The 140427-nt window shown below is 50.7% G+C and overlaps 4 protein-coding genes across 5 annotated transcripts; 3 read left to right on the plus strand and 1 right to left on the minus strand.

The window, feature by feature from the left end:
* Positions 1–3730: 3730 nt before the first annotated feature.
* Positions 3731–30779, minus strand: P2RX3 (purinergic receptor P2X 3). Its single transcript, XM_007196450.2, has 12 exons — positions 30661–30779; positions 23825–23960; positions 23297–23368; positions 23060–23123; positions 22282–22375; positions 21985–22062; positions 21210–21351; positions 20528–20664; positions 5254–5347; positions 4917–4982; positions 4255–4332; positions 3731–3844 (listed from the first exon to the last, which is right to left on the minus strand). Exons 1-12 carry the CDS (start codon positions 30777–30779, stop codon positions 3731–3733), a joined length of 1194 nt encoding a protein of 397 aa, XP_007196512.1.
* A 1908-nt stretch (positions 30780–32687) lies between these two features.
* Positions 32688–42008, plus strand: SSRP1 (structure specific recognition protein 1). Its single transcript, XM_007196449.2, has 17 exons — positions 32688–32828; positions 33325–33460; positions 33889–34074; positions 34709–34814; positions 35109–35299; positions 35405–35635; positions 35776–35879; positions 35963–36091; positions 36331–36552; positions 37311–37383; positions 37793–37931; positions 38049–38094; positions 39559–39688; positions 40121–40291; positions 40436–40524; positions 41069–41255; positions 41504–42008. The coding sequence occupies exons 2-17, from the start codon at positions 33407–33409 to the stop codon at positions 41573–41575; spliced, it is 2130 nt and encodes a 709-aa protein (XP_007196511.1). The 5' UTR covers positions 32688–32828; positions 33325–33406; the 3' UTR covers positions 41576–42008.
* A 1354-nt stretch (positions 42009–43362) lies between these two features.
* Positions 43363–67773, plus strand: TNKS1BP1 (tankyrase 1 binding protein 1). Of its 2 annotated transcripts, none has more exons than XM_057552579.1 (12): positions 43363–43516; positions 46644–46751; positions 47829–48462; positions 49955–50024; positions 53942–55309; positions 57288–59422; positions 64726–65092; positions 65310–65460; positions 65572–65699; positions 66395–66552; positions 66789–66861; positions 67346–67773. In XM_057552579.1, the coding sequence occupies exons 2-11, from the start codon at positions 46658–46660 to the stop codon at positions 66847–66849; spliced, it is 5166 nt and encodes a 1721-aa protein (XP_057408562.1). In that variant the 5' UTR covers positions 43363–43516; positions 46644–46657; the 3' UTR covers positions 66850–66861; positions 67346–67773. The 2 variants fall into 2 exon arrangements, with proteins under 2 accessions (XP_057408562.1, XP_007196510.2); XM_007196448.2 differs by lacking the exon at positions 43363–43516 and adding an exon at positions 46151–46319.
* A 46945-nt stretch (positions 67774–114718) lies between these two features.
* APLNR (apelin receptor) lies at positions 114719–118343 on the plus strand. The gene has a single exon (XM_028162437.2). The coding sequence runs from the start codon at positions 114965–114967 to the stop codon at positions 116114–116116; it is 1152 nt and encodes a 383-aa protein (XP_028018238.2). The 5' UTR covers positions 114719–114964; the 3' UTR covers positions 116117–118343.
* The last annotated feature ends 22084 nt before the right edge of the window (positions 118344–140427 follow it).

Genomic DNA, 140427 nt, shown 5'->3' on the forward strand with positions numbered 1-140427 from the left:
GGAGCAGGACAGGATCGGAGAACCCCAGGGGAAGTGGCTGGTGACGAAGCGGCAGGGTTGAGTCCCTTGAACATGAGCAGGCCTCTGGCAACAGGATCGGGGCCTTGACATTGCTATGAACCTCACCAGTGCTGGGCTCCGGGGACTGCCTCTAGGTGAAGAGGCTTGTCCTCAGTAGAGGGGTCTGTCCATCTGCCTTGGATAGAGATTGGGTCAGGAAGCTCCTAATCACAGCATGTCAGTCTCCCCAAGGGCATGGAAGGGGAGCTGCCTTGAGGTCAGGCCCCTACCCAAGTCCCTGCACTGTGTACTGCAACAAGCTAATAGTGATGCTGTACTTCTAAAAGAAGCAGAAGCAGTGGGGGGTGGGAAGGATGAGCTTTGCACAGGTAGCTCTGGGACTGGTATTTCTGGGACTTGCTGAATGGCAAGCCCCCTCTTATCAGCCTCCACTTATCTCCTTGGTGGGGAATGGGCTCTAGCTAATCCCAGTAACCAAATATACTGCCAGCCAAGATCAGAGGTAGAAGGAGGGAAGAGAAAGGGGTGAGGTGGGGTGGTGCTCAGACCCTTCCAGACTGAAGCTTGCTTGAGGCAGGCCAGGGAAGAAAAGATGTCCTTCAAATATCCAGTACTGTCTGTTAGTGGGCCTCAGCTTCAACCATTATATATTCATTCCTTTGGCTGTTTAAGGCCTTTCAGACTTGAAACCCTTGATTAAAAAGCAAATATTCTTAGGACAAGAAACTCCGGAGTGTGTTGCCTATTAATACCTCTGGAAGATTGATTGGTAACTTGCCGAGAACAAGGTTTTGTGAGAAGGAACACAGAAGGGAAAAATGTGTGTAACTGTTAGTGTGCATGGGTCGGGGGTTGTGGAGAAGAAAAGCTATTAAAAAGGAGATAATGAAGCAGAGAGTGCTGTGCTCACAGTTTTCCCTTCCTGGGGACCTAGGAAGACTATATTCCCCAGTATTCCTTGCAGTAAACCTGGGCTCTGCAACATGATACCGAGTCTGGCCAGTGCAATGTGGTTGGATGTGATATAAAGGCCACACCTGGCCTTTATATGATCCCCTATGATCATCCATGACCCTCCAGTTCTCACTTTCCTTGCCACAGTGATCTGGGGGTCCATGTATCTCAGATGGCATAGCTGCCAGGTGGAAGTGGCTGACTGACCTACTTTGTTGTATGAAATCCTGAGATTTCACAATTAACTTGTTACTGCACCAAAATCTGCTTTAGCCTAACACATATAGAAAAGAAGTTGCCAACAAATTTCGTAGTTTTTCCCAGGCAGATATGGCACAGAAGTCAAGATCCCAGACTCTGGAGTCATAACGGTCTGGGTTCAAGTCCCAGCTCTACCACTTCAGTTTTAAAACCTTATTCAGCCTCAGTTTCTTCTATAAAATGCCGGTTGAATGAGACAATGCCCGTCACACATTTAACTCATTGCTTGGCGATGGTGAGTTATCACTAGATGTTAGCTTTGATGCTGAGCTGTTAGGAATGAGCGTGGGTTTCAGGTCAAATATCCACGTATTGCAAATTTCTTTTTCTATTTCTAGGATTAACGACAAACCATAGCAAGCTAACCAGGGTTGGTGTGAGGGGTCACGTGATTATGTTGGTGATTGTGCTGAGTACGCGTGATGCAGCGGAGGTGAGTTAGTTACTGGTATTACTACTGAGATCAGCCCTAAGTCTTGCACAGGGAGCCATAACCTAGTTCAGCCGTGGGGAAGACAACATCAGGCCCACACACACAGGAGTTCAGGCTCGGGAGGGGCTGGCAATCTCAGGACGGGCTGATGCACCTGTAGGAGGACCACCCCAGTCTGGAGGAAAGGGAGGGGCTGGAGGAGAGGGTCCCTCCAGGACAGAGCTGCCTCTGTCTCCTCCTCAGAGAGCATCCCTGTGACCCCAGCCTCAGCCCATCGTCCTGAGAGCTGGATTCACCGGGGCTCCTGGCGGGAGAGCTCAGCGCTGTCTTCACTGATGTCTCTGCTGGTCAGATCTCCGGATGCTGCCTGATTCCCTAGGCCACCCATGGGGAGGTGTTACCCCATCCTCTTGAGGATGGGGCTGGGGGTGAAGGCAGAGTGGGGAAAGGGGTGATGGGCCTCATGTGGCGGAATCTCACCCCTTCTCTCCCTGGGGTGGGGGATCAGAGGGGTTGGGCCTTCCCGAACTACCCCCCAAGCTGCCTGCACCTTCTGTAGAGGGGCCAGCCCTCCATGAACAGTTAAGCTCGTCTCTGCTAAGACCTCATGATCAGGCCTGCGAGCCAACCTTTCCAAGGGATTTACCATGAAGCTAGTGAAACTTACACTCCAGGGCCACTCACCTGCCTGAGCCTCTTCTAATCCTAAAAGATGACCCACACTGCGTATGCTTCAGGCTTCATAAAACCTGGATCTGCTCCTGATCTCTGCCCTGGTGAGATTTCTGGGCCTCCACTGTGGAAGAGCCCAGAAGGGGAGGGGGCGTCGGGGCAAAGGAAGACGGGGTGGGCTTGGCGTGCTCTCAGCAGCCTTCCCAGCTGCCTGTTCCTTCCTCCTTCCCTGAGTGGCGGGACACCTGGTTCTCTTTGTGCCACTAACTGCGTGACACTGGACGAGTCATTTTCCCTCTCTGGCCTCAGTTTGCTCATCTGTGAGCAAGAGAATCAGACAAGATGGTTCCTAAAGCCCCTTTAGTTTCTGACATTAGAGGACCGACCACCTCATTAGGGCCCCGTGGGGACTGGCCTGTTGACCGGCTGCTCGCCGGGCGTTGGGTCTCACCGGACCTTTCCATCAATGTGTTGGAGGAGACTTGCTGATCTCCTGGAACAGGGCACCAGGCTGGGGAATCCCGTCCCGCCCTGGGGGAGCCTAAATGGGCTCCCGGAGTGAGGGGCCTGGAATATGTACGAGCACGTGGAGGTCCCAGAGAAAATGAGAATGGCCTCTTCTCTCGCTTGGGGTGAGGGAAGGAAAAATTCACTGACAGTTACGCCTCCTATTTCCTTCTGAATTTGGGACCCACCCAAGTCAGAGAGAGACCCCGCACCTCAGTCCTACTGATCTCCCCTAAAATGGGGCCTGCCTGCGTTCCTGGGGACAGCATGGGGCTTACTCTTGACTAAGCTGAAACTAATCATGGTCAAGGTGGAGGAGGCTGAAGCAGCAGGGCAGACGCCCCCCCGGGGGTTCATTCTCTCCTTGTGGGGTGTGGGCGATGGAGTTAGTCAGACGTGGGTTCAAATCCCAGCTCTCTCGCTTCCTGGCTGTGTGGCCTGGGGCAAACGACTCAGTCTCTCTGAGCCTCAGTGTATCTTCAAAATAGGGACGCTAATATCTACCTCGTAGGATTATTCTAAGGATTAAATGAGATAATGTGTGTGAAAGTGCCTGGCATTTGGTAGGCCCTTGTGGCCACTAGTTATTCCTATTATTAGCTCTACTCTTCGGAAGGGGATGACTCAGGTACCACTGCCCTGGGGGTTCTGGGAAGCACAGAGGGGTGAGGCGAGGGGTGAAGGTGAGACTGAGGTCTTAGTGGGAACAGGACCTGTCTGTAGAGCAGTGGGAGGGCCAGACATCTGGTCCCGGCTGTGGTCTCAAGGGGTGAGCAGCAAAAATGAGAGCCTCTCCCCTCTCCCATCCCCCCTTGCCCAGGTGGGACCCTCTGTTGGGAGGCCTGGAGCCCAAGGGTGAGAGGGGGGCCCACAGAAGAGGCGCTAGTGGCCAATGGAGTAGGCGCCTGAGTCCGTGGACTGCTTTTCCTCTGTGGTTTGGTCGCTGGGGTACACCGGGTTGGCCGAGGCCGTGACCTTCAGCGTGGTCTCGTTCACCTGCAGGCAGAAGGGCTGGCATGATCGTGCTCTGCCTGTGGGCAGGGTCCTCCTGTGGGCCCCCGTGGGACAGACTCAGCCTCTGGGGCTCACAGCCCGGTCATAGGGGAGCTAGAGCGAGTCTGTGACCCCAAGACTCTTCCCATGCACCTCAAGGGCAAACAGACCTGAGCCAACCAGTAGCAGGATTTGTCCCTGCCCGAAGCAAAGAGGGGACAATGAGTGGATGGAGACGTTGACAGCGATGAGCACAGAGCCCACTCTTGTCGGGTCCCCACTATGCATTGAGGCCCAGTGAACTCCCCTTCAGAAGCCCCCAGAAGGTGGGCCCCTGAGAGTCTGGGGTCCAGCTCCCCTCCCTGCCCTGTTCCTCTGCCTCTCGTGGGCGCACCCCACCCTCCCCGACGCACCTCCTCAAACTTCTTGGCTTTGTACTGGTCGGCCCCCTTGAGGAAGTTGAGCAGGATGATGTCGCAGAGGACAGTCCCCTGGAGGAGGAGAGCAGGGCGGCTCAGAGGGGCTGCAGGGTGGGAACAGGGTGGCGGGAAGCACGGGCCGTGGGCAAGACTGCCCTCGGGGTCGGGGTGAGTCCTCCAGAGACACCTGGCTGATGTTTCCTCTTAGGAAAACATCGAGGGGCTTTGCAGAATGTCTCCAGAACCCACCTCCCCAGCTCCTGGGGTGAGCCCAGACCAGAGTGCAGAGGGAGGACTTGGTGGGAGAAGCAGAGGGACCGCGGGGGTACAAGTCCCTGGGGACGGGGCTCTGTCCCCACCTTGCCAGCTGGGCTCTGTTCCTCGACCGGGCTCTCAGGTCTGGGAACCCTGGAGTCTCCTTCCCCACCCCTTCACAGTGGCGCACGGGGACTTTGTAGTAGGTGGGGGGCTGCCGTGGAGGGAGTGAGCTCTCCAGGACTGGAGATGTTCACGCAAGGGCTGGCCCAGCAGGGAGGTGAGGGCAAGACGTTGGGCTCACGGTCTGGGAAGGAGAGGGTCACCGCTTGCCCAAACCCTGCCAGCTGGGGCCGCACCCTGAGTGGCCTCCGGATTGAACGCAGAGGGGCTGCACTCACCACTCCCACAGAGGTGAAGGCTGCCACGGAGCTGATGATGGTGGGAATGATGTCAAACTTGCCAGCCTGTGTGTGCAAAGACCCAGGTGAGTGGGCACAGCTCCAGCAGGGCCAGGGCGAGGCCTGACGTGGAGCTTGGACTCCCAGCCAGGGAGACCGTGGAGCCAGGAGGGCTCTTGGTGGGTCAGCAGGCCTCACCTGCTGTGGACATGTGACCAGCAAGGGTCTCAGAGCTGGTCAGTGGCAGGACCCTGCCCCCAGAGGAGCCTCTTTAGGGCCCAGGATGGGTCCGGGTTTCCTCCCCTATCCCCCGTGTCTGCCTGGCCCAAGGACTCACATTCCCATACACCAGCACGTCGAAGCGGATGCCGAAAGCCTTCAGAAGCGTGCGGTACTCACTGCCGTTCTCCGTCTTGTAGTACTTGGCAAACCTGGAGGCCAGAGGGGAAGGTGGGTCCCACTGTGGGCTCCTGTCTCTCTTGCCTGAAAATTCAGCGTCCTCTAGAGCCCTATGACCCTCACCTACCGAGCAACCCTTACTGATGGTTTGGTGGGACACCTGCCGTGGCCCTCCCTGTGTGGTGAGCTGAACCCCTGCACAGGCATCACCTTGGGGGTTTGTTCATAAGGCAGATTTCCACGCCCCACCCTGAACCCATGGAATCAGCATCTCTGTGGGTGGAGCCCAGGACCCTGTCTTTTAAATAATTTCCCTAAATGATTCTGATGTGTATGAAAGTTGGAGCCCAGCTGGACTCCAAGCTTCTTTAGTTCTCTTTGTTTGGGTATCCCAGGGCCCAGCAGGGGCTCCCCTCTCCACAGGCTTCTCAGCCTACTTGGGTTCAAAGCCTGGTTCTGCCACTTAACAGCTGTGCAACTCGGGCCAGTTACTTAACCTCTCTGACACTCGATTTCCTCATTTGTGAGTGGGAATAATACAGAAGTCCCGCTTCAAAGGGTTGCCGTGAAAACTGAATGAAACCGCATGTGTCAGGGGTTTAGAATAGTGTCTGGAACAAAGTAAGCACCCAGGAAATGCTCACTGGTGTTGATACTGCTGAAAAGATACGTTGATTTCTAGAGCAGTTTACAGAGCAGTTTTAAAAAGTGCCTTTAGACACCTCATCTCACAAACCTGTGGGATAGGGATGTGAACGCTCTGTTTTTCAAATGAGGCTCCCGGGGTTAAGTGACTGGTCCAGGGTTACCCAACTGGCTGAGACCTGGTGCTGGATTTGCCCCAGTTCAAGAATTTGTCCTCTGTACCTTCTCTGCCTGGGCTGCTGGCTGCCAGGAACCGTGCTGGAGACCGATAAGAATGATCGCATTTAATTCTCACCAAACACAGTGAAGTGGGTGTTCATACCCCCATTTGGAAGATGCCTGTGGGGTGAAGGGACCCGCCTTACAGTCAGTAAGGATTCAAATTGCATTTGGCTTTTGGCTTCTAAAGCCAGTGTGTTTCCCCTTACGTGGCTCTGCCCACCACGGGAGAAACTCTAACATTAGCAAAGTGCAATCTCTTTGGGCTACTGTCCCAAAGCTGTAACACAGGCTCCTGATGCCAGCATCCCAGGAAAATGGTGAGGATTAAGGGAGAGGATGGTCGAGAACGAACTCAGAAACCTCTGTAACTGTGTGGCGTCGACATCGGTCTTATTCGGTGCCTCCCTTTCAGTGTTTCCACTCCCCAGAGATTCCCAGGCCAGTCCCAGGCCTCTCCCAGCACAAAGAGGGCGCCTGAGAAACTCCTTCCCTGGAAGTGTTCTGTGATTGACGTGACGCCCCTCCCAGGGATGTTTGCCTTCGAAACTGTCCAGCAGGGAGAATGAAGTGCTGAGCCCAAGGGGATAAATAATGGAGAGCTCACAGGCAGGGGAGGAAGGTCATCTGTGGTGGGGAAGAGCCTCCTTAAATTGTAAGTACCGGCCACTGTCTGCTCTGGCTGCCAGGGAACTTGGGGGTCAGGCAGAAATGAGTTTAAATCCTGGCTGCACCACTTGCTGGCGGTGTGGGGCCTTTTATGGGACTTAGCCCTCAGGGTTTGACTTCCCACGTCTATAAAACGGGGGTGCTCAGGCCCCCTTTGCAGGTCTGTTAGTGAGAAGGGTGACCCCTGAGACCAGCCCTTCGAGGCAGGTGCTCTCCTGATTCCCATGTTGGACATTTTGCCTGCCCCTCCACACCCAGTCTCTGCCCTTCTCTGCGGGGCCTGGCAGCCTGGTCTGCAAAGACTGCTTCCTCCCTGCCCTCTGGTTCCAGCTGGGTTCAGCCAGTGGGAGGCACCCACAGGAAACCAGACGGTGGGAGGGAAGAAGGGGGAGGGCGTTTCGTCTCCCAGTTCCTCTGCTGGGCCTCTAACAAAGCTGACTTCCCTCCTGAGGCCCAGAGCCTGTGGGGCGCAGCCCTCTCCAGTTCTGCGACTGCTCCCTCCCCTTGCCTTGCCAGCTTGGCTGGTAGCAGCTTTCCTGTGGCGGCCGCTCTGGTCCTTCCCCAGGCTCCTAGCTTCCTTCAAACTGCCTGCACCTTTGCACACAGTCGTCCCTTTTGAGACCACTGACTGTTTCCCGCCAGGACACTGACCCTTACCATCCCCATTTTACAGAGCGGGAAGCTCAGGCCTGGAGAGGTTTATGTGGGTCAGGAAGGAGTGCAGGAGGAGGGCGGCCCATCTTCTGTCTTTCCCGTGCCTGGGCAGGGCTGTAGCCGTGTGCCCAAGTAAAGCACCTGTTACCTGACTAAGGCCTTAAAAAGGCTGTAAACTATTCAGTGAGAAAGTAGTTTCTGGGGAGCCTGGGCTGGGAATGTATTTCCTGTGGGCTTAGCGGCTGGAGGGAGACACAGGGGAGGCAGGATGATCTTCCTGAAGGTGAGACCAGAGGAAAACCAAGAGCGGCCCTGGGAAGGATGCCGTAGGAAGGGCAACTGCTTAACCCTAAGAACAAAGTCTTGGTGGGGGACTTCCCTGGCGGTCCAGTGGTTAGGACTTGGTGCTTTCACTGCCGTGGCCCGGGTTCAATCCCTGGTCAGGGAACTAAGATCCCGCAAGGTGTGCGGCACGGCAAAAAATAAAAGAACAAAAGAGGACAAGGAAAGCGGGCAGCGGCTACACCCTCCTTAAAAATATGGTAAGTATGGTCTGGGTGGCAGCGGCAGAGAGCTTCACAGACCAAGGCAAAATGCAATGAACTCAAGTTGCACCAGCAGGAGAAGAACAGGACAGACACCAGAAAGAAAATCGTTTCTGTAAAGATGAAGAGGCCCCAGAAGATAATTCTCCCAAAGAAGTTTGCAAAAGAAGTATCTGGGATGGGCAGAAGGCTTCAGGAAGTCCTCACTGTGGCTTTTTCAGGTTGGCCTGAGGCTAAGTATGAACCATTGCCATCTCCACACCCACTTTTACACAGCACCAGAAAAATATGCACGTCTCTTAAGCTAAGCCGCTCAGGTAATCTCATGAAGAAGGCACCATTGGCCCATTTTGTAGATGGGGAGACAGATAAGAAGGTCACTTGCCTGAATTGGAATTCTGATCCACCCTTACAACTCCAGAATCTGTGCTCTTAACCCAGAACTGTCCTGCCTCTGAGCTCTAAGTGGTCGTTAATGACACAGGCAGCCCTCGTGCTGGATCTCAAAGCCCTTCTGTAGTCTGTGTTCTGTCTCACATCATGGGAGAATTCAGGGCCCTTGTGTGAGACATGTGGCAACTGAGAGATGGGGACCAGGCAAGGATGAGAGGTGGGTCACAGATGTTAAGGGCCGGGCAGAGCCTGGGACTGTGGTCCTGAGGGCTACATCCCCGGCCTGAGGCTGCAGCCGTGGAAAATGCTCTGACACGGACTCGAACAAAAAGTCAGCATCCTGGGCACTGCCGTTCAAAGCAGGGCTGGCTAAATTTATCTTGGGAAGGAATGTGAAGGGAACAGGGAGAAAAACCAAAGCAGACTTGGTTTTCCTCCAGCACCTGCCTTCCAAGAGGCAATAAGCATGATAAGATCATATCTCACCACCCACACACCCTTGGAGGAGGTTTGGCAGGGACTGGTTCTCTACCCAGGAGGGCAGGAGGAGGGACAGCTCTTGGTGGGTGGGGGGAGGCCCCCGCTGCAGACAGGGGAAGGACCCAGACATCCTGACTTCTGCACTCAGTGTGGCCAGTGGAGATCACAGAATCTGGCCCAACCCTGTGGCAGAGATGGGCTTGGCATTCACCAGGGTCTGGGTTATCTTCTGTCCTGGCACCCGGCTGGACCATATTTCCCAGCCGCCTCGCATCTAGCCTGGGCCCTGTGACTAGTTCTTGTCAATGGACTGGGAATGGAAGTGAGGTCTGTTACTTCTGGGCTGACGTGTGTTAGAGATGTGTGCCTTCCTCATCCTCCCTTTCCTCATGGCCAGGTGCTCAAGAGCCAGGGAAGAACTCAGGCCCTAGAGGAGACTGATCCATAGGTGGCAGGAGCTCAGATCCCTGAATGACTGCACGGAGCTCCCCACCCACCCTGACTCACAGGGCACTGTGCCATGAGCAAGACACAAACCTTTGTGCTGAGCCACTGAGATGGGAGGGGCTGTTTGTTACAGCAGTTAGCAATATTTACGCTGACCATTACAAACTCTTATAATGTTATCGCTGAGAAGACTGAGGCTCAGGGAGAAGAAGTATTTGCTAAAGGACAAAGAATGAGTTAAAATTGGGAGTAATTCAAGATTAGACAGAGAGAGGGTAAGGATACCACATGCCTAGGAATAAACCTTCTAAGAAAGTCCAGGAGATCTACCTGTGGTTCTATGGCTGTCTTTAACTAGCCTTTTGACCCCTGGCAAGTCACTCAACCTCTCTGAGCTTTTTATCTCGACTGATAAATGAGAGTAAAAAGAGCTACAGGAAGGATGAGATGAGATATAGTACGTGCCCAGATATAGTACGTGCTCAAGGCATGCCCCTTTCTTTTCTTATCCTGAGATCAAGGTAAAGTGAAATAATAGTATCTAGACTTGTCTGAACCATTACACTCTCTGGCCTCCTGGAGATAATAACATTAGTAACAATAATGGCCAACATACATTGAGTGCTTACTGTGTGTGAGGCACTGTGCTAAGTGCTCTACACCTACTAACTCATTTAATACACACAACCACCCCATGAAATCCAGTACTGCTGCAATTCCCATTTTATAGATGAAGAATCAGGATCAGAGACGTTATGCCACTTGTCTAAGGTCACACCACCAATAGTCAGTGAGTGGAGATGGGATTCAAAGCAGGGCAGTCCAGTTCTAGAGCCCACACTCTTAGCCAATATCCTAGACTGTTTTTTTTTGTTGTTGCCTGGTTTCTGTTAGGTCCTGGCTAATTTCTTTCAAGTTCTCCCCAGCTGGGAGCCCCTTTTGCATTTGCAAAATGACCCAGAGTCATCAGGTGGGAGTAGAACAGAAAGCATAGGAGAGCCATGAAGTGTACAAAGAAGGACCCCAGCCTCCTCATCTAAAAAGGGGAAGGGGCCTTCCTTGGCCTGGCTCACCTCTCTCTTGAGGTGTTCCCTCTGTTCTCTCCTTATCGTCAATAAACTCTCTTGCAACAGGGGGAAAAAAAGGGGTGGGGGGGAAGGGCTTGGAATTCCCTGGTGGTCCAGTGGTTAAGACTCGGTGCTTTCACTGCCGTGGGCCTGGGTTCGATCCCTGGTTGGGGAACTAAGATCCCATAAGCCACACAGCGTGGCCAAATAAATAAATACATAAAAGGGCTGAGCTACCCCATGCCTGGGCCCTGATTTCTCCCAAATCCTCCGATTTCTACCTCTCTGGCTTTGGTCTTCTTGTCTGGGAAGTAGAGTTGGTGAGAATACTTCCATTCAACACCTTGGCCTGGAACACCGCCCTCCCCCCAGCCTGGCTGGGCCCACCTTCCCAGCCTCATCGGCAGAACCCCTCTCACTGCACACACACCACCCTACCTGCTTCCCGTAGTCCCCGAACACACTCAGACAGACTTCTGTGCCTTTGCCCATTCTGTTCCCCTCTCCTCCCCTCTTCCACCGTGCAAACTCCTATTCATCCATTAGGGCCCAGCTCCGTGGCCTCTCATTTTTTTCTACATTCAGCAGATCTTTAGAGCACCCCACCCTACGCCAGGCGTGGTGCTAGGCACTGCTGACCCGTTGGCAAGCTCTGCTGTCATGCGAGGAAGAGAAATACGAATGAACCGTGCAATCCCATAAATAGGTAAAACTGGAAGTAACCCGTAAATAGGTAAAATCGGACATAAGGGCTAGGAAGGAGAAGAGTGCCATTCTAGAGCACAGGTAGTGAAGACACTGGATGGAGGCTGGCGGGTCAAGGAAGGCTTCGGTGGAAGTGACGTGAAAGCTGAGACTTGAAGGATGGAGAGCTGAAAGGTAAGAAGGACAGAGCGGGGGCAGCTTTCCTGGCTGAGGGATCTGCAAGCCCTGTTAAGGGAAAGGACGTGGTGTTCTGAAGAAGCTCAGAGAGAGCCCTGGTGGGTGGAGGACAGAGCCAGATGGCAGTGGCCGTGGCTGGTCCACCTGGCCCTGGCTGCCACAGCCAGTGTGTGTCTCTCTTCCCACTTCCACGTTCAGGGACTTCATGCTTTAGCTTGAAATTGACCATGGTGGAGTATTTCCACTACGGAAATCGGCAAGCACTACAAATCAGCGCTGTTTTCTTTTTCTCCGGAGAGCCAGCTTACCAGTGTAGCACTGAGGCTGTAAAATCCCCCTAGGCTACCTTTCCTGTCTCTGCTGGGATCCAGGCCTCTACTCCAGTACCTGCCACACCAGACTGTAGTTAATAATTGGGACTATTGACTACAAGCTAGATCTCACTGTCTCTCTTTGCCCAAGGGCCTACCCAGTGCAGCAAGGAGTGGGGTAAACGCTTGCTGGAGGGATAAATGGATTTCGGAGATTCTCGACATCTCACAGATGGAGTTTAGTGATGTCAGCCTCCAGGTTTCCTCCTAGTGACTCGGGCTTCTGCATTCCTCCCCCTTCTTCATGTAGAGCTAGTATGAGGTGGTAACAAAGGCTCTTTCTCTCCCCAGCAGAAACATTTAGATCTGGCAGCTGGCTGGGTGGGAAAGTAGGCGCTCTTGGTGGGAATAGCCCCTGTGGAGGGGAAATGGGGAAAAGAGTAGGGAGATAATATACGTGCAGCGCTTACGCCAGCTAAGCGCTAGGCTGGATACTTCCACACCCATTATTTCACTGAGGCCTCATAACAACAGCTCCACGGCATAGTTGCTGGCTTAGGGGCTCTGAAACGAAGACAGTCCTGGGCTGGAATCCTGGCTTTGCCACTCGAATGAGCTACATAAGCTGGGGCACAGTGCTTTATTTCTCTGAATCTCAGTTTCCCCAGGTGTGAGATGGAAATATAGCAACAGCTGCAGGCTTACGAGAGAGGATTCCATGAGCTGCTGCAGGTGAAGGCTGAGCACAGCCCCCGGCTCGCAGCTTTCTGTGAACATTATCTATCACCATGAGGCAACGCTGTCCAGACTCTCCAGGCTGGAGGGAAGCATTGCAGCTCTCCTCAGGCTACTGGGCCTGCAGGGGCACAGCTGGGATCTGAACTCAGGCCTCTTGAATCCAAAGCTGCCTGCTCACCCACTGCTGCTTCCCTGAGAGAAGATCCAGAAAAGAGAGTTCACTGCAGCCTCAGCGGCGGGCAGGGAGCTTGTTCAGCTGGTGCCTGAGAAAACACCGCAGCTGTGGAGGGAAGAAGAGTGTGGCTCTGACTGTGATGATGCCAGAACTATCTGGGGAGAGATCAGAGCCCAGACACCGCCCAGACACCTGGGCAGTTATTAAAGCGGTGGCTCCTATGTAACTTCAAGGAGTCTGGATAAGAATAGCTGCAATAACAAGTGCTATATGGCTGACGGAAGAAGTGCTGAGCTGGGAAAGGGAAGGAAGCCTGGGGGCGGGGGGGTGGGGTGGTGGTGCACTGGCAGGGATGGCCATGGGGGTTGGGAGGCCCCCTGAGCCCGGGTGTTTGAATGAAGTGGGGACGATCACCTGCTGTGCTGACTACTCTCCACGATCCCAACACCCAGTCTCTGATCGTGGGCCCCTGAAGGCTGACCTCTGCAGGCCACATTCCTGCCCCTCTTTGCCTCGGGTTTCTGGGGGGGGGGGGGTGGTGAGTTGGTTAATGGGAAGCGCTGGCCAGCACCGGCCGGGGATCAGAGGGTGGGAAGGAGAGAGGCGGGGTGTTTATTCCACCTGCTGCTTCCCTGCTTCGCTGTGGTTCTGCCTGAGGCTGTGTCGCTCTGTGGTTGCTCCTGCCAGGGACCCCAGCTCTCGGCCAGGCTCCCATCCTTTCCACTGGCTGGGGGACTAGGGGTGGAAACAGCTCCCACGTTGTTAGGCCCTGTGTGTGAGTTTCTTCACAAACCCCAGCTGAGCCTGCTTTCCCACCAGGCCCCTCACTGAGATACCTGTTCTGTGACCAGACAGGAAGCCCCCAACACAGGACTGAATCGAACACTTCTGAGGCCTGACAGTACTGAGAAGCGTGTGTGTGTGTGTGTGTGTGTGTGTGTGTGTGTGTGTACACGTGCACACGCACACGTGCTACCTCTTGCCTCAAGCAGCAACAGATAAAGAATGAGTAAGTTACAAATGTCAATTACCATAATAAGTCACTTGTCAGAGGTATTGCTGCAGGGCAGTGTGGAAGCTACATTCCACTGTGATATATATCACAGGTCTATAAATAAGAGTGCATGCTTCAGCAGCCCAAGTTTCCAAAGCCCTTCCCCAGATGCCCACATGCACTGATTCAGACTTTTAGAGCTTAGAGATGATCACCTTTAACCAACTCACCCATTTTACAGAGGAGGAAACTAAGGCCCATGGAGGGAATGAGACTTGTCCAAAAAAATCACACTGAGTTTTTGTGGCGAGGCTTGAACCGTAGCCTGTGTCTCCTGACCCACAGCCTGGACACTGCTGTTTCACCTCTGCCTCATCTTAATTATTCTTGGCTCGCCCCAGCATCAAATGTTTTTTGTATAAACATTTTTGTTATTTGGGTTCAGGCTTACCATCTCCGCTAGATTAAGAATTCCTTGATCATAGGAACTGGTCCTGTTCATCTCTGGGTCAGCCACAAAGCCCAGCACGTGATATAATTAGATGTTAAAAGAAATCCTCAAAGCCCTCCCCCACTTTAGCCACGAGAGGTTTCCTGCCGCTGCCTGCGTACCTCCAGTGAGAGGGAGCCGTTACCTGTGGGAGCAGCCCAATTCAGCTTTGGACAGCTCCAACCCTTAGCAGCGCTTCCCCACGCTGAGCTGACATTATTTGTCCTCGGCAGTCAATAAGCTGAATGGAGAAGGGTTTTTATCACCACATTCAAATCCCTTGGAAGCTCTCAGACATCTGTTTAGAAACGATCCATCTCCCAAGAAGTGGTGGAAATTCCTTCCCAAAGCAGGGACACCGTAACTGTTACAACAGCAGGAAAAACAGCAACAAACTTGCGGGATCTGGGTTGGGCCTGCGAGGGAAAACTTGGGCCTGGAATCTGGGCGTCTAAGTGAGGGAGGTGGTGTTCTCAGCAAAGCTTTTGCCTGGTGGGAAGTAATTTTGCCAGCTGAAATATACTTTTACAGTTGATTTTATACTGATGGGAAAATATCTCCTGGCAGACGCATTGCATGGGGTTGAGGCAACATCCTTCCAGAAGGCGGGACTCTTCCCCTTAGAGAAGGGTCCCAAGCTATATGGATTTACTCATGTTCTAGGAATCTAATCCACCTCAAAGGCAGACATTTAAAATATGGTGTGTTTGATCTTTTTTAAAAAAATTTAACATATTACTATTAATCTATCTTTAATGAGACAGGGAAGGCTCAATGGACACAGAGCTAGAAGATATACCTGAGAGCCTGGTTACTAGCTGTCTTATCCAGGGAGTAATCTTTTTTTTGGCCTCAGTTTCTTCATCTGCAAAATGGAGGAACCATACCGGTCCTGCCAGGATACCTGTGGCTGTGAGCACATGCTCTGGAGCTAGCCTGCCAGCGTTTGGATTCCAGCTCCAGCACCATTTGCTGTGTGGTTTTGGGCAGATAAATGCAACCTCTGAGCCTCAGATTTCCAGCTATAAAATTCTTCCTCTTTAGAGTCAATGGGATAATCCACAAAGAGCACTTGCTAAGTCCCAGGCTCACAGGTAAGTGCTCAGTGAGTGTTAGACAATATCTTCCACCCATAAGGTTGGTTGTTGTGAAGATAGGGTAGACATGGAAATTACCAAGGGCTGAATAAATTCAGGATTGCTCTAATTGCCTCACCTCTCACCCTAAGCTAAAGAAAGTGAAGGGGAAAATGGATCAGGGAGAATTCAAGCAAGTACGCCCCATCCAAGAGGGCCTTCACATGTTTCTGTGGAAATGATGGAAATGGCTGCATTTAACACACATTTTATGGCTTTTGAAAGGAGAAAAATCCAGATTGGAGAAAGAATGATCCAAGCCAAGGGTGCAGTTCGATTCTGTCTCTGTCAATTGGCCTAAGATCTTGCTGATCTGCATGTTGCAACATGGAAGCAGAACACACGCCAAATTTCAGAGCTTCATGAAAGCTGCTGTGGGTACATTTCCAACACGAAACGATCACTAGAAACACCTACAGCACGAGGAACATCTAGCAGCTGAACGGGTGTTTTTTGTCCCAGACACCGAGAGAGGAAATCCAAAACTGCGTTGCCTTTTAGTAGCAAAGCTGTCTTAGGAACTCTCAGGGGAGGAACAAGAAATCAGACATTGCTAAATGCACCATTTTGCTTCTCTCCTATCATTCCAGCAATCAGGATGGGCGGGGTGGGGGGAGTGTAGGGGGGTGGTATATCCCTTATAGCTGCTTTTCTTTTCTTTTTTTCTCTTTTGCAAGCAATGTGTTGGTGGAAGGTGTGCTAGAAGCAATGGTGATAGATCAGGTCCCTGGCTTTGAGGACCAGTGTTCCTCTTCATTAGGCTGTGTAACCTTGGGCAAGTCTCAAAATCTTTCTGAGCCTACCTTGGGGGTGAGGGGTAGACAATGAGCTATAAATCCTGTCGAAAATTGGTGTGAAAGGGCTTTGCAAACTTAACTCTAGGGGCTCTTAATCTGAGGTCCAGGGATAAGCTTTTAAAGGCCTTCAGAGTCCTGGAATTTTACGCTGCATGAATATAAATGCAGAGAAAAAAGATGGACAAACTGCCCAAGTGGTTAACTTCCTGCAAAAGGAGTAGGACTGGGGGAGGGAAGAGAGTTTTCATGTCATTACTCTGTTTGGCTTGGATGTATTATTCAGAGAATGGATTTAATCTTATTTGTAGAAATAAAGTATCCTTTATAAAAACGAAGTTGCCTGCAAAATTGCTCACACGTATGAATATGTGCATTTTTCTTGGGCAATCAGTGCTTTCACCAGGGGGCATGAAAGGCTCAGAGACCTCCAATAGTTACGGCAGGGCTGTGATATCACAAAGGAAAGTTGTCAAGACTTGTGCTGGGTACCTCCTCTGACCATGCTCCTCCCTACCCCACACTTCGACAGTCACCAACGTCCTGTTACTGCCCCCAGACACTGCGCTATCCTTTGTGGTTTCCCTATATCCTTTGAAACAGTCTCTTTATTCAACTCTCTTCAAATTACCCAGTTTGCATGTGCTATCTGTTCCCTGCTGGGACCCTGACTGATACAGTATTTTTTTTTTTTTTTTTTTGGCCGCGAGGCACGTGGGACCTTAGTTCCCCAAAGAGGAATCGAACCCGCGTCCCCTGCATTGGAAGCGCAGAGCCTTAACCACTGGACTGCCAGGGAAGTCCCCTGATACAGTATTTTAATAGACGCTCACACAGATGCACATGTATTCACTGACACACTCACACACACCAACTCACACAAGTGATGCACACACTCACACCCACATGTCCACACTCACTCACATATACTCATTCACAAACACACACACACCCCACTCATGGGCAAATGCACACTCAGTACTCCCTCAGCAACACTGCCTGCTCCCAGCACTTTGGGGAACGCAGTGCTCTGGTTAAAGTCCTGCTCTGGTGAGCTGAGGGCGCGCCAGCTATGCAGGAACCCTGCCTCTGGGGCCCGTCACCCTGCGCACCACGGAATTCGCGATTCTTGCCAGTTCTTATTTTTAGAAATGCTGCACTTTGTCTGGGACTAATGTGGACGAACCCACCGACTGCACACCCTCAGGGTACTTGGAAAGAGGCTTCATAAAAATATCAAGTTAAAGTGGCCCCTGGAATCTTGAGCCATGCAGAATAGACCTAGGAGTAAAAATAAAATCTTTCCACCAAATTTCAGGTAGGGACAGATGGAAACCTTCAGGAGATCGTACAAATAAAGGTTAATTTAGATGGACAGCACCAGGTGCTTTGGGTGGGAGTTGAAAGGAGACACGTTTTAGTTCAATACGAGGTCACCTCTCCAATAACCAGAGCCGTCAATGATGGACAGACCTTTTCTGGGGCTGCATCGCCAAGAATCATGTAGGACTTGGGAGCAAATGACCTCTAAGGCGACTCTAAGATGCACCCGTGACCTTGGGCTCATCATTTCCCCCTTTGGAGGGTCTGCTTCCTTATCTGCTAAATGACCGCCTTAGTCTAGGTATCTTCAAGGGGTCTTTAACAGCTATAAATTCTGAGAGTCTCTGATTCTGCAGGCAAAGATCCTCAAGATCCTCAAGGGTGGGGGCGGCATTTGGAAAGGAGATGCAGACGTAATTAGTGATGGTAATGCGAGTCTCTAGCTGCCTCTGGATGTCGGAGTTTTCAGATTAAAACAAGGCTGAATCTTGGCTGAATGATTCCATTCCCTCCAGAGCAAATGGCAACCGCAGAACGTTGCAAAAAAAAAAAAAAAATCTGGCCTCGGTTGGAGAGGGAGAGGCAGATGAATTTGTTTGGGAGACAAAAGGCCGGGCAAGGAATGATGCCTCTGGCAGCTGCTAGTCTTTTAGCCTCCCGGGACCTCAGATTCTTCCTCTTTAACTGGGGATGAAAGTATCAACCCCACTGCCCGTGTTTTTCACAGGATTAACAAAGGCGAATGACCGTAGCCTTCCTATGGGGTGGAACACAGCCAAGAAAATAGGTTTGCGTTCAGGCACCCATGCTTGCTGGCTCTGTGACCTTGAGAGAATTACTTAACTCGCAAGCCTCCATTTTCTCATCTGTGAAGTGGGGGGACGGAAGCTCCTCCCTGGCAGGGGGTGAGGAACCTTGAGCCAAAGCACACGGGACACTTAGTACGTGGGACGGCCAGTCTCGGGCCTCTAGCAAGGAGCCTTGTGGGATTCTACAGAGCAGACACATTCTACCGCGTCACAGGAACCGCACCGCGGCTGCGCTGAACCTGGCCGTGACCCTTTTCCTCTTAACCGAGAATTTGGATGGGTGGCCTGGAGCCTCCCCAGCGGGGGATCTTAACTTAGTCTTGGGCGTCCGTGTAGTGCCAGCAGCTTGAAGGCAACATGAGGCAGTGGGTGGGCACCCAGGGGAGGGACTTGAGGAAGCTTGGGTAGAGCCCCCTGCTTGCCATGGCCGCAGAGATTCCCCCATGCCCAGGCTACTCCTCGGGCCCTCTGGACACTCTTCAACCGTAGGGTCAAATGCAGCAGCTTTGCCTCTTCACACTCCGGCCTGCAGGTTTTTGGTGAGGGGGTCAGTCATCCAGGGCCCACACCTCTCAGATGGTTTCCTTTAGGCCCCCGGGAATTGAGCTTGTAGGGTCCTTAGGGACCCTCTGACCTATCTCCCCAAACTTTCTCTGTCTTTTTTTTTTTTTTTGGCCGCGCTGCGTGGCATGTGGGATCTTAGTTCCCCGACCAGGGATCGAACCTGTACGCCCTGCAGTGGAAGCGCGGAGTCTTAACCACTGGACCGCCAGGAAAGTCCCTGTCTCTCCAAATTTAACCCAAGCTTATTTAGGACCAAATCCATCTCCTGCTCTCCTGCTGTGCCTAGGGGTGATAGAGGGTAGAGGGTGGGGGCAGTGTGTGTGTGTGTGTGTGTGTGTGTGTGTGTGAGTGTGTGTGTGTGTGTGTACGTGTGTCAGCCAAGCCACTACACATTGGAAATAAGGAACTCCAAACCAATTCTTCTTTAAATGAAAGACTTTGTTCTAAAGCTGTATGAGACCAAGAGTCGGGGTCTTCAAACTAGCTATATTCTTCAATAAGCTCTCCTGCCAAATGAGTTATTTGGAAGACTGAAGAATTCCCAATGGCCAGAGAGAAGTTATGAAGATGAAAACTTGCATTTTAGATCACGAGGATTTTATTAATTTGTTACTATTTTAAGCCACCATACAAATATCCTTTGTATTGATTTCAGTGTGATGTACTGACTGAATAAATATGCCAGTTTCTGCCACGGAGCAGAACAGTATTTTTAACCTACTTTAAAATATGTGTTGTTTCCTATGGATTTTTTTTTTTAAGTTTAGAGTTGATTATGAAGGCACTTTCAATTTTAAAAAATTCTTCTTTCCAGAGAATACACATATATTTTAAACTATTAAATATAAAGCTTAATGGGGCAGATAATTATTTTTTTAAACTACAAATAAAGGTGGGAAAAAAGGTGAAATGATTTTTTTTTTTTTTGCTTATGGATACCATTATATTGGCTAATACCACTATAACAAAGGAAATTTGAATATATAACTGAAATATATTCTTATACATATTTTTTCCTGCTACCTGCCTATTTACCTAATTTAGCCTGTTTAGTGTATATAACACTGTGTACTTAATCAGGGCCCTGCCAGAAACTTCAGGATCTTAAAAAATTAAGGGAAAAAAACTCCCAAGAGCTGAAGCTTTTCACACACTGGCTGATAGGCTCCTCAAGATAATAAGGATACCATCACCATTTCATAGATAAGGAAATGAGGATGGGAGAAGGTCAAGGGCTTTTCAAGGGCTTTCAGCTGTTTCCCAGTAGTTTACCCCAAGTTCTTCTCTTTCCCTTTCTTCAAAGTTGGGAGAGGGATCCCTTATGTCTCAAGGCCATTGGGAATATAACTGAGATGATATTTAAAGACTGGCATGAGTTCTTGTTTGGAAAGGTACTGAAAAACTAACGGCCGTTGTAATTGTTATTTGTGACTCAGATGAAATCTCCTGGTTATGGAGAGAAATGCAAAATTTCCACCTTGTAAAATGATACCAACTATCGCTCTTGCTTTGTGAAGTGAGAAACCTCAGAAAATTCAGGGACAGGAGACGAATGGGACTACCTACAGCTTCAGAGCCGGAGCTAAGAATGGGCTCAGAATCACAGAACCCAGCATTTCAGGAGACCCTGGTCTTGTAGTCTAACTGCCGGCTGGGAGCATGAATCCTCCACAGGTCCCTCCCTGTGATGGGGAACTCACAGGATGGCCTGTCTGTCTCCGAGTGGCCAACTGCTGGAAAGTCCTTCCTAATTTTGAGCTGAAACCTGAGGGGGGGGAAGTGGGACTGTCTCTGCCCAGGATGCATTGCTGCCTGAAGTGTCATTCTCTAGGACGGCCCTGCCTCCTTCTCCCGAAGTCCCAGGGGATGGCGGTTACCTGAAGTTGTAGCCTGGGGAGACGCTGCTCTTCTCAGAAACGCTGTCGAGCCGGGTGAAGGAATATTTGGGGATGCACTGGTCCCAAGCCTTGTCCAGGTCACACACCCAGCCGATCTTAATGCCCAGAACTCCTCCCTGGATGGAGAAAGGGGGCAGATGTGAGTCCTCCCACAGCCCCCGACTCCCGGTCCTCGGTCAGAGTGGAGTGGGTCCCGGTGCGGGGAGTGGGTGTCATGACAAATGGACAAGTGATTTCTTTTCATTCTCCAGGTGGAGGACGAGGTCGGGAGAAAGAAAAGCGGTCTGTCACACGTTGCTTAGTAAAGAAGTTCTGTAGTTAAGGGTGACAGCCCTTGAGCCTCTAAGTCCTGTGCTTGGTGCCTTTAGTCCCTTAGCTACAACCCAGGAAAGTGGCCACAGATCCACCTTTCCACAGTGTAGACCTTCTCGGAGATCTGAGGCCTCTGCCTGCAGGTGAAGCATGAAGACAGGAATGGGAAACTGAGGCTGGGCGGGAGGCAAGACCACTCAGGGCAGGTGTGGGTAGGACAGGCACAAAGCCTGTCGCAGGCCTGGGATGCCCCCACCAGGTGGCGCTGCCACAGGCAGCTCCTCTTCCCCAGTAGCCGCTCCCCCTGCCCGAGGGCCCCCAGGGAAGGGAAGAGTGGCTCGTTCCTCACCGTGCTGGCCAATTTGGCAAAATCCTGCCCCGCGAACTTGACCACATCTCCCACCCGCAAGATGGGGCAGAAGGGGGCCTTGTCGGGGTGGAAGCGGCATGTCTTCAGGTCGGCGGCAGTCAGGCTGGGAAGGAGGTTTCCCCTGGGGAGGAGAGGGCAAGGTCCAGGGTTAATGCGAGGACAGTCACGCTCGGATTTTCCTCTAGCCGTCCGGAGCCTCGGGGCCGCCGCTCTCTTGGACACTCGCTTTCTCCCTTCCCTCTGCCCCTACATCTTTCTGGTGATTACCCCTCCCTCCCGTAGAAGGTTCTGTGTGCCGGGGCTCCCAGAGGGCAGGAGTCTTTGCCCTTGGCTCCTCTGTTGTGCCCGCCTTGTGCTTTGCATGTGGCCGACACCCACCCAGGAGTCGCCAGATGGGGAAGTCACTGAAGAGGGGCTGAACTAAGAGAAAAGGGACACCCACACTGGGCTTGAGGTGGGGAGAAGAGAGATGGTAGGGGCGCCTCGGGCCCCACCTTTGGAGGCGTCCGAGTTCCAGGCCCAGGTTCAGCTTGTCCCTCCCCTGCTCTGAGCAAAAGCCCCCGTGGGTCCCGAGCCCCAGGGCAGGAGGCTGGCAGAGAAACTGGCCCCAGAGTCCACCCTGGGGAGGTTGGGAATAGGAGCCCCGGGAAGCTGGGGGATGGGGAGGAAGGGGTGTCTCCCCTCCTGGGAAAGGGAGGGGGAGGGTGGGGTGGCAGCATTGCTTCTAGGTTTTAGGGAGGGAGCTTGAACTCACTTCTCAAAGTTGAAGAGGGGGAAACGGATGCTGTTCTTGATGAAAATAGTGAAGTTCTCAGCTTCCATCATGACAGGCCTGTGGGTGAGAGCAGGAGGTCTTAGCGCCTTGGGAAGAAGAGGGGAAACAGGAGGAGCTTTCACCCCAGGGACCACCTTCCTGGGAGCATCTCCCAGTGGGCACTGCCCGCCCTGGGAGTGGACAGTACTGGGGGTGCCCAGAGATGCAGAGCGCCCCCTGCTGGCAGAGCAGAGCTGGGGTGGGTCCTCTTCCCGCCTGCCCTCCTCGGGTCCTTACATCTCCACCGTGTCCACCTCGGTGGGGCACCAGCCCTGGATCTCACAGGTCCGGAGCTCAGAGCTGTAGTTCACGCAGCGGCCCGTGAGGATCCCTGCGGGGGTGGAGCCAGAACTGCTAGATGCACGCCTGGCCCTTCACCCCTTCCTCCCCCCACCCCTCCATCAGGGACGCCCCCCCCCCAACGCACACAGGGACCCCGCAGGTGGAGGGAGAGGACAGGCAGGGCCAGGGACTGGGGGTCCGTTAGCCCTGCAGGGCTCTCCCCTCCTCACCTCCTGAGCCCTAGACAAGCCAGAGGGAGGTGACAGCCCTCCCCTCACACGTTCCAAGCCCCAGTCTCCCTGAAGACCCCTTCACCGCTTGCTCTTTCTTGCCTCTGAGCCTTTGCTGCTTCTGTTGCTTCTGCCTAGAATGCCCTTTTCGAAGCTTCTCAATCCTGCCAAATCCTACCCATCCTTTAGGGCCCATCTCTAGGAAGCCATTTGGGGTCACCCGCCAGGAACCAATCTCTCTCGCTCCGCGCCCCCCCGGGGTCCCACGGTACCTCCGTGACCGCACTTGCCACCTCACGGCACACCTGTCTGCAGCACCATCCCTGGCCTGGGAACTCTGGGGGCAGCCCCGCTGGGCATCCATCAGTGCTCGCAGCTGACATGGAACAGGCCAACTCCCACCCCCTCCCTTAGGGTGGCCTCTCCCCTGGGGGGGACGTGCTGCCTCCAGGGCCCCGCTGACAGTGCGGGGCAGTGAGGGGTGGGGAAGGGGCTGCACTCACCCACCCCTGGGAAGCGCTCGGGCCCGCACTGGCTGTCTGACACACAGCGGAACTTCTCCTCGCTCTGCAGGGAGACAGGTGCGTGCAGGACCCGCACTGGCCCCTGGCGGGGCGGGGCTTGCCCATCGGCGGCCTTTGGAGGGTGGAGGTCCCCGGACACAGCTCCAAGGCTGGGCCCTGGGCCTCTGCTCACACCCTCACCCCCACCCCCCACCGACCATGCTGTCCTCCCCTCACCTCTGGGCAGAATCCTTGCATCTGGTTTTCGGTTACAATCATCTTTGTGATTATGACAAAGACGGAGGTGCCCTTGGGAGGAGGAGAAGGGAGAGGAAAAATGCAACAGTGCTAATTCTGTTATCCCCACTGTACAGACGGGGAAACCGAGGCTTGGACTAAGAGATCTGGCCAAGGTCACGGGGCTAATAAAAGGCAGAGGCGAGGTCCAAGCCAGGCTCTTTCCACCCACCCACCCACCCACCTGGCCCTTCTTGCTCCCTCTATGGGTTGTCCTTGATTTCAGGACAAGTTGAGCCAGGGCTACAGAGAAACCCAGCTTCCCCGATACCTAGTGCTGCCTAGTGGGAAGGCAGGCCCAAGCCCCCAACACCTCCCAGACGCTGGGGAAGGGGTTCTCTGGATCACTGATGCCACAGAATCTGGTTTGGGAATCCTATTGGCACTCTCCTTGTCTTGCCCTCTCCCCTTCAACCTGCCCAGTGTCTGGGCACCCACAGCACCCCGGGGCAGGTAGGGGGACCCTACCTGGGGTGGGGTCACATAATCAGACACGTCCATGACTCGGTTGGCATAGTGTCCAAAGCCCTTCACCTTGGTCACCACCGAGGACTCAATGGCTGTGTCCCGCACCTGGTATGCCTTCTCGTGCAAGAAAACCCACCTGGGCAGGAGAGCAGGGGCGGAGAGCAACAGAGGAGGGGCTAGACCCTTCAGACAGAGGCTGGGAGAGGTCCCCTTCCTGTCAAAATCAAGAGGACATGGGGTGCCTGGCAGGGGGTGCTGGAGGCATGGGCCCTGTGAGTGAGCCCTGGGTTGGCTTAAACTCATGTTTCTCTACCTTTCCCCTCACTTCCTCCTTAAAGAGCGCTTTTAGACTTTTTCCCTAATTGTACCCCCCTGGAGATTTTAATACCATAGATATCATTTATGTACTGTTTGTGTTTTTGTGCTTTATACATTAAAAGAGTGAGATTTTTTTTTTTTTTTTATTCTCCAAGAACCAATTTCACCCCTGTTGAGAACACACTGTCTTTCCCTCTTTGGCTGGCATCTGGACAGAGAAGGGAGAGGATCATAGGCCTCTGACTCTGTGCATCCCAGGCTTTGTTCATGGCTGTATCCTAGGTGCTGGCACATAGTAGGTATTCAGCAAACAAGTCAGTGAAGGCCCTGGGAGCTGGGCGCTTTGCAGAGGCTCCGTCTGTGCAAGGGTCGGTTGAGAAGGGGCAGAGGAGGAAAGGAGGGGACTTGCCAAGCCTTCACCTGGCAGGTAAAGGGAGTCGGGTGGGAAGGGAGGAGGGGCCTCTAATCTTATTCGTTGGATTCTGCTGCCACCCAGTGGGCATTTACCTGTACTGGCTTCTCCCTGCAGCTTCAAGCCAGCGCGGGACCACGTGGATCAGGGAGGGGCCCCTTCCCTTCTTCCCTCCAAGCCTCCCCCAGCAGCAAGAAGGGCCTGCCGACACATCACTTGTTTCCCTCTGCGTTTCCGCGAGGTGCCCACCTCTCCACGTGAAATCACCCATCACAGCCCTCGAGGCTCAAGCCACTCTCGGCCTCAGAACCACGCGGGGCCTCAGTACTTGCTCCTGACAGCACGTGGGGACGCACATTCACTGTCCCCGTTGTGCGGACGAGAAAACCTCTTCAAATGTGTTTGGAAAGTGCTGCGTATGCTCAGCTCTGGGGAAACACTGGGGGCATCTCAGGGAATCTAGGAGCGCACTTCTGGAAATGGGGGGTTAGGGCCATTTTCTGATGCTAACCAGGGTGGTATCTGGCTGCAGAACTCCAGCGGACGAAGTTGAGTGGCAGAAACGGAGACCGTGGCACAGAGGAGACAAAGCTGGGGGGTGGGGTCCCAGGCTGGGAAGCGGTGAGGGCAGCTCGCAGGCTGACCCAAGGAGTTTATGAGGAGGGGTTAGGACATCAAGCCCAGGAGTTTTCTGACCTCTGGGGCCCCCTGATGTTGGCAGATGCAGAGGGGAGCAGCTCCCGGGTCGTGCCGGGGTCACGGTCACTTGTGGGGTCCTGTTGATGGGAACACAGACTGACGTTTGCAAGCGGCTCCTCGTTCCGTTTTCAGAGAGAGGGTTCGGAGTCATCCCCCCATTGGGGCTTCCCTCAGGCCCCTGAATTCTGAATGCTGTCTCGAGTGGGAGAGAAAGGCTGGTCACAGCCAGCCTGGCAGAGGGCTCCTAACCTGTCACCTGTTTTACGGTTGCTGCCTTATCCCAGGCAGCATTCTGAGTAATGCACCGTTGAGTTATTCGCCTGCTTGTAAAACGCTCCTGGGAACGCCACGCCTCCGTGGAAGTCTGCCGTGCTTTACTTTCCTAGCACTTTTCTTCTGTTTTTTTAACTGGGAGGGGTTTCATCAAGGTCTCCGAAGGGAGTGTGGCTCCCATAAACATCCCACCTGCCGTCTAACGTCCTGGCAGAGGGGAAGGGAGCATCGCTATTACGGAAAACGGTGAAGTCATCCAAAAGAGCGCCACCAGCTCCGGGGCTGGGGCCCTTGGAGTGAAGGGAGGGAGGTTGCAGCGGGAGCACCTTGGCCGCTGCTGCGCCCTCACCCGGGTGGGGGCCACAGGTGCCACACACCCTTCTGGAACCTCTGTGTGCCTGGCCACGGAACGGACACTCCCCCGAGCGTTGATCAGTGAAATGGTCTCCTGGGGCCCCTCCCCTGTCCTTAAAGTCTGGTCACATTCAGAACTCTGAGAAGCAGAGTTCAGATGGTTGTTTAGCACCGTATAATCAACACAGCACGCGGAGTGCTGTACGTGTTGAGGATTCATTGAATCCTTACTCACAACCCAACGAGTCACCTGTGTTATCATCCTCATGCTGCAAACGAAGGAACCAAGGCACATAGCAGTGTGCTAACTCGCCAAGCTGGCGTGCGGGTTCCAACCCCGGCAGACGGCTGCAGAGCGGCTCATGGCCACCCCGGGGGGTCCCCAGCTGTGTTCCACGCAGGGCCTGGCCACAGCTGGCCCCCTGAACTGGCCCCTGGTCCTCATCCTGCTGGCCCTGCCCCATCACCAGGGACAGCACCTCCTAGCTCAGGAGAGTCTCAGGAGGAAGAGCCCAGGGCTCGAGGGACAATTAACCAGCCTCTTTCCTCCTCCTCCTCCACCCTCATGGCTCCTTCTTGGGCCCAGTCGGGAGGTGAGGCCACGTCAGAATTCTCTCTCCGAGTTAAATAACAAGCGGAAGCATTTCAGTGGCCCCGGGGGCCCGAGGACATCATCAGGGCAGCTCAGGATAAGGGGATACTTCCTTTCCAGAAGAGAGGGACTGAGTCTGTCTCCAGAGGCCAGGGCTGAGGAGATGGGGCAGGACTGAGCCTTCAGTTCTTGGCATTTACTCTGCTGCTCTGACTTGTTTTTCTCTCGTGTTCCTGGTTCATTATTTATAGAGCGGAAGGCGGGTGGCAACTCCTTGGCAGGTGGGATGTGCAGGAAGGAGGCCAGAGCAGCGTCCCAGCACCCTGCTGTCCAGCCTGCCCCGGGAGTCAGGGAGGAGGCCGGGGAGGGCGTGTGTGTGCGTGTGCGTGTTTGTGTGTGTGCGGGGAGCAGAGGGGTCTCTCAGGAAGGTGTGAGCTGGGCCGAGCGAAAGGGGGACATGCAGGGAATCTGAGAAATAACAACTGTCACCATCTTCCTGAGTCACCCGTCCCAGGCAGGCACTGGCTTATGTCACCTCCCCTTCCCAGGACTCTCGGAGGGGGCATTCTTACACCCATTTTCCAGATATGGGGACTGAGACGTAGAGACGTAAAGTGACCTGTCCAAGCTCCGCTCCTGCTGGTGTCAGAGCCAGGCTTCTAACCAGGTCTCCCCTTCGCGGGGCTGCGGTGAGGGGGCAGGGGACACAAGAATGAAAACCACTCCTCTCTCCTGACCTGCAGGAGGGGTTTCAACACTTCTTCCCACCATAAGGCACTTGGTGTGCCGTCCAGGTGGCTCAGGGGCTACCTTGGGCTGAGAGAAGGGGTGGGGGCCGAGAAGGCGGGATTCCACGCCCCCCTCTTTAAACTAGAAGGGCTCCCCCTTTTAACTGCTTTGCACGTTGAGCTATGTAAGGTTTTACACGAGGCTGAATATCATGAATCAAAGTGCGTGGCTGTGCAGATGGGCCTCGTAGGGGGAGGAACAGGGCGGGAAGAGCAGGGTTGGGACGGGTCAGGGGCGCCCTCCACCTCCACAGGCCCTTCCCACGGATGGAGCATCAAAGGGTCGGGAATGCCCTCCCTGCTGGTTTCCAGGAAGGTGGCTTCCCTGGAAACCAACCTCAGGCCAAGCGCTGCCCCGCTGCTTCTGGGGACTCAGGCCCCAGGGATCTTCTTCCTCCACCTCAGGGGCCCACAGGATACAGGAAGGGGGTTGCCTCTTAGGAAGTCCCACCCCCAGAGGAGACTGGGCATTACGACCTGGGCCTGAAAAGAGAACGTGAGAAACACCTGTAAGTCCTGGCCTCTCGTGTGTGTGTGTGTGTGTGTGTGTGTGTGTGTAGTCGAGTAGGTGGTGTGTTGCTGTGTGAAATGGTTGGCTCATGTCACATACGTCCTAGGTAAAGCTGTGCATCTGGTCTACCTGGCTGGGCTCATACAGAAGAGATTCAAGTTAAGCATTAACATCAAAGCACTAAAAATCCTTTCAGATTCTCTTGAGTCTAAGCCATGATCATCTCTCTTCTCAGGACTGCATGGACCCTTAACAGGTTTTCCTGTATCCACTTCTACCCACTCCAATCCTTGGTGTATCAGCCAGAGCAATCTTCCCATCTCTCTCTCTCTCTCTCTCTCTCTCTCTCTCTCTCTCTCTCTCTCTCTCGCTCACACACACACACACACACACACACACACACAGGTTAAAACACATCAGGAGCTTCCCATCCACATCCATTACTCTTCTGTAAAAACGAAAGATCTGAGGGTGTCTGAGGTCTGGCCTCTGCCTGTGACGGCACTCCCATCTTACACCATCCTCGTCTTTGCTCTCTCTGCTCCAGCCACAAAGACCTTGTCTTCCCCGCATTTGCCAGGCTCTTTCTCTTTGCAGAGCTGGGTTTCCCTGCCTTGAACCCCCTTCCTTCCCTTCCTTCACCTGGGTTGCTTCTACTCATCCTTCAGCTCTCGGCTTCAATGTTACGTCTCCAGAAAGCCTTCCCTTACTTCCCCGACCGGGTCAAATTCCAACACCTCTGCACTAGTGGCCCTCCTAGCTCTGTGCGGCCCTTCTTCAACCCTAAGCCACAGCTGGAATGTTACATTTGCTTGTGGAGATGATTTGATTAATATCCGTCTCTAGCACTGTGACCTCCAGCGCGTACAGGAAGGGTGATGACCCTTCCTGCTTTCGCCCTCTGCTCTCCCCTCGGTGCCTAATGCCTGTCATGAAGAGACGCCTGATACATTTTTTGCTACATTCATGACAATGGGTTCGTGCAGCCCTAAGAGTGCATGGGCTCATGTGCACAAAGATGGGGCTCAGGCCAGGGGCCGGGCCAAAGAGCGCACTGACATAACTGCCAGGCACTGCTCTGCGGGGAGCTGTCAGGCCGGGAGATCGATGGGGTGGGATATCCAGACGCCAAAGAGCCTCTCACGCCCGCCCCAGCAGGCTGGGCTCCAGCACTGAGGATGGAGCATCAGACTGGGTCAGGATGAGGGAGAGACAAGGGCAGTGGCGGGGGGGGGGGGGGGGGGGGCGGGGGGCGGGGCCTGCTGTGTCTACCCTCCATCAGTCTCCTGCCTGGAGCCCACAGAGCCAGGCCAGGCCGGAATGTGCTGAGGCAGCTTTTGCGCTCACCTGGACCAACGTACCATTTTGCGGCTATAAACAACACAGCCTCACATATACATGGGAACAGGGAGCCTTGAAGAAGCAGCTTTGCCCTAGGCGCTGGACATGCAGCTGGGGAACATCTGCAAACATCACATCTTGTGAAACCACAAAGTTGGAAGGGAACTTCATTTAACGCCGTTTAATCCTACCCCAAAGCTTGAATCCCTCCTCTAATGTCTCCGAGCAGAGCACCGGTTGTCTAGCCTTGCCTACAACACCCTCGTGAATGGAGCCCACTGCCCCTCACCCAGCATGTGGAGCAAAACAAATCCCTCAATCCACGTCTGTCCACCTTTCCAGGCACACCCTCACATGCTACCCGGCCTCGCAGGCCAGCGGGTTCACTCTCGCAGCGCCTGCCCACATGCACACAGGTCTCCTTTGATTTCCTTGCGTTAACTCCTGACGGTCATCAGTGGCTTCCTGTCTCACACACACAGAACTGTTGTTGTCTCAGGGAACAGCATGAGCCTAGAGACCCGCATGCCAGGAAAGAAAATCCCCGAGGTTTCTGCCCAGCTTTCCTAATGCAAATGACCACAAGAAGGACAGAACCTGTGTTTTCCCCCGGCCATTGTCTGCTCCATGAACCTCTGTGCATATATCTCTCTGTGTGTGTGTGCGGTGTGTTGCTTCCAAGAGGTGGGGGCCGAGAGGGGGTGTTTGGACCTTGATGGCTCTTAAGCAACTCCCAGGATGGGTTCTAGGGTACAAAGTCAGGTAGATGTAGGGAATTTATGCTTCCTGACAAAGGGGAGCGTTTCTGGATTCTTGAGGGGAGTCCTTACATCATGTTCAGAAAAGCCACTTCTCTCCGCAGTAACTCTCCCCTTGAGCGGCATTTGCACCTGTGTTTCTCCCCACCCCTATCCAGGGACAGAGGCCCTCACCCAATGCCCCGCTTTGTCCTGCCCTCCAAGAGAGAGGGCTTCTCCCCTTCCAGGTTCTCTCAGCATCTCCCCCTGCCAGACAGGTGTTCCTCATTCCACAGGGGGTCCGTTCTCTCCTTCCCCCTCTGCCATCCACCTGGTCAACCCGTCACCATCTCCCTTGTCTCAGCGCCTTCCCTTCCCCTTCCCTGGCCCCCCTGTCTTTCTGAGACCCCCGAAGAGTTGACTGAGGGGAATGGGAAGATGTGTGTGTGGGGGGGGGGTCTGTCTGTTCTCTGGCTTGGGGCGGGGGGAGATGAGAGAGGGGAGGGGAGCTGGTCACTTGGGACCTCTCCTGGTGGAGGGTGGTGCAGGGGCAAGGGCTCCCCTCCTCGGGGTGTGTGCCTAGAGGCCACTGCCCAACTCCGGAGGATTTACTGGGAAAAAGAACGCATCTGGGGATCAGATCCCCGATGGCGGCAGCAGAAGCCAGTTTCTGGGACGTGGCCCCACGGAAGAGACTGTGGGCCCCGAGCGGGGAGAAGCTCAGGCAGCTGGGCAGCAACACCGAGGGGAGGACGGGGAGGACAGGACGCCGGGAAGGCCTCCTTCTTGGACCTGAGGGCCACAGACTCACCCCACGAAGTAGGAGATGATGAGAAGCTGAACGGCGCGGTTGATGATCCCAATGGTCCAGCTCTTCACAACCACCGACTTGGTGGTCTCGTAGGTGAAGAAATCTGAGATGCAGTTCATGCTGAGAGAAGGACCCCTCAGAAGAGACCCGATGGTGGCCTCAAGAAGGAGAGGTCATAGGGATGGGGAGACAAGAGATGGAGGCCTGGAGGGGGCAGCTTAGAGGGTCTTGAGGAATGGGGAGCCTGTCCCTTTAAGTCGGGCAACCCTAGCCCAGTGCTCTCAGCCTTTCTCTGCTCTTGACACTCTGGGCTGCCAAGAGTCCAGGGCCAGGGTGGGGGACCCCCTTTTTGTTCGTCTCCACCCCACTCCCCCGTGATGTCATGGCAGGGGTGGGGTCTCCAATCCCAGGCTCCTGATTGCCCGGGATGCATCTGGCTAGGGCCCTCTGGGACTCATGTTTTATCTGCACTCTGTCTACCGTTTCTGTTCCGTTCTCTTATGCTGCATCTTCAGCCCGGCTCACCAGCTGCTTCATGCTCTCCTGAAAGCCCCTTGCAATATCCCACCCCCCAGCCACCTAATAGCCTGCTTGAGCTGAGTATCCCCTTCATTCCTGAGTGTCTTCCTAAAGCTGCTCGATTCTACAGCCATCCCCTCCTTTCTCAAGTTGCCACTAATAGCATGGGTCACTGGGAGGGGGTCTCTTGGTCTCCTGGGAAGGTGTGATTAAAGAGTCCTATGGTTCCCATTTCCTACTCATGTTGGCAGGGGCTGCAGCTCTACCTCTAACACTGCATTATCATACTGGGTTTTTTTTGGGGTTTTGTTTTACTGTCAGTTTACTTATCTGAATCATTTGTTAGATTACATGGTCCTGGAAGGCTGGCGCTGTTTCCATCTTGTTTACTAGTTTCCTCAAATCTTATCACTGCGTCAGAGCTCAATACATATTTATTGAATCTAGTTGAATTTATGTTGCTAGATAGTGCGGTAACAGCCATTACCCAGAGGTTAAAGTTATGAGTTCAGGGAGCAACAGAGCATTCACGTCTCTTGTCCCAGGATAGAGTTAGAAAGCTGGTGTAACAGTAGGTCAGATTGTCAGAGAAATCTTGAGTTTAAATATTCTGTCCTGATGTCTTCACACACGACATATATTATCACTCATTCTGAATGTAGGGTCATGGTGAGGATGACAGAGGAGAACTAGACTGGGGTAAGTAGATTTGGATTCTTAGTCTTCAGCTTTGTTGCCCACTGAGACCCTGGGCCACTCCTCTTAGGGCCTCAGCTTTCCCATCTGCAAAAGGAGGTTGGAGCAGACGAACCCAAACATGTCTTCTAGGTCTGGCCTCCTCTGATTTTGCAAGATGCACCCTAGGACTATATAAGCGGGGGCCTGGCTTCTGCAATCCCAGGCTGATGTGATTTCAGATCAGTTCTGGCTCCATGGTGAATCTGACACCAGCACTTGAACTTGATACTGCCGCTGGCCAGCCCCTTCCAGGCGACTCACAACTTGCAGTTACTGATGTTAAGTTTTTGGGTGCAGTGAACTCATTTCAAAATGGATCCAATCCCATGTGACAGGGGAGGGCAGTACAGTCACAGAGACACCAACAGCCGCATTCTCACAGAAGGCAGTGGGAGGGGTCATTTCTCTCCACAACTCATGAAATATTTTCCTTCTGGTCCCACAGACTCCTTTCTACTCCACGAAACCACGATTGTGTAGGAGAGGACACACATCATTCCAACACGTACACACGCATTTGTGGAAAGTCTGATAAAATACAACTACACAATTTCTCTTTAAAACCTAGTCATCCCCTGAAGTGTCTGTAATTTTTAAAGAGCCCGACGCGCTCCCACTTTCTGGTCGGATGCCAAGCGGGTGGGACTTCAGCGCACCCCTCTTCCCTCAGGTCCTCCAGCGCCGACGACGCTCTATGTGACCGCCGTTAAGGCGGGCCGGGCTCGCATCTCTCTAGCCAGCTCGTCTGCTCTATGGTCTGTGCTGGGTTTCCGGTGGCGGGACGCTGGGCCGCGCACGCGGGAAAAGCCTCCCCAGCGTCCCCCCCTCCCCCGCGTCCCCGCCCCCGCTCCGCGTCCCCCAGCGCGCCCACTGCCCGCACCCGGGCCGTCGCGAGGCGACAGCTTGAGAAGGTGGGTGGTCGCCGTCCCCGTTCCCCAGGAGGGCGCGGGCTCTGCTCCCCCGCGGGATGCGCGTGATGGACCATTCCGCGTTGGAATCCACGGGCAGCGGGCGAACCCATTTTAGGGGGAGGGGAGAACTGTGGGTCCGGGACCGCGTCGCGGTGGGGGCTCCGGGAGGGAAAACCCTGCACTCTGAGCTGGGTTGGGGCGCGGGCGAGGTGCGGCCTCCCGGGCAGGCCCTGGGGCTCCGCTGCTTGTTGCCATGGCGCCCGGTGGAGTGCCCAGAGCGGGTGTCTGGTTGGGATGTAAGCGCTACTTCAGGCCGGCCTGGTTCTTCAGCCCGGGCTGGGCCTGGCCCCTGGAGTTCGACAGAGTCGGCCTGTAGGTTCCCAGGCAGAGGAGATCTTGAGACATCCCAGGCACAGCAAGGGTTGCCCCTTGGCTCCATCCGTAGGCAGAATGAGGTGTTGTCCTTTGTACTTATTTATCTCCCTCTCGAATTCAGATTCCCAATCTGCCGTGTATCTGCACACCTACCCAGGAGTTGGGGCCCAGCTCCCAGTTGAGGCCAACAGCGGCAGGTCAGCATGGCAGAAACACTGGAGTTCAACGACGTGTATCAGGAGGTGAAAGGCTCCATGGTAAGAAGGGTTTGGGTTTTTAATACAGGTGGAGGGAGGGAGGCGGAGTAGACGTTTTGTTTACTAACAAGAGCTTATCTTGATGATGTAGCAATATCATCAAGGTAGCGACTTTGGAAAAGGAGTCAGTGTTACCTCAACAAGAAGCAATACTGAGAGAGTACAAAAATTATACAATGTTACAATTGGAAGGGACCACACCTGCTGCTCAGCCCTGCATCCCTAAACTGAGGGCCTGCAAGGGTTCTGGATGCGAGGGCCAGGATTAGAATCCACATTTTCTGGCTACTTGTCTCTTACTGGCTCTCACCCCTTTAACTGTTGCTCCTGCGTTGCTATCTGGCCAGCCCAGAAGGGGTGCTGGGTGGGACTGACCCTGGTCTGCACTGTGTGCTGTTCCCGTGCATTTGGACCTGTTTTTCCAACAGAATGATGGTCGGCTGAGGTTGAGCCGCCAGGGCATCATCTTCAAGAATAGTAAGACGGGCAAAGTGGACAACATCCAGGCTGGGGAGGTGACGGAAGGTATCTGGCGCCGAGTAGCTCTGGGCCACGGACTTAAACTGCTCACGAAGAACGGACACGTCTACAAGTACGACGGCTTCCGGGAGTCGGTGAGGTGTCCTGTTGTCATAGCCCCCTTTCTACTGTGCCGTCTTCTTGATTTTTAACCTTCTAGAGAGAAGTGGGGCTCCTTTTTCTGATAACCATGTAAATACTAGTTTGGGCTCCTTAGTGCAGGACCATTGAAGATATTAAGCAATCAGTGTTCAGCTTTGGGTGTCAGTCATGGGAGTTTCTTTGTGCCGTGACTCTGGAAGTTTTTCTACTGTTTTGATTTTTTTGGTGGTTTCTGCCTACTGCCTCTATCCAGGTTCAGGGTCTTACCTGATGCTTTAGTTTGGGTTTTGTTTTTTCATTTTGAACTGCTTGAGTTAAAGACTTCACTTCATCTTCATTTCCACTTTCACTAAAGCAATACCTGTACAAAGTCAGAAAACCATTGTGAGGTGCATAGCCAGGAATGTCAGTCCTTTTACTCCTCCCCCAGCCTGAGAGCTGGTCCCCAGAAACAACCTTTTTCAAAAGCCTTTTAAACAACTTTATAGCTGAGACTTTAAGTCAGTATGGATTTCTGATAAAAGGTATATTGGGTCAGTTTCTCAGAAATAGATAATCCCAGAACGTTCAAGTTTGTGTTAAGGCCACTGGGGTTTACTGGGCTTGTTCTCTCCCCTCTACCCATAGGAGTTTGAGAAACTCTCTGATTTCTTCAAAACTCACTATCGCCTGGAGCTCATGGAGAAGGACCTCTGTGTGAAGGGTTGGAATTGGGGAACAGTGAAGTTTGGTGGTGAGTCCTGCGGAAGATTGAGGTCTGGGGGGAGAAAGAAGGATGAAGGGTTTCAGTCTTTAGCTTGTTTTACTCTCTTACTGCCACTGTTTCTGATTTCCTGTCAGTTTGTAATTTATCATGTACTTAAATCGAGGACCAACGGTGTATCAGGCACTGTGCCTGGTGCCTGGGGTACAGTATTAACAAAATAGCCTCAGTGCCCTGTCCTTAGGGAACGTATAGTCTGGTGGGAACGTAGTTTATGCAGAGCCAAGGGAAGAGCTTGTGGCTCGATACGCCTTTTCCCCACAGGGCAGCTACTTTCCTTCGACATTGGCGACCAGCCGGTCTTCGAGATACCTCTCAGCAACGTGTCCCAGTGCACCACAGGCAAGAATGAGGTGACACTGGAATTCCACCAGAATGACGACGCAGAGGTCTCTCTCATGGAGGTGCGCTTCTATGTGCCTCCCACCCAGGAGGACGGCGTGGACCCCGTTGAGGTGAGGCCTTCCCCGGTTGCCTTGGGAGCAGGTGGTGTGGAGCAGGCCCCAGATAGCCCAGGGGCGGGGTCTCTGCTGCTTGATTACCAGTGTGCGCTTTTGCAGGCCTTTGCCCAGAATGTGCTGTCGAAGGCGGATGTGATCCAGGCCACCGGAGATGCCATCTGCATCTTCCGGGAGCTGCAGTGTCTGACTCCCCGAGGCCGTTACGACATTCGTATCTACCCCACCTTTCTGCACCTGCACGGCAAGACCTTTGACTACAAGATCCCCTACACCACAGTGCTGCGTCTCTTTCTGCTGCCCCACAAGGACCAGCGCCAGATGTTCTTTGTGGTAAGCAGAAACCGCTGGGGGTGCACTGCCCTGGGTTTTGCCCGAGTCTTTAGCAGACGTATCTCACCAGTGTTGAGTTCGTCAGCACGTTCTTGTGGAGCACTGACTGGCACTGAACTCGGTCGGCTCTTCCTTCCCAGATCAGCCTGGATCCCCCCATCAAGCAGGGCCAGACCCGCTACCACTTCCTGATCCTCCTCTTCTCGAAGGACGAGGACATCTCCTTGACTCTCAACATGAATGAGTGAGTGTGTCCCTGGCCCAGGCAGGAGGCAGGTGTGCCAGCAGCAGGCAGCAGTGCTCGTGACCACGTCTTCCTGTTTGCAGGGAAGAGGTGGAGAAGCGCTTTGAGGGGCGGCTCACCAAGAACATGTCGGGATCCCTCTATGAGATGGTCAGCCGGGTCATGAAAGCACTGGTGAACCGCAAGATCACCGTCCCAGGCAACTTCCAAGGGTGAGAGTGCAGGCCTGGGCCCGTGGCCTGCTGGGGATGGGCTATGCCGTGTCTCCGTGGTAAACCTGTCCTGGGATGGGAATGCGGCTCTTTGGAGGCCTGGTTGGCTTGTAGCTTGATGGTGTCAGTTGCCCCCATCATAGCAGCTTAGTGAGGTTTACTCACTTGAGGGCCTGAGCACACACTGTGCCGCCTGCTGCTGAGGCGGCACTGACTGAGCTCCCTGCACCTTCCACCAGGCACTCGGGGGCCCAGTGCATCACCTGCTCCTACAAGGCCAGCTCGGGGCTGCTGTACCCACTGGAGCGGGGCTTCATCTACGTCCACAAGCCACCCGTGCACATCCGCTTCGATGAGATCTCCTTTGTCAACTTTGCCCGCGGTACCACCACCACGCGTTCCTTTGACTTTGAAATTGAGACCAAGCAGGGCACTCAGTATACCTTCAGTAGCATTGAGAGGTGAGAGTCTCTGCCCGCCACTTCCTGGGCATCCTGGTCCTGACCCAGCCTCGACCGGGAAGGCTGGCATGGCCTGGGGTACTCTCCAGGGTTGGGACTCTTCCCTGACTCTTCAGGCCTTGAGCAGAATTTTTCTATTGCTTCCTGGAATTTGGTCCTCCTCTTCGGAGTGCTCAGGCTTTGGCAGCCTCTCCATTGCGTTCTTTCTGTACTTGAAAAAAAAGTCGTTCTCCGCTTTCACACGAAAGCTCTATGTGTTTGGTACTAGCCCTTCCTCTCCTCCACTCCCCCCATGATGGAAATGCTATCTCCCTCTTTCCTGGAATGAGCTTTGTGCCCGAGAACACGGCAGCTAATGTTTATTGAGTGCTCGCCATGGGCTAAACGTTTTACAGACATCTTCACACTTAATCCTCATAACAACCCTGAGAAGTATGAGATATGGACCAGTAAAAAGATGAACACATCCCCTCCGCCTGCATCCTCCCCTTGCTCTGTGCGTATTGGTAAATAGGTGCACCTCCCTCCCCACCTTTTATTTCCCAGAACTCTTGAGACCATGTAGGTTTCCTTCAAGGCTAGTGCCTGACTCTTTCTTCCTGCCATCTTCCGGGAGTCTCTGAGCTGTTGGGTTGGATAGCGCGGTCAAGAGCTCCAAGCCCCACAGTCTGTCCTGGCCCGTGGGTGTCAGGACAACACGGGGTCCACCCCTGTGTTGGCCCTGCCTGTCTAGTAATGTGGTGCGTCTCTCCTCACAGGGAGGAGTATGGAAAGCTGTTTGATTTTGTCAATGCAAAAAAACTCAACATCAAAAACCGAGGATTGAAAGAGGTACCTGCGTGTGTGGAAAGGACGAGCCTCTCTCCTGTTCTTTCTGTGGGGCGAAGGGGCAGGGGTTTGTCTGGCTTCTTTTTCACTCTCTTTTCTCTTCTTACTCTTATAGAAAAAAGAGGTGCGTGTGACCCCTTCCCCCTCCTGGTGCAGGTTTCCTCAGCATGACCTTAGAGCAGTCTCTGCAGCCCCTCAGGAGCCCCCAGTGGGGCTGGGAGAGGGAGGGGCTTGGACTAACCCCGTCAGCAGGAAGTCCGGGGCAAAGGCCCTGCACGTTGGCTGCGTGTGGACAATCCAGCCCCAGGGTCTTCTGGGCGCTGCTCTGATCTACTCACAGGCATGGGGAGCGCTTTTGAGTCTGCAGGCGCCAGGGTGGGTTGGCCCTCACTCTCACCTCTGCCCCGACTAGGGCATGAACCCCAGCTATGATGAATACGCCGACTCCGACGAAGACCAGCACGATGCCTACTTGGAACGGATGAAGGAGGAGGGCAAGATCCGGGAGGAGAATGCCAATGACAGCAGTGATGACTCAGGAGAAGAAACCGGTGGGCTCACCTTGGCAGTGCCGTGCCTGGGGGCGGGGCAGCTCTTCCGTGGGGCGGGGGCCGGGCGTCTGGGATTTCCACGGGGGCAGAGTTGATGCATCCTGTGCTCTTTTTCAGATGAGTCATTCAACCCAGGTGAAGAGGAGGAAGATGTGGCAGAGGAGTGAGTTTTGGGTCCACCTCGTGGGGGTGAGGTGGCGGCCTGTAAACTTAGGGGACCAGAATATTTCTGGACGTTCCCATGTGCCAGCGTTACCTACTGACCGAGGGTGGAGAAGTGACCTCCCGTGAAGTGATACATGGAAATGTTTTGGAAGTTGTCAAGATGCTTTGTAAGTGCAAGGCACATTGTGAAGCCAGAAAATGACAGTGGAGAGAGAATGGGAGTAAGGATCAGTGCTTGCCAGCTTCCCAGCTGGGGATCACTGGGTCAGGCGTTGCATCGCGGTGTCCTCACCTGTGAGATGGCAGTATTCTCCCCGTGCCGTATCCATCAAGACTCTTGATCGCTGATGTCAGAGATACGACTCAGACTGACTTTAGCGTAAGAGGGAATTTTATAAGCTCATGTGACTGGAGAGTCTGGTGATAGAATTGGCTTCAGGCACTTGGACCCAGGTGCTTATAAGCTGTGGGGAATCTTTTTATTTCTTCTGATTTCCTTGTTTTTAGATAGGTTTGCCCCATGCGGTGTTAAATGACCCTGAGAAGCTTTGGACAGGCTTAATCCTACTGGTTTAACACCCAGAAGTGCCAGTTTTCTCAGAGCAGTGGTAAACAGTGTGGTTACTGCCCCTTCCTGAGTCTGAGTTACTAGGATGTGCTCTGATGGGCCAGAACTAAGCCATTTACCCGCCCTTAGAGCCTGTGGTTGGGGTGAGCCCCTCCTGAATGGGGCAAGGTGGTCCCCAGCAGGAAATTGGAACTCTCTTAATCCAGAAGAATTGGGAATGAATGTTGGGCAGCAAAAAGAAAAAAAAAAAATCTGCTAGAGTTCACTGGTTCTGCTTGCCGCATACTTACGAGGTCAGTGAGCAAATGCTTGTGAAAATGCTTTGAAAACGGCTCAGCACCATTCAGGTGTAAAGCAGCTCCACCTTCTGAGGAGTTCCAAGTGTAACAGGTAGGAGTGTTTGTTGTTTGGGTAGGTGCTGGGTTGGACTGAAGTTGGTTTTTCCCACTTTTTATATAGTAACTAATTATCTCTTCATCGGAAAAGACTATAGGGCAGATTAAAACGATTAGATCCAAGGAAGTGGTGAAATGGACTTGGGGCATGTTCTGGGCAAGACAAGACAGTGGTTTTGTCCCCAGGAATGTGGGGACGGTGTAGGACCTGGGTTAGGTAGGCCATGACCAAGGAGAGCCACTGAAGCGCATTGGTTCATTTGTTTCTCACTGATTGATTCAGCAAGTAACCCATCGCCATGGCTGGGTCTGGAGAGGGTGTGGTTGAAGGCACCTCAGCAAAGGGGAGGAAGCAGGGTTGGGGCCTGGTTGGGGGAGGCCATGGTCCTCCTCCCTCTCTCCTTTCCGGGCAGGCATCTTGGGGCTCATTTTCCTCCTGTCCTGAGGTTGCGGGGTGCTGTCCTCTCTCCCCGAGTCTAAGCCCCACTCTCCTTGACAGGTTTGACAGCAACGCCTCTGCCAGCTCCTCCAGTAACGAGGGTGACAGTGACCGGGAAGAGAAGAAACGGAAGCAGCTGAAAAAGGCCAAGATGGCCAAGGATCGCAAGAGTCGCAAGAAGCCCGTGGAGGTGGAGACTCTGCTCGGTGGGAGGGCGCTGGGGAAGCCGTTCTCTTTACCTTCTCCTGTCCTCCACCAGTAGGGCCTGTTGACCGGTCCTCCGGGGCTGAGTTTTACAGTCAGCGATGATGGCCTTGAGGAATGAATATCTTGGAAATTTTTCACTCTGGCCCTTGAGATAATCAGCTTCTGGGAGATGTGAATTGGGGGCAGGCTTCTTCTGTGCCAGGAGCCCAAGGAAAGGGGTCCCTAGTGAGCTTGACCCTGGGGTGCAGAGGGGAGGAAGACATGGTCTTTGCCCTTGGGGAGCTCTCAGTCTGGCCTGACGCTACTTAGTCTTCTCTCCATTTCATCCCCCTAAGAAATTGTCCAGATAAGTTCTTTGGGAGAATGGGGGGGTTTGTGGAAATAGACGGCCGAAGGCATTTGGGTTCTTACGTAGGTAAAGAAAGGCAAAGACCCTAACGCCCCCAAAAGGCCCATGTCTGCCTACATGCTGTGGCTCAACGCCAGCCGAGAGAAGATCAAGTCAGACCATCCTGGCATCAGTATCACGGATCTTTCCAAGAAGGCAGGCGAGATCTGGAAGGGAATGTCCAAAGAGAAGAAAGAGGTAAGTAGCAGCAGACATGAGGGGGTGGTGGGACTTTGCTGTATTGGTTTTGCCTATGTCAGGGAAGAGGCCTCATTTTTCCCTCTGGTTTTTCTCTGTGTGTGTGTGTGTGTGTGTGTGTGTGTGTGTGTGTGTGTGAGACAGGAGTGGGATCGCAAGGCTGAGGATGCCAGGAGGGAATATGAAAAAGCCATGAAAGAGTATGAAGGGGGCCGGGGTGAGTCTTCTAAAAGGTGAGTATTGGGAGCAAAATGGCCCAGTTACTGCTTTCTTGGCAGATATTTTTGCAATTCCAGGTTGAGGATTGGGGTGTTAAAGATAATAGATATGCTTCTGACTGTGGTGGGCAGTGCTTCTCAGATCTGGGTAGGCAGCTGCCCAAGTATGGGTAATGTGCTAGAGAATTTCCGAAGTCACTTGGATAAATATGGCTCATTTTCCTAAGAGGGTCAATTTTATTTGAAGGTATGGGGAAATTAAAAATACTTATTATTATGGAGCATAATTCACATGGATTTTTAAAGATAAAGTAAGAGGTTTTAAGTAAATTTTGCATATAGGGCTGCTTCAGGCTGTAGCCCCTGATTCTTCTGGTTATTCATTTATGATGTGCTCCCTTGGGGCACTTGGGGCTGAGGTGGCTGGCTGTGCACATTTAGAGTGAGCTGGGCAGTGTGGCTGGGATTGGGAAAGGCCCTGTTAAAGCCAGGAGAGATTTGGCCTTGACCATGGGTGGGAACTTGAGGGCCCAGCCCCTTTCCCCTCTTGCTAATCTAGGGATAAGTCAAAGAAGAAGAAGAAAGTAAAGGTCAAGATGGAGAAGAAATCAACACCCTCTAGGGGCTCATCATCCAAGTCTTCGTCCAGGCAGCTGAGTGAGAGCTTCAAGAGCAAAGAGTTTGTGTCCAGCGATGAGAGCTCTTCGGGGGAGAATAAGAGCAAAAAGAAGAGAAGGCGGAGTGAGGTGCGGCAGGAGTCTGGGGGCTCTGGAGCCTGGGAGGGCGAGGGGCATCTGAGTTGGTGGGGCAGGTGTTTCTGGACCAGGGGTTGTGGTTGGCCCTTAAGAGAAATGAGAGGTGGAATTCTGTGGTTCTGAAGGCTAGTGCTGGAGTCTAGGGAGGGGGTTGGGAGTTGGGGACTCTTCACTGAAAAGTGGCTGGGGGGCGCACCTGGACTCTACACCTTTCCCTTTAAGAGACCTTTGGTTTTCAGGACTCTGAAGAAGAGGAACTAGCCAGTACTCCCCCCACCTCCGAAGACTCGGCGTCAGGATCTGATGAGTAGAGAGGAGGAAAATTCTCTCTTCTTGGGCTTACCCTGTCACACCCCCAGTCTCCCCGCCCTGTGTTTTGGTACCAGTTTCTCCTCATATGAAATGTAGTCCTTGGATTCCGTGCCATCTGAACAAGCTCTCCTGCTAGTATGCACTTCCATGGGGCAGCAGGGGAGGCGTCTTACTCTGCTGCTTCACAAGGATGGCTCTTTATAATTAGGGGAGAGGTTGGGTGGGAGGCAGGGCAGTGCAGGATCCAAATCCTTGTCCTGCTTTCCCTGCCTTTGGGATATAGCTGCTGCTTGTCCTGGTCAAGTTGCTGCAAGCAGGGGTCATGTGAGGTCAGGTCTGTAGCTCCTAACCGGGGCCTATTTCTACTTTTATTTTGTATTTCTGGTCTGTGAAAAATCAACATTTAATAAAGGGAACCGACTTTGGAAACCATGTCCTTATGCCTTCCCTCTAGCCCTGTTGTATTGCTGCCACTTTTGTGTTTACTGCACTCTTCTTTTTTTTTTTGTAACTTTTTTTTTTTTTTTTAAAGGATTTTCTTATTTATTTATTTATTTATTTATTTATTTATTTATTTTTGGCTGTGTTGGGTCTTCGGTTCGTGCGAGGGCTTTCTCCAGTTGCGGCAAGCGGGGGCCACTCTTCATCGCGGTGCGGGGACCGCTCTTCATCGCGGTGCGCGGGCCTTTCTCTATCGCGGCCCCTCCCGTCACGGGGCACAGGCTCCAGACGCGCAGGCTCAGCAATTGTGGCTCACGGGCCCAGCTGCTCCGTGGCATGTGGGATCTTCCCAGACCAGGGCTCGAACCCGTGTCCCCTGCATTAGCAGGCAGATTCTCAACCACTGCGCCACCAGGGAAGCCTACTGCACTCTTCTGACCCTTCAGCTGGGAAGCAAGTCTCCAGGTACATCCTGTTCTGTTCCCGGCTGGACAAGCATCGTTTTTCACTCTTCTGCTGGGATGGGCCACCTGAGAGTCTAGAAATGAGAGCTGATCTGATTAGGGAGTCTCTCTCACAGTTGCACTCCATTAGCCAAGCTGAGGGGGCAGCTCCGGCTCCATCCTTAATCACCTATGAGTCAAGGGTCTTCCGAGTCTTTAGATAATGGAATCAGGATTGACCAGCTTCCCTGCAGCAGGGGTAATGGAAACCTGAGCCCGGAGAATTGGGGAGGATGAGTGGTGTGTGGGGGGGTGGTGGTGTAAGTCTGATGGAGATGGAGATGCAGGAAAGGTGTGGAGTATGTGTGAAGCTTTTCTTATGGGAGGAAAGGGGTATGCCGCATTTTTAGGTTGGGAGGAATTTATATATGGGAAGGGAGCATAACAGGAGATAAATGAAGATTAGCGAGGAAAATAGAGCTTCCAGTCATCCCCGCGGTGGCTCTAAACCTGAATTTATACACGTGGAGTGGCCACGTTGCGTAGGCTCTTAGGTGTTTGCACAGGAAGCCTCTCTGGTCGGCCAATGGTTACCTTTTCTCTAGCCGTGACTCTATGGTGCTGCAATCAGTACAGGCGGCTGGGCCTGAGAATTGGGCCGTCCTAAGGCAGTCTCCTCTCTAGGCAGTCGTCTCGGTGGCCATTTTGCCCAAGCGCTCTTCAGCAGCTAAGTTGCGTCAGTTTCGCCGGGGTCTGAGCCTGTGGCAGGCCCCTCATTTGCAAGATTCATTAATAATTGAGTACCTGGGCTGCGCCTATTTGCGTACGACCCGGCGGATTCTGCACGGTGTATCCACTCCCGGTTTTCACCGGTTCATGGATATTCATGAGGCGCTTTGGGGGCGTGGACCTGGGCGGAGCTAGGGGCGGGGCCCCACCACAGCTCGTACTGGCTTGGTCCCGCGGTGACGGCGGCGGTGGCGGCGGTAGCGGCGGCGGAGACTGGCATCGGGGTGCCGAGCCCGAGCAGAGCGGAGCCGGATCCTGGGGGAGCGCGTGAGTGTGCGGGGGCGGGCGGGAGGGCGAAGGAGGGGGCGGGGGAGAGGCATGGAAGGAGTGGGCGCTTTTCAGTCGGGACCTCGGTTGAGATTGGAGGGAGGGGGGGTCACCAGGAAAGTTTGCAGGGGCCGGGGGCGCGGGGTAGGCGGGGGACACAGGGGACCTGCCGCGTGTGCGCGGGGGCGGTGGATGCACGGTCTGGAGCTCGTGCTGACCGAGCCAGAAGAAAGGGGGGAGGGGGCGAGGGCTTGAGGAGGAGCCGGGGGCGGGCGGAGCTGCTGGAGGGTCCCCCGCCTTTCCCTATCCCCGGGCCTGCGCTAGCCCCCTCCCCCGGCTCCCTCGGCACGCCCCCAAGCACCCCAGTCCGCCCCCACCCGGTCCTTGTCCCCAGTCCCTCGTCTGTTCGCCGGCTGCTCCACATGCCGCGCACAGGTTCCCTGCTTCTGCCGCCGCCGCCCCCTCCTCCTCCTCTTCTACCCTGTTCCCCTCTCAGGCTGCTGCCGTCCCTCTGTGTCCAGAGCTCCCCACTGGGCCCCTCCAGACGGCCCCTCGCCCCGGGCTGTTCCGTCTTCCCGTTGGCCCTCCCTCCTCCAGCAGTTTACAGGCTGTCCCTTCCGACCTCTCTGGCCCCAGATCCGGCCGGAGATCCCAGGTCTATAGGGCCGACCCCGCCTGCGGCGATGCTTCTCTGGGCCTCTGCCCGGGGGCTGGAGCTGCCTGGCCTCTCCCCTGCCCTTCTGGCGGCCTGTGCTCCCAGGGGTCAGCTAGTCTCCTCCTGACTCTTACGGATTGGGAATGCTCAGAGCTACTGAGATTTTACAGCTTTGGGCTCTGGCCTTGTTCCCCTGGGTTTCCTGGCTGGGGCCTCTGAACTGCTGCGACCCCCTCCTTTTGGGGAAGACGAGCTGCAGCTTCTTTGCTGCAGCTCCTCACACTGCTGAGGTGTTCACCAGGCCCCCAGGTGAAGGGTTTTTCGGTTCTGGACCAGTTCCTCTCCATTTCTAACCACCCACACCATGTCCCTGGTAATAATGTTCAGGGACAAGGAAACAATCTTGTGTTTTTTTAATTTTATTTTTTCCCGTCATGTGCCCCTCCTCCATGCACACTTGGACCGGCTGTGCACAGTTACTCACCCACCCACCCACAGTGAGCATCCTGTGTGGTAGTTGGCTGACCAAGGGATTGACAATCATGGGTGTCTCTCTACCTCCTTCATATTCCCTCCCATCTTTCAAACAAGCTGGGGCAGGGTAAAAGTGAGAGGTGGGTGGGTTTTGCAATGGTTGGACACCTGAGGTCCCTTCGGATTTGGTGCTGTCTTGCCAGACCAGCTGGAGTGGGTGACTTTGAGGAAGGCAGTGCCCCTTGCAGGTTGGAGAAGTTTGGGTCATCCTCACTGACTGTGGACACACTAGGTGATAGGAAATACCCCTCTTCCTTTGGAACAAGAGGGGCAGGGCTCCGTCATCCTGGGGGGGTCTTGAGGGTGGGATGGTGCTTCAGGAGCCAGGGTGGGAACTGAGGAGGTGGTGAAGTGTCTGAAGAGCAGGTGACATGACTGGGGCCTGCAGGAGAGAAGGAATGGTCTGGAACAACGGAAGCCTGTGGTTTGGGGAAAGGAGGAGATGGTCACCAATGTGTTAGCTTATTGGTGACACTAAATGGAATCATACTAATAATGGCCAACATTTATTGGACACTTATTAGGTGCTAGGCATTGTGGTCAGCAGCTGTGTGCATCCTGTCATGTAAGCCTCTCTCTTTTTTTTTTTTGCTGCGCTGCATGGCATGTGGGATCTTAGTTCCCTGACCAGGGATAGAACCTGTGCCCCCTGCAGTGTGCAGTGAAAGTGCGGAGTCTTAACCACTGGACTTCCAGGGAAGTCCCTCATGTAAGCCTCTTTAACAGTCTCAGTAACTGTGTTTTTCACATAGGGAAACTGAGGCTTAGAGAAATCAGCAATGTGCCTAAGGTCACAGAGCTAGAAAGTGGTAGATACACCCAGCATTTGAATCTGGTGTAGCAGACCTGAAGCTTCTGTTACAAGCTTAGAGGAGGGGCACCCGTTTGGCTTCTACCATAGGGTTGTGTCATTAGGTTTAACATTTCTACTTCAGCCCCCCTCAAAACCCCTCAGGTCAAGTCTAGGCTGGTGAGTGATGCCCACATACATTCATAGGCTGAGGCTGTCCCACTGTGACTGTCCAAGAAAGGGAACCCTAGGGAGTTTTCCCCCAAGCCACCCCGCCCCCCGGATGTTCTCAAGCCCTGTCCCATTCTCCCAGCCCAGGCCTGGGCCGGCTCCTCCTTCCTCTTGGCGAGGCTCTGGAAATCCAGTGGGAGGCCATTGCTATGGCAACAGGACTAGGCCCTGACTTTACCTCATCAAATTCCAAGCTGAAGCCAAAGCGATTGAGAAATTAAAGAAAAAAATGTATTCCAGATGTTTACTTTTTATTCCTTATTTTTCCGTGTTTGGATGAGACAGCTCTGAAGGAGGCGGGAGTGGGGCAGGGATGTGGAAGGAGGAGGGGGGAAGCGGGGGGGGGGGGGGGGGGGGGAGAGGGAACCACTCCCAGCTGCAGGAGGGAGGGAGAGAAGGAGGGTGAGCAGGAAGGGGGAGGCAGGCAGGCAGGCGGTGGGGCGGAGCCCCAGGTTGGGGAGGAGGGAGCGGGTTTTTCCCGTCTCCCATGAGGTGATTCACAGAGAGACTTCAGACTTTGCGGACCTCTTACTCTGCCCCTGAGTAGATACCTCGAGTGGGGCCACCGGACCCCGGGGGGTGCCTTGGGAGAGGTAAGTGGGGTGCCACGGAGAGCTGGCCACGGGAGGGAGCAGTGCGTGGCTCCCTGAAGCTCCAGGACTTTAGGGTTAGGAGACAAGAGTTGGAGAGTGATTTGGGAAGTGTGGAGGGTGTGGCGGCTGGGGACCTCCCTTGACCTCCCCCAGCCCCCCCTCCTGAAGTTCCCTCTTCCTGTCCCGCACTCTGCTTCTGCCAGAAGTAGGAGACGTCCCTCGCCACCGAGCCTACTGCCAGCGCCCAACCCTTTTGCTTTCTCTCTTTTCCTGGGTCTTCAGCCACCCCAGCTCACACCCCTCTGCTTCCCACTTCTCACGCAGGTCCGCCGCATGTGATGAAAGTATCTGCTCTCAGGGAAGGCACAGCCATGGCTTCCCTACCGCCCCGGGAGCCGGAGGAGGAGTTGGTATCTGCTGGCTCTGAGCCAGGTACCTATGGGTGCAGGGTGGGGCAGCGGGGTGGCTGGGAGGAGGGTGGGAGGGGCGGAGGCTTGAACCCCCATTCTGTCTTGGAGCGGTTGGGCGAAGGATGACTCTGTGCAGTGGGAGGGAGGGAGGGAGGAGTACTGAGGACGGGCAGGATGAGTCTGAAAGGTTCTTAGCTCCCACTGAGACCCTTCAGAACTGTTTGAGATCATAGCTCTCCAGCAGAGGAGAGCAGAGTAACCTTGAGATGGTGTGGATCAAACCACATGTTTGACAGAGGAGGAAACTGAGGCCTAGGGGGGAAATGGCAGGCACCTATGGATTTGAACCCAGGCCTCCTGGCTCCCTGTCTAGACGCCTTTCTTGCCCTGAGCCAAATGAGTGGGCGATGAAGGATTCTATTAAAAGGGCCGTGGCCATGAGTAATTCAAGGTCTTTTATTTGGTATTGAAACGCCTTACGTAGAAGATGGGTTTCTGGTCTTTTTTTTTTTTTTTTTTTTCCTCCTCCTATACCAGATTTACTTCTGTTTGGCTTAGGTCAATAGTAAGTTTGCATTCCTGATCACACACCGGATGACAGTGGGGAGGTGGCCTGGGTGTGCACTGGGGGAGGGGGCAGCAGGGTGGCAGAGTAGGGAAGCTGAGCTGGGATAACAAGTTTACTGTGAATGGTAGTATAGCAGAGTATCATGTAAGAGGAGAAGACTACAGTGGGGAGATGGTGGGCTGACTACTTGATATGGGTAGGCAGGTACTCATTTATTAGCTCATTTGCTCATTTATTCATTCATTTGTTAAGAATGTGTACTAGGTGCAAAGTGGGTACAGGGAGAAATAGCTGCCAGCTGGACCCTTAAATAGCTTTAGCTTATAAGGGGGATTGACTAGACATTTTGGGAATTTGGAGATGGAAGATGTTTCTGGCATGTGTATGGAAAATCAAGGAAGGCTTCGTGGAAGAGGTGACATTTGACTTGTACCTAGAAGGATGTGAACATTCTGAGTTTGTACGGTGGGAGATGAAGTTCTGCTTGCTGTTCTTCTGACATCCCCCCAACCAACCCTTTCCTTTTGGTAGGTGACGCTCGGGCCAAACCCCCTGTCAAGCCCAAACCCCGAGCCCTGCCCGCCAAGCCAGCCCTGCCTGCCAAGCCCAGCCTGCTGGTGCCTGTTGGGCCTCGGCCTCCCCGGGGTCCTCTGGCCGAGCTGCCTTCTGCCCGCAAGATGAACATGCTGGCGGGACCCCAGCCCTATGGTGGCAGCAAGCGTCCCCTTCCGTTTGCACCAAGGCCTATGGCTGAGACCCCTACTGGAGGAGAAGCCACCCGAGAGACTGTGAAAGAGGAGCCTGGGAAAGAAGAGGTAGCCCCCTTGACACCTCCAGCTCGATGTGCCGCCCCGACGGGTGTGCGGAAGGCGCCCGCGCCCTTCCGTCCAGCCTCGGAGCGCTTTGCAGCCACCACAGTGGAAGAGATCCTGGCCAAGATGGAACAGCCGAGGAAGGAGGTCCCGGCCAGCCCTGACCGCCTCTGGGGCTCCCGCCTCACCTTTAACCATGATGGCAGCTCAAGATATGGCCCCAGGACCTATGGTGTGGCCAAAGGTCCCAGGGATGAGGATGGTGGGACCCTCTCCAGGGAATGGGCCCAGGAGGGGCCGGCAAAGTCTCCCACAGAGTGCCCTGAAGAGCCCAGCAAGACCCCCGAGGAGAGGTGAGGGGGTGGGAGGCTGTATGTTTGGTTGCAGCCTGGAGGACAAAGTGGGTAGTTGCATCTGGGATTGTGATCTTCGCTTTTAGGTTAGGTCTGAGTCACAAAACATTCCTCCAGCAGACAGTGCTACTGTGTTCTTTTTACAATGATAGTTCTCTATACAGAGTTGATGTATGTTTATAGTAGAGTTCAAATGTACGGTATGGAAGTTTATTTTCAGGGTTTTTTTTTATACTGAGAGCCAATCTCTGCCTCACTTAATCCACAGCCATGCTGTTTAGTGAAGGGAATATTAAACCCATTTTAGAGATGAGGAAACTGAGGCTCAAAAGTGACTTCCCCTGGTCCCTTAGCAAGTGAGAGAGACAGAGCTGGGGTTTGAATTCGGGTCTGTTTGATTCCAGTGTGTGCTTTTAACTTTAACTGCTAGCTTGTGCTGTGGGTGCAGCCGTGTGCCAGGTGCTTGTGTGTGTGTGTGTGTGTGAGTGTGTCAGTTTGAGGAGGGCACAGTCTGGCTGTGAGGAGGAGTCTGATGGGAGAGGAAAGACACGAACACACCTTGATGCCAGGCCAGCTAGTGTCAACGCACAGGAAGTACAGCTAGGTTGGAGACTGTTGCGTATGGTATACTTGCCTAGAGTTGGTGCCAGTATATAAAAGAAGGCTGACCAGGAGGTGCCCCTGGGCACTGGAAGAGGCTGAGGGCTGTCAGCTGCATGGAGGCCATCCTCAGGGCAGGGAGAGCTGCTTGAGGCACTTGGCAGCTGGACCCCTGGCAGCTCTGCTGGGCCCACAGGCCCCTTCCCACTCCTGCTGCTGTGGAGGGCAGGGCCGCTGTGGTCTGAGCTGAGCTGGAAGGTAAGACCCTTGCCCTACCCTGCGCTGCCCTGACCTCCAGCCTTTCCCCTCTCTCACCTTAAAGTGCCTGGAAGGCAGGGCCTCCTATCAACTCTTTTGTCCCAGGCCTGGGCTCCCAGGAGGTCATACCCTGTCCAGGCTGGGTTCCGCCCTTCATCTTCCCCTCCTTTGCTCCAAGCCAGGCTTAAAATGAACAACTTCAACCTTGGAAAATCACTCTTCCCTCTTCCCCCTTTCCCTCCCCCTGCAATTCCTCAAGAAGTATTGGCAGGGCAGCGGCACCAGCTGCATTCTCCCTGGTGGCAGGAGAACATTAACCCCTTAAGGGAAGGGGGGCGGGTATCTTTTTGGGAGCCATGGAGGGGTCTGGGCAAGCTGCATCCTCTTCCCAAAGGAGTTGGGGGAACTTAACCCTTGGTGTGCAGGTGGGGAACAGGCACTGTCTCTGGGGCACTTTGTGGAAACTGCATAGCGTCTCTGTCCCCCAGTAGGAAATGCCCGTGGGAGGTGGGAGGCAGTTAACTCTGGATGCAGTTGCAGTCGCTTAGGCAGACCCGTGATCAGCTCTCCCTTATCTACCCTGTGACAGGCCTTTCCATTCTAGGCCTCCATTTCCCCTCTTTCTCCCTCACAGGAACCCCCTTTCGGACCTGGCCTTCAACGGGGACCTGGCTCAGCTGGCCAGCTCTGAGCAACCTGCTGACGTGAGTTGCCCTCCGGTTGCGAATCAGAACCGTGCTATTTTAGAGCTGGAAGGGTCATCTGAGATCATCTCTTTCACCTCCTCGTAGTTTAGATGGGGAAGCGGAGGCCGTGGAGGAGGTGACTGGCCCAAGGGCTGGCCCTGGGACTCAGATTTTTCTCCACTTCCAGGCCACCCTGGCTAAGTGTGGCTCAGGCCCTGAGGCTCTTACAGTGTCCACAACAACTGTCCTTGATTACCTACTGTGTGCTGGGCACATCCCAGGAATGTTGACTAACTCTAGCTGGCAGGCCCCTTTGGTCCCATATGAGAGGTGAGGACACCCGGGCTGGAAAGGTTAAGTAACTTACCCAGGAGCTGAGGCAGGATCTGAAGGGTCTGAGTCCTCGGCTCTCCCTGGCTGGATTGCCTTCTCAGGGTTCAGAAGAGAGGAAGAGTTCTTTCTTGGGGGTTTCCTGCTACATCCCCTCTCCTGACAGTGTGCTCAGAGGGCAGACGGCCTGAATTTCTGAGTAAGTGATGTGAAGGGTGGTCCTTCTTACTCACAGAGCCCTTGCTAGCCAGAGGCTGTCCTGTCTGCCCCATGAGGGAGACCTGACTCCATTCATTTGTCTGTCCAAAAGTATTTATTGAGCAACTACTGTGACCTGGGTACTGGGGAAACAGCAGAGAACGAAACAAAGACCGCCCCTGCTCTCAGGGAGCTCACCTTCCAATGCGGGGAGGCAGATGCCAACACAGACATCCCTGCGAGCCAGCAGATGTGTAGTGTGTCAGACAGGTGCTGGGGACACCTGGAAGGGTTCTGGGGTGAGGGTAACAGGGAGAGGCCTTGCTACGAAGAGGGGGATGGAGTGAGCTCTGTGGATGTTGGGCAATAGCATTTTTGGCAGAGGGAACTGCAAGTATGAAGGACTTGGTACCTTCCCGGCAAGGAAGCCTGAATGTCTGGATTGCAGTGAGAGAGGAGGAGTTGGGCGATAGGGAGGACCCAGAGGTGATAGCCTTGCAGGCCCCTAGGAGGACCTTTGCTTGTGTGAGGGGATTATGCCATTGAGGGGCTGGAGGAGAGGAGTGACCTCTGCTGTTTTAGTTGTAAAGAGTCACCCTGCCCTCTTGGTTGCAGGGAGCCCAGGGCAGCAGCAGGGACTAGTTAGGGGGCTGTTGGGATAACCCAGGTGAGAAATGATGGGGTCATGGACTCTGGAGGTATAGCCCGTGGTGGAGACGGCGAGCAGTGGTGACCTCTGTCTAGGATCTGAAGGTGGCGTGGACGGGATTTGCAGATAGATTGATGTGAGGAGAGAGCAGAATCAAGGGTGACTCCAGGGCTTCTGAGGTGAGCGATCAGAAGGTTACCCTTTACGGAAAAGGGGACTTCTTAGGGTGAAGCAGGATCGGGGGAGATCAAAGGAGCTTGCTTCTGGATTTGTTGAGTTGGAGATGCCTTGTAGACGTGCAAGTGGAAACGTCAAGGGGGCAGTGGGATATTTGAGTCTGGAGCTGCAGGGCCTTGTCAGTGTAGAGATGGTAGTAAAGACAACTGAGATCACCAAGGGAGGGGGTGAGGTGGAGGAGGGAAGAGGAGGAGGCCTAGCAGAGGAGCTCGGAAGAAGCGGGAAGGAGCAGCGGTGAGGTAGAAAATCCAGCCAGCGTGGAGTGCTCTGGAAGCCAAATGAAGTTAGTAGCTTCCAGAACTGGGGGGGGTGGGGGGGGGCGGGAGACGGGAGGAGGGCGGATTAGTGGTCAGACGCTCCCCACGGGGCAAGGAAGATGAGCGCTGAGAAGTGGGAGTTAGCTGCCGGGCGTCATGGGTGACCTTGACCAGAGCGGTGGGATGGCGGGCGAGGGGAGAAGCCCATTTGGAGGGGCTTCAGCAGAGGATGGGCGAGAGAAGCTGTGGTGATAGATACCGAATGTAGAGCCCTGTGTTTAAGGAAAAGGGGTGGTAGCCAGGGAGAGAGGAGGAGTCAACTGCACTGTGTGTTTTGTTTTTTTTAAGCCAGAAGAAACGAGAGCAGTTTGTGTGCTGATGGAAGTGATCCAGTAGAGTAGGAAAAATCAGTGATGCAGGACAGAGAGAGGAGGAGTTGGCCTTAGCTCTGAGCAAGGACAGTTCACGACCACGGCAGGGAGCAGGGTGCTTGGGCTCCTGTGCAGGCGGCGGGGCTGTGGGTGCTGGTGTGGGTGTCCTCCGTCCACGGCCCCTGCGTTCTCAGGGAAGGGGGGCGAGGCCGTCAGCTGAGAGAGCCCGGGAGGAACTATGGAGTTTTGAGGAGACCAGATGGGAAAGCGTTGCCTGGGGGGTGTGGGGGGGTGTGCAGTGGGATTGCTGGGCCGCAGGGGTGCCCTCTGAGGGCAGGGGGGATGAGCCGCAGGGGGCCCAGCCGTCCTGGTTGCGTGCTTTTCTCCAGCCACGTCCAGCGCAGCTGCCCGGGTGCAGCCTTGAGGTGGGGAGAGCTGTGTATTTAAACAGGTTAAGCAGTAGGGTGAGGGAGGGAGCTATGTAAAAAAGTGACATCAGTGGTGATAAAGAGAGAAGGGAGGGAGTCGGACGGTGAGAAGGAAGGAGGGTGAGGTTGTGGAGGAGCAGTCGTTACAGGTAAGGACAAGGTCTAGGGTAGGATCCTGGGGACAGGTGGGTCACAAAGTAATCGGGGAAGAGGAGGGCAAGGACCGGAGCCAGGCTTCTGGGTGGGTTGACGGTGTGACTGTTGGAATCACTATGCGTTATAACGTGTAGCGCTGGGGAGGGTGGCAGTGGTCCAGGAGCTCTGCTTTTGAGGGAAGGAGGGGTCTGTAGGGGGCTCTAACAGGAGGGGTTCTGGCTGGTGTAGTTCAAGGGCATGAGCTTTAAATTAACCAGAGATTTGTAGAGGGGACAGAGGGTGGAGGGAATGGAAGTTGGCCTTGAGAAGGAAGCAGGATGCCTCCCTCTGCCCAGACCCAGTGGGTGATGATGTGGCAGAAATAGCCCCATTGGCGAGAGGGCGGCAGGGGAATCGTGATCTCGGGGGGTGGGCAGAGGTCAGGTAGAGCGAGACTCACTTTGCCGTCTGGGGACAGGCTGAGTGGAGGGGTAAAGGAGTGCCAGGTGTTTGGTGGCCCCAGTGTCCCACAGCATCCATTCTTCCTCTAAGTCCTATCCTGAAAGGCCATGTGCACAAATCTTAGTTAATCCTCACCTAACTGTGAGACGGACATGGTTGCCACCAGCCCCAGGGTACAGATGGGGAAGCTGAGGCTCGGAGTGACTTCTGTGCAGGAGGGCACACAGCTTACAAGGGCCGGGCCAGGGGTAGCTCTGGGCCAGGTGCTTTCCCGTGCCCTGGGCCTTTCACCTGAACGCTGAGGCTGGCCTGCCTGCCTCCTTGAGGCGAGACTGTGACGCACAGAGCAGGGTGCAGAGCTCCACGCCACCCCTGGGAGGTAGGAGCTGCTCCTGGGAGCTGGTCCGGAGCTGCGTGGGGCCTGGAGTCCTGCTCTGAGGCCGAACCTCCGCACACACAGACAGCCAGAGTCCCAGTTTTCCTTTTCCCTTTGTAAAGCCAGTGTTCTTGACCCATGAACCGTGGACCCTTTAGAAGATCCTTAGGTGCGCTTTGGGGGGGGTGGGTGTGGGCAGGAGGGTTTGAACCACCTGAAGTGGTGTGAGTGATACCGTGTGAATAAGGCGACGTGCATTTTGTGGGGAGAGGGCCAAAAGGAGGGGTCTGTGGACCCCGAGACGTTTAAGACACTCGAAGTCCTGTGGGAGCCTCTTGCGGCCATCCTGGGTGGCTTTCCCTCTGCGCCCGGGCTTCCTCCGTGGAGTGTGAGAGTGCGAGGCGGCCGCTGACCTGAGGTCCCTGTGAGGGTGGCAGCGGGCCCCCCACCCAGCTGAGTGGTGAGTGATGGCTCTTGACCTTTCTCTTGCAGGTTTCCAAGCCCCGGGTCCCCTCCCGTCCAGGCTCCACCTTGGAGAATGGAGGCTCCGCCAGCCCAGGCCTCCCCGTTGAAGCCTCGAGCTCGGCCCCCGAGTCTCCCCGTCTTTCCTCACCCGATGAGAGCTCTCCCCGCCACTCACAGCTTCCAGAAGCCCAGAGCCCTGCAGCTTCCGGCGCTTCTCCCTGCCTCCCCAAGACTCCGGCATCCCCAGCTGCGGCCCCTCCTGATGAGGGCTCCTGCCAACCCCCTACTCCGGGGCTCCCCTCTCTGGGAGCCCCGGAGGCCCCCAGACCCAGCAGCCCTCCCCTCCAGGAGCTCTCGGGGCGCCGCAGCCCGGAGCAGCCCCCAGCCGCCTTGCCCCAACCCCTGACGGAGGGGGGTGAGTTGCTAGACCTCCCTTGGACGTTGCCATCTGGGGAGGTGGCGGCCACAGAGGGTGAGGACCTGCGTCCCGTCAGCCTGGCTCAGCGCCGATTTTCTGAAGGTGGGCTCCGGCCGCCCAGCGAAGACCAGGAGAAACTGGGGGGCTCGCTGGCTGCCCTGCCCCAAACCCAGGGGAGCCATTCGGCCCTGGATCATCCCTTTGGGAGTGAGACACAGTCCAGCTGGAGCCTGTCACAGTCCTTTGAATGGACCTTCCCCACGCGGCCTTCGGGTCTAGGGGTGTGGCGGCTGGACTCCCCGCCCCCCTCCCCCATCACTGAAGCCGCGGAGGCCGCGGAGGCTGCAGAGGCTGGAGACTGGGCTGCAGCCGGCAGGGAGGAAGGAGTGTCCCAGCAGGCGCGAGGGGCCCCGCCAGCTCCAGAGGGCCCAGGAAGGCCTGGTTCCTGGGTGCAGGCGGATGATCCGGGCACCTCCCCAACCCAAAAGGGCGATGGGGAGAGCCATCCTCAGTCCCCAGCTGTCCCCCTCGAGCCCCTGCCAACAGCAGGGGACCCGCCTGGACCAGTCTTGCTGCAGGCAGAGGAGAGGTACGAGGAACGGGAGCCCCTGCCCGGACAGGGATCCCTGCTTCCTCTGCCCACCAGGGAGGCCACCCTGCCCATCCTGGAGCCGGTCCTGGGGCAGCAGCAGCCAGCACCCCGTGACCAGCCCTGTGTCTTCTTTGCCACCATCCCCGACCCCGGGCAGGCACTGCCTGCCGAGGAGGAGGCCGTGACCCTGGCCCAGGCTGAGACCACCCAACCCAGGACAGAGGTTCAAGACCCATGTAGGGCGTCCCCCGAGCCTGCAGGCCCTGAGAGCAGCTCCCACTGGCTGGATGACCTCCTGGCTTCACCACCCCCCAGTGCTGGAGGTGCAAGGCGGGGAGCTGGATCTGAGCTGAAGGACACACAGACCCCAAGTGCCTGCTCTGAGGTGAGGACAGGGCACGGGGCGGGGCTTGGGATGGAGGCCAGGACTTCCGGAGGGCTTTGTTCTTTCAACATGGATTTTATATGATCAGAGCTTGGGATCCAGCCATGATCAAGGGCACCTAGGACGTGCCCCTCAGAGCTGTACCGTCTGGCAGAGCTGGCAGAGCAGAGGGTATGGGACGGTGCTAAGGGTTTAGTGTGAGTTCTTATCTGGCTCCAGCATCCACCAGCTGACTGGTCTTGGGAACATACCCTAACCTCTAAGCTTCAGAGTCCTTTCACAATGATAACGTTTGCCTGTTAGGCTTGTATTGTGGGTAAGATAGACATGGAAAGCGCTGGGTGCAATGCTTGGCAAACAGTGTTCAGTACATTATTATGGGTGGCATTATGAAGGGCACCAGCATAGCCAGTTAGAGCTATGGGCTCTGGACCCCGACTGCCTGGGTTCGTGTCTTGGCCCTGCTCTTTGCCCACGTGTGACCTTGAGCAAGTGACTTTTCTGCCTGTGCCTTGGTTTCTGCATCTGTAAAATGGGGAGAACAGTGATGAGCTCTACCTTATAGTGTGCCGGTTACCTTAGTACCTGTAAAGTACTAAGAATAGTGCTTGGCTCATCACGAGTGCTTGGTGAGTGTTGCCTTTTATGAACATTATTACTATTAAGCTCAGACTTGCCTCTGTAGACAGGCAGCTGAGGCCCCGAGGAGGCAGAGCCTTGTGCAAAGGTTACCCAGCAAGTTGGTGGCTGGGCCAGGGCCAGAGCGCCAGTTCCAGGGCCAGTGCCCTTTCTCCTACCAGGCTGCCCCAGAATCTCAGGGCTGGGGTCCAGGTGGCTTTTGAAATGTATTTTTCAAGCCCAGCCTGGGCTGGTAGGGGTGGGGCTGGAAGGAGGGCGGAGCCTGGGGGCCTCTGGGGGCAGAGGTGGGAGGAGGAGGAGCAGGAAGGAGTTAAGACCAGGCTGGCTCCTGAAGTAGGTGTGTCTGTCCCAGGATGTGGGTGACTCAACTGGCTTCTGGGCGGGGCTGCCTGAGCTGCAGCTGCTCTGGAGGGAGCGGGGCCAGGGCCAGCGAGAGCCAGAGCCGGAGCACTCGGACAGGTCCGGGCGAGGGGAGCGGCCCAGCCCTGTCCTGGCACCCTCCGCGCCCAGTAGCCTGGGGCGGGCAGGGGGCAGGAGGCAGGGGCCATGGCCCGACCTGGGGACGGGGAGCCCAGCATGTCTGTCTTGGAGAGGCTGCTGGCCAACGCAGCGCTGCGGGATGAGGCTGGCTGGCTCCGCAGCCCTGAGCCCAGGGCTCCCCCACCCGCAGGAGTGAGTCAGGGAGTGTGGGGTGGGGTGCCGGGAACCCCGGCTGGGTCTTTTCCCCTGTGCAGGAGGAGGCTGTCCCTTCTGCCTCCCAGGCGGGCAGGCGGGCAGGCGGGCAGGTGGGCAAGGACTGAGAGGTCTTCCCGGGGAGGCCTAGACAGAAGGGTGCTTTCCTTAGGGAGGAAGGGGCTGGGAACTCCCGGGGGCTAGAAGGGTGTTGGGTGGCGTTGGGATTTTGCCTTGGAAAGGAGATCGTGGAGGGGCTTAGAGTTCTTGATCTCTCCTTGCTGAAAGTATAGCCCCATACCCATGTGAAGACCATTCTGCCAGGCAGCCTCTCTCCTGGCGGTTTGCCAAGTGTTGCCCAAGGGCTGTAAACATGACCATGGGATCATCGATTGAGTGTCCATGGTGCGCCAGGCGCTATGCTGAGTACTTGGCTTAAATGATTTTGTTTAATCCTCTTGTACCACCCCACGCAGTAGGAATTACCCCATTTAAGGATGAGGACCCTGAGGTCCAGAGTGGTTAAGTGATTTGCCCAAGGTCACACAGCTGGGATTCAAACCCAGGCTTTTCTGTAGCCAAAGTGGGGCTCTTGGGCACTAGGCAGTGCTGACATTCTGGACTGATTCTCACCCTGATTGTTTCTCTCTTTTTTCCTGATTCCCAGGGACTCCTTGGCTGGGCCCAGAAAGATCTGCAGAGTGAATTTGGTATTGTAGCAGACACACATCCCAGCAGTTTTAGTCCTTCCAGCTGGTCCCAAGACACTTCTCAGGACTATGGCCTTGGGGGTGCGAGCCCTAGAGGGGACCCAGGCCTTGGAGAGAGGGACTGGACCAACAAGTGCGGGCACGGAGTGGGGGAGGGGAGCTCCAGGGAGTGGGCCGGCAGGTGTGGCATCGGCCAGGAGGGCCAGGAGGGGATGGAGGTCGGCAGCCAAGATGGGAGTGGAGTGTCGGCCCCAGGGGGGCTCGCGGCCCAGGACCGGGTGATTGGAAAGCCAGCCCAGCTTGGCACTCCGCAGAGCCAAGAGGGGGATGTTCGGGACTGGGAGTTCAGAAAGAGGGATTCCCAGGGCTCTTCCTCCAGCCAGGATGTAGAAATCCAGGACCAGGAATTCGGGAAGAGAGATTCTCTGGGTAGTTACAGCAGTCAGGATGCAAGCCTTCAGGACTGGGAATTTGGGAAGAGGGAGTCTCTGGGTGCTTACGCCGGCTGGCGTGAAGATGAGCAGAGCCAGGAATTGGGGAGGAAGGACCAGCTCGGCAGGTGCAGCAGCCGGGACGCAGGTGAGCAGGACCAGGAGTTCGGGAAGAGCGATGCTTCCCTGAGCACCTGCAGCAGCCGGGGTGCAGAGCAGCCGGGCCAGGATTTCGGGAAGAGCGCCTGGATGAGAGACTACAGCCGCGGTGGCAGCTCCACGGCCCTCGGCTCCCGGGACAGAGGCTTCGGAGCGAGAGCCCTGAGTGCCGGGTTCAGCCCCGAGGAAGCCCAACAACAGGACGAGGAGTTTGAGAAGAAGATTCTGAGTGGCAGAGAGAGCCTGGGCGAGGCCAGCAGGGATGTAAGCTGGCCTGAAGAGACGGAGTCCGGGGGCTTGTTCAGCCCCAGCAGCCCCCAGTCACAGGATGGGGCACTGGGACAGAGAGACCAGAGCAGCTGGCACGGCGGTGGTGCCAACCAGGAGGTTGGAGGGCTGCAGGGAAGACAGCAGGCAGGGGGCCAGAGCCCCGGTGATGCCGACCAGGAAGACAGGGAGGGGGGGCAGCGAGGCTGGGCCGGTGACTTCAGCCTCGGCGTTGTCCCCCAGCCAGAGGCGGTGGCCTTCAGCCCAGGGCAGCGGGACTGGAGCGGCGACTTCCGCGTGGAGGCAGCCGAGAGGAGCCATCAGTTTGGCATCATTGGCAACGACAGAGCGAGCGGCGCTGGCCTGAGCCCTTCTGGCAAGATAGGAGGTGGCCACTTTGTGCCTCCCGGGGAGACCTTGGCCGGGACCACTTACTGGAGGGACCAGCTGGGCCTTAGGAACTTGGAAGTGTCCAGCTGTGCGCGTTCCGGGGGCTTGAGTGAAGCCAGGGAGGATGCCATGGGGCAGGTGCGCTGGGCAGACAACCTGGGCTTGAGAGACGTGGAGCTGGCCGGCCGCCTGGAGACTGGAGGGTCTGTGGAGCCCAGGGGCATCGGAGTCGGGGAGAAGGACTGGACTTCTGAGGTCGGGTTGAGGGGCAGAGATTTGGCGGCAGTGGGGGAGGCAGGAGACCACAGCCAGGCCAGAGAGAGTGGCGTGGGGCAGACCGACTGGTCAGGTGTGGAGGCAGGAGAGTTCCTTAAATCAAGGGAGCGCGGCGTGGGTCAGGCAGACTGGACACCTGACCCAGGGCTGAGAAACAGGGAGCTCGGGGCGGGCCAAGTGGACTGGGGCGACAATCTGGGCCTGAGGAATTTGGAGATGCCCTGCGACCTGGAGTCTGAGAGTTCCCAGGGGCCACGGGGGTGTGGAGTGGGGCAGACGGACTGGACCCAGGACTCGGGACTCCGGAACGTGGAGCTCTTGGGGGCCCGGAGTGAGGCCAGGGAACATGGGGTAGGGGAGGTCAGCCAGCCCCCCGAACCAGGCCTGAGGAACGACGGCGTCTTGTCCCCTGGCCTGGAGGCCAGAGACCCCTCGGAGACCAGGGAGCTGGGAGTTGGCAAGACAAGTGGGCCAGAGACCCAGGGCGGAGACGCTCCCCTGCCTTCCGTGGCCGTCTGCCCCGAGGAACCTGGATCAGAGGCAGGGGAATCCCCCGGCTTTGGAGTCAGGTAAGGGAGCGCCATGCCAGGGTGGGGAGGGAAGGAGTGATGGCTGTCCGAAAAGTGCATCCTTTGTAAGGGGGATAGAAACTGCCTTCCCCCAAGAACTTGTAGTGTTTGGAAAATTGAGGTGGTTTGGACTGTGAATTTTTGCTTCATTTTTTAAACTGAACTCTGACATACATACAGGTGAGTTCCTTTTTTAAACGATGAATGTGATGGTTGAGGTGTGACTTTTGGAACCCGGGCTTTAGGCTTCCTTGGTGATTGTGAGTGTGCTGGAGGATATGTCCTGTCTTTTGTTGGTTTCTGGTGGCTGTTCCCAAGGCCTCTCGGTCCTGAAGCCACAGGTGCTCCAGGACCAGGGAACAGGGATGCTTTCACAGGCTTGGGGCGGAGGACTCTGCATCGTCCTGGCCTGAGCGCGCCACGTCAGGGTGGAGTGGGCAGTGGCACTCGTTGCTTCTTGCAGCGGGTAGGATCTCTGTGCTTCTTGCCTGTCTTGTCTTAAGGCCCAGGAGGGCATCAGTTTAAGGACCTGAAAGGCGGGAATTCCCTGGCGGTCCAGTGGTTAGGACTCTGCACTTTCACTGCTGCGGGCCCGGGTTCAATCCCTGGTCAGGGAACTAAGATCCTACAGGCCTCGTGGCACGGCCAATGAATAAATAAATAAATAAAATAAAAAATAAAACAACAACAACAGAGAATAAACCCTGGTTTAAAAAAAAAAAAAAAAGAACCTGAAGGGCATTGGGACCTGGCTCCTGGCCCCATGACCTTGGCCTCCATGCACAGAGTTTCTGAAAAAGAACTTTCCAAAAAAAAAACAAACCGATAGTTTTCCGAGCCAACCACAGTCTGTCCCTGAGATTTTTCTGTTCTAAAACCAACTGAGGTGATGTTGCACCTGGTAAGGGTGCTAAAAAGGCATTGTTTCTATTTCCCTAACATTTCCATCCACTGAGGTTGGGTTTAATTCTCTTGACTGAGTAGCAGGTTTGACCTTTTCCAACCCTGGAGCTTCTCACCTGGCGTGAAGGGAAGAAGGGAGGGGGGTGTTGGATGGGATCTGTGTTAGAAGTGGAAGGGGCTGATGGTAGTGGGAGGGGGGCAGGAGGGCCCAGGAAGTGTCTAGAGGGAATCGGTGGGGTGTTGGAGGGGTCAGGAGGGGCATTTGGGGTTGAGGAGGAGGGAGAGGGGAAGGTGGACAGAGCCTGGGGCCAGGACGATGCCCCGGGGAGTATTCTGGGGGCTCAGGCTGCTGAGGGGGAGATGGAGGAGTGTGGGCAGAGGTGAAGCCTGCAGGAAGGGCTTGAGTGCCCGGGACCAGGAGTCCACAGGCTCCAGGGATCCTGCACAAGTTGCTGGACCTCTCTGAGCTGTAACATTCCTGGTGGGAGGAGAGTGTAGGCTCCCCGTGGTTGCCCCGGATTCCGCTTCCCGGGACTCTCAGAACTTCTCAGAACTCCGCAGTGCCCCATGCTCAGCTGCACACTGCATCTCACTGATCTTCACACCTACCCTGTGAAGCGGGAAAGGGATTTTATCATCTCCGGTTAGCAGGTCGGGGAGTGGTGTGACCCGCTTAAGGTCACCGAGTCAGCAATGTCTCTTTCTCACTTCTGCGTCTTTACTGCGTTCAAGGCTCTTAGACTACCACGCAGTGGGACCCACAGCCCTCCACCTTTCCCCGAAGATTGGGGTGGGCCTTGGGAGGGGGAAAGCGAGAATATCTCCCCTTGTTTAGGATGGAGGGAGAGGCCGGCTGGGGGACTGGGTTGGGGAAGGGGAAGGGTATCGGCAGAGAAGCTGGGAGTCCTCAGCGCTCAGCTCTCTGAGCTCCGGTCCCCGTCACACCTTGAAAACGCTTGGGTTTTTCCGGCCATGTTGCGTGTTTGGAAAACGGCACCGTGTACTCGGTGGGCGTACAGGAGACGTAGGGAGTATGGATATTAGCACTGAAAGCACAGGAGTAAGGGAACCTGTACATCTTTCTCTAATGTGATGTTTCTCAAGCTTATTTGACTAATATCCAAGGGGCTGGTGTTCTGAGCATCTGACTTAGGGAAATTCTACCCTCTGGAAAGTTGCTCTTTAGAGGAAAATTTGAAGGTTCTCCTGGTAACGAGAAGTCCTTGAGGACAGCTCAGAGCCGGCTGGCTTTGGGCCTGTGTGCCAGGTTTGGGTCCTGATTCTGCCACCACCCCTGTGACCTTGCGCAAGTCCCATCTCTGCTCAGGCCTCCTGTGTCTTGTCTGTAATTGGGAGTCATCGACCCCCGACACCCACAGCATTGATCTTCACACCTACCCTTTGAAGCGGGAAAGGGATTTTACCTTCTCCGGTTAGCAGGTCGGGGAGTGGTGTGACCCGCTTAAGGTCACTGGGTCAGCAATGTCTCTTTCTGGAGTTGGGCTAGGAGTTCATACACAGGAAGTGATAGAAACCTGCCTGGCACGTGGTCGTCACTGACCGAATGCTCACCACCAGTATCTGTATCTGTTTTGCAAGTATGGATGGACGTGAGGGGCTGTCTCGAAAGTGAGGCCTTGGAAGACACTTTGGTCATCATCCTGTGTGGGGCAAAGGTTCCCCTGCTGGTGGTCATTGTCTGTACCACTGTCCATATAACTGGGACAAGAGCGGCGTGGGGGAGAGCTCAGGCCCCTCCCCTCTGTGTCTAGGTCACCTCGTCCTAGTGGGAGTGGCGCTCCTGGGTCTCCTGAGAGCTGTTGCACTGCCCTCTCCTCTCTCTGGCCTCCTGGTCATCTCCTGCCCCTTCCCCCAGGCCGCAGCGAGGCAGAAGCCTCCCAGCCATTTGGCGGCGGGGGGGTCTTCACAGAATGTGAGAGGACCCGCAGGGATACTGAGGCCAGCTCCTTCATTCCGTGGGTGGGGAAGCAGGCCCAGAGAGGCAGTGTGACTTTCTCAAGGCCCCACAGCTTGTGAATGTGGGCTCCTTCACGTTCCCTTGGGCCCCAGCCCTGTAACCATTTCTCTGGGTGCTCCTCCTGCCTCTCTGGGGTCAAGGTCAGCTGCTGCCCCTTTAGACACATCATTCCAGCTTCAGTCCTCACCTCTCTCATTTTCGGTCTTGGAGCCTTGAACACAAAGAAACTGATTTTTTGTGCATCTACTACATGCCGATCCCCGTGTTTACACCTGGAGTGGCTGTGGGCGTGGGGTTGGATAGAGTCCCGGCCCTCAGGAGCCTCTAAGTCCAGGTGGGCGAGGGGTAGAGATGGTATGAGACAAATCCTCAGGCCGGGAACCTGTGTTGAGCACGAGGATGATTACCCTAAAAATTCTTCAAGGGCCAACTACGTGCTGGGTGTATATTTCTGCCAACAGACCCGGCAAAGTATAGGTACTTATATTATCCCCATTTTACAGATGAAGAAACTGAGGCTCAGAGTGGCTAAGTAACTTTGCCAAGGCCACAGGCAAGGGGTGCAGTCCATATGTGTGCTGGAGTGGGCAGTGCTCAGGACGGGTTCCTGACCTGCTTCCCTGCCAGGGGGCGGCTCAGGTTATAGGTGTTCTGGGTGCTCCCAGAACAAGGAGAAGGAAAGCTTCTCCCGGGATGGGGAGAAGGGTGAGTGGGGTTTAGACAAGTCAGCAGGGATGAATGCTTCCCTCCCCCACCCCATGGTCACCCCCAGAGCCCACCGAGCTCCTCCACTGCCCTCTGCCCACGTGGCTCCGGGCCAGGTCTCGCTCTGGAGGTGGATCTTTCCATCCACCCATCCGCTGTTTCACGTCCCCTTAGCCCTCGGGGCCTGCCCTCAGCCTCCTCACTGCCTCACCCCGGGAGAGGCTGTGGGCAGGGCCTCCTCAGGCTGGGTGGGGTGCTGCCACTGCCCCCTCCCTCCCTGGCCTCCCTGATTTTAAGCAGCGGGGTAAGCTGGCTTTGGCCCCCCCTCCACGGCTGCTCCTGATTCCGCTGCCTTGCTGCACTTCTGCTGCTACCTCCGCCTCCTCCCTCCCTCCCTCCCTCCCTCCCAAGACTGCTTTAATTTCCATCTGTCAGCAGCTTGTGGAAGGACAGACTGACACACACTCTCTCCTGCCCTATCCCCTTCTGGCCTGGTACTGACTCACCTGCTTCACGCTCTTCCCCTCCAATCTGGGACTCGTGGCCTGGCTCCGGGGTGCTGTCCTGCCCGCCTTTCCCATGCCTGTGTGCACGGTGTGTGTGTGTGTCGGGTGTGGCTCTGCTGTGCTTGTGGTGTGGTGGGTTCGAGGTGTGTGTGGAAGGAGTGACCGATGAATAGTGCACACTTCCCTGCAGGAGATGTTCCGTGAGAGTGTTCAGATGTATCTGTGTGTTTCAGGGGGGCAGCTGGGCAACACAGGCTCCTCGTGTGAGGAACGTGAGCTAGTGAGAGTGGTGTGCTGGTGCCTGGGGTGTTCTTGTCATGCTTTCAGGGAGCGGCCGGCAGAAGACGCAGACGCTGTGTCGAGGTGCAAGGTGACCCAGCCTCTCATTCCCTCGGCAAATATTTGCTCCGTCCCGCTCCTGGCCAGGCCCTGGGCCGAGGGCTGGGAGCACAAAGGTGGCAGGGGGCCCATCTTTGCCCTTGAGTTGCTCACAGATGGGCAGTGGGGACAAAGAACCACAGGGCTCTGAGGCAGGGGCTGGGGCAGGTAGAACCCAGGGCTTGCAGGGCTGGGGAGAGCGCTGGCTGGGGGAGGGGAGCCGGTCGGCTTCAGAAGAGGGATTGAACTGCAGGGAGAGTGAGCAGAGAGGCAGTGGGGGGGCCTTCCAGGCGGGAACAGCTTGTCCAGATACACAGTCGGACACATAGCCATCTGTGAGGGTCGGGTGCTCAGTGAGACTGGGGCACGGGGAGGGACGACCCGGAGGGTGGGGGCCGAAGAGGCAGGCTGGGCAGATGGACCGCTGCCCGGCTTATCCCAAGGAGAGTGACCACCCACGCTGGTGCCCTTGGGAGGGACACACTGACAGCATCAACAACAGCGACGGTCGTGGTAATAGTAACCGTTATTTATAGGGCACATACCGAGGGCTCTGCACTGCGCTGGGGGCTTTAGAGTCTCACTCCAGTCCCCCAGTGATTCTGTAGTTAGGAGACCCCGAGGCTTTTATAGGTGAAGGCACTCATCCAAAGTCTCAGTAAGTGGTGGACCTGGGATTTGAAGCCGCCAGGCTGGCCCAGGTGCTGCCCTCTGTGCTGTGTTGTATGAGGCGCCTGTCGGGAGAAGCATGGAGAAGAGGGAGAGGTTGGGGAAAGCGCCCTTCCGGGAGGGAGATGTGGTCCCACGTGACCTTGGCCTCTGGTCCTTTGCAGCCCTGGCGGATGCCTGGCCCGCTCCCCGCCCTCCGGCTCCCAGGGCCTGCTGGAGGAGATGCTGGCTGCCAGCAGCTCCAGGGCCGCGGCCCGGAGGGAGTCGGCAACCTCGGGCCTCAGGGAGCTGTCAGAGGAGGAAGGGGCCACAGCAGGCGCTGGCCAGGGGGAGCCCCTGGACCCTGGCCGGGACCCTCTGCCCTCCTGGAGGCCCCAGCCCGATGGTGAAGCCAGCCAGACAGAAGAGGTGGACGGCACCTGGGGCCCTGCAGGGACTGGGCGGAGCGAGCAGGACCGGACGCCGACCCCCCAGTGGCCCCCCCAGGGCCCTCCCGCCAGCTCCACCAGTCAGGATTTCTCCTTCATCGAGGTCAGTGGAGGGGAGCTCAGGGCAGTGGGTGGGACGTTGTCGGGGGTATGGGGGTGGGTACTCGACCCTTGGGCCTCTCTCATCTGTGTGGGCCCTGAGCAGTCTCAGTCCGGGAGGCGGAAAGCAGGAAGCTCCGGCCCGAGGCTGTTAGGGGCTCCTCTGGGATGGGGCAGGACCACGAAGACGGTGGCAGTGGTGTTACCCTTGTCCCGAGCAGGACACCGAGATCCTTGACAGTGCCATGTATCGGAGCCGTGCCAACCTGGGGCGCAAGCGTGGGCACCGGGCCCCGGCCATCCGGCCTGGGGGCACGCTGGGCCTGTCGGAGGTGGCAGAGTCGGACGCAAGGCTGTTCCAGGACTCTACAGGTAGGGCCGGGGTATCGTGTGATGACATCTGTGTCCATGTCTGAGGGCGGTGCAGGGGCGGGGAGGTCTGGGGTTGCCGCCTGTGCTGAGCTCTTCTCTGGGCCCTTGCAGAGCCGCGGGCTTCGCGTGTACCATCTTCAGACGAGGAAGTGGTGGAGGAGCCTCAGAACCGCCGGACACGGGTGACCAAGGGGCTGAAAGTCAACCTCTTTCCTGGCCTGAGCCCATCAGCCCTGAAGGTACCGTCTGATAACGGGGCCATCTGACCACCTTGCATCCAGCCTGCCTTCCCTCCATCCATCTTCTCATTCCCGATCCCCTTCCTCCTGTTCTTCCTCTCACTCTGCTCTCCCTGTGCTGCGCGCTAAGTGGGATGGAAGGAAGAACAAGGCGTGTTTGTGTCCCACAACTTCCCAGGGTAGTGGGGGACATGAGCCGTGTCATCATTAGCCCTGGTGAAGGGAGAAGTTTAGGTGTCACTGGGGGGGGGGGGTAGAGGTAAGAGGCGGGCCTGCTCAGAGGGAGGGAGAGACAGTGGGTGCAGGATTGGAGGGTAGATTGGGGAAGGCCTCCTGTGAACATGTGATTGTAGCTTCGAGGTGCGCGGAGGAGTGGGCTGTGCAGGGTGAGGCGGGGAGACATTCGAGACAGAGGGAACAGAGGCGCGGGGACGGGAAGCCACTGCTGGCTTTGTCCAGCCCGGTTAGTCTGCATTCATTTCAGCAGCGTCTCTTTGAGGGCCTGCTGTGTGCCAGGCATGGCTCAGCTCTCGGGGGAAGCTCATCTCTAAGCGACTTCGCATCCACTGGGGTGAGAGGTAGAGGGGGTCTGAGCCTGATTCTGGGGACGGCGTACCCTGGGGAGAAGGCCTAGCCTTCTGTGGCTGCTCTTCCCTGGCCCTCTGACATCTGTCTGCACCTGGCTTGTCTCTCAGGCCAAGCTGCGCTCCCGGAACCGCTCGGCTGATGAGGGGGAAACGACAGAGAGCAAGTCGAGTCAGAAGGAGCCCGTGATCCATCGCTCCAAGTCCTGCAAGGTCCCGGGGCTGGGGAAGCCCCTCGCGTTACCTCCCAAGCCAGAGAAATCCTCAGGGTAGGTGACCTAAGCGCCGGGCATTCACTGGCCTCACTGCGTCGGCCTTAAAAGGAAGACCCTGCTTTACAAGAGAGGGAAACTGAGGCTTTGAGATGGTTGGCATGACCCAAGTCTGCTCTGTTCAGTTGGTGCCGGAGTGCTGGTCTCTAACCAAGCCCGAGACCACCTCTCCCGGTGGGAGGGGCGTTTCTGTCCCTACCACTCCCTTCTGACCTTTGCCCTCTGCCTTCAAGGTCAGAAGGATCATCGCCCAACTGGCTGCAAGCCCTGAAGTTGAAGAAGAAGAAGGTCTGAGAAGTCACTGAGGTGAGGGCAGGAGCTGGGCTTGGGCCTGTCTGGGGTTGGGAGTGGGTTCAGGGCTGAAGAGGGCCTGCCCTGGAGGACTCAGGAGGCCCCAGACCCTCTTCTAGACCTGAGCTCTCCATCCCTCTTTCTCTGCGAGGCTGGAAGCAGGCAGCTGAGGCCAAGTTCCAGAGACCTGGCGGGTCCCTTGGCTTGGGGACGTCCATCCCCACCTTCCTTCTTGGGCTCAAGGAGGGTCCCCCGTGCCCTGTAGGTGGCCTGAGCGTGGTCTGCCCGCCCTTCCAATCTGGGACCCTGGGGTGCATTCACTAGGCTCCAGGTGCCCAGCAGGGTCTCCATCGCGCCGGGCTCCGCTGGGGAAGCCAGGCTGCGGTGTGGGGAGGCGGGTGCGTGGTGGAGGGGGTGTGGAGAGGCGGGGGAGAGACGCCGAAGCGCCTCCTCTACTCCCACGTCTCTGCCTGACCTCTTCTCTTCCCTCCTGTTGCAGGTCCTTCCCATCTGGCAGTCTCAGGCAGTGCCTGTCCCTGTGGGGTCCCCGGCAAGGAGACTGCTGAGCCCCCCACGCCCCAGGCTGCAGCCTCTGCCCCCTCCACCTCCGGGGGCCGTCTGGGAAGGCACAGTTATGCACTTTGTATCACCATCCCAACTCCCCTCACACCTCCCTCCCAACCAGTTGTTAGCGGTCGAAGGTTTAGGCCCCTCCCTCCTTCGCTGTCTTCCCGCCTCCCTCTCTGCTTCCTCCTCCAGCCTCCCTTGGGTTTTCTTTTGATACCAGTTTATAGCATTTTTTATAAAAGCCTTTGATTTTTGTAACGGGCGGAGCCCAGCCCCACCCCCGGTCTCCCTCCGCCCTGCCAGGCGCCCCACAGAAACTGATACCATTTTGCCACTTGAAACAATAAAGTTTTTTGGGAATTTGTGCTGCCCAGGTTGTGGTGTGTGGTCATGGTGCCGCGTCCCCTGTCTGAGGCTGTACCTGGGAAAATGCTGGTTCTAGCCCTGGCCGACCAGCAGCTTGCTCTGACATTGAACCCGTCACTTCCCTGGCACTCGCTGGGCAACTAGCACCCACTGAGGAGGGCGTATTGGTTACAGTAGGCTGACTGCCGATTCACACAACCCCCAAATCTCCATAGCTTAACACACAAAGGTTTATTTTCCATTCATGGTCCCGTCTGGGGTGGATTAGTGGTAGGGACACTCTGCACCTCATAGTCATTCAGAACCCAGGCTCCTTCCCTGTTGTGGCTCAGCCATCTGCAGGGGCCCTGGAGTCTCTGCAGCGTCCAGTGGAGAGAGGGCAGGATCCTATGGGAGACCCGTAGTCCACTGGCCGAAATTCAACTCATGCCCCCTGCTAACTGCAAGGGAAACTGAGAAATGTAGTTTAGATGTGTGGCCAGAGAGAGAGAGAAAGAGGACCAGATATTGGTAAAAATTCACCCTTCTTACAGCGGGGGTGGGGGGGCGTTGTGTTGGTTTCTGTGATCCCTAAGGGTCCTTTGAACCCATGCGGTCTAGAATGTCCCCCAAGCTCTGGCCTTTCTCCCCTAAACCCCTGACCATTGACATCCTACTGTCCCTCAGCCTAGTCCTCTGTCATCCTGGGTTCCCCAGACTTGCCAGCCTCTTTCAGGGCTGGCATCATCTTTCCCTGAGGTTTGGGAAGTGGAGAGGCTCCTGTGGGCTCACCTTAATGGGGGCCAAACAGAGTCACTTAAATTGTAGCTACAGCTGAATTTAGAAATCATCCCATTCACCAGAGCTTCTTAGCCTTTCGGTTTTTTTTTTTTTTTTTTAGGGAGTATGGGGGCTATTGACCTCATTTGAGAATTTGACCAAAGCTGTGGACTCTTTAGAAAAATGCGCAAATGAGGCTGGAATTCCCATCATTGACTAGAGCAGCGGTTGTTAGCCTTTCACCCTGCACCACGATCTCCTGGGGTGCTTACTAAAAATGCACATTCCCGGGCCCGTCCCTGGACTCCAATCTAGAAGGTGTACCTAGGAGCCTGCATTTTGGGAGGCGCCCCGAAGTGGAGGGGGAAGACAGGGGCCCTCAAGTGGGTGCCTGGCTGTGCCCCTGGGTGGGTCTGTGCCACACAGCCCCTGCGCCGGCCCTCCCGGGAGCCAGCGGGGCCGAGCTGGCATAAGCTTCGTCCGGTTCCTTCTCTCCCACCGCACCTCCCTCCTACCCATAGGAGTAGGGCTGGCAGGAGCCCAAGCCAAACACTTAAGACTCATTAGTGGGGAAAATGGAGCCTGGGCCGGTCCCAGTGCCCGGGCTCTGCTGGGAGGGGGAAGAGATGGGGCCCTGCTTCCAGAGAAGGCCAGAGCCAGGTCTGGTGGGTGGGGACAGCACACACTCCCTCTGTCTGAGGACCGGTTCCGGGACCTTGCTGGGAGTCAGGGAGAGGAGAGGGCAACATACATGAGCTTTGAACTGCCTGTAAAGTGTTTGACAACAACTGGGAAAGTGTGATCTTCTTAGCATGTAGCCATTTCTTAGACTGTGCCTGGGGTTCTTGGGAGTGGCCTCAGAGGGGCAGGTCTTGTTGGTCTTTGGAATGTGGCTTTGGATTTTGGAAATGGCTGAAAGTCACTTGGATGTCTGTATTGGGGAATTCTTTGGGCAGTCAAGCGGGCTGATCAATTTTGGTCAAAGGTGGCTCTGAAGGCGATTTCTGAAGAGTTGAATGAGCTCTAGAATAAGTGTACAGCCCTTGAGGGCACCACTTTAAAGGCAACAAGTCCATGTGTTTATAAAGGAATCAAATCCTTTCCTACATGTCAGAAAGCTGAACTGTCCCTTCCCGGGATTTTTGCTGATGACTCTCAGAGGTTCTGGTCCCAATCCCGTTATAATTAGGAACGTCTCAACACGGTCTCTCCCTGATTCCTTGCTTCCGTGGCCCTCACCCAGAGCCTGTCCACGTGTGAATTCGGCACTACCAGATAACGGAGGAATGCTCTGGGAACTGAACAGGAATGGAGTCCAGGGGGCAGTCCCACATTCCCTACGATCCAAGGCTGGAATTGGTGTTTGGGTTGGGGTTAAGCCTGAGAACCCTGGCACTCGCTGGGCACCTAGCACCCACTGAGGAGGGTGTATTGGTTACAGTAGGCTGATTGCCGATTCACACAACCCCCAAATCTCCGTAGCTTAACACACAAAGGTTTATTTTCCATTCATGGTCCCGTCTGGGGTGGATTAGTGGTAGGGACACTCTGCACCTCACAGTCATTCAGAACCCAGGCTCCTTCCCTGTTGTGGCTCAGCCATTTGCAGGGGCCCTGGAGTCTCTGCAGCATCCAATGGAGAGAGGGCAGGATCCTATGGGATCCTGGCATAAGCTGGCTGTGACAGTTTCTGAGACTTCTGAGGCTGTGACAGACTGAGAACAAGCTGGCGGTTGCCCACGGAAGCCTTTTGCTATTTGGGTGGTAGTGGTGGGTGTTGTGGGAAGTCTTCTACCCACTGTTGCTGCCCATTGTCCTTCCTCCAGCATCCTGTCCCCCAAATGTGGTCCAGCCATCTGCCATGGGCACAGCCCATCCCCGAGAGGGCTAGAGACAGGTGGTTCCGGTGGAGGGGTGAGCAGGTCAGAGTTTATCTGTGGCTTCTGACCCTCAGGGACACTCTCTGACCCTCAGCTTTAGAAGAGGTGTAAAATAGGGGATCTCCTCTACAGAACCGTTTGAGGTCTAAATGGTGGCAAATGAACATACCTGGGACAGAGCAAGTGGTCCTGGCTAGTTTTGTCTTCTTTCTTTTGTTTATTTATATGGTGGGAACAGAGGACCTTTTTTGGATCTCTCGACTCCTAGGCTCAGAGCAGGCTGACACTTGGCCTGGAAGCTGGTGGATGGGATTTTCCTGGGGATGATTTGCCTCTGGGGTCTCTCTGAGCCTGAAGTGTAGGTTCACCTGGGATAAGCCTTTGGCCACTGAGCAGCTGCCCTGACTCCCAGCTCCTCCACTGCCAGAGAGAGCCCATCACAGACAGAAAACATGCTGGCAGGTTTCAGAGGCACACTGCTCTACCCTGGGGAGAGTGCCAGGCCCTCATGGCTGGAGCCTCCTGGGTGCAGAATGATCAAGTAGGTTTTTTTTTTTAAAATAAATTTATTTATTTATTATTTATTTTTGGCTGCATTGGGTCTTTGTTACTGTGTGCGGCTTTCTGTAGTTGCGGCGAGCGGGGGCTACTCTTCATTGCGGTGCTCAGGCTTCTCATTGCAGTGGTTTCTCTTGTTGTGGAGCTCGGGCTGTAGGCAGGCGGGCTTCAGTAGTTGTGGCACGTGGGCTCAGTAGTTGTGGCTCGCAGGCTCTAGAGCACAGGCTCAGTAGTTGTAGCGCACGGGCTTAGTTGCTCCGTGGCATGTGGGATCTTCCCGGACCAGGGCTCGAACCCATGTCCCCTGCATTGGCAGGCGGATTCTTAACCACTGCGCCACCAGGGAAGCCCTCAAGTAGGTTTTAATCGCTGCCCAAGGAACAACTCTAATTATTCTTTCATTTATATAGCACTCTGTCTCCAAAGGGCCGAACACCCATTCATTCATTTTTTTAAATACAAAACTTGTTGAATTTTTTTCTGATGACAAAAGCAAAACATATTCATTGTAGACCACTTAGAAAATACAGAGAAGTACAATTAAGAAAAGAAATTGCCTGTAACTTCACCACCCAGATATACCATTTTTTAAAAGTTTACTTTCTATTTTAGAATAGATTTAGATTAACAGAAAAATTGCAGAAATAGTACAGAGAGTTCCCCTCAACCCACACCCAGTTTTCCTTAATGTTAATATCTTACATTGGTATGGTACTTTGGTTACAACAAACGAAATGGTATTGATACATTTTTATTAAAGTCCAGACTTTATTCACATTCCTTAGTTTTTACCTAATACCCCTTTTCTGTTCCAGGATCCCACATTACCTTTAGTTGTCATGTTTCTTTAGGCTCCGTTTGGCTGTGACAGTTTCTGAGACTTTCCTTATTTTGATGACCCTGACAGTTTTCAAGAGTACTTGTAGAATGTCCTTTAATTTGAGCTTGTCTGATGTTTTTCTCCTGATTAGACAGTGGTTATAGGTTTTTGGGAGGTGGAAGTAAAGCATCATTCTCATGATACCATATCAAAGGTACATGATATCCAAATGACTTATCGCTCTTAATTTTAACCTTGATCAGCTGGACAAGGTAGTGTTTGTCAGATTTCTCCACTGTGAAGTTACTCTTTCCCCACTTTCCATACTGTACTCTTCGGAAGGAAGTACTAACTCTGGTGTTTTTATATATTTGTTTCCAATCTCTAACTTTTCCCCCTCAGTTCCTAAAATGAAAGCAAAATTCCAGTGGGCACTTGTTAATTCCTGACCTGTTGGTCTTAACCAGGAGCTGGGATCTGGGTTCTAGCCTAGACAGTTTTTATTTTCTTATTTTCTGGAGATCTTAGCATATAAGCACATATTACCATTTAAAATGAGTCTGTGCTTTGGTTTCATCAATTAAAATGTAGTTTTCGAGCATTTACGCTGTGCCAGGCGCTGTGCTAAGTGTCTTCCGTGCCTTGTTAGTCCACGTACCACCTGGTGGTAGAGATACTTTTGCTCTCTTCGTGTTGTGGGTGAGAAAACTGCGATTCATGGAAGTGAAGTAAGTCGCCCAGAGTCACACAGTGGGCAAGTGACAGAGCTGGAATTCAAACCTTGGTCTGTGACCCCAGAGCTCAGCCCTAAACCATGCTTAACTGGACTGGTGAAGAGCAATCGTAGGGAAGGGAGGTCAGAGTACAGGCTCAGGGGTTTGGATCATAGTTCTTCCATTTACTAGCTGTGTGGCCTTGGGTAAGTCATTTCATGTCTCTAAGCCTCAGTTTTCTTAACTGTTCATTGGGAGAATAACATTATCTTCCTCAGAGGATTAAATTACTTAAACAATGAGGATTAAATTACTTAAACAGTGCTTGGCTCAGGGTAGGAAATCAACAAGGGTTATTATTGTTATTACTATGCTGTTTTCTCATTTTCACATCCATCCATCCATCCAACTATCCATCCTTCATTCATCCATCCATCCATTCTTCCATCCATCCATGAAAAGCATTGCTTGCTCCGGGCCTTGGTTTCCCCATCTACAGTGGGCGTTAAACAAGAGTGGGAGTTGTTAATCTTTTTTGTGCCACTGGACACTTTAGGTGGTCTGGTAAAGTTAAAGACATAGGATGACAAAGGAAACTAATTATATCAACATACAGTTATCAAAATATTGAAAAATGAATTTGTGTCATAGTAATACATACATTTATTTATTAATGCATTAAACAAGATCTAGTGGTAGGTCCGGTCAATACAACAATTTTGAGGTAGTCGTATGAATAATGTTTTGAGAATTCTGCCATGACTGTAATGAGCTATGAAGATACTTGTCATTATTCTTAGTGACAAAGTCTTAGGTCCTCCTAATTCTGCTGGGGCTGGATGCCTGTGTTCATAATAGAAAGAAACACTCAATTTCCGTTAGCATTGCTGAACACTTAGCGAACATTTATTCCCTCACTCCAAGTTCACAGATGGCTGAGTTCTTCACATGGACCCCAGGTTAAGAAGGGAGCTGGTGGATGCCCGGGGTCCCTTCCAGCTCTTACAATGTGTGATTCGAGTCTGATCCCGAGGGGTTCCGGGGGTGGAGAGACAGGAGCCCTGTGTTCCGAGGATATCGACCACAGGACAGACATACCTTGGGGCCTTTCAAGCCTCAACCTGGCTTTCCCGGATTGCTCTGTTCTAGATGTTTCAGAGAAACCGGCTGGCAGCTCCCCATGGAGACTTTGCCCTCACTGATGAATGGCTGCTGCTGCACATCTATTGACCGGGCCCTTTGTTTTCGAGAAGCAACCTGCCTTTCTCTTGTTAACCCCTGCCGGCCTGGCCCCAAACAGGATGCTTTCTGTGCTCTGGGCTCAGCACCAGGGCAAGACAGACATCAGGAGAAGGTTAACATCTGGGATGAAGGGCACCCACCAAAGGCCAGGAGCTATGCTGGGCCCTCTCATCTAAGTGTTTGGCTCATTTAATCTGGTGGCAGCACAGGAGCTAGACTTCAAACCCCAGGTCTGTGTGAACTTCAAGCGCTGTGCTCGCTCCGGGGCTCCAGAAGCTTCTATCCCTGCTTCACCACACAGGTGAGTTTAGGGTCTTTTCCATCCCAAGATACACACATAACCACCCCCCTTCCCACCACACACACACACACACACACACACACACACACACACACACACACTTTCTCAGATTCACAGACAGATCGGGGTTGGTTTCACCCAGCATGAGAAGGAGCCATTGACTCAAGCTTTGGGGTGCTGGGAAGATGGGAAAGGCCCTTCCTGCCCCCAAGTCTGCTAGTTTTCAGCCCCTGGAAGCCAGTCTTTTCATCACTAGCAACCCATATCTTTGGGTTAAGCATTGCCCTCCCTGGGGCTTTGGTTTAGAATATACAATCTCTAAGGCAATGCTAATTCTTCCGACCTTAAAGTCCTTGTTAGTGTTTGTGCAGGGAGCAGGGCAAAGGCACGGAAGGGGAAGCCATGGGGTCTGAGGGCCCGGGACGCTGCTGGGGCTATGCTGAGACACTCAGCAAGCTCCTCCGTGCAATGCAATCCAACAGACATTTTATCGAGCCATCTGTTCCTCATGCTGGGGAAGTGGAGATGAGTCAGGTACAGCCATCGTATCAGGGTCAAATTCTGGCAAGGAAGACAACTACAGGAGATAAACCAAAATATGGTGTCATAGAGATAATAATGGTGACATACGTACAGTGTGAGACAGTGCAGAGCAATTTGGATGGGACTTGTCTTAGTCTGCTCTGGCTGCTGTAACAAAATACCACAGGCTGGGCAGCTTAAACAACAGGAATTTATTTTTTCACTGTTCTGGAAGCTGGAAGTCCAAGGTGCTGGCAAGGGTGGTTTTGTCGGAGGTCTCCCTCCTTGGCTTGTAGGCAGCAACCATCTCCCTGTGTCTTCACATGGGCTTCCCTCTGTGTGTGTCTGTGTCCTAATCTCCTCTTCTTTATAAAGACACCAATCGTATTGGATTAGGGCCCATCCACATGACCTCATTTTCACTTAGTGACCTCTTTAAAGACCCTTATCTCCAAATGCAGTCACAGTCTGAGGTGTTGAAGGTCTTGAACATGTGACTCTGGGGGCTGGAGGGGGCACAATTCAGGTTGTGAGAACAGGAGTTGCCCGTGGAACAGGGGAGAAATGAGGCTGATGGGGGTGAGGGTGGACAGAGCAGAATCAGGAGAGGCCTTGACTGTCAGAGTTAAGCTTCACGTTATAGGACTTAAAGGTGCAGACGCCTGTTCTGTAGTTGGAAAGTGAAAGCATCTCATCTTCTCGTTCCCAACGCTCTGGAGATTCTGGGAGGGGTGAGAGCTCTCAGGCCTACAGCCCTCAGGGCTGGTCATTGGGGCCACTCCCCAAGGAGGGGCCAGCATTGTCCCTGTGCCCGGGCTCTGTGGGAGCCCCGCCCAGCTGGGTGGGTCGCAGAAACTCGTCAAGTAGGAAACCTTCCCGCTTTCCAGAAAATCCCTTCTGGACGGGCATGGTTGTACAAAGACCTCACTAAGCAGAGTCTGATGGGCAACCGAGAGTTCAGGTCATGCCCTCAACAGAGAGGAAGAGGGGTGGAGTTCTGCCTTTAGGGCTTTCACCATCCCGGGGGCGGGGGCGTGGTCGATGGAGGAGGTATGAGGTCCCACGCTGTCACATTCAAATCCCTCCATCTCGCTGCTTCCTGCTTCCTCTTCTGTAAAACAGAGGTCCTGGCCCTTCTGCCACTGACTTTAGGATCCTGAAACTGAGAAGGAAATGGGGGCAGAAGGGCCAGCTGAGGACATGGAACAGGCCCCTGCCTCTGGGGAGAGATTTTCTGCTCCATCCACCAACCAGGATGAGGAGGCATGGAAAGCTGGCTGGGGCAGGGATGGAGGATAGGTACTTCTGTTGGATAATTATATTAAAAAAAATCATTTATTGACCTGGTGTGTCCAGTTTATGAATTTTAAGCATAGAGCTTTGATGGATTTTTACATATGAATACGTGTGTGTAACCACCACTCAGATCAAGATATAGAACGTACAGAGCCCAGAAAACTCCCTCCTTTGTATCCCTTGCACCCCACCCCCCAGGAACCACTATTCTGACCATAGATTAGTTTTGTCCTTGAATGTCACATAAATGCAATCACACAGGATGCACTCTTTCGCGTCCGGCTTCTTTCGACACTCGTTATTATACCTGAGATATTCTCCCTCTGAGTTCTGCAGGAAACAGGGCAGACCCTCCTCAGACAGTCTCTTCCACATACGCCCCTGAACTTGGCCCCCAAATTCCTTGACATTTCTCGTGGCAAGATGTCCCTGACTTTGAATCTGGGTGGGGTTGTGACTGCTTTGACCAATAAAGTGTGAAGAATGATGCTGGACTTCCTAGGCCGAGGCGTAAAAGGTGGTGCAGCTTCTGCCTTATTTGCTGGAACACTGGTGGTTGGAGTGCTGGGTAGCCACGTAAGAAGTCTCACTACCTGAGGCCGCCATGTTGTGAGGAAGCCTAGCCTCATGGGGAGGCCATGGCAGGTGCTCTGTCTATCTCCGAGTCTACCCAGCCCAGGCACCCGGCATGTGAGTGAATAGGCCCCAGAGGGTTCCAGCCCCCAGGTGTCAATCATTCCCTGCCTTAGCTTCTCCCCCCCCCCCCGATTGACCCATTTACCAAATCCCTGACCCACGGAATACAGGCACATAATAAATTGGCTGTTTTAAAAGCAGCCAAGTTTTGATAATTTATTACCCCAATAATAACTGGAACACACAGTGAGAAGTAGATTCAGGAAGGCTGAGTTTAGCTTTCTCGTTGGGTGGGAAATGGCAAGAAAATCTGCTTTCCTGAGCCTACCAGCTGCTTCACCTTGGCCTGCCTTGGCCTCATCGTCTGGTCCATTCTTCAGACCTGCTCATCTCGGTTTTAGGCCAGTTGTCAATTAATTCTCTGCCTCCCCGACCCCAGAAGCCAAAGGCTTCTCCAGGTAAGGGTGTGATTCCTTCCACACATCCTTGCCTTCCTATCAGACTCTCCCAGAGAGGGGAGTGCATGGAATATTTGGGGCTATAGACAATCTCCGGCCGCTGCAAGGAAATCACATGACAAGTCCAGGCCCATAGTGCTCAAGAGATGTGTGTATCCAAAGCATCATCATTCCTCTTCTACGGCCAGGGGTCCTCTCTGTGGCCTCTGGATGGAGACACTGCTCGGGGAGCAGGACTTTGGCACCCTGGCTCTTGGAACTCTTTTCTGAGGGTGCAGCTCTGGGTCAAGCTTTTTACCTACATTACGAAATGTCATCCTGGCTGTGGGGATGGAGTAGAGTATGGCACTTAAAGTGATAGATTTGGCACAGTTGCTCTGCTACTTACTAGTTGTGTGACAATGGAGAAGTTGACCTCTCTGAGCTGCAGCCCCCAATTTTGTAAAAAGGGCATAATAATAAATAGCCTTGCTTTGTCCAGGGCTGCAGTGAAGACTGAAAGAAATAATAGTGCACGGACAGTTTTTGCTTGGTACATAGTAAGCCTTCCATAAGTGTTAGACACATGAAACAAAACAGAATGGAATGGGGGGAGGGGAGCTGATGTGATAGGCATTATTATTGAATTTTTTCAGGTGAAGAAAAGGCCTGAGGTCATGGAGCTAATAGGTGGAAGAGACGTGGTGCCTGGTCGGGTCTGGCTGCGGCCAAAGCTCATGCTCCTTTCACTCTGTCTCTGTCTTCAGAGCAAGTGCCTGTAGGTCTGGAGCCCATGCGTGACCTTGCAGAGCTTCATGCCCCGCCCAGGCTCACGGCTGCGTCCAAGGCTGGTAGAACTGGTCTGCTCTCCTGAGGCATGGTGGCAGCCCACGGCAGCGTCCCCTCCAGCCCCAGTGAGCCTGGCCATGCCAGGCTGCAGCCACTGAAGGGTTCACTGAAGGGTCCAGAAGGTTGCACTGCAGTACAACTGCCCTGCCTCCCAGAAGGCCCTGTTTTTTTCTGTTTTTCCTGTGATCTAGACTGAATGCAGGTGCTTGGAAACTGCCCTTAACTCAAGCAGGTGTACAAGGAAGAGTCTGATTTATATATATTGTTTAACAACTTTATTGAGATATAATTCACGTATCATACAGATCACCCATTTAAAGTATACAATTCAGTGGCATTTACGATATTTACAGAGTTGTGCAACCATTAAGCAGTTTTAGAACATTTTTGTCACCCCATAAAGACACATTGAACCCCTTAGCCATAACCTTCTACCCTCCCCTGGCCCCCAGCCCTAGGCGACCACTAATCTACTTTCTGCCTCTATAGATGTGCCTATTCTAGACATTGCATATAGACAGAATCATACGACATGTGGTCTTTTGTGTCTGGCTTCTTTTCCTTCACATGTTTTCAAGGTTCGTCCATGCTGTAGCAGGTACCTTTCCTTTTTATTGCCAAATAATATTCCTTGTATGGCTATACTCCATTTTACTTGATAGGTTTGGGTTATTTTCCCTTTTTAATTGTTGTTCTGAATAATGATTTTATAAACATTTGTGTACATGTTTCTGTGTGGACATAAGTTTTCATTTCTGTTGGGTACATACCGAGGAGTGAAATAGCTGGCTATGTGGTAACTCTAGGGTTAACCTTTTGGGAAACTGCCAGACTGTTTTCCAAGCAGTTGCACCATTTTACATTCGACCAGCAGTGTAGGAAGGATCTGATTTCTCCACCAACATCTCACCAACATCTGTCTTTTTTTTTTTTTTAATTTTTATTTATTTATTTATTTATGGCTGTGTTGGGTCTTCGTTGCGGTGCGCAGGCTTCTCATTGCAGTGGCTTCTCTTTTTGTGGAGCACGGGCTGTAGGCACGCAGGCTTCAGTAGCTGCAGCACTTGGGCTCAGTAGTTGTGGCTCGCGGGCTCTAGAGCGCAGCCTCAGTAGTTGTGGCGCACGGGCTTAGTTGCTCTGAGGCATGTGAGATCTTCCCGGACCAGGGATCGAACCTGTGTCCCCTGCATTGGCAGGAGGATTCTTAACCACTGCGCTACCAGGGAAGCCCAACATCTGACTTTTTGATTCTAGCCATCCTCATGGGTGTGAAGTGGTGTATCTTTGTGGTTTTGCTTTGCTTTTCCTTGATGGCTAATGATGCTGATCACCTTTTCATGTGCATATTGGTCTTTTGTATATTTTCTTTGGAGAAATGTCTATTCGGACCCTTTTCCAATTTGTCTTTTCTTATTGAGTTGTAGGAGTTCTCTATACACTCTCCATACAAGTCCCTTACCCTGGTTGATTTTTTTTTAATCTTTTATGTTTTTAAAATTAATTAATTAATTAAATTTATTTATTTTTGGCTGCGTTGGGTCTTCGTTGCTGTGCGCGGGCTTTCTGTAGCTGTGGCGAGCAGGGGCTACTCTTCATTGCGGTGTGCGGGCTTCTCATTGTGGTGGCTTCTCTTGTTGCGGAGCCTGGGCTCTAGGTGTGTGGGCTTCAGTAGTTGTGGCACGTGGGCTCAGTAGTTGTGGCTCACGGGCTCTAGAGCTCAGGCTCAGTAGTTGTGGCACACAGGCTTAGTTGCTCTGCGGCATGTGGGATCTTCCCAGACCAGGGCTCGAACCCATGTCCCCCTGCATTGGCAGGCAGATTCTTAACTACTGCGCCACCAGGGAAGCCCCTCCTCGTTGATTTTTAAGACTCTTTAGGAAAGGCCATTTCATAACTTCCCCGATCGAGTGTTTACTGGCTGGAGAACTGCGTCAGAAACAAAACATTGCCTCATTCTGGAGGCAGAGCTGACACTTCTTGGAAGCAACATACTTTCCTGGTGCTGGCAAAAACAGACAGGGTCCTCCTGGTTCTCCTTTTCCCTCATTTCTCTTTTCTTGAGCTCCACCTAAATCAGTGGGTCTCTAGTGGAGTAGAGTAGAGGTACATGTCAGAAGTACCTGTGGGACTCTTTCAACACTCACAAGCCTCACCTTCCCCCAAGAGAGTCAGATGTGCTTTTGTCTTTCCTCCATTCCTCACCTTCTTTTTGAGAACCACTGTCCTAAAAGGAACGCTTTGAGAGTAACCCTGGCATGGCATGAAATGGCCCCTGGGTGGCAGCAAAACTGAGATGAAGACCCAGGGATTGGTGGCAATGGCCACTGCTGATCCTGAGACAAACAGCATGGAGATTCCTCCAAAAATTAAAAATAGAACTACTCTATGATTCAGCAATCCCACTTCTGGATATATAGCCAAAGGAATTGAAATCAGGGTCTTGAAGAGATATCTGCATTCCCTTGTTCACTGCAGCTTTGTTCACAACGGCCAAGACACGGAAGCAACTTAAATGTCCATCGATGGGTGAATGGATAAAGAAAATGTGGTATAAACATACAATGGAATATTATTCAGCTGTGAAAAAGAAGGAATTCCTGCCATTTGCAACAACATGGATGAACCTGGAGAACAGAATGCTCAGTGAAACAAGCCAGTCACAAAATGGCAATACTACATGGTATCATTTATATAAAGAATCTAAAATAGTCAAACTCATAGTAGCAGAGAGTAGAATGGTGGTTGACAGGAGCTTTTGGGGAGGGAGAAATGAGGAGGTATTAATCAAGAGGTAGAAAGTTTAGCTTATACAAGATTAATAAATACTAAGGACTACTGTATGGCATTGTGCCTATAGTTAATAATACTGTATTGTATACTTAAACATTTGCTAAGAGGGTAGATCTTGTATTAAATGTGCTTATCTCAGACACACACACAATAATGAGGACAGGAGGAAAATTTTGGAGGCGATGGATATATATTGATGGCATAGCATTGATTATGGTGATGGTCTCATGGGTATATACTTACCTCCAAACTCATATTTACACACTAAATATGTACAATATTTTGTGCACCAATTATACCTCAAAAAAGTGGTGTAAACAAAAACAAAATAATAAAAAAGAACATTCCCTTCTTGCAGACTGCTGCCTATAAGGCTGGTTAGGTGTCAGATTGTTCTGTGGCTGAAGCCAAGAGGGTAATGTAGTGAGGCACCTTCATGCTCTAGGGAGGGAGGAAGGGATAAGGGCATCATTTTGTTTCTAAGAAGGATCTCAGCAGCATCATCGAGTATTTATTAAGCTCTCACGTTGAGCCAGGCCTTGTGCTAAGCATTTTATATTCGTTGTCTCCTTAAGTCTCCATCATAACCTTATGGGCTAGGCACAGTTCATTCTTGTTTTCCAAATGAGGGAAGTGAGCCCAGATAGATGAACTTGCCAACCCTCACCCAGATCACAGGTGGCAGAGCGGGAATTCAAACCCAGGCTGCCTGCCTTCAATACCTGCACGTTTAAATTCCTCCTTCTCAAATACCCAGAGTGTCCAGTTTCTTGAATGCAAATCCTGCTGACGTTCATTTTCACGTTGTCAATTTCCATAGAAATTTGCATGGGAGGCATCTGAGCTGTAGAAGAATCTCTGAGCATGGGTTCAGAAAACTGGCACCGAGAACTACTCTAGTACACTCAGGTTTTGTGTGATTTTGGTCCGTTATATCCCCTTTCTCTAAACTTCCTTACCATACAGTGGAGATAACATGCCTACGTCATGAGGTTATTGGGAGGGTCAAATGAGATTATGGCTGTGAGAATGATTTGTAAACTCTAAAGATTGAAAAGTCAGGAATTGTTATTCTTATTACATTGTTCCCTTAACTCAGGTCAGATCCTGTAATTAGCAGCCCCAAACCTAGATAACAAGAGTTCCAAGTCTTAGCCAAGAAGTTCAGCATTGGCTCACTTCTTTGGAGCGATATTTGGGACAATAGAAACGGGGCCCCGCCCAAGCATTGGAGTGTGGAGCTTGTGGTACTCGGTTAATCCCTGAATCCTACCCATCACTCCCCACTTCCCAACCACCAGCCAGAATCTTGGTCTTTTTGCCTTCATCCCCCTACTCCAATCCGCACTGGTTGGCTGAGCTGGCTGAGTCTTTACCTTTTTTTTTTTTGCTTGCCCCTGGGGAGGAGCTGTGTGGTTCTTTGTGGCAGAGACAGGATGTGTTCAACAAATGTCCACATATTCCTTGGTTGGGGCCAATGAAATGTAAGCAGAAATGACACGTATTCTTTCCAGGCTGAGGCAGTTAAGAGCCCATGTTCCCCTTCCATCTCTTTTTCCCCTGTTGGAAGCCATCTATAAGAAATAAATCTTTGTCATGATAAATTACTGAGACTGGGACTCATTTGTTCAGCGATGTAGCCTAGCATGGCCCCAACAAATGTATTTCCTGCTATCAGTGTACAATGAGGGGAGGAGGGAAGACCCTACTCCAGGCAGAGCATCATGAATAAGATATACCATGTTAAAGGGAGAATGAAAAAACTGGTGTGGATGGAGCTGAGTTTCCTTGCACACAGGGCCCTACAGCATAGCTAAAGTCACATGTGTTGAGTCTTGGCTCTGCCATTGACTGGCTGTGTGCCTTGGACAAATTACTACTACATCTTGGTTTCCTTAACCATAAATTTCAGACAATAACAGCACCTAGACCAGCCCGTGGAGATATGGTGAAGATTGAATGAGTGCTTAACTCAGTGCCTGATAAAAATCAGCCATGGTAAATCTCAGTCATTGTTATGACAACGGAGGAATGTGAACTGATTTCAGGACAAAGAAAAGTGTGTTCTATGCTTCCAGGAATCTGGAGCCTAAGACGGTAAATAGGACAAGACATGGAGATAGGGTGTTCTGAAGGCACCTAAAACTGATTCATCCAGCCTGCATTCCATCCATCCATCCATCCATCCTTGCAACAATCTAAACAAAACCAAAAAAAATCATTCTCTGGATCTTGCGAGGATGTCTCTAACCAATAGAGAGATAAAGGCTGAAATACTGGGGTTACTGGAAAAAACTTTTTGCAGTTCTGCTGCTTCCTTAACAGGAGCTAGAAAAAAATAGAAATGTCAGGAAGGGAGCCAAGGCCAATGACGTCTCGGTAGGAAGGGCGGCAACAGGAAGCCAGCATCAAGGTTAAGTGCCTCTCCTTGGGGCGAGTCCTCCCCCGTGTGAAGAGCTTGGTGGGGAGGGGTGGGGGAACTCTGCATCCCAGGGCACGACGGTCCAGGGGTCTCTGGCTTGCAGTCCACCAGGTTTCTGAGCTGGTGTGAGGAGAGCAGGATGGTGGGAAGCCGGGTGGTGCTTCCCTGAAGTTACATCTCAGAACCAAAGAGGGTGGGAAGGACCACCGTTTGCAGTAGCATTGCCGGCAGCCTCATAGGAATGTCAGGAGCACGGGTGAACTGAGTTGTAAACACTGGTCAGAGTGAACATGGTGGGTCTTTTTTGCCCAGCATCTATTGCCCTGTCTCCTGGTTACTTAGTCAGCTCTAAACCCATAGGTTCAGCAACGCTGATTCCAACTCCAGCTCCAGAGCTGGGCAAGTGACCTGGGCCTGACCAACCACAGCATCAGTTCTTCCAGGCCACTGTGGTTGGTTCAGGGGTAGATAAGTGACCCAATTGGTCAAGTGGGATTTGATTTCTGTGCTTTTGTTTGAACTTCTGAGGAATAGAATCTCTCTTTTCACTGGACTCACAGCTGGGAGGATACGGGCCTGGAACTTTTAGAAGCTAGTAAGTACAAGGAGAAAGTCTCCCTAAGGCTAACCCAGCAAAATATAGTGTTGAGAAGACAGAGGCCCCATCTTGATGCCATTGTATGTGAACCCCTGGATCCAACCATATCTGAAGGACGGCTGAATTTTTCAGTGATTTGAGAGTCCGGATTGATACAGTGGTTCTCTGAAAACCGTATCTGTCTCTCTGAACACTATTAGATGGGGGAAATCTCACCACCAGGATGCATTTCCACTCTCCCCCTTTCCTCTCAATTCACAATGGATTACTTACTCTGCAGCAGCTTATGAGCTGGGCTCCTGGCATCAAAAAGGACCTGGACCTTATCTTCAAAGAGTCATGGTCTAGAGAGAGTGACAAACATAACTAGAATACCTCAGTGTAAGATGTGCTGAGATAAAGTAAAAACTAACTGTCATAGGAACTAATTAGAGAAAGGAAGCCTGGATCTCAGAGGGACAGGAGTGTCAATTAAGGCTGTTTAGAGGAGGTAATATTCATTCATTTCAGTAGGTATTGATTGAGCATCTGCTATGTGTCATATACTGTGCTAGGTGCTGGGAATATACAAACAGATATTTACAAACAGGTATGGTCCCTGACCTCAAGGAGCTGATAGTCTAGTGGAAACAGGGGGACCAGACTTCTCAGAATAACCCATAGGGCAGAAGGATCATGGTGCTATGAGAACGAATAACCTTCAAAGAACTTTGGGATTTAGGGGAGGCCTCTCCAAAGAGGAAATGCTTGAGCTAATAGTTGAAGGAAGAGCAGGAATTAACGAGGACAAATGAACTGAGAACATGGGGAAGCATCCTTGGCTGAAGGGAACACATATGCACAGGTTCCAGAGTGGGAAGGAGCAAGGCAACCAAACAAACAGAACAAATTATTTGGCTGTTTTACTGAGAAGTTAGGACCCATGATGCTTAACTCCATGGCTTTCTCACCCACCATGTTTTTTTAATCACCTTGAGTATTGTTTTCCTCATCTATAAAATGGGATAACAATACCCACTTTGCAGGCTTGTTGAGGAGATTGAAGGACATGATGTGTTAAAGGGCCTGGCAGAGAGAAGGTAGTCAGTAAATAACGTTTTCCTCCCCCTCAGGTCCCATCCCGATCATCCCAGCTGAAGTGTGATTTGGGCTGTCATTTGGTTCCCAGAATGTTCGCTTTCCTTCTGGGAACCCTCCTCCTTATTCACCTGCTCCCCACAGCTCTGTCCCGAGAACCCTGCTCTCATTGGCTCCTCCAGGTGGCCAAGACCTGGGTCAGGCAGTGTGGACAGAGATAGGGCATGTTCTGGGCTGAATTGTGTCCCCTCACTCCTGAATTCCTATGTTAAAGTCCTAACCCTCAGGACCTCAGAATGTGATGGTCTATCTATTTGGAGATAGAGTCTTTAAGGAAGTAATCAAGTTAAAATGAGGTCATTAGGGTGGACCCTAATCCAATACGGCTGATGTCCTAATAAGAAAAGGAAATTAGGGTGTTATATGTGCAGAGGGAAGGCCATGTGAAGACACAGGAAGAAGATGGGCAGCTACATGCCAGGGAGAGAGGCCAGAAATAGATCCTTCTCTCACAGCGCTAAGAAGGAACTAACCTTGTGGACGCCTTGATCTTGGACTTTTAACTTCCCAAACTGAGAAAATACATTTCCGTAGTTTAAGCCACCCAGTCTGTGGAACTGGTTATGGCAACCTGAGCAGACTAATACAGGGTGACAGTGACAGGCATAGAAAGGCACCTGGGCCACGGGTCATTGCCACACGCCTGAGAGAGGACTCCTGGTTGCTTCACCTCCCACGTCCCACAGGCAGCCCCCTGAGGCCAGAAGAGGCGCCTTCACTCTCCTCTCCTTGGATGCAGATGATAGAGAAAGAGCAGGAGAGAAAAAGAGGCCCTGGGAACAAAGGGGCTTTGTCCTTCTCCTGCTGCCTTCACCTGTGCTGGAATGCTGGTGAGTGAAGTGTAAGATCTCTAACCAGGCTGGAATCAGACTGCTTGAGTGTTCATGTCCTGACTCCACCACTTCCTGGCTGTGTGACTTTGTGAAAGTTAATTACCCTCTCTGTACTTCACCTTCCTCATTACTAAAATGAGAATACTCAGTGTCCCTACTCCACTGGGTTGTCGTGGAGATTAGATTTGTGTTTAGGACAGTGCCTGGCACAGAGTAAATGCTGTGTGTGTGCCAGAGAACATTAGGACTGCTCCCCTCTTAGATCCTTCCTCTTAAAATGGGAGGAATGTTCTTAACCTCATTATGAGGTTAGGCTAAGGCTGAAATAGGACATTTCATGATGTTTCAGGACATCGGACATGAAAGAATCCACAGAGGTTAGTTGTTGAATTATTAACTTAGTGCAAGTCCTAGTTTTGCCAGCCATTCTAGAGGTTGGGTAATCTCGGGGGTCTCGGTTTGTCTGTCTGTAAAATGGCTCAGCTGGCTCCTCACGCCCCTGCTGGCCTCATAGAGCTATTGTGAAATGCAAATCAGGAGACAATTGTAAAATAGCTTTGTAAAATGAAAGCCTCACATCAGTGGGAACATACGCTCCCACAGACATAATAAGAGCTAATATTTAAGTGCTTACCATTATTTGGCATTCTTCTAAGTGTCTCACATATATTTCTCATTTAGTCTTTAGAACGGCTCTATGAGCTGGGCCCTATAATTCCCCGTTTTATAGGCGAGAAAACTTGAGCATAAAGAAGATGAAGTAACTTGCCCGAGATTACCAGTAAGTGGTGGTGCTGGGGTCTGCATCCGTGAGTCAAACGTGCGTGCTTATACCTTTAATCGGAGGGCAGTGCTGTCCAGTAGAACTTTCTGTGATGATGGAGATGTCCTAGAGCTGCCCTGTCCACCACAGTATCCCCACTGAGCCCTTAAATGTAGCTAGTGTGATGGAGGGACTAAAATTTAAATCTAATTTAATTTTAGCTAATTAAAATTAAAATAGCTACATGTGGCTCATGGCTACTGTACTGCATGGGCACAGCACTAGGCTATACTGTCTCCTGATTTATGCACTAAAGCTAAATTTCAGACAGCATGCAAATGAGAAAAAGGGGATTCTCCAAATTCTCAAAGCTACTAAGTCAGGTTGCTGGGACTCCAACTCACTGCTCACTGCTCCTGGCTTTCACCCCAGACTTCAAGCCAGTCCTGACTCTTCCCTGCTGGACCTGCAGAGGACAGACTGTCCACTCCTGAGAGATGACAAAGGTCAGGGGATTTTTGGCGGCAGGGACCAGACCTCATTTCCCTGATGAGAGGTGCCGGTGGAGGTTGAGCGCCCCTCCCTGATCCCCGGATCCCCTGGTCCTTACAAGCTACCAGCTATGAGCTCTGCTTCTGCGTCCACCCCCCCCCCGCCCCCCGCCGCCGCCCCCCCCCCCCCCCCCCCCCCGCCAAGACAAAAGCTGGAGCGGAAGCCGACATGAAGCTCCTGCATTCCCTCTCTGAGCTGAAAGCCGAGCTGGCTGGCGCTCAAGGCTTAATTAGCTGAAATAACTGGGAATAATAATCTTTAAAATGATGGTGGTTAAAGCTCAGGCCGCGCTGCTTCTGATTACTCAGCCGCCCGGCAGGAGCATCATGTTGCCAGCTCAGCCGTGCCAAGTCCGCCAGGCTGAGCAGGACGACTGGTGTGCCCCGTGGAAGAAGCTCTCTGCCCTGTCCGCCCTTCCCTGCGTGATGGGAGAGGCGAGGCTCAAGGTCTTGGGGGGCCTGGCTCTGCATCGGCGACACAGAGACCCTATCCTCCTAGCAGGATGGTAGTGAGGGGTCGGCGAGATGCAACCCAGAAAATACTCCCGGAGAACGCCCATTTCACGGGCGGCGTGGATGTCACAGACAAGGGGACACTAGCGCTTGCTGATGAGTGACCTTGAGCTTGGCTCTTCCGGTCTCTGAGCCTGTTTCCCTCTCCGGAAAACCGAGGACACTCACCCTTTAAGGTCCTCGTGGAGGAGTAAATGCCCATGTGTACATGCAACGCTGGCACACAGCAGATGCTCAGCAAATACTACTTTCTCTCCTTTTTGGTTTTCTCTTGTCTTTCTGCTGGATCTTTAGAAATATTCCTAGTGCAGGATAAGAGGGAAGGACTTGGTCAGGAGGTTGAAAGAAGCTGATGTTCCAGAAACAATCCTCTCCCCTAATACCTACCAGCACTGTTTGAGGGAGGTCTATGTCACTGCGTGCTGGGAGTTTCAGGCCAGAGCAGAACGGGCAGCGGGCAGGACCTTGTGAGGACAGGTGGTGCGTGTTCTCCCCTGGAGACCTCCAGAGCCAACAGATCGCTTTTCATAGTAGAACTATCTGATCAAACCATAGGAAATTGCCATTTTTCTAGGTCTAAAGTTGGTTGAACTTAAGTCTTGTAAGATAACTGAGGCTTGACTTTGAGTCTGCATCATGCAATGTGTTGTTTCTATGTGCCTGTTTGAGGATGTAACACAAAAAGCATAAATTTTTTAATAATGAGTTTTAAATAGCCCTTTGGAACACAACAGGAGAGAGGCCAGTCAAGCAGGATATAACTAATTGCCAAGTAATTTGTGAGAACGTGACTGGTGTAGGAGTTGAGGGGAGGGGCATAGTGCTGCAGAGTAAGTGGGGTGATGGGCAGGTTAGCAGAAGGAGGTGGGGTTTAAGTTGTGTCTGGAAGAATGGTTAGCAGCTTAAATAAGCAGAAAGGGGTGAAAACGATGCTCTTGGCAGAGGGAAATGGCATGACCAAAGGTCTGGGGATCCTGAGAATCACCAGGGCAGGGAGATCATGTCTGGTGAACATTTCTGCATCCAGCACAATCCCCAGGAAAGAGTAGGTACCAGTATATATTGGGTAAAAGAATGAATGAATGAATGAAAACATGAAAAGTGTGTGGAGATGAGTGAGCAAATCAGTTGTTTTGGGGGGTAGTGGACGATAAAGCTGTAAAGATTGATTGTGGAGGGTTCTGAATACAGACAAAGGAGTTTGGATATTACTCCGAGGAAACAGAAGTCCCCAACTATGAATTCAGCAAATATTCAATACATACATGTCAGGTCAGGTTCTAGAGGTTAGGGAAAAGATCTCTAGGATCTCATAATTTGCTGATTTTAAGTCGATGTGGTCCTGGAAAACAGAGGCTATTCTGTATTAGTCTGGATAAGTTAGATTATGTTGCAGTAGCAAATAGCCTTAGAATTTCAGTGGCTTAAAGCAACAAAGATTTATCTCTTGGTCACTTCACAGTTCCACCCACTGTAGCACTACCCCGCGGTATTTTCACTCTAGGATCAGCTAATGGGGGCAGCCCTATATCTGGGACATTACTGCTCTTGTAGCAGAAGAAAAGAAAAGACACGGTAAACCACATGCTGGGTCTTACAGATTCTGCTTAGAAGTGACACATTTCCTTGACTAAAGCAAACCTATGACCAAGCCAGTTGTCAGTGGGGTGGGGAGTTTAACCCTCCCTTCCCAGGGAGTGGCAGTAAGCGTTTCTGAACAGCAAAAGCACCACAGTTCCTCACTGAAATTTTGGGTAAAGTAAGAGTAAGTAGGCTAGGGAGATAGAGGTATGCATAGATGGTAGGGAGATAGATGATCTTATCTGGGGATTCATTCTTGGGTTAATCTACGTCTGAGCTTTGTAATTTTTTTTTCCAGCTGTATAGAAGTCATTTTTCCCTCGTGTAGCCATTCTTGGCCATGGTCTGGATGGAAAAGTTTTCTTTATGGGGTAGAATAATTTGTGGGGCCCATTGCAAAATGAAAATGTGGAGCCTCTTGTTCAAAAATTATTAGGAATTTCAAATACTCTGTAATGGCCTATATGGGAAAAGAATCTAAAGAAGAGTGGATATATGTATATGTATAACAGATTCACTTTGCTGTACACCTGAAACTAACAAGACATTGTAAATCAATGGTACTCCAATAAAAATGGAAAAAAACCCCAACAAAACCCCCCCAAATTGTTAAGAATTTCAAGACAGGGACAGCAAAGCAGTAAACCAAGCGTGGAGCTCCTTTCAGTGTGGGTGCTGTGCAACTGTTCAAGGTGCGGTGCACCCAGGAGGCTGGTCCTGTGTGTGGGTGACCCCTGGTTCAGAAAAGTCCAGGCTGGCTAGCGGTACCCTCTCCTCTGCTTTTCACTCTGACTTTCTCCTCTCCTTTGAGCTCCTCCCCCATCATTGCTTCCCAGATCTGGATAAGCTTGTCCATTTCTCATTGGTCAGACAACCATTCCCCTCCACGCCCTAATAAATGCTTATGCTTGAGAAGCCTTTCATGATTTGAGTGAAGATCACAGGGGGAAGCAGGAAAGGGGCGAGTCAGAGGGCAACCTCAGGCTGCAGGCTGCCCAGCCGTCCTCATCTTAATGTCCACAGCAGCTCCTCCATACCCTCTCGGGTCTCTTCAGACCTCTGTCTTCTGGCTCTTCTGTCAGATGACAGCAACCATCTTATCAAACCCAAATCTTCTGACCTCCCAACGTCTGCATCCATCCTAACCCCGTGAGGAAGCAGTCTCTAACCTTCCATCTCTGCCTTGGACCCCTCCCTCCCCTATCTTTTACCTCTTTTCGCCTTCATCTGTTTTACTTTCTTTCAACAGGATCTTTTCCGTTGACTTTTACTTTTCAAATAACAGCATTTTTTTGAGATATAATTCACATACTATACAATTCGCCTATTTAAGAGTACAATTCAGTGGTTCTTAGTGTATTCAGAGTTATGCAACCATCACTACAATCGATTTTATTTTATTTTATTTATTTAATTTTTTCTGATTTTGTGGACGAAATTTATTTATTTATTTATTTATTTATTTATTTTTACAGAAGAGACTATTTAGGAGAACAGGTCACAACAAATTATAAATTTTAAAAAGATGACAAATGCTATAAACTCAAAAAATTCAGAAAAATAACACTACAATCAATTTTAGAACATTTCGTCACCCTGAAAAAACTCTCATACCCGTTAGCAATTATTCCCCTTTTAACCTCCCCTTCCCGACAGCCCTAGGCAGCCACTAATATACTTTGTCTCTATTGATCTGCCTATTCTGGACATTTTAAGTAAATGGACTCATACACCTTGTGATTCTTTGTAACTGACTTCTTTCACTTAGCTTTCATTCTTAATGCTTTAAAGAATCAGCCATGTTGTACCATATATCAATACTTCATTCTTTTTTTATTGCCAAATAATATGCCATTGTATGGCTATGCCATTATTATTTTTGACCATTATGAATAATGCTTGTATGAATATTTGTGTACATGTTTTTGTGTGGACATATATTTTCATTTCTGTTAGGTATAGACTGAGGAGTGGAATTGCTGGGTCATATGGTAACTCTATGTTTAACCTTTTGAGGAACTGCCAGATTGTTTTCCAAAGTGGCTGCATGATTTTACATTCTCACCAGCAGTGTGTGAGGTTTCCATTTTCTCCACATCCTTGCCAATACTTGTGATTATTTGCTTTTTTGATTGCAGCCCTCCATGTGGGTGAGAAATAGAATCTCAACGTGGTTTTTCTTTGCATTTCCTTGACGGATAATGATGTTGATCATCTTTTCACATGCTTATTGGCCATTTGTATATCTTCTTTGGAAAAATGCCTGTGAAGATCCTTTGCCATTTTTTTTTTTTGGCTGTGCCGTGCAGCATGTGGGATCTTAGTTCCACAACCAGGGATCGAATCTGCACCCCCTGCATTGGGAGTGTGGAGTCCTGACCACTGGACCTCCAGGGAAGTCCCTTCTTTGTCAATTTTTAATTGGGTTATTTATCTTTTTATTACTGAGTTGTAATAGTTCTTTATTATATTCTAGATACAAGTCCCCTATCAGATATGTGATTGCAAACATTTTCTCCTGTTCTATGGGTTGTCTTTCTTTTTTTTTTTTTAACATCTTTATTGGAGTACAATTGTTTTACAATGTTGAATTAGTTTGTGCTGTATAACAAAGTGAATCAGCTGTACATATACATATATCCCCATATCCCCTCCCTCTTGCATCTCCCTCCCACCTTCCCTATCCCACCCCTCTAGGTGGTCACAAGGCACCCGGCTGATCTCCCTGTGCTATGCGGCTGCTTCCCACTAGCCATCTGTTTTACATGTGGTAGTATATATAAGTCCATGCCACTCTCTCACTTCGTCTCATCTTACACTTCCCCCTCCCCGTGTCCTCAAGTCCATTCTCTACATCTGCGTCTTTATTCCTGTCCTTCCCCTAGGCTCTTCAGAACCATTTTTTTTTTTTTTTAGATTCCATATATATGTGTTAGCATATGGTATTTGTTTTTCTCTTTCTGACTTACTTCACTCTGTATGACAGACTCTAGGTCCATCCACCTCACTACAAATAACTCAATTTCGTTTCTTTTTATGGTTGAGTAATATTCCATTGTATATATGTGCCACATCTTCTTTATCCATTCATCTGTTGATGGACACTTAGGTTGCTTCCATGTCCTGGCTATTGTAAATAGAGCTGCAATGAACATTGTGGTACATGTCTCTTTTTGAATTATGGTTTTCTCAGGGTATATGCCCAGTAGTGGGATTGCTGGGTCACATGGTAGTTGTATTTTTAGTTTTTTAAGGAACCTCCATATTGTTCTCCATAGTGGCTGTATCAGTTTACATTCCCACCAACAGTGCAAGAGGATTCCCTTTTCTCCACACCCTCTCCAGCATTTATTGTTTGTAGATTTTTTGATGATGGCCATTCTGACCGGTGTGAGGTGATATCTCATTGTAGTTTCGATTTGCGTTTTTCTAATGATTAGTGATGTTGAGCATCCTTTCATGTGTTTGTTGGCAATCTGTATGTCTTCTTTGCAGAAATGTCTATTTAGATCTTCTGCCCATTTTTAGATTGGGTTGTTTCTTTTTTTTGATATTGAGCTGCATGAGCTGCTTGTATATTTTGGAGATTAATCCTTTGTCAGTTGTTTCATTTGCAAATATTTTCTCCCATTCTGAGGGTTGTCTTTTGGTCTTGTTTATGGTTTCCTTTGCTGTGCAAAAGCTTTTAAGTTTCATTAAGTCCCATTTGTTTATTTTTGTTTTTATTTCCATTTCTTTAGGAGGTGGGTCAAAAAGGATCTTGCTGTGATTTATGTCAAAGAGTGCTCTTCCTATGTTTTCATCTAAGAGTTTTATAGTGCCTGGTCTTACATTTAGGTCTTTAATCCATTTTGAGGTTATTTTTGTGTATGGTGTTAAGAAGTGTTCTAATTTCATTCTTTTACATGTAGCTTTTCCCAGCACCACTTACTGAAGAGGCTGTCTTTTCTCCATTGTATATTCTTGCCTCCTGTATCAAAAATAAGGTGACCATAGGTGCATGGGTTTATCTCTGGTCTTTCTGTCCTGTTCCATTGATCTATATTTCTGTTTTTGGGCCAGTATCATACTGTCTTGATTACTGTAGCTTTGTAGTATAGTCTGAAGTCAGGGAGCCTGATTCCTCCAGCTCTGTTTTCTTTCTCAAGATTGCTTTGGCTATTCGGGGTCTTTTGTGTTTCCATACAAATGGTGCAATTTTTTATTCTAATTCTGTGAAAAATGCCATTGGTAGTTTGATAGGGATTGCATTGAATCTGTAGATTGCTTTGGATAGTATAGTCATTTTCACAATGTTGATTCTTCCAATCCAAGAGCATGGTATATCTCTCCATCTGTTTGTATCATCATTAATTTCTTTCATCAGTGTCTTATAGTTTTCTGCATAGAGGTCTTTTGTCTCCTTAGGTAGGTTTATTCCTAGATATTTTATTCTTTTTGTTACAATGGTAAATGGGAGTGTTTCCTTAATTTCTCTTTCAGATTTTTCATTGTTAGTGTATAGGAATGCAATAGATTTCTGTGCATTAATTTTGTATGCTGCTACTTTACCAGATTCATTGATTAGCTCTAGGGGTTTTCTGGTAGCATCTTTAGGATTCTCTATGTATAGTATCATGTCATCTGCAAACAGTGACAGCTTTACTTCTTCTTTTCCGATTTGGATTCCTTTTATTTCTTTTTCTTCTCTGATTGCTGTGGCTAAAACTTCCAAAACTATGTTGAATAATAGTGGTGAGAGTGGGCAACCTTGTCTTGTTCCTGATCTTGGAGGAAATGGTTTCAGTTGTTCACCATTAAGAACGATGTTGGCTGTGGGTTTGTCATATATGGCCTTTATTATGTTGAGGTAAGTTCCCTCTGTGCCTAGTTTCTGCATGGTTTTTATCATAAATGGGTGTGAATTTTGTCAAAAGCTTTTCTGCATCTACTGAGATTATCATATATTTTTTAAAATAAATTTATTTATTTATTTATTTTATTTTTGGCTGCATTGGGTCTTTGTTGCTGTGTACGGGCTTTCTCTAGTTGCAGCGAGCAGGAGCTACTCCTCATTGTGGTGCACAGGCTTCTCACTGCTGTGGCCTCTCTCATTGTGGAGCATGGGCTCTAGGCGCACGGGCTTCAGTAGTTGTGGCATGAGGGCTTAGTTGCTCCGCGGCATGTGGGATCCTCCCAGACCAGGGCTCAAACCCTTGTCCCCTGCATTGGCAGGAGGGCTTGTAACCACTGTACCACCAGGGAAGTCCCTATCATATTGTTTTTATTCTTCAATTTGTTAATATTGTGTATCACATTGATTGAATGGTGTATATTGAAGAATCCTTGCATTTCTGGGATAAACCACACTTGCATGGTGTATGATCCTTTTAATGTGCTGTTGGATTCTGTTTGCTAGTATTTTGTTGAGGATTTTTGCATCTATGTTCATCAGTGATATTGGCCTGTAGTTTTTTTTGTGACATCTTTTTCTGGTTTTGGTATCAGGGTGATGGTGGTTTCATAGAATAAGTTTGGGAGAGTTCCTCCCTCTGCTATATTTTGGAAGAGTTTGAGAAGGATAGGTGTTAACTCTTCTCTAAATGTTTGATAGAATTTGCCTGTGAAGCCATCTGGTCCTGGGCTTTTGTTTGTTGGAAGATTTTTAATCACAGTCTCAATTTCAGTGTTTGGGATTGGTGTGTTTATAGTTTCTATTTCTTCCTGGTTTGGTCTTGGAAGGTTGTGGTTTTCTAAGAATTTGTCCATTTCTTCCAGGTTGTCCATTTTATTGGCATATAGTTGCTTGCAGTAATCTCTCATGATCCTTTGTATTTCTGCAGTGTCAGTTGTTACTTCTCCTTTTTCATTTGTAATTCTATTGATTTGAGTCTTCTCCCTTTTTTTCTTGATGAGTCTGGTTAATGGTTTATCAATTTTGTTTATCTTCTCAAAGAACCAGCTTTTAGTTTTTTTGATCTTTGCTGTTGTTTCCTTCATTTCTTTTTCATTTATTTCTGATCTGATCTTTATGATTTCTTTCCTCTGCTGAATTCGGGGTTTTTGTTTTTTTTTTCTTTCTTTCTCTAATTGCTTTAGGTGTAAGGTTAGCTTGTTTATTTGAGATGTTTTTTGTTTCTTGAGGTAGGATTGTATTGCTATAAACTTCCCTCTTAGAACTGCTTTTGCTGCATCCCATAGGTTTGGGGTAGTCATGTTTTCATTGTCATTTGTTTCTAGGTATTTTTTGATTTCCTCTTTGACTTCTTCAGTGATCTCTTGGTTATTAAGTAATGTATTGTTTAGCGTCCATATGTTTGTATTTTTTTTACAGATTTTTTCCTGTAATTGATATCTAGTCTGATAGTGTTGTGGTCGGAAAAGATACATGATATGATTTCAATTTTCTTAAATTTACCAAGGCTTGATTTGTGACCTAAGATATGATCTATCCTGAAGAATGTTCCACGAGCACTTGAGAAAAAGTGTATTCTGTTGTTTTTGGATGGAATGTCTTATAAATATCAATTAAGTCCATCTTGTTTAATATATCATTTAAAGCTTGTGTTTCCTTATTGAATTTCATCTTGGATGATCTGTCCATTGGTGAAAGTGGGGTGTTAAAGTCCCTTACTATGATTGTGTTACTGTCGATTTCCCCTATTATGGCTGTTAGCATTTGCCTTATGTATTGAGGTGCTCCTATGTTGGGTGCACAGATATTTACAACTGTTATATCTTCTTCTTGGATCGATCCCTTGATCATTATGTAGTGTCCTTCTTTGTCTCTTGTAGTAGTCTTTATTTTAAAGTCCATTTTGTTTGATACGAGAATTGCTACTCTAGCTTTCTTTTGATTTCCTTTTGCATGGAATATCTTTTTCCATCCCCTCACTTTCAGTCTGTATGTGTCCCAAGGTCTGAAGTGGGTCTCTTGTAGACAGCATATATACGGGTCTTATTTTTGTATCCATTCAGCCAGTCTATGTCTTTTGGTTGGAGCATTTAATCCATTTACATTTAAGGTAATTATCGATATGTATGTTCCTATTACCATTTTCTTAATTTTTTTGGGTTTGTTATTGTAGGTCTTTTCCTTCTCTTGTGTTTCCTGACTAGAGAAGTTCCTTTAGCATTTGTTGTAAAGCTGGTTTGGTGGTGCTGAATTCCCTTAGCTTTTGCTTGTCTGTAAAGGTTTTAATTTCTCTGTCGAATCTGAATGAGATCCTTGCTGGGTAGAGTAATCTTGGTTGTAGGTTTTTCCCTTTCATCACTTTAAATATGTCCTGTCACTCCCTTCTGGCTTGTAGAGTTTCTGCTGAAAGATCAGCTGTTAACCTTATGGGGATTCCCTTGTATGTTATTTGTTGCTTTTCCCTTGCTGCTTTTAATAATTTTTCTTTGTATTTAATTTTTGATAGTTTGATTAATATGTGTCTTGGCATGTTTCTCCTTGGATTTATCCTGTATGGGACTCTCTGAACTTCCTGGACTTGATTGACTATTTCCTTTCCCATGTTAGGGAAGTTTTCAACTATAATCTCTTCAAATATTTTCTCAGACCCTTTCTTTTTCTTTACTTCTTCTGGGACCCCTATAATTCGAATGTTGGTGCATTTAATGTTGTCCCAGAGGTCTCTGAGACTGTTCTCAATTCTTTTCTTTCTTTTTTCTTTATTCCTCTCTGTGGCAGTTATTTCCACTATTTTATCTTCCAGGTTACTTATCTGTTCTTCTGCCTCATTTATTCTGGTATTGATTCCTTGTAGAGAAGTTTTAATGTCATTTATTGTGGTGTTCATTGTTTGTTTGCTCTTTGGTTCTCCTAGGTCCTTGTTAAACGTTTCTTGTATTTTCTCCATTCTATTTCAAGATCTTGGATCATCTTTACTATCATTACTCTGATTCTTTTTCAGGTAGGCTGCCTATTTCCTCTTCATTTATTTGGTCTGGTGGGTTTTTACCTTGCTCCTTCATCTGCTGTGTATTTCTCTGTCTTCTCATTTTGTTTAACTTCCTGTGTTTGGGGTCTCTTTTTCACAGGCTACAGGTTCGTACTTCCCGTTGTTTTTGGTGTCTGCCTCCAATGGGTAATGTTGGTTCAGGGGCTTGTGTAGGCTTCTTGGTAGAGGGGAGTGGTGCTTGTGTTCTGGTGGGTGGGGCTGGATCTTGTCTTTCTGGTGGGCAGGACCACGTCTGGTGGTGTGTTTTGGGGTGTCTGTGAACTTGTATGATTTTAGGCAGCCTCTCTGCTAATGGGTGGGGTTGTGTTCCTGTCTTGCTATTTGTTTGGCATGGGGTGTCCAGCAATGGAGCTTGCTGGCCATTTAGTGGAGCTGGGTCTTAGCATTGAGACGGAGATCTCTGGGTAAGCTCTTGCCGATTGATATTACGTGGGGCTGGGAGGTCTCTGGTGGTCCAATGTCCTGAACTTGGCTCTCCCACCCCAGAGGCTCAGGCTTGACACCCGGCCAGAGCACCAAGACCCTGTCAGCCACACAGAGCTCAGAAGAAGAGGGAGAAAAAAAGAAAGAAAAATAAAATAAAATAATTAAAATTAAAACTAAAAAAATTATTAAAATTAAAAAACTTTAAAAAGTAATAAAAGAAGAGAGCAACCAAACCAATAAACAAATCCACCAATGATATCAAGTGCTAAAAACTATACTAACATAAACATAAAAATCAGAAACAAGTCAGTCGCATACAGCAAACCCCAAGTCTACAGTTGCTCGCAAAGTCCACCACCTCAATTTTGGGATGATTCGTTGTCTATTCAGGTATTCCACAGATGCAGGGTACATCAAGTTGATTGTGGAGATTTCATCCGCTGCTCCTGAGGATGTTGGGAGAGATTTCCCTTTCTCTTCTTTGTTTGCACAGCTCTGGGGGTTCAGCTTTGGATTTGGCCCTGCCTCTGCATGTAGGTCGCCTGAGGGCATGTGTTCTTTTCTCAGACAGGACGGGGTTAAAGGAGCAGCTGCTTCGGGGGCTCTGGCTCACTCAGGCCGGGGGGAGGGAGGGGTACGGAGTGCGTGGTGAGCCTGCAGCGGCAGAGGCCAGCGTGACGTTGCACCAGCCTGAGGTGTGCCGTGCGTTCTCCCAGGGAAGTTGTCCCTGGATCACGGGACCCTGGCAGTGGCGCGGGCTGCACCGGCTCCCAGGAGGGGCGGTGTGGAGAGTGACCTGTGCCTGCACACAGGCTTCTTGGTGGCAGCAGCAGCAGCCTTAGCGTCTCATGCCCGTCTCTGGGGTCCACGCTGATAGCCGTGGCCTGTGCCTGTCTCTGGAGCTCATTTAGGCGGTGCTCTGAATCCCCTTTCCTGGTGCACCCCAAAACAATGGTCTCTTGCCTCTTCGGCAGCTCCAGACTTCTTCCTGAACTCCCTCTCGGCTAGCTGTGGGCGCACTAACCCCTTCAGGCTGTGTTCACGCAGCTAACCCCAGTCCTCGCCCTGTGATCTGACCTCCGAAGCCCGAGCCTCAGCTCCCAGCCCCCGCCCGCCCCGGCGGGTGAGCAGACAAGCCTCTCGGGCTGGTGAGTGCTGGTCAGCACCGATCCTCTGTGCGGGAATCTCTCCGCTTTGCCCTCCGCACCCCTGTGGCTGCGCTGTCCTCCGTGGCTCCGAAGCTTCCCCCCTCTGCCACCCGCAGTCTCCGCCCGCGAAGGGGCTCCTAGTGTGTGGAAACTTTTCCTCCTTCACAGCTCCCTCCCAGAGATGCAGGTCCCATCCCTATTCTTTTGTCTCTGTGTTTTCTTTTTTCTTTGGCCCTACCCAGGTACGTGGGGAGTTTCTTACCTTTTGGGAGGTCTGAGGTCTTCTGCCAGCGTCCAGTAGGTGTTCTGTAGGAGTTGTTCCACATGTAGATGTATTTCTGATGTATTTGTGGGGAGGAAGGTGATCTCCACATCTTACTCTTTCACCATCTTGAAGATCCTCCTCTATGGGCTGTCTTTTCACTTTCTTGATGGTGTTTTTTTGCAGCACGGAAGTTTTTAATTTTCATGGAGTTCAATTTATCCATTTTTTGGTTGCTGTTACAGCTTGTGCTTTTGGTGTCATATTAAGAAACTGTTGCCTAATCCAAGGTCATGAGATCTACACCTATGTTCTCTATGAACAGTGTTACAGTTTTAGCTCTTAGATTCAGGTGTTGGTCCATTGAGAGTTAATTTTTCTATATGGCATAAGATAGGGATTCAACATCATTCTTTCACATGTAGATATCCAGTTGTCTTAGCACCATTTGCTGAAATGATTTTTCTTTCCCCATTGAATTGTTTTGTCATGCTTGCCAAAAATCAATTCACCATTAATGTGAGGGTTTATCTGTGGAGGCTGTACTCTAATCCATTGATATATATGTCAGTCCTGTCTGTATTTATGGAGCTCTCCCTTCTTGCTAACTGCCTTTCCTCCTGGGTGAAATCTCCGAACCGTTTCTCCAGAGCTGGGGGCAGGGATGGCGGTCCACTCTTTCAGAGTGACACCCCTGATTTATGAGCAGGGCACTGAATGAAGAGGGTGGCCTCAAGTCTTCTCAGCTTGCCTCTCTTAACATGAACTTGGATGGGGGCAATCAGGACCCCCATATTCTTGGCCTGCAGTGCCTGGGATTGAGCCTCTGATCTATAAGTGCGGACCAGGTGGAGGAAGTGAGCCACTGATATTTCGGGCACCTTTGCCAGGAGTTTAGCCTCTGCAACTTGGAGTTTGGGGGAATGAGAAATGACAGTGGTTTGCCTTTCCCAGTGAAATACTTTACCCCTTTACTGGGAACTTAGGGGATAGGAAGGTCCATTTGCTCAACCACACCTGCTCAGATTACAGCTTTCATTGTCTTGTTGAGATGTGGATGGAAGGAACGTGTTATGGTTCAAGTTTCACAGACTCTTGCTGTTCTTACTGAGATTTAGATCTTGCATAATTGTATCTTCATTTGCTGTCCTCCCTTAGGACAATTTCCAGAGACTTTAAATGGTTGGGTTTAATAATTTTCATTAGTTATACTTGTTTCCTGGGGAGCAAGTGGAATTCCTCATCCTGCCATCATGGAAGTCCCCACTGGTTTTAAACAAGCTCAAGTCTTTGCCACTAAAGAAAAAAAATTCTATCCTGCTCCAACTGCTGCTCTATTTCTTTTTGCTTTCACTGTCAAAGTTCCAGTAAAAGTTCTGTATTTCCTCCTTTCCAACTTTCTCCTCAATGACCTTAAACAGGTTTTCCAGGCCCATGTGTCCTGAAAGAGCAGCTTATATTCTAAGGTCAGCAGTGATTTCCACATCTCAGTGTCCTTCAAGTATTCCTCTCTCCTCTTATTTGATCTGTCAGCTGCATCCCACCGTTGTTGGCTGTTCCCTCCTCCTTGAATTGTCCTCTGCTCCTGGATGCTGTGACTGGACACCCACCTGGACCGCCTCTTGTGCCTACTTTGCAGGCTTGTTCCCCTCTGCCAGCCACTAAAGGAGAGGGATCCTCAAGGCTCTGGCATGGGCCCCACCTTAGTTATCCATTGCTGAGAAACAAATGAGCCTCAAACTTAGCAGCTTAGAACAACAAGCCTTTATTATCTGTTTCTCTGGGTCAGGAATCTGGCTCTCACATAGCTAGGTGTCTCTGGGTTAGAGTCTCGTAAAGCCACAGTTAAGATGTTGGCTGGGGCTGAATCATCACCTGAAAGCTCGACCAAGACTGTAGAATCTGCTTTCAATCTCCGCCATGTGGTTATTGGAAGGATTCTTTCCTCACAGGATGTTGGACTGAGGGCTTCAGTCTCTCACTGGCTGTTGGTCAGTGGCCTCCTTGGGTCCTTGCCACCTGCGTCTATCCATAGGGCAGCTTGCACCATGGTAGACGTCCCTCAGAGCAAGTGATTGAGAGAAAGGGCACCCAAGATGGAAGCCAGTTTTTGTAATCTTTGATATGACATCCGATCACATTTACCATACTCTAGGTTTTAGAAGCAAGCCAGTAGGTACAGCTCACATTCAAGAGGTGTTGCCCAGGGTATAAATACCGGGAGGTGGAGATTATACTGGGGCCATCTTGGAAGCTGCCTGTCACAGGTTCCCTTCTCTTCTCACTACACCTTGGACACATTTAGACTTTAATTACCAGCCACCCATGAGAGGGGGATGATTTACAAACTTATATTTGCAGTCCAGACCTTCCCTCTCCGTTCCAGACCCATGTCCAACTGATCGATTGCCATTTCACTTGGATTTCTTGAAGGCTACTCAAATACAGAATGCCTAAAGCTGGACTCATGGGTTTTGCCCAAACCCGTTCTTGTTCCACTATTCCCTATATGTGGGCCATGGGACAGGCTAAGATGTGAGACAGAGAGGCAGATGGGTGGTCCAGCTCCCCTCCACGCAGTGTCCAGTTGCTCTGCCCCTTCTGCAGATGTTGTCTTCAGCCACATGGTCAAAGCTGGTTCACCTGCCTGATGCCCATGTTCCAGCCCAAGGGAAGCGGGGGAAAGAAAGAAAGTGAAGAGTAAGCAATTTCCTTTTTAAAAGATCTGACCCAGAAAAACACGTCACTTCTACTCACATCCTGTGGACTCATCATGAAGTTGCAGATAGGGAGTGAGCTGTAGTGGGAGGGCTGGGCACCCCGTGTCTAGTGCAGCTGTGTCCCCAGTTAAAATACGGGGGGTTATACTACTGCCTAGACTGGGTTCTCCCAGGAGAAGGGTGTGAGGCAGGGGACCTATGTGCTCTTATTTTATTACGGAATAAAGTCCCAGGGAATAGGAGTAAGTCACAAGGGGAGTGAGGCAGGAAGGAGGATGTATATTGTGAATTGGCCCATCTGTAGGACAACTACTCCAAGTTATGTAAACTTCCCCTGAGGACCAGCCCTCTGGGAGAGAATGCAGGAAGAATTTTTCCACTGGCTTCTGTCTCCCAGTGGTCAAATTTGGTCCCCTGGGGTGCTAACCCTTTTGTTTTTCTGACTGCCTGCAAGGACACGGGCACCAGCCGTATCAACAGGAAGCCCCAGCGTGGGAGGCGAGGAGGCGCGGTCGGGCCAGTGGTGAGGAGCCCTCTATCCGGCTGTGCCTGCGGGTCCATGGGAGCCCTTGGTAGAGCTGGAGCAAAAGGGAGAGGAGCCCGAGGAGGTCCGAACTGGCCCATCCGAGGACTCGATGCAATCACTAAAGGAAGGAGAAAATAGACACTGGGGTTCTCTTACCACTTTCTGCCACACCCTGTTTCCATGAATGACACCCCTATTCATTTCGTTCCAGCAACTGAGAAACCTAAGAGGCACCCGGACAGCTCCCTTGTCCTTAGACCTGCATCTGATCCCCAATATCTCCGTAATCTATTCGCTTCTCTCCATTTGGACCACCACGCTCTTAATCAGAGCCTCTATCACCTTCCGTGGGGACAAACGTCTCCTAATTGAACTCTTGTCCTCCTTCATATCCATTTCCCACATACAGCCTGAGTGGCTTTTCTGAAACACCAACTGGATCTTGTCACCACGCCCTGCTAATGTAAACCCTTCAACAGCTTTCCATTGCTTGGAGGATAAAGACAAAACACCTCAAGGTGGCCCACAAAGCCAGTGTGGCCTGGCCCCTCATTGTCCTCTGTTCCAGCCTCACCTGCCTACTTTTGGCCTCGGCTTTCTGAAGCTCCAGGCTGCCACAGGACCTTTGCACATGCTCTGCCCAGTGCTTGCCATCCTTTTCTCCTACCCGCCTTCTCATCTTGAAGCTCTCAGAGCAGTTACCTTTTCTCAGGAAAGTCTTTCTTGATTTTCCTGACTGGGACAAACTCCTATTATATATGTATCCAGTCCTGGATTCCCCAAGAGGCAGACTAAGTATGTATTTTGTATTTCAGGCATTAGTGAAACACGGTCACTCTTAATTTTTCGTAAGATGCTAATTTCAAAGAAGTCATCATGGGAAAGACAAGACTTTTTGAAATTTCACTACTCTTACATTTTTTTTTTTGGCTGTGCCACGGGTTTGCGGGATCTTAGTTCCCCAACAGGGATTGAACCTGTGCCTTCGGCAGTGAAAATGTGGAGTCCTAACCACTGGACCACCGGGGAATTCCCCTACACTTATCTTTTGATTCTGCTTGTTTTTATTCTAAATTGATTATGGAAGAGGTCATAATCTTTTCAGTACTTAAAGCCTCTAAGAGCCAGACTCTAAAACTCTGGCTGTGGGAAAGGAACTCTCCTTGTAAGACTTTCCACAGTTGCAGCTTTGCTTTTTTACGTCATTGGTAGATGTTTGTCTCCCCGACAAGGCTCTCGGTCTTTTGAAGGTAGAGGCCTACGCAGTGTTCTGACTCACCAGTGAGCTTAGCGCATACAGAGGAGAAATGCAGTAAACCTTCGTTAAGCGAGTCACAGGCTCCTGGAGCTCCAGCCTGGCTCAGTCACTTACTGGCTCTGTCCCTACACCTGTCTGTGCTGAAGATCACTTTTTATCTGAGTGGCTGGTGCCTGAGAAATAGGGAAATGTATTCCCAGAGAGAGAAAGAGGAAAAAAGCCATGCGCATATTTTAAGAGATGTGATTAGTTAAATTTCTATGTGGCTAAGACTGGAATAGCTAAGAGGGGTTGAATGAAGAATATTTCTAGATTCTCACTTCTTGTTTGGGCCCATTCAATTGTATTTCCACTTTTTTTTCATGCTACAATAAATGGGTGTGATAGGAGAGGTTTCAGTACAAATTTGATGGAGATAAACGGTTCTGATAAGAAATTCTCAATATGTCTTAAGTGGATGAAGCAGGCAGAGTGGAGGCTGGGATTGCTATCCTACAAGCAACCACAAGGTGGCACGAGGTGCTCAGCAATGCGAGTCTTGCCTCCAGGGATTTGACTGTCAACCTTTTTCTAATCAATTGTCAGTTTATTTATTCTAACAAAGTTTCCTCAGTCTCTTTCTAGTCCATAATTTTCTTTAATAAGGCAGAGTTACATTTTCCCCTTTCATGTGTATCTTTACAGAGTGACATGCTTGATGGAGAGTCATGAATAATATTGAGGATGATTCAGTGTCTCTGGGTTTTACTCCTGCACCATCCAAAGAGAAAATGACAAGAACATTTCTTTTCCTATATCAGTGTCATAATATGATATTGGATAATTGCAGTGCAATGTAATCACATTTCAGGAGAGAATACATAGCTTAAAACACTGAGCTGGTTGTAGGGGCCTAGTGCTTGATTCTCCAGGATACTGGGGGCCCGAGCTGGTTTCTAAGACTGGCTCAGCCCCAGAATCTTCAGCCGATTTGACTGTAAGTCCTCTTTGCTAAGGATTCCTAGCACAGCCCCAGAACTGGAAGATTCTGGGGTTGGCAATTCCAGATGCCGTAGGAGCCTAGAGGAAGGAGAGGTCTGGCTTACCTGAGCCTCCCCAACCCAGGGGCTCAGCTTGTGGGGTCTCTGAACCCAAGGCAAGGCCGGAAAGCCAGTGCTGGGAATCGGGCTCACAGGAAGGTCAAGGCTGAGTACCAGCTCATGACCACCAGAGGTCAGCATCGCCCAGCAGTCAGAAGCATTGCAGCTACCAGCCAGGCCCAGGATATACCTCAGGAGGCCGCTCTGCGCTCCTGTCTGGCAGGGACACCCGTATCTGGTGCTTATTTCCATCTCCCCAACCACTTCTGGGCCTCAGTTGTCAAAAAGGTGGGAGATGCTGTAGCACCTGCCTCGTGCCTTCTTGGCTAATGTAGTTGCCATTGGATACCTGTGGTACCACTGGAGCCCTGGAGCTGATGGGTGACTCATCAGCCAATCCCTGTAGCATCCAGAGACAGCTACCTCTCTGTGCTCGCAGCAAGCGGTTGACTGTCCCACTGGATGCTATCCAAGCGTTGGGCAGGTAGATCAGGCAGCTTTCCTAGCTCAAGAAACTAAGGACATGTCATTAAAAAAGAGCGAGAAAAAAAATATGACTTCACAAATTGTTCAAAAAATATGACTTCACAAACTGTATACCATGGTGACTAAGACTGCAACCACCGCTCCCCCCCCCAGAAAAGACTGCAGACCCTGGAAACAGCCATCCAAGGTTTGAATCCTACTTCCTATACTTGGAAATTTAGGAAAGTGGACAAATTTCTTTGTGCCTCAATTTCTTTCTCTTTTTCTTTTCTTTTTCTTCCTGAGTCACCAGAACACAATTTGGACCATCACCAAGTGAAACTGTAGCCTTAGGCCCTGAAATGAAGTTTTCTTTACATTTGCCTGTGATGCCTCTGGGCTCCCACCTCTGACCCATGGCCGCCAAGTCCTCCTGAGAGCTCAGTGTGTGCCTCAATTTCTGCATCTGCAAACTGGGAATGTTATCATTCCTATTTATCATAAAGGACCCTCCCTATCCCATAAGGTTATTGTGAGGATTAAGTGAGATAATTGTAAAGGCAATGTTTACTGAGCAATTGCTCTGTGCCAGGCACAGACCTAAGTCTTTTTATCTTGTATCTCAGAATTCTGACCACTGCTGTCTGTTATTCCCTGCCTTTTATAGTTCATGAAATCAAGGCTTGGAGAGGTACAGTAGCAGAGCCAGGAGTTGAAACCAGGCTTTTTGCCTTCAGAGTTTACTTTTTAAATCATAGCAAAGCATGTTGGTCTTGCAAATGATCCTTTTGCTATTATAGTCCTGTGAATTCTTGTGAGCCCTGGATGACAGCCCTAGGTGAATTTTTTTTTTTAATTCAACCTCACGGTGCAGACAGGCTGCTTGCAATTGAGCTAACGCTGCAGCGCAGGAGAAAGCTGGCCCCGTGTAGGAGATTCCTCTGGCATCCCCCTTCAGTGAAGCACTAGCAGACACTATTTGGGTGCAGAAGCAAGAGTCCTGCATCGAGAGAGTATATCCTGGCTATAGAGCGTTCAGGCTTCTGGAGTCTAAGCTAAGAGAGCAAATCCTCCTTCTGTTACACAGAAGCTGCTTGCTCCTCAGCTAGTGATGTGACTCTCTGAACCTTGGTTTACTAATCTGTAAAATGGGAATCATAATGTAAATTATCTTACAAATTTTTTTTTTTTTTTACTTTTTAAGCTCCTTTTATTTCTCCCACCGGTAATATTTTTGTTTCATGACTCTGATTTATTCTAATCAGAGTCTAATTAGTCTAATCTAATTACTAGAACTAGATATTTTATTTTATTTAAAACATTTTTATTTTATATTGGAGTATAGTTGATTTATAATGTTCTGTTAGTTTCAGGTATACAGCAAAGTGAATCTGTTATACATATACATATATCTATTCTTTTTCAGATTCTTCTCCCATACAAGTCACCACAGAGTATTGAATAGAGTTCCTTGCTATACAGTAGGTCCTTGTTGATTATCTATTTTACATACAGTAGTGTGTATGTATTAATCCCGACCTCCTAATTCATCCCTCACCCCCACCTTTCCCCTTTGGTAACCATAAGTTTTTTTTTTTAATACCTTATAAAATTTTTATGAATTTAAAAAATTTTTGTGAAATTATATTGGGAAAAGCATTTAAATATGTGTTTGCAGTGCCTGATAAAGTTTACCTATCAGGGCGTGATAAGCTTTACTTATTACTTTATTTGTATACTGTATTTATTTATTACTGTATTTACGTGGAGCTCTCGTGTAAGGAGAAGGGAAATCACATCCCTCCCGGTTCTACCTTGGGACAAAAAAATCTGAGATCTCCTCTTAGTACAGGTCTTTGGTTTAGACAACTGTTTCCTAATGAGCCTGCCCATTCCAAGATGGCTCCAGAGTGAACGTCTTAAAGCTTAGATCTGATCCTTTAGCTCAGTGCTGCCCCATAGGAACATATTGGGAACTACACGTGTACTTTTTCTTTTTTCTTTTTTTTAATTGAAGTATAGTTTTTTTTTTAATTATTATGACTTTTATTTATGTCTCTCTTCAGTTTCTAAACTTTGCATCATGAACATTATTGCTTTTATAATTGAAAAAAACCTATTTTTTTTTAAATTGGGAAGAATATTTGAAATACACATGACAAAAGAGTTTTTATCCTTTACATATAGATGCTTTCATATGTCACCATGTAAAATGTAAACATTCTAAAATAAAAGTGGACAAAGGACATGAGCAATGTAATCACAAAAGAAATATAGATGCTAATGAACATGTGCATGGAAGTTCAACCTTAATCAAAGCATCATTAAACAAATAGACAAAAATTAATAATGAGATGAGATTGCTTGCTATTAAATTGGCAAATTAATGGTCATACCCTCTGTTAGCATGGGTGCAGTGGAATAAGCACTCTCATATACTATTGTTAGGAGTGTAAACTGATCCAAATTCCTGGAGGCGCATTACACAACTTACAAATGTTCATTCTCTTAACATGGTGATATCATGCAAAAGAATTTTCCTCTGAAGAAAATCAGAGATATTCGCAAAAAGTTCTGCACAACATACACGTGTACTTTTAATTTTTTCAGTAGTCACATTAAAAAAGGAAACAAGTAAAATTCCTTTTAATAATATATTTAATTTACCACAATGTATCCAAAATATTATCATTTGATATGTAATCAATATAAAAACTTACTAATGCGATCTCTTATATTCTTTTCTTTGTACGTTGAAACCCATCGTATATTTTATACCTGTAGCTCATCCCCATTCGCCCTGGTCACCTTTCAAGTGCTTGACAGCTACTGTGGTGAGTGGGTAATGTACTGGACAGTGCAGGTCCAGCTCTTTGGTGACACTTTAATGGTGACAAAATGGTGGTTGGCTTTCCCAGCCTTATTTAACTTTAGCCCCATGACATTTGAAGCTCTTTCTTTCGCATCTCTGCACTTTTGCTCATGTCTTTCTGCCTCCGTGGCATTCCCTCCAAGTTGGGTATTTTACCTCTACTCTTTTGTTGAACCTCATATCCACCCCATAAGGTAGATATTATAGTGACTCCCATTGTACAGATGGGAAAACCAAGGCTTGAAATGACTGGGCTGCTCACCCATGGCAATGTGACTGGTGAGCGGCTGTGCTATGCTCTGAACCACTCTGCTCTATTGAAGGTAGCACTGTTGAATGAGCAGTGGTGCCCCAAATTGGACAGGGAATGGGCTGCCAGAGGCAGGAGTGGGTGTCTGGTTAACAGAGGTATTCAAGAGGCCCCTGAATGATGGCCCTCGGACCGGGGTGCCGTCGAGGAGATTTCTGCACTGGATTGAGGCAGGGTGGCAGGCTAATGATGCTCTTTGCAATTCTGAGAATCTGGGATGTCTCCCTGTCCCTGGGAAGCGTGGACTCCAGGCAGCCTGCATGGGCAACGCTGTCTCCTGCTCTGGCCCCAGGGTGAAGGGCTTGACTTCCTCGGCTATTGGTGCCAGGCCGGCCTTCCCGAAGGCTCAGTCACCCCTGTGCAGCCTCTGGGCTGATTGCGTTGGTCTTCTCCCCTGGAGGGCTCCGCCCCACATCCTCCCATTGTCAGCACTGATACAGTACTTCATTAATTTAGATTCACTGTAAATATTTTTGGAAACACCCTGTTGCTCTCCCGAAGGCTGATAGGGCCGGGTGCGAGCGGGGGTCGGGTCCTGTCCGCCTCTTCCTGACCTCTTTCCGGCCTCTGCGCTGTTTCCTGCCCTGCTGCCTCCTGCCAGCCCTCTTCTCAGCCTCCAAGGAAGAAGCCTTCCTCTAGTTGCAACCTTTAGGGATGCGAGGGGAAGACAGAGTGGCACAGGGGACAGTGGGCTTGATCCCGTGGGGACACCTGGAGGAATTCCCTTTCCCTCCACGGGCCTCACTTTCCTCATCGGCAAAGTCAAGTATATGGAACAGATTAGTGACTGCAAGCTTTGCACTGGCAAAGGCCACTTTGCCTGCTTTCCTGTCCTCCCCCCACAAATGAGTTATCATTTTGGAGGATTCTGTTTATCTAGCTCACTCAGTTTATTAAATAATGATGAATTCATCTTTCTAGCTTTTGTTCTTCAAAGCATCCTGAGCAGCAAGTAGTCACCAGAGTTACCACTTTGAGGTGTGAAAATCCAAGCTTGACATGTAGAGAGGGTTATCTCCTTAAGGGGGAGGCGGGGAAGGTGTCATTTCCAAAAGGTTTTATGAAATGCTGATGCTGGCCCGGTGCTACTTCCTCTCCCCCATTACTCTCCTCTTCAGGCCCATCACCTCAGCTTGGGAATCAATGGCCTCAATGCAATTTAGGGAGTCTGTTCTAGTCTAAGTCATGGGAAACTAGCCCTCCATCCAGGTGGTCTTAAAGAAAGCCCCGACTTTATAGGGCTTCTGAAGTTATAGAAATGCTGGTCCTTCTGGCTGCAGCCAAATGGTCCCTGTGTACTTATTAGATGCCCACTATGTACAGGGTACCATGCTACGTGGGGGGGGGATGTGGGTAATGGTGGGTGAAGGCGTGAGAGGGGTGGGTGAGGAGATAAGGAAAGGTTTCCAGATACCGCTTACTCACAGTCTAACAAAAAAAACATTAGATGGGTTTTGGTGTCATGACAGGGAGAACAGATTCTGATCTGACTCTGCCCATCACTGACTTCCACTGAGTCAGTGTGCCTCGCTCTTTTGACCTTTTTAGCAGGAAATCCACTTCTTCAACCACCTCTGGGAGCCACTGCCACAATTTCCAGAGTCACAGAAAGCTAGCTCTGGCTGGTTCAATGTCCTCATGTACCAACAGGGAAACTGAGGCTCAGGGAGGGCAAGAGCCTTGTCTAGGGTCCCACAGCAAGCTAGTCATTCAGGTTTCAGCTAGAATGTCAGAGACTCCCAAGCCCTGCACTCCTGTGGTCTATCCTGTCAAAAATCATCCCCTTTCCGTGTATTTTCTCTGTCATTATCCATAGATTTCACTGCATTTCCTTACTGTGCATCTATTTTGTCTCGTTCCCGCCTCTAGGATGTACGTGCGGGAGATCGGGAACACGGTCTGCATTGTTCACACTATAGTAGCTGCTCAATAAGTGTTTGCTGAGTGAATGAATTCGTGATCAGGATGAAATTGGGACTCATATTTCCTGGCTCCCAGGCCTGTGGGTTTTCCTGCATTTGCCGTCCCCAGAGCTCAGGAGATCCAGGAGTTCCGGAGACTGGCCTGGGAGTTTGAAGGAGCACCAAATGGCCAGGGGAGAAGGGGCGGCCGAGGGGGTTCTGCTTTAATGGTCAGAAGGCAGCTGGCCATTTGCTTTTGGTCAGATAAGCTGGGATGGGGAAGGGAGTGTGGCTGGAGGAAAGGGAGTGGGCCGGGCACCCCGCCTGCTTCCCTCGCCTGCCCTCCCCGCCTCCTCAGATGACACCACCAGCTGTGGGGGACACAGCTGCTGCCCCTCGGGAAGGGGAGAACAGGGCCCTGGTGCCCGGGGTGAGCTCCGAAGCTGAGTTCAAAGCAGACCTGTGAAGTGAGGGGGCTGCAGCCGGCAGCTGGGGGAGGAGGTGAGAAGTCAGCAAGGGGCAGAGAAAGGCAAGCCTCCGCTTTGATGTCCTGCACCCAGGCTTGGGGCCAGGCCTGGGCGAGGTTCAGCCTTTCCCCTCATCCCAAGCCCTTAGAGAGAGTCAATTAACCGCCTTTCCTGTCCTCGAGGAGGCTGCTGAGGCAGGTCCCTGACCCCACCACACGCTACGTGCCCGAGTGCCGCGCCCAGCGCACAGGCGCACCCCGGGCGCACACAGGTCCTGCCTGCTCAACGGCAGCTCCGCCCGAGCCGCAAGTGTGCGCGGTCACACCCGGCCCGGGCGCAGGGCCAAGCCACTCTCTGCCTTCTAGGCCAGGGACAACCCTGGAGGTGGGGTGGGCGAGGGCTGTGGAGTCACTGGACCCGCCAGCAGTCTGGGCGCTCCTCAAAGGGCCCACAGCAGGTCTGCGGCGCTGGTCTGCCAGGCTCGGCACAGTATCCCAAAGAAATCACCCAGGAGAGGGGCAAGTCCCCCAGGAAACCCGCTCGGCCTCTCCAGGGCCGGCCAACCCCGGTGGGGCGTGTGAGGACACTGGCCAAGGGTCTGGCCTTGCTGCTGCTTTGCCAGATGGCTCAGGGTAGATTATTCTGGCTCAGTTCAGCAAAAAGGTGCCCTTGTTAGTGCAGTAGAGCAGCCCTGCGGTGAAGACCCAACCTTTTCTATCCTTTTCCCGAGCGCATTCCTTTGGTTCTAACTCAGCAGATATATACCAGTGCCAAGTTCAGGGGGGACCAAAATGAAAAGCAGGTTCTGCCCAGGTACTCTCTGTCTGGAGAGGGCTAACTTCTGAGCCCTGGGGGCACGTAAGGTCAGCCTTCAGCTACTGGTCCCATTGACTAGACTTTCATCTTCTGTTTTGGGTGACCGGGCGCCTTGGGTGTCAGGCGGGGTGAGGAGGAGGGCTGGCAGATCCTGCTCCGTTCAGGCTGCCATCGCGGGGCATTCAGGCCATCTGGTTCCAGCTGCTTCTCGGCTGGGGGCCAGACCTTATCAGCACTCCACCCTCTCTGGCCCCAATCAATGGCCCCCTCCCAGCCTTAGCTCCCTATTCCCTCCCATCTCAGTGAGTCTGGTTCTTCTGGTGAGATTAAGTGCTTCTCTGAGTCAGAGAGCCTGGAGGCCAGAGGATTAAAGAGATGGATCCGTCTCCTCTCCCAACAGGGTCTCTGGGCTCCTGTTCGGCTCGGAATTCAAGTGGGAGGAGCCAGGAACAGCTGGCCGATTTGGGGGACACTCTGGGCTCACTTGCTCACCTCCTTCTGTGTCCCTAACTGCAAAGGGCACAAGTGCCCACATCTTTCTGAGAAAACCACAGAAGCTCTGGATTCACTGGAGGTCTTGAATTTTTTTTTTGGTCATTTAAAAAATTTATTTTGCATTTTCTTTTGTTTTCTTTTTTAATATCTTTATTGGAGTACAATTGCTTGACAATGTTGTGTTAGTTTCTGCTGTACAACAAAGTGAATCAGCTATATGTATACATATATCCCCATATCTCCTCCCTCTTGAGCCTCCTTCCATTTGGCCTTTATCTTGGAAGGGCCATCTCTTGTGACCTGACCTGAGCTGATTCCTGCACGACACCTAGGTCCCTTTTGATAGGTCAAGGTAACCATTGAAGAAGTCTAACATGGCTGAAGGTTAACCATTTTCACCCAAGCCTGCTGTCAGGTTATAATGACAGCCAGTCTGCCACCTGCACAGTCTTCTGTTAGACAAACGTGCAGGAGCAAGCAGGCCCCAAGCAATTCCTACCCTGTGTATTGTGAGATCAAGGAAGCCCCAGCTCTGGGTCCTGTTGGGTGCCCGGACCACCATGTTGCAGACTGCCACGATTCCAGAGGCTGGTCCTGTTAACTTTCTACCTGGCATCAGGCAACTGGAAATCCTCTTTGGGAATAGCTGGTCACAGGGCAGTTTCTAGATCAGGCTAAGGTGCACAGACTATTGCCTGGCAGTGTCTTATACTCTGTTTAATCAAGAGTGGGGAGTATCTCGAACATATTTTAGTCAATCTATTTTTAATTTCACCCAAGAGAGCTTATTTCAAAGTAAACCACAGGTATCCTAGCACCATCCTACATTTTTATAATCTCTACAGATGGCAAATCCCCCAATTTAAAACGGGTTGGAGTTTTTTCTTTGGGAACGTAGTGGTTTAGTTCATAGACTCAAGACAGCCTTGGTTCAAATTCTGATTTGACCTTGGCCAAGTCACTTCACCTCCCTGTACCTCAGTTTCCTTACCTGTAAATTGAGATGAATGAGGGTACCAACTTTCTAAAGTGGTTCTGCTGATTAAAAGAGATCATGAAGACGTATAAAATAGAAAATGTTTAGAAGAATGTCTAGCACGTAGTAAGTGCTCAATACTTAATCCTCATGAGAAACACCAACATGTTCTCATGTGCACGTTGCCTTTAGGGAAAGGTCATCGAGATCCTCAGGATCTTCCTTATCTTTCTCTGCCTCTCCTTTCTTGCATCTCCCCATTACACTCTGAGGCTTTGGCCGTGCTTGTTTTCATTTCCCTATCTTTGCATTTTATGTTTCTTCCTCCTGGCCTATCCTTCCTGTTTTTCTGCCTCCTTCTATTCTGGGTAAGCTCCCGTTCAAAGAGCACCAACTGGGGGCCTGGGGACATGTTTTACTTGTCCTGCCCTCTTATTTAAAAAAAAAAAAGGAACTAATTCCCCAAATTTACAAATCTGGAAACTTCTCATAAAATCTAGAATTTGAAATTATGTTGAAAAATCAGAAGGCATGGTCATGGTAGGTTCCACATTTCTGCGCGGCAAGCGGAGATTGGAGCCCAGGAGACTTCCTCTTGATAGAGTATGCTTGCTCCTCTTGCCAGTCTCCACCACTCCCTATTGTCTCAAACTGCTCGTTTTACCCATATACATTCTTAGCCTGGCCCTTGTGAGTATTTGAGTTTGGGGTCCCTGTTTTAAGACCTCTGGAGAAGATTTTCTGACTAACTCTTGCTTGAAATAACAGATTCTAATTCTGTAAGCCTTTTGCTTTGAATGTGGCCAAGACTCATCTCCGGATTTGCTTCGTCTCACTCTTGCCCAACTTTAGATGGCCTTCTCCACTCTCGGGGGTGGGGGGTGCATATTTTTAATCTTATCTTGTGCATCATTCTCTCCTTCCTGCCCAGAGGTCCTGGAGAGGCCAACAGACAGGGCCAAGTCAGTTTCTATGGGATTGTGCCCACAGCATCTACTCAATGGCTACCCCTTTTTCTGCCTCTTCCTTCAGTTATGACTTCCTGACCCCCACATGCCCTGCCTGGTCTATGTACGCCAGTAAGAACTCAGGGACCGAGATGTATCCGTGTTTTCACTGCATAGTAATTCAAACACCCTTTCTTCTATATATGGACTCCTCTTTTCACTCACTCCCTAATTCATCCATCCACTTACTTATTCACTCAACAACCATTTAGTGACCACCTACTAGCTGCCAGGCACTGAGTTAGGTGCTTGGAGAAGAAGAAAAGCAAACAACAAAAGCAAAACAAAATTTATCCTGTGAACTTGGGCAAGACATTTACCTTGCTCAGCCTCAGTTTCCCCATAGATTTAATGGCTTGATTAGAGATACTTTAGTCTGAGGATTCTTTCTTCTGTGACTCTCTCCTCGACCCTCTAAAACTTCCTGTGCCATCTGAAAACTGCAATCTGCTAACAGCTTATGAATCGTAGAGAAATCCCTCTATAACTGGGTCTGTAGACCACAAACATCCCCACAGAGAGAGGGTCAAAGCCGAGGTGTAAAGGAGGAGGATGTGAGGGGAAGGATAGAGTGAAGTCTGCTCGGGGTGGGGCTGGGAGGGCGGGAGGGGAGGGTGGAGGACGGAGGAGACAGACCGGCCTACCAGGAGGTCATGCCAGAGGCTCAGACCATCCTGCGAAATCTCACACCCTCCTCGCCCCCTACCCTCCCCGGCTCCAGCTCAGGCTGGGTTTCAATCTGCATAATTTGCCCCATTTAGAGGGGCTGGGAGGGGGTGAGAACAGGAGGGTGCAGAGGACTGGGGAGGGGTTCTCCAAACACCAGAGGAAGCCAGAGGGAGAGAAACTGGGCCAGGAGAAGAGTAGGCTGCAAACCACAGATAACATTCTGCCCAGCACTGCAGGGGTCAATTTGGTCCACTTGCCCAGGGACAAGAAGGAAAAAAAAAAAAAAGTGGGCTGTAACTTCAAGATCCTAAGACTCACAAGTGAGGGGCTGGTCTGGAGGTGGGAGGAGGGAGGGACAGCCAAGGAGGAGACAGAGACTCAGGAGGGCGCGAGGAAGTGTCTGAGCTGAGGCTGGGGCAGGGCAGGAGGGGGTGGAGGGAAGCCGGCAGGAGGGAGGCATCCTTCAGGGTCCAGAGGAGCCAGAGGCAGCTCCTCCCGCTGCTAGGAAGGGCTCTGGACACCTCCAGCCCTTCCCGCCTGCCCTCCGAGGCTCCAGCCAGCAGCTGAGGGCACTGGCTGAGTTGGCGCGACACAGCCACGGAGCTGGTACCCCCGGGACCCCCTGCCCGACTTCGCTCCCCAGCATGGAGGAAGGTGGCGATTTCGACAACTACTACGGGGTAGACAACCAGTCTGAGTGTGAGTACGCCGACTGGAAGTCCTCGGGGGCCCTCATCCCTGCCATCTACATGCTGGTCTTCCTGCTGGGCACCACGGGCAACGGCCTGGTGCTCTGGACTGTGTTTCGGAGCAGCCGTGAGAAGAGGCGCTCGGCTGACATCTTCATTGCCAGCCTGGCGGTGGCCGACCTGACTTTCGTGGTGACCCTGCCGCTGTGGGCCACCTACACGTACCGAGACTACGACTGGCCCTTCGGCGCCTTCGCCTGCAAGCTCAGCAGCTATCTCATCTTCGTCAACATGTACGCCAGCGTCTTCTGCCTCACCGGCCTCAGCTTCGACCGCTACCTGGCCATCGTGAGGCCAGTGGCCAACGCTCGGCTGAGGCTGCGGGTCAGCGGGGCCGCGGCCACGGCCGTCCTGTGGGCGCTGGCCGCCCTGCTGGCCGTGCCGGTCATGGTGTTCCGCTCCACCGGCGCCATCCTCCACGTGGAGAACAGCACCAGGGTGCAGTGCTACATGGACTACTCCATGGTGGCCACCCCGAGCTCCGAGTGGGCCTGGGAGGTGGGCCTGGGTGTCTCGTCCACCGCCGTGGGCTTCGTGGTGCCCTTCACCATCATGCTGACCTGCTATTTCTTCATCGCCCAGACCATCGCGGGCCACTTCCGCAAGGAGCGCATCGAGGGCCTGCGGAAGCGGCGGCGGCTCTTGAGCATCATCGTGGTGCTGGTGGTGACCTTCGCCCTGTGCTGGATGCCCTACCACCTGGTGAAGACGCTCTACATGCTGGGCAGCCTGCTGCACTGGCCCTGTGACTTCGACATCTTCCTGCTGAACGTCTTCCCCTACTGCACCTGCATCAGCTACGTCAACAGCTGCCTCAACCCCTTCCTCTACGCCTTCTTCGACCTGCGCTTCCGCCAGGCCTGCGCCTCCGTGCTCTGCTGGGGACAGAGCAGGTGCGGGGGAGCCTCCCACAGCAGCAGCGGGGAGAAGTCGGCCAGCTACTCCTCCGGGCACAGCCAGGGGCCCGGCCCCGGCAGCGGGAAGGGCGGAGAGCCGACGCAGGAGAAATCCATCCCTTACAGCCAAGAGACCCTCGTGGTTGACTAGGGCTGGGATTCCGGGCTCCTGGTGCCCTCTGCCCGGCCACAGTCTTTGCCCTTGCTCTCTGAAGGTCAGGTAGCGGGGGGCACCTTCTCTCTTGCACTTGACTCCTTTCCCTGCTCCCTGCCTCCTGCCTGCGTCTTGTCCCCCTTTTCCCTTTGCTCTGGTTCAGAGGTTTGTGGTTTAGTGGAGAGAGATTGAGCCCAGCAGACCTGGGCTCGGCCACTCAGTCTCTGTGAGACTGACCTTGCCCCAGTCTCTTAAACTCTCTGAGACTCAGTTTCTCTACGTGTAGAAAATGGAGAAACTAAAATGATGTGTGTCCTGGCTCAGTAAAAGTTCATTTCCCCCCAGCATTTTTCTTGGATCTCCAGCTTTTTTCTCCCCCCTCATTTCCTTTTAGGTTTCTCGCCCCTCTTCCTCCCTCTGTTTTCCCCTTTCTCTCTGCAGTTTTTACTCAGAATCCTTACCTCCTGGCTCCCACCCCCTCTCCCATAGCTCGTCTTCCTCGTTCAGTCCGTCCTTTCCATTTTTACTTCTTTGTTCTGAAGGGCTCCTAAGGGTTAAGAATCCTGACGCTTGCAAACACTGCCCCTGTTCAAGCTCTTTGTCCTGTTCCCTGAGTGCCCCGGGAGGGAATGGGGGAATGGGAATGGGCCGGGCAGGAGGTGGGCTGGGTATCAGCAAAATTACTGCTCCCGTCTCTGCAGCTGGGGGGGCCAGAGCCTCCCTCCAAATTGGAGCCGTTTGCTGTCATTTCAGGCACTGGAGGTAGAGCCGTCCATGAAGGGGGCCTCCCTTCCTGCAGCCCCTCCATGATGCCAACTAGATATGCTTTCTACAGATTTCCTTAGACGCTTTTTTGCATCCTCTATTTTCTGTGGGGACTGGAACGCAATGGGGTTGATGAAGCAGCAGGCTCCTTGGTTTCATGATATGAATGGGGAGCTGGGAAGGGAAAATGGAGAAAGAGGGGGAGTCTGCATTTAGTCTAACTGCTGCTTGGGTTCCCTCCCCAAATCCTCATCCCTCCAACCTCCTCCAGAACCGTGAGCTGCACGCCTCTCCCTGTCTCTCCACCCCATCCCGACATCTCCAGGATGTTTTTCTTGGGCACTGGTGTGAATGGGTGCCAAGGGTCACTTTGGTGGGGGTGGGGCGCTTGCTTTGTGTGTGTACATATGTGTAAACAAGGATAAGCATCACATGAATAGCGGTGTGCCTGTGTCACTTGTCACTTGGATGAACTCACCACCCCCTACTCTCCAGGTCTCTGCTCTTCACCCAATATCCTTGAGGGAAGAATTTAGAATAAAAATGAGTCCACCCCCACTGGATTTGGGGGCTCTGACGGCTGGTCCGCGCTTTAAGAGAAGTCTGTGTTTGTGCCCAGGCTCCCCATAGGGACATCCCTTCCCAAAGCAGCTGGCGCCCAAAGCTTGGGGAAGTCTTGTGCCCTGGGTCCCTGTGCCGCTGTCCCTAGTTCTATGAGGGAAATGGGAGCTTCCTTGACCCCTTTCCCAAGCCTGCCAACCTTGCTTTGAATTTGTAAGCATCTCCTTCAACACTCTTTATTTTTCCAGGGTCAGTAGCCCTCTTCCTAAAGGGGGACACCTGCTTGCCATGTGGTGGAAAGCACCGGGTGGGTTTTTTTTCTCACCTCCTGTCAGGATCAGACCACTTGGCTTCTTGGGGGGCTGGGAATGGGGACTGGAGCCGTCGCGGCAAGACTGGTGGCATGACAGCCACTCCGCCAGAGAGGCTTTGAGGATGAAGATGCTTGTGGGGCCTTTGTGCACCGAGGGCAGGGTGTGTGTATTCCGGGTTTTGTTCTTGGAGGACTCTGGACGTGAAGGACAAGACATGAGCCATGGAGGCAGGAAGAGCCCAGCTTGATGTCAGTGGACATCTTGACCTTGGATGGGATGGAGCCAGCTCTGGGAGCAGAGGGAGGGGAAGAAGGGAAGGGACTTATCTCGGCTTATTCTTCCCATCTCAGGCCAGAATCTTCCACGGACTCACTTTCTCAGTCCAGGGCTGTCCCCAGGGCATCCAGTCAAGGCTGGAGGAAGCTCCCAGAAGGGAAGAGGGTGCCCCCTGAGGCCCCATCGGTGATCCTGGACAGATGGTGAAGGAGGCTGCCGGCTGCCCCACTTGTGCCTTCTTTGGAATGTCTATGCTATTTTTTGACCCTGTTAGTCACTGCGGTTCATCAAATAAATCTTTTTGTGTGTGTGTGTAACTATTGTGTCCAAAGCCTTTTCTCACACTAGTGTCTTGGGATGAGGAAGGGACCCCTAGTTTGCAAATGTTATGGTGGGAAGTGGAGCGAATAGGCTGAGGGGAGCAGTGGGGAGAAGGGGACTTAAAAGGAGTCGAGTGGGAAACTGGAGAGGAAGCTGGGGGGGTGGGCGAGAAGTTGGAGAAAATAGACGCCAGAGAAGGGACAGGATGGGAGTGAGAACAGGGAAGACAGAGGAAATAAAGGGACAGGGAACAGCTAAGCCTTTGTGCTCTGAAAAGCCGTGGAATCAGTGGGCACACATGCTGGAGCCCAGAGCACGGGTCTAGGGGAGAAATACCAACATTTCTTCCCATGGAGGTAGACCTATCACTCATTCATTCATTTGCCCCTTTATTCATTTATCTTCTGCTATTGACTCATTCATTCATTCACTCATTCACTATCACATGAGCATCCATTCCGTCCTCAGGTGGTCACCATCTTCCACAAAGACCTCCAGGTACTAATGATGTTTGCAGATGACCCCAAAGCAATCGTCATAGTAGAACAGAGAGTAACGTTTCACCACCATTCTCTCCTTGAACCATTGCAGCCCTCGGAGAGGGGCATTTTCACCTCATTTTGCTAATAAGGGAGTGGAGGCTCAGAGAGTTTGGTCAGGTACCTTGACCAAGGTTACACAGCGAGTACATGGAAGAACCAGGCCTGGAGACAGCTGCCTCTGTCCAACTCCAAAGCCCACGTTCTTAACCAGAATTTCTCCAAAAGTCCAAATGAGTCAGTGCCAGGTGGTTGGGATGGAAAGTGAGATCTCATCTGTAAGACGCCTGGCACATGTGGAGAGCCCTCAGTGAAGGGGGACGGGGGCTGGGAGGGAAAATGGTGGAAAATGCATGAGAGAGAGAGAAAGACAGAGAGAGACAGAGAGAACAGAAAAAGAGAGACAGAGAGACAGTGAGAAGACAGAAATAGAGACAGAGACAGCAAAAGGGAAACAGAGATAGAGAATGAGGAAAGAGTAGAGACGGAGAGAGGGAGGAGGTAGGTGGGAAGAAGAAATTGGGAGGCAGGGAGGGAGCTGGAGGACAGGGTATCCGTGTTTGTTTTCCCTCTTCTGAAACGCACCAGGGAAAACCTGCAGGAATTTACAACTGTAACAACAAGGTATTGGATTTTTTTTTTTTTTTTTTTTTTAAACAGATCCTGTAACAGAACCTCACCAACTCTCCAGGGAAATTTGAGGTAAGTTATCCAAAATTATAAGATTATAGAGCACTTCATAATTTTGTTTGTTCACACACATTTCTTCATTTGTCCACTCACTCATCTGTTTACTCAGTGAGTCCTTATTTATTACCGATGTACCAGGCAGCATGCTGGGTACAGGATCAAATGGGGAACAGGACGTCGTGGGCTCCCGGTTGGATGGTGGAGACAGACAGTTGGATGAATGGTTATAATGGAGCGTGGTCAGTTCTGAGAGAGGGAATGTACAAAGAGTTCTGAGGGCCTAGTGGAGACAGTGAATGATCCTGGGCAGGGCGTCAGCGGGGACTGGAGACAAGGGGCATGCCAGGAGCCTGCTCTCTGAAGGGTGGAGGGTGGGTGGTGAGTGGAGAGAGTGCTGTGTGCAGAGGAAAACCCAGAGATAAGGGGTAGGAGAGAACGCAGCCCCTCCCAGGAGCTAGAAAGAGCTCTCATGCTTGTTTGTGCCCACCCCATCCCAGCTCCGGGAGGGGAGCCGGGCAGAGACAGAGAAGAACTTGCCCAGATCTCTGAGTGTGTCTGGGGAGCAGATTGGGGGCTGGGACTAAAATCCGGGTCTCTAGATCACTTGGCAGGGGCGGGGGGAGCAGAGATTTTTTTTGGGTGACTTCTAGCTTCTCTCTTCCCTGGGCTTGAGCTGTCTTCTTCTAAGAGATCTGCCAGGGTCTCCTAAACAGGGGCTGGGTGTTCTGGGCCCTCTCAGCTGGACTTGTTGGAGAAGGAGGCTGAGAAGGGGCCAGTGGATTCCTTGGGGAGACCAGCCCCCGAGGCCCGGATGACACTCAGCGTGACAGGATCTGGATGCGAAGTCCCTGCCATCTCAGCTGGTACCACTGTGTCTGAACTCCAGGGAGTTCAAAGCTTGAGGGTCCTGACCTTCTCCATTACTCTTCTCAATTACTGCTCAAATGCTTATAAAGTCCTTATGAGCAATGTGCAGAAGACACAAAGGGAGCTTAAAATCAAGTTTATAAGAAAGGAGATTTGGAGACGTTGGGCTGACTTTAGAAGTTTCCATTTATATTTAGAATATTAAGCAATGTTTATTGATTTACTCATTCAACAAACTTTTATTCAGGGCCTGCTATGTGCCTAGGGCTCTCTTAGGAGCTGTGGATACTGAGGGGAGCCAGACACCATCTTTGTCATCATGGAGCAACTTGAAAGAGCTTTCTAGTCTTACCTTCCCATTGAATAGATGGGTAAACTAAGGCCCATGGAGGGCAAATGATTTATACAAAGTCATACAGTGGGATGATGGCAAAGGAACTTGGGCTTCTCACTGCCAAGCAAGAGCATGTTCCATGGCTCTAGGCTTAGCAAAGAGAGAAGGTCTTTTATGGAGACTATGAAAACGTCAGAGCAATGGTAGAGGGCCAGCTGGGCAGGGGGAGGGCACAAAGGTGCATGAAGATGATTAGCCATATTTTTGTTAACTTTTTATTTTAGAAGAGTTTTAGATTTACAGAAAAATTGCCCATCTAGTACAGAGAGTTCCCATCTATTCCACATCCAGTTTCCTTTATTATTAACCTCTTGCATTAACATGACATGCTTGTCACAATTAATGAACCAGTATTGATACAATAACTATTAACTAAGTCCATACTCTATTCAGACTTCCTTACGTTTTACCTAATGTCCTTTTCCTGTTCTAGGACACCATCCAGGATACTTCATTGCATTTTGTCATCGTGTCTCTTTAAGCTCCTCTTGCCTGTGACACTTTCTCGGGCTTTGTTTTTGAGGACCCTGACAGTTTTGAGTACTGGTCTGCTATTTTGTTCCATGTGCTTTTTTAAACAAATCTCTTTTTATTTCCATATACCAGGCACATGCTGGATGATAAGGTTAGAGCGATAAATAACATACCAGTGTCTTCTGCTCTTTTGAAGTTCAACGATGAATAATAAAGTGTGGTAGGCGTCGTTGCAGGCGAAGTGCAGGATGCCATGCAGGCAAACACGTGTCTCCTGGTGTGCTCCCCGGAGTCATCACAGAGGGCTAATGCACGGGCTGAACGCACAGGTCCACCTTCAGTGCCACAGGGCTCCAATGCCTGGCATTCTATCCCACCTTCACGGTCATCCAGGGCTCATTTTCTTATTCAACTGGAAACCTGGGGACATCAGTCAAAAGCATATTTGTGTCCAACGGGCATCTTACCCCATGTTACTCTGTCCTTTATTATTTAGCTGTATGACTCATCTCTTGCCTACTTGAGGCTGCTTCTTACATGGACAGAGGATAATCAGAAGTGGATTCCCCAAATCTGCTTGAACTATCTTATTGGGCCAGACCCCTGCTCCTCCACTTGATGCCCCTTGAGCACCGGGAACTTGCTTCTAGAAGAGCCCTGATTTGGCTACGCTGTAACAGCTCTGTATACTTACCTGTCTCCTCTGTTCTAGGGACATCTTCCCCATCATAGGCGCTGTGTTTACACACCTTTGTATTCCCAGTGCCTGCAATGTGGCAGGTGCTCAAAGGGTGTTTGCTTAAATGATTAAACAACTGGATAAAGAAATTGTGGGAAGAAAGTGAGAAAAACTGATTTTTGTTTAAAGCAAACAAACTGATTGCTTTTTTTTTTTAATTTTAATTTTATTTTTATTTATTTATTTATTTATTTATTTATTTATTTATTTATTTACGGCTGTGTTGGGTCTTCGTTTCTGTGCCAGGGCTTTCTCTAGTTGCGGGAAGTGGGGGCCACTCTTCATCGCGGTGCGTGGGCCTCTCATTATCTCGGCCTCTCCTGTTGCGGAGCACAGGCTCCAGACGCGCAGGCTCAGTAATTGTGGCTCACGGGCCTAGTTGCTCCGCGGCATATGGGATCTTCCCGGACCAGGGCTCAAACCCGTGTCCCCTGCATTGGCAGGCAGATTCTCAACCACTGCGCCACCAGGGAAGCCCCTGATTGCTTTTTTTTTTTTAATTTTTTTTATTTTTATTTTTTTATTTTTTTTGCCCCTGATTGCTTTTTAAAGAGCCCAGAAAGATGAATTAAATACCGGTGCCAGAGGAGATGCACTGGGATTGATGAATACTATGATTACTAACCACTGACTCAGACCATCCCGGTCCTCTTAGAGCTGCTACTTAGGAACCACAGAGTCGGAATACAGGACTGTTTGGACCATGTCCTGGGAGGCACTTCTGATATTCTTGTAAGCAGAATTACTCAAGTTATAGCTTTGCAGTGACCCATTTCAGTGTTTGTGTTGGAAATTATGTCTTCAAGCCTCTTCGGCTGGACGATGCTGTGTAACGCTGGCTGGCTTCTGGGGGAAGTTATTGTTGAGCCAACTGGAGCCAGCACTGAGTCAAACGGTTTCTGGGAATCTATGTCTGGACATCCATTCTCATGATGGTGGGGATGTACTGATTGAATAGAAAATAAAATCTTGGACTTCCCCCTCTATAAAAATACTCAGGGAAAACTTCTCTTCCGGTCCCTGAGAAAATCTGGGCTGGGTTTAAGGGCATCCAAGAAGATTTGGCAATCTTTTTCTGGGTCTGGAATATGTCCATAAATTCAAGAGGTCTTCCTGTATGATGTGGATGAAGTGGCCTCTGATGACGAGAGAGAGAGAGAGAGAGAGAGAGAGAGAGAGAGAGAGATCCAGGCTTCACTTTATGTGGGCTGGGTCTTGTCTCTTTGGCAGAGAAAGGACTTCAACAGCAGGGACAACAGTGACCCAGAGTTTGGGGACTGTTATCCCAAGGTGCCAGGATTGAAGAGTATGGAGGCAACCCTTGCCCTTTGGAAAAAGGATGCACCACCCACTTCACTCTTTAGAGAAGAGTTAACACCTGTCCTTCTCAAACTATTCCAAAAACTTGCAGAGGAAGGAATACTTCTGATCTCATTCTATGAGACCAGCATCACCCTGATACCCAAATCAGACAAAGATATCACAAAAAAAGAAAATTACAGGCCAATATCACTGATGAACATAGATGCAAAAATCCTCAATAAAATATTAACAAACTGAATTCAACAATACATTAAAAGGATCACACACACACACACTCACACACACACACACACACTCACACACACAAAGGATCATACACCATGATCAAATGGGATTTATCCAGGGGATGCAAGGATTTTTCAGTATCTGCAAATCAGTCAATGTGATACACCATTAACAAATAGAAGAATAAAAACCACATGATCATCTCAATAGATGCAGAAAAATCTTTTGCTAAAGTTCAACATCCTTATGATAAAAACTCTCCAGAAAGTGGGCATAGACAGAATATATCTCAATATAATAAAGGCCATATATGAAAAACCCACAACTAACACTCTCAATGGTGAAAAGCTGAAAGCATTTCCTCTAAGATCAGGAATAAGACAAGGATGCCCACTTGGCCACTTTTATTCAACATAGTTTTGGAAGTCCTAACTACAGCAGTCAGAGAAGAAAAAGAAATAAAAGGAATGCAAATTGGAAAAGAAGTAAAACTGTTACTGTTTGCAGATGACATGATACTATACATAGAAGATCCTAAAGATGATACCAGAAAACTACTAGTGCTCATCAATGAATTCAGTAAAGTAGCAGGATACAAAATTAATATAAAGAAATCTGTTGCATTTCTATACACTAACAACGAACTATCAGAAAGAGAAACAAAGGAAACAATCCCATTTATCATCACATTAAAAAAAACCCAATAAAACCTAGGAATAAACCTACCTAAGGAAGTAAAAGACCTGTACTCTGAAAACTATAAGATACTGGTGAAAGAAATTGAAGATGACACAAACAGATGGAAAGGTATATTGTGTTTTTGGGTTGGAAGAATTAATATTGTTAAAATGACCATACTACCAAAGGCAACCTACAGATTCAATGCAACCCCTATCAAAATACCAATGGCATTTTTCACTGAGCTACAACAAATAATTAAAAAATTTATATGGAGACACAAAAAACCCCAAATAGCCAAACCAATCTTGAGAAAGAAGAACATAGCTGGAGGAATCATGCTCCCTGACTTCAGACTATACTACAAAGATTCAGTAATCAAAACAGTATGGTACTGGCACAAAAAACAGACACATAGATCAATGGAACAGGATAGAGAGTCCAGAAATAAACCCAGACTCTTATGGTCAATTAATCTACAACAAAGGAGGAAAGAATATACAGTGGAGAAAAGACAGTCTCTTCAATAAGTACTGCTGGGAAAACTGAACAACTACATGTAAAAGAATGAAATTAGAACATTCCCTAACACCATATACAAAAATAAACTCAAAATGGATTAAAGACCTAAATGTAAGATCGGATACTACAAAACTTCCAGAGGAAAACCATAGGCAGGATGCTCTTTTACATAAGTCACAGCAATATTTTTTTGGTTCTGGCTCCTAAAGCAGAGGAAACAAAAGTAAAAATAAACAAATGGGACCTAATTAAACTTAAAAGCTTTTGCACAACAAAGGAAACCATTGACAAAATGAAAAGACAATCTACTGAATGAGAGAAGATGTTTGCAAATGATATGACTGATAAGGGGTCAATATCAAACATATATAAACAGCTCATACAACTCAACATCAAAAAAAAAAAAGACAACCCAATTAAAAAATGGGTAGAAGAACTGAATAGATATTTCTCCAAAGAGGAAATGCAGATGGCCAACAGGCACATGAAAAGATGCTCAACATTGCTAATCATCAGGGAAATGCACATCAAAACCACAATGAGATATCACTTCACACCTGTCAGAATGTCCATCATCAAAAAGAAAACAAATAACAAATGTTGGCGAGGGTGTGGAGAAAAGGGAACCCTTGTAGCCTGTTGGTGGGAATGTAAATTGGTGCCACCACTGTGGAAAAGAGTATGGAGGTTTCTCAAAAAACTAAAAATAGAACTACCCTATGACCCAGCAATCCCACTCCTAGGTATATATTAAAAAGAAAAACACTAATTCAAAAAGATACACGCACCCCAATGTTTATAAAAGCGTTATTTATAATAGCCAAGATATGGAAGCAACCTAAGTGTCCATTGACAGATGAATGTCAGAGGAGACAGGCAATCAAATGTAGTATTGATATGTCCAACTGTGTCAGTGAGGACTTAACCAACCTGTTTTCTTCATAACCATGTCATTTGTGTTTCTGCTGTCCACTTTTTTTTTGCACTGGCAAGTCCAGCCTGCAGCTACCCTCCCCCAAGCTCAGCCCAGCCAAGGAGGACAGTGAGTCGGGGTCTCTGTGTGGGGCAGGAAGAGGTACCAGTGATTCTACTTAGGACATGTGCACCAGCTGGACTGCGGTCAGAGTCTCTGCTGCCATGCTGTCAAGAGCACAGTTAGGTCTTGTCTGAATCCTAATTCTTTTCTTGTTTGTTTGTGTCATCAAGACCAGGGCTTCTTAAGATTTAGTGTGCAGAAGAATCACTGGGGGGTGTTGTTAAAATACAGACTCTGATTCGGTAGGTCTAGGGTGTGTCTCAAGAATCTTGTTTCTAAAAGACCTCAGGCAATGGTGCATGCTGTTAGTCCAAGGAACACACTCAGAGGAGCAAAGTTCTGGGGCATGATACTTACCAACGTACTGTTTTCTCATCTGTAAAATGGAATAATAAAGTAGTTACCCCATAGGACTGTTGTGAAGGTTCCATGAGCTGACATTTGCAAGGGCCTTGCACAGTCTCTGGCATATAAGAGATAAGCCATAGTGTTTTAGTCCATTAGGGCTGGTATAACAAAAATATAATCTGGGTGGCTTATAAATAACAAACATTTATTTCTCACAGTTCTGGAAGCTGGGAGGTTCAAAATCATGGCCCTGGAAGATTCAATGTCTGGTGAGGACCCACTTCTCACAGCTTCCAGATGCTTCTCATTAACAGCTGTCTTCTCACCGTAACCTCATATGGTGGGAGGGCAAGTAAGCTCTGTGTCTCCTGTATAAGGGCGCTAATCCCATTCATGAGGGATCCATCCTCATGCTCTAATCACCCCAAAGGCCCTACCTCTAAACATTATCACATTGGGGATTAGATTCCAACATATGAATTTTGGGGGGACATGTTTAGTCTCTGGCAAACAGGTTTTAATTTTCTCCCATTCTCCCTGTTCACCTTTTTTATTACAAAGAAAAGCAACTTGATGAACTTTCCACTACAGAGAGCTTGGAAGATCTTTGCACTTAAAAAGACAGCATAAGGAAGAAAGGAGTACTTAGCTTCAGGACTGTGGTTGTTGGTAATTCTTCTTGTTGTGTTTAAAATGTTTTTATCTTGGTGGTAACAAAAAAATAAAAGTAGAGACTTCTGACAGAAGTTTGCATGTAAAATTAATCTGGTCATAGTTTTGTTGGAAAAGAAAGGTTAAAAATCATATACTGTGTATCTATTTTTAAAATTTAAAATTCACAGTCTCAATAGTCTTTCAAGTCTGTGTGAACCTCAGCCCCTCTGTCTGGGGGTGTAGACAAGGCAGCCTGATATAATTCCACACTGGTGGTCCAGAGACACAAGTTCTGTTCTCAGCACTGCCTCCACCTAGGTGTGTCCCCTGGAAAGTCACCCCACCAGCCTGAACATCAATTTCCCCACCTGTAACATCAGGATAGCCATCCCCTTCCCATTGTCATGGATGACATTTTTTTTTGCTTGATTATGGCTCTAGACCCCAGAATCCTCCTCAGTGCAGTACCATGGGCAGCTGAAGCAGCAAATACAATTTTGAACTACCATCTCTAAGAACTGACCTGCTAGGATTCTAAGAATTGCTAATGATGGAATTTCAGGCATTAGAGTTGAAGATGGGCCTTGAATGTTGACTAGGATTTTGAGAACTTGAATGTGGAATGGAGATGATAAGAGGGTATCCAGATGGAAGGGACAGTGTGAGTAAAGGCAAAAGGTCAGGGAAGGGCATGAGAAGTTTGAGGAACAGGTCTGACTGGCTTGTATGTAGGGGATACATACAAAGGAGTACGAGATAAAGGGCAAAAGATTAGACTAAAGACAAATCATGATGATTCATTCACTCATTTATTCATTCAACAAATATTTATTACACATTTACTGTATGCCAATCACTTGGCTAGGCACTGGGATTATAGTGGAGGATGAGATAGACATGGTCCTTTTTTATGGAAATTATCATTTTTGTGGGGGTAGACAGTCAACAGGTACATAAACAAACAGAAAATGCTGTGAAGCAAGTAACATTTCAGATAGAAAATAATATTGAGGACAATTTCAGACAAGGTGCTCAGTGAAAGTCTTATTGGGAGGTGACCTTTCAGTTGGCACCTGATAGATGACGGTGAGCTCACCATGCAAAGGGCTGGTTGAGAGAGTTCCAGACGCAGGGAACAGCAAATGCAGAGACTTCAAAGCAGGAAAGATCTCAGTGGACTCAGAGCTATTGTCAGGGCATCTGGAAGGCCAGTGGGCAGGAAGTCAGGGAAAGGGTGGCATGAGACAAAGTTAGAGAGACAAACAGGGGCCAGGTCATGTAGGACTTTGAAGACCACAGAGAGTGCGACTTTAAGGGCAATGAGAAGCCATCAGAAAACTGATATGATACAATGTGTATTTAGAATGATCCCTCAGGCTTCTGTGTAGAGAATAAACTAAAGGGGAGCAGGAGAAAAAGCAGAGAGACCAGTTACTAGACTACTTCAGAGGCTAAGATGAGAGTTGATGGTGGGTTGCCTAAGGGTGGCATCCACAGAGGATGACAAGTGAGACAGATTTTGGATGTAGAATGAACAGGACTTCTAATGGCCTGGATGGGAGAGTGGGTGGGGTGATGGTGGGGTGGGGTGTGTGTGTGTGTGGGGAGAGAGAGAGAGAGAGGGAGGAGAGTTCTCTTTTCACCATATCGTGCCTGAGATGTCAGTAAGACATCCAAGTGAAGACATCAAGAAGGCAGTTTGACACGCAAGTCTGGAGCTCTGTAGAGCGGTCTGGACTGGTGATAAAAATCTGAGCATGGCAAAGATGGAGCTGTGAAGAATGCTACTGAGTGATCAGGGAAGAGACTGGAAAATTGTCCACTGGATTTAGTGACACGGAGGTCAGTAACATGGACCAGTCACAGTGGATCGTGTTGGTAGAAGACAGAGAGTTGAAGTGTGGATGTGAGGCTGGGCATGGGAGAATGCTCACAGAAACAACTCTTTTCAAAAGTTTTGTTGGGAAAGTGATCAGAGAAAAGGGCAATAGCTAGAGAAGGATGTGGGATGGAGAGAAAACCTCTTTTTTTTTTTTTTTAACAAATTTTATTTTATTTTTTGGCTGTGCCATGCAGCTTATGGGTTTTTAGCTCCCCGACCAGGGACTGAACCTGGGCCCTAGGCAGTGAGAGTGCAGAGTCCTAACCACTGGACCACCAGGGAATTCCTGAGAAAGCCTTTTAACAATCAGAGATTGAGGAGCACCTTTGCGTGCCAGTAATGATCTGAGGAAGACCAAGACTACGAGTGAATGACGCATCCACAGAGATGGGACGGTTGGAGGAGAAAAGCCTTTGAGAGGCTCAGAGAGGATTGGAGCTGGAACACGTGGGGAAGGATCAGCCTGATAAGAAGAGAGAACATTACTCAGCACATTAGGAAGGAAGGAGTGGGGAATGAGCTAAGAAGCAGACAAGTTGCTAGACCTTGGTGGTGGGAAGATGAGGGCATCCTGGTTTTGTGACTCTTAGTTTCTAAGTGAATTGTAAGGTGAGGGCATCAGCTGAGCAAAGGGGCATATAAAATTTTGAGGGCATAAAGTACTACCTTGGACAATGAAAAAGCACCTTTCCCATGGAAGCACACAGTGCTGATTCCCCACTGTGAGATTTGTGTCCATGAATTTAAAGTGAAGTCACTTTGCAGGTTGCATGATTTTCTCTGGCAGCGTTTAGCTGCTGCGGTTATAGGAGCAGAGCAGGTGTTTGGCAGGTGTTGGAGTTTTGCAAGGTGGCTGTGACAGAGGAGAGAGATCTGGGGGTGGGGTGGGGTTATCTGCAAGAGTGTCATTAAAGAAGAAGGACCGTGGTGTTTAATTTATGTAAGGAAGGAAGCAAAGACCGGAGGTGGCTGCTGGCTGGTGGACATGTGGTTGGATCAATGAGTTAGTGGTCAGGATAAGAGACAAGAAATGTGGGAGTGTGCGGAGGTATTGCAGCAAGTGCGCTGGAAGGATGGGAAGTAGAGGTCAAGAGCGGGATTTCGAAACAGAGATTTCTGGTAACGCCATGGTCTATGGTGTGACCGTTGAGTGGGTGGCTGAGGAGAGAGGAGAAAAGATTGTTGGGATGCAGGACATCAAGGAATGGAGAGGCCAAGCTGCTGGATGAGGTACATATGTTGGTACCGAAGTTCTGAGGATCATTTTGGAAGAGGGCAGTGCATACACTTGTAACCAGGAGCTAAGTCCCCAATGAAGGAGGGGTGATGACTAAGAGGAGGGTAGGATGCCCCCAGTGAGCGGGGCATGGGGATGAAATAATCAGAGGTAGGGCCCATATGATGCTTTTGTGCAAATTAAGGAAAAATGTTCCTCTTCCAGGGGAAGCAGCCCTGTCCCCGGATGTACAGCTTGGGGAGTGTGGCTGGGTTTTACTCACCCCTCAGGTGGGCATCCTTGGCAGGACACATGCTACTTGCACAAGCTGTACAGCCATGCCTGTAGCCCTGGTTCAATGGCCTAGGCATCAAAAGAAGCAGCTTTTTGCAGGGTCAATGTTCCCTGAAAGGGGCAATGGGGAGCAAAGATCAACCCTCTGATTTCACAGACAGGGAAAATGAGACCCGGGGAAGGGAAATAAGCAAGGGGCGTTTGGTGGCAGAATTGGAAGGAAACTCTGTTCTGATTCTCCTCACTTTCTGCCATACCCTGTGATGGAGGGTGATATTTGAGCAAATGCTCCAAAATTGCAAATTCAGAAACATATTGTCCCTCAAAGTCGCTTCTGTGGGAGGTGACAGACTTCTTTCTAGTGGTGCTGCCATTGTTCAATGATTTCTGGAAACTCCTTCAGAGAAAGGATCTTCAGAGTCAGCTTCTGAGTCACAAAGACAACCCACTGCACTGCGGAATCTTATTTAATACGTGGGACCTGTCCTTTTCCTTCTCTGGTGTTGGGTCTGAGAGCCCAAGAGGCAGCCTGGAAACGTGGCTTCTCTACATTTTATTCCAACACGTATTTATTTTGCATGTTTCAGGTCCATGGGCTCTCCATGGAGGTGAGGGGCTCAGTCTATGTTCAGTCTTAATGGGTTTTGTTTTGCACGGCTGGCATGCGTGAGGTTTGCATCCTTCTGGCGTCTTAGATGTAAACCACAGAAGGTCCCCCACCTATTTATGCAGAAAATGAATTTAATAAAGAACATGAGGTAGCTCACAGAATCTCTGGAAATTCGGCTTTGGGAAGGAGCCATCCTCAAATTATCCGGTTCTAGTAGGGACCTCACTGCTTGTACCATGAAGTTCTGCCTGAGACTGGACCACAGCTGACTCTGAGACCCTGGCGATTTCCTGCCATTCCTCCCCCTCAGCCAGAAAGCAGAGTCCAAGCAGCTCCTGGGTCCTCAGCTTGTTCTCTTTCAAAATGATTTCTCCCACGTGCTGACACTAGCTGCAAAGGAGGCCAGGGAAAGTGCGTTCCAGCTTCTAACTTGGGAGACGGTGCTTAGCTGGCGGGAAGATCCCCAAACATGGGGAGTTTGTTCCAAAAAATGGCGAATGCCGTGGTTGTGGGAAAGGTTGCCTCCTAGGCTGCCTAGGCTGTAGGTTTCTTGGACCCTTCTGCCTTGAATTTGGAAAAGCTGCCCCCTAGGTGTACACAGGCGACAGGGCCATTGTCCTTCCTGGTCCAATGGCCCATCTTCACAGAGTGTGATCATGAGCTTGGAGATCACAGTACTGCTAGACTGTTTGTACTAAAATTTTGGAATTTCCTTTAAAATGAATGCGGTTAAAAAAGAAACAGGAAGTTGTTTTTTCAAGCTCCTGCAAATGGGTGGTTGCCAAGGTCAAGTCCGCCTGCTGGCACACCTGTGTCCACAGAGAAACCTGGGGCATTCTACCTGGAAATGCTATTCCTCAGTGATCCAGTGTCCCTTCTCTCTAGAATCTGTAATAAGCAGAAAGATAACCCAGCAGCTCCCTGTGTGTGCGGAGAAGGATTTCTATGACAAGCATTTATTGAGGGCTTACTAGGTGCCAGATACCGGGGCTTAAGCTTGGGCTGAGGGGACTGGGAGGTCTCAGAGATGAGTAAGACACGGATTGTTTACAGGAAACACAGTCTAGTGTCAGAGACAGACAGGCCTACACTTTACTGTGTGTCCATGTGGCTCAGGGAGTTGAGGAAAAGGACCTTGGGATCTTTCAAATGTGGGACCACACGAACTAGTTTTCTCATCTGCAAAGTGGGGATAATAAGACTTAGCTCCTATGGTTATTTGAAGGAGTGAGTAGTATAAAGTTTGTGCAGTAGCCAATGCCTGGCCCACAGTTGGTACTTAGCAAGTGTTGTTTCCTCTAATACCTCCACACCCTCTTTTTCTCCTTACAGAAGGTGGTGGTTAATTCTGCCTGATGTCTATATGTACCACATCTTCTTTATCCATTCCTCCATCGATGGACATTTAGGTGGCTTCCATGTGCTGGCTATTGTAAATAGTGCTGCAATGAACATAGGGGTGCATGTACACAATGGAGTATTACTCAGCCATAAAAAAGAATGAAATAATGCTATTTGCAGCAACATGGATGGACCTAGAGATTGTCATACTGAATGAAGTAAGTCAGACAAAGACAAATATCATATGAGACCACTCATATGTGGAATCTAAAAATATGATACAAATGAACTTATTTACAAAATAGAAATAGGGTCACAGGTGTAGAAAACAAACTTACGGTAACCAAGGGGGAAAGTGCGGGGAGGGATAAATTGGGAGATTGGGATTGACATAGACACACTACTATATATAAAATAGATAACTAGTAAGGATCTGCTGTAGAGCACAGGGAACTCTACTCAATACTCTGTAATGGCCTATATGGAAAAAGAATCTAAAAAAGAGTGGATATATGTATAACTGAATCACATTGCTGTACAGCAGAAACTAACACAACGTTGCAAATCAACCATACTCCAATAAAAATTAATTTAAAAAAATTCTGCCTGATGGATTTGGGCTGGGCTCCTAATGATGACAGGGGATTGTTTAGGCAGAAGGCAAGGAAGATGCTTCAGGAAACAGCATGATCAGAACCCTGGGACACTGTGTTTGGGGAATGGTGGGCTGAACGTCTGGTTGGAGGTATGTGAGTGGGAGGTCAGACTGGCTGGAGCTGAGGCTGCAGGGGAAGTGAAGGGGTCGCTGAGTCATGCTGGGCGTCTGAACATTCTCCTGTAAGTGTGGGTGGTCCATGAAGAGCTTGAAAGCAGAGGACTGTTCCTGAAAGGCCAGAGCAGCAGCTCTTTGGCTTGTGAAACTCTCTCTCTTGTATTTAGAACTGCCCTGGACTTTGGAGTCTCCATATCTCTGCTTTGAGAGATAAGGATGGAAGGGGTGGACTGTTTCTTGGCCCACATTCATCCTGGGGATCTGTACGTCTGGATGTCTTGGAGAGCTTCGTGACGCCATTGCTATTTCAAATAAGAATATGTAGAATAATACTATTTGTTGACTGTTTACCAACCTCAATGCAATGTTGGTATCTTCCATAAATAATCCCAGATCCTTTTAATAAGTCTATAAAGGCAGATATTATCATCTCCATTTTGCAGAAGAGGAAACTGAAGCTCAGAAATGTTAGGCAATTTGCTGAAGGTCATGTAACCAGTATATGGCCATGCAGGATTCAAAGCTGGGTTTGCCTAATTATAAAATCTGTGCTGGTTTCACCCTGCCCCACTCCTGAGTCCTGTTGGATTTTTTTTAAAATTAATTTTTATTGGAGTATAGTTGATTTACAATGTTGTGTTAGTTTCTGCTGTACAGCAAAGTGAATCAGTTATACATATACATATATCCACTCTTTTTTAGATTCTGTTCCCATATAGGTCATTACAGAGTATTGAGTAGAGTTCCCTGTGCTCTACAGCAGGTTCTTATTAGTTATCTATTTAACTGACATGAAAACTTGTGATGTGAAACTCTATGTCTGTGTACATTTATGTGTCTTTATTTCCCTCTGTATATATTTATAACCATCCTCTATCATCTCTGTCTACCTATTTATCTAATGGAATGACAGAAATTTACCAGTATCTCAAAATCTCTTGCCTTTCATTCCCCAAGTCTCTGGGAATTCAGGTGCATTGTCCTTTCTGGATGAGGAAGCTGCAATGTGATTAGCTGTTGTTATCAAGGGTGCCCTAGAGTGAGGATGTCCTGCCTGCCACCTCAGTCATGGACAGACTCAGATCTGGTCCCAAGAGAAGGAAGTTTTGAGAGAGACTTATAGGGTATGATAGATTCCTCAAACTTTGGTGTCTCCCTGTAAATCCTGTCAACCTCTCGGCAATGCTGGAAATCCCTTCGCCTTTCAGTCTGCTGTGGTGTGGTGTCACACAGACAACTCCTAGAGCCCTGAGTGAGAATATCAGCTCTGTCCTCACACGTCACTAGGGCCTTGGGCAAGTTAGAGATCGCTTCTGAGCCTCCGCTATCCAGATGTCCATCAAGTGGGGATGGTGATTGTACCTACTGACAGGCTGTTGTGAGAATAAAACAAAATTCTGGGCACATGAATGCTTAGCAGGTCTCTTCTTTAAGCTTTTCTTTCTTGGGGTGGAAATCTATTAAGCCACATTCGATGGTCCTTTAAAAAATTTTATTGAAATATAGTTGATTTACAATGTTGTGTTAGTTTCAGGCATATAGGAAAGAGATTCAGTTATATATATATATATATATATATATATATATATATATATATATATATATACACACACACAGTACACATATATAGGTGGTTATTTTGAATAATTACCCTCAGTCTCATCTTCGAAAAGACAGATGGGATTAGATCATAAGGCTGCCTGACGGTGGAAGAGAAGACTTGGGTGGGATAAGGAGGTAGAAAACGGGAAGAAAGAAGAAAGAAAGATTATCAGAGGCAATGCTCAGTGACTTAGTAATTATTCAGGATCAGGCCAGGTCTGCCCATGAAAGCAGTAGCAGATGGGCCTGGGTGGGCCTCTTTGATGCTTACTGTGTCCGTAAAAGGTTGGATAAAATCTTCAGAAAGCTGTAAATATGTTCTGGGCTCCAAACACAGCCTTCCCTTAAAGGGCAAAATGCTCTCAGGTGGGGAGGTGCTTTATTTGGGCTTCCCTGGGATGGTAAGCAGCTCACAGAAGTCTCCTGGCAGGAAGCAGCCCCAGTGGCTCCTGGCCAGGCCGGTGGAGACCTCTGGCCCTCTCTCTGGCCCTCAGGAACTTCTGCTTCCCCGGGAGGAGGAAGGTGGCTGGGAGGAGGGGAAGGCACAGGGAGGAGTAATTGGATGAAAAAAAGAGCTTTCCGGAAAACAAATCGGCTGTCAGGGAACCGAGCTGAGTGGGAGGACCCCAACAGAACTATTAGCTCTAAGGGGCTCCTTGGTGCTTTTTGTTGTTTCTCTTGTTTGTTTGTGACCTTGAGTACCTCTTGAAGTCATTGAGCAAGAAAGCATCCTTGGGTCTCATCTCTCCATGTTGCTTTATATAACAAAGGCTCCAAAGGGGAAGTGGGTTCCCAGGGCCAACTGGGATCTTTATACCACCCCTCACCCCTCTCTTGTGCTATTTTGTGATTGAATTATTCCAGAGTTGGATGGATTGATGATGATGATGATGATGATGATGATGATGATGATGATGATAATGTTAATAATAATAGCAGCAGCCTCAGCAGCTATAATTAATTGAGCACTTCCTAACCTCCACATTTCCTGAGCTAGAGCATTTCATGGGCTTCACCTCATTGACTCCTGGGAGGTATAGGTGCTATTGTGATCAGCCCCATTTTCCAGATGAGAAAACTGGGCTCAGATGAGGAAATAAACTGCCAAGCATGAAATGATAGCCAGTAAGGGATAGTTGGGATTTCAGCCTGGGTGGATGGGATCCAGGGCTGGGACTTTCTCCACCACAATATGCTACTGCTGGTTGGCAGTGACTGTGTTTTACTCACGCCCTTGTCTTCTGCAAGGCTTGGTATGTCGAGGTCAAATTGCTCAGTAAATTATTTTTATGTAAGTGATGATGAAAATTTTTTTTCTTATTTTACATCTTTGCTCAGGTCTTGATGCAGAGATCACACATTAGGCACTTAAAACGGATTAGTTCAAAGTTAAGTTTCACAAGTAAGGAGGGACTGGTGTAGAGAGACTAGGCATTAATGTGCATCTATAAGATCTATTGCTTCCTTGAGATAAAAGAGATGGCTAGAGGGATCACAGTTAATATTATTTCACATTTATTCAGCTCACTGAAGAGAAGTAGTGAATATTAGAGACCCTTGTGCCAGGCATTTTAGCATCTGTTATCTCGTAATCATTGCGACTGTCTTGGAGGAGGGTGTTGCATTATCACGTCCATTTTATAGATTAAGTGTAGAGTTAAGCTAACTTTCCGAGAACAACAGCGTACATGGAAGAGTCGGGTGAGGATCCGTTGGAACCCTCTTCTACCATCCACGATGCCAAAGTTACCCTCCAGGTGTTGGACAAATAATTTAGATGGAGGGAGGACCAGATTTACATTCCACTCCGCATGCTGGGGTGAGACCTAGGCAGAGGAAAAGGAGGGCTCTCATTTGTTTTTCCTCTGGAGGGTAGAGAACTAATGCAAGCTAGAGGCAAGGAGTGAACTCAGCAAGGTCTTTGGATTAGTCCAATGTAAGGCTTGATTCAAGGGGCTTGGGCTTTTATCCACCAACAACCCCCTTGTGCTCAGAAATATTTGGACTCCCAAGAAGACTGTGCTGAGTGAGAACCAACCCCTAGATTACCTTGTTTACTAAAAACAATCTGAAGCAACTGAACTACCTACTGAATTCTGGACTGCCTCATAATGGCCGATGAGAACAATCTGGACTGTCATAATCCATTCCATAGGGAGGGGCTGCATGCTTCCATTCGACTGGCTGCTTTTTGAAATATTCCTAGTACTTGGGGGCCCCCTCTCCAACCTGAGCACACTCCCAGGGTCTGGATCGATCTCCAAGCAGGGACCTAGCAAAGTGGGAAACGAAGTGTTTCTCTTCTGTTCTCATGTATTTCTGGTCCACTGTCCTTTGTCTTTTTGAGCAGGATTGATGGCTTCTGCAGGGGTCCTGTGGGAAAGCCTGCAGAGGTGCTGGGCTTCCAACCTGCAGCATCTGTAACTCTGCTGTCACCAGGTCTTTAAAAAGGCCGAGAAGCAAGTTTCCAATCTGTTGAGTCCTAAGGCCAGGGGGCTTGAGGGACAAGATGCTGGGGGCTGGGGCATCCTGAGGGCGTTGCAGCTCTGGGAGGTCACCAGAGGGTTTTTCCATGCTGGGAACAGACAGTTGTTCTAAGTGCAGGGTCATCTTATGGGAGGCTTGTTTCTTAGTGGACTGAGCCCACCTCTCCTGGGAAGGTGGGACTGGTGAGTGTGTGTATGTATGAGTAGTTGAGTGTTTGTATATTGTGTGTGTGTGTGTGTGTGTGAGTGTATGTGTGTGTGAGTGTATGTATGTGTGTGTGTATGTATTTGTGAGTGTGTGCATGTGTGTGTGTGAGTGTGTATGTGTGTGAGTGTATGTATGTATGAGTGTGTATGTGTGTGTATGTGTGTGAGTGTATGTATGAGTGTGAGTGTATGTGTGTGAGTGTATGTGTGAGTGTGTGTGTGTGAGAGTGTGTATGTGTGTGTGAGTGTGTGTGTGTGTGTTCCTTTAGGGCTGCCAGGCCAGGCTTGGACTTAACCCAGCAAAGCCCCTTTGAAGTTGAAATCAGAAAGCGCAGTTCCTCCTTCCTCCCAACCCAGAACGATTGCGTGGCTGCAGGCGGGGAAGGCATTTGTAAGCTATTTTCTCACTTTCGCACCGTCTCCGTCTCCTCCACCCCAAATGGCGGTACAAACAGTGTTTTTGTGAGGGACCCCTGGCTGCTAGGGCTCTCTGGTTTCCATGGAAACCATAAAGCCCACTGGAAGGGGGGTTGGAGGGAGGAGGGTCAGGGGACAGGACGGTGAGAGCCTGGCCCCTGGTGGGGTGGGAGGCTTCCTCTCCAGACAACGGGGAGGGACAAAAGCTGGGGGAGGGGGTGCGGGGGGGTGTCACTAGGGAGATTTATTTATTGTCTTTGTCTTGTGGCTTTCATGGAGCCTCGGAGCCTGGGGGAGAAAGCTGAAAGGGCCTGTGAGCTGTGTCCTGGGGCCTGAGCATGATTCAGACACTGGGACAAAGGGGCTGGAGGAGGAGCCCTCGCCCACCCCACTGCCCACGGGATAAACCCTAGACTCCCTGGACCACCATTCAAGGCTTGTTCACTATCCAACTCCACCAGAGCTGTCTCCTTTCCTTGATTTTCTCCCTCACAGGCCCAAAGAGCACATGTTGGCCATGCTACTGTAAATTCCTTTAGGGCAGCGACCTTGTCTTATTTATTTCTGCATCTCCAGTGCTTGGCCTCTGAGCTCAGCTGTTGAATTGACGAAACATGCATGCTTATTCCAGTACCCAGAGCCTTTGCGCTGGTGGAGCTCCCTGCCTGGAAAGCCCTGATTCTCCCCTCTCCCCATGCAAGGCCGATCCCTTCTTCCACGCTCAACTCAAGTCCTGCCTTCTCTAAGAAGCTTCCACAGCCCATGTTCATTACCGAGGTCTCTAAACACAAGTATACCTCCTCGGCTTGCAAGTGCATATTAATATCTGGTTTCTTTGGACACCAGTGTCTGTACTTAACCACAGCCTGTTTGTTTTTAAAATACAGCTCTTTCCCTGCTGCTGGAAAGGCATGGAGTTTGGATAACAATGATACTAATCAATATTTGAGTTCTTGTCGTGTGTGCGTTGCATGCAAAGTATCATTTGAAGTAAAAACCAATCTGAGTTTGAGGCTTGGGTCTGCAGCTACTATTTGTGAACTTGAGAAAGACATTTCAACTCTCTGTACCTCAGTTTTCTCATCTGGAAAATAGGAGTTATAATAACAATTTCCATGTTCTCTTCATAGGGTTGTTTGGACGATTGTGAGAGCTATTAGTCAGGACAGTGCTTGGAGGATGCCTTGGTGATGTGTGTCTTACTGGTTTTGCGGCCGACTCCTTGCCCCATCCCATGGGCAAATGCTCTACCACCGTACTGGGGAAACATAGCAAATGTTTAAGCTGAGCTAAAAATTTGAAGAGAAAATAGTGCTGGGAGGGTTGGCTGAGTCCTGGCAGGGAATCCCACAGTGTGTGGACCACTGGGACTTGGGTATTGTCAGGTTATTTGGGGAATTATCCTAGGGTAACAAATCTGCAGGGGTCAGAGTTCACAGCCTAGGGCATTGCAATTATTAAGAGGAAATTTAGGGAAAGGGCGAGGTGAAGATTAAGAAATCCTGGGAATTCCCTGGCAGTCCAGTGGTTAGGAGTTGGCCTTTTCATCGCCCAGGCCCGGTTTCAATCCCTGGTTGGGGAACTAAGATCCCGCAAACTGTGCAGTGTGGCCAAACAAGCAAACAAATGAACAAACAAATAACCAAAAAAGAAATCCTAAGGAATAGGGGTTAGGGAAGCTCAGACTAAAAATACTTGGGTACTTGTTGTCTGCTGGTGATTTTTATCATCACCTGGCTTTGTTTTTCCAACCGCCTTGAGAAGTGGATGTTAATATCCCCATTTTAAGGGTGAACTGACTGGCCCAGACCCAGCCCTTCCTCCACAGTTCCATATTCCCTCCCCGACCCTGGACTGAGGTCTTGAGGTCCCATTGCCCTAACGGAGCTGGAGTAAGATGACCCCTTGCAAGACCTGCTGAATGTTCCCAGAGGAGAGAAAACCAATAGGTGTGGTGACTGTAAGAAAACATTTGGTTGGAAATCACAGCTTTTCATCCAGGAGTGAGCTCATAGCAGGGGAGAAGAAACCCAGCAGAGCTTCCTGTGTTGTTGCCCGGTGGTCTGTGTTGCCTGCCTGTCTGTGTGTCCACTTAACTCACAAACATCCATCACCGCAGGGCACGGGGGTGGGGTGACACGAGGGGCAGGGAGTATGGAGGGGGATGGGAAAATCACCTGGTGATTGCCAACAGCTGGCCTCCTCCCCACCAGGGCCTCAAGCTTCCCAGGGGCAGGGGTGAGCCTGATTAAGAACCGGCTGTCAGGACGTGCCCACCAGCTGCCAGGTGACCTCAGAGGCTGTTTAATGTTCAGTAACACAATGTCAGTCATAGCCTTTGCCCTGTCTGCACCGTTGGAGGATGGAGCTTACTCCAAAGAGGAAAACATCTTTAAAATAGAAGCTAACCTCCTCAGCCCACCCCCTGGCTTTTCCTGCAACTTCAAGGCTCTCCTTGGAAGCCTGGAGATGGCTGTTTTCCTTCTCCACTGGAGCCAAGAAAGGGGCCAGGTGGGAAATTTACCCAACGGAACAGACCCCTGGGACCAATTATTGTCTTGGATCCCATGAAAACATTTTGATTTCCAAGGAAATGTCTCAGAGAGGACCCCTGCTCCTTTTAGGAAGTGGGGAGGACCCTTCTTATTTTCATTCCTCAGCTCCTGCCTGTTACCCAGAGGGGGGAGGTGTGCACACCCAGGTCTAAAGCTGCATGTGTAATAAGGTAGCCACTAGCCATATGTGGCTATTCAAA

This window comes from Balaenoptera acutorostrata, chromosome 9 (assembly GCF_949987535.1).
Source record: "Balaenoptera acutorostrata chromosome 9, mBalAcu1.1, whole genome shotgun sequence".
NCBI classification, from domain to species: domain Eukaryota; kingdom Metazoa; phylum Chordata; class Mammalia; order Artiodactyla; family Balaenopteridae; genus Balaenoptera; species Balaenoptera acutorostrata.

What these genes read in the sequence shown, in the direction of transcription:
- SSRP1 (XM_007196449.2), top strand. Translation starts at nt 33,407, where the DNA reads ATGGCAGAAACACTGGAGTTCAACGACGTGTATCAGGAGGTGAAAGGC. An exon ending in AGGAGGTGAAAGGCTCCATG is followed by an intron (nt 33,461 to 33,888) that starts GTAAGAAGGGTT and finishes TTTTTCCAACAG; the next exon opens with AATGATGGTCGGCTGAGGTT. An exon ending in GTCCCAGGCAACTTCCAAGG is followed by an intron (nt 36,092 to 36,330) that starts GTGAGAGTGCAG and finishes ACCTTCCACCAG; the next exon opens with GCACTCGGGGGCCCAGTGCA.
- P2RX3 (XM_007196450.2), bottom strand. Translation starts at nt 30,779, where the DNA reads ATGAACTGCATCTCAGATTTCTTCACCTACGAGACCACCAAGTCGGTG. An exon ending in ATCATCTCCTACTTCGTGGG is followed by an intron (nt 23,961 to 30,660) that starts GTGAGTCTGTGG and finishes TCTCCTGCCCAG; the next exon opens with GTGGGTTTTCTTGCACGAGA. An exon ending in AAGCCAAGAAGTTTGAGGAG is followed by an intron (nt 3,845 to 4,254) that starts GTGCGTCGGGGA and finishes TTCTGCCTGCAG; the next exon opens with GTGAACGAGACCACGCTGAA.
- APLNR (XM_028162437.2), top strand. Translation starts at nt 114,965, where the DNA reads ATGGAGGAAGGTGGCGATTTCGACAACTACTACGGGGTAGACAACCAG.
- TNKS1BP1 (XM_057552579.1), top strand. Translation starts at nt 46,658, where the DNA reads ATGAAAGTATCTGCTCTCAGGGAAGGCACAGCCATGGCTTCCCTACCG. An exon ending in AGGATTTCTCCTTCATCGAG is followed by an intron (nt 65,093 to 65,309) that starts GTCAGTGGAGGG and finishes TGTCCCGAGCAG; the next exon opens with GACACCGAGATCCTTGACAG. An exon ending in GCTGTTCCAGGACTCTACAG is followed by an intron (nt 65,461 to 65,571) that starts GTAGGGCCGGGG and finishes GGGCCCTTGCAG; the next exon opens with AGCCGCGGGCTTCGCGTGTA.